This window comes from Ambystoma mexicanum, chromosome 12, assembly GCF_040938575.1.
Source record: "Ambystoma mexicanum isolate Mex_15411 chromosome 12, UKY_AmexF1_1, whole genome shotgun sequence".
Lineage (NCBI taxonomy): Eukaryota > Metazoa > Chordata > Amphibia > Caudata > Ambystomatidae > Ambystoma > Ambystoma mexicanum.
In genome coordinates, this window is record NC_090936.1 from 250,259,183 (window position 1) to 250,403,361 (window position 144,179).

Below are 144,179 nucleotides of genomic sequence, written 5' to 3' on the forward strand. Positions count from 1 at the left end.
AATGCAGGGCCCTTTCCACTGGCATGGATGTATTAGGAACAAACAAGGGTAAAGCAATAGAGGAAAGTTTGTGAAATGCTGATGGCACTTCTGGGATAAAGTTGAGTTAGTGGACAGGAGAACCTTGTCCTTCATAAATCTTAGGTAAGGCGGGTCAATGACCAGTGCTTGCAATTCAGACATCCACCTGGCCAAGGTAATCGCCACTAGAAAAGCCACCTTCCATGAGAGGAACTTTAAGGGAGCCGTCGTCATGGGTTCAAAAGGAAGTTTCATCAAAGCCGAAAGGACCACATTAAGGCTCCACACCGGTGCAAACTTCTTCACCGGAGGAAATGTCCGAAACAACCCCTTCAAAAAATGTTTCACCAAACCCTTACACCATTCACATAATCTTGACCATTTATTACCATACGAGACATTCATGGAAGGCGCCCTCGCTGCCTCCAAAATTCATCAACACTCTTGGGATATTCCTAAATGACCGAACATGGAGTGGTCAGGAGCCACGCCGCCAGGCTGAGAGATGCCAGATCGTGATGCCACACCCTGCCGTCTTCCAGAGACAGGAGATCCGGATCCGCTCCCAACCGAATCAGCTGTTCCACCGCCAGATGAAGGAGATCTGAGAACCACGTCTGCCTGGGCCAGAACAGGGCCACCAGAATCACTCAGCAGTGTCCTCCGAAGAGCGGGAACGGGGGAAACGCATACACAAAGACTCGTCCACGGGAACGAAAATGCATCCCCCAATGACTCGGGATGAGCCCCACTGCTGGCGAAGTCCAGACACTGCTTGTTTTCCCTCATAGCAAAAAGATTCAACAGAGGATGCCCCCATCACCGGAAGATCATTGACATCTGCTGCTCCTTCAGCCCCCACTTGTGCAGCTGACTGGCATCTCTGCTGAGCGTGTCTGCTTGAACATTCAAAACTCTGGGAAGATGGAAAGCGACAATGCTGATCCCTTGAGCTACAGCCCAATGCCAAACGTCCTGCGCCTCCTTCGACAGGACTCTGGAATGTGTGCCCCCCTGTTTCCTTAAATAGAACATTGTGGTGGTATTGTCCGTTAACACCCTCACCACCTATCCAAAGATGCGCGGAAGAAACGACTTTAGGGCCCAGTGCACTGCCCTCAACTCGAGCACATTGATGTGTAACATAGTCTCAACCCGAGACCACAGGCCCTGCACCTGTGAGCTGTTGAGGTGTACCCCCCACCCTACCTTGGAGGCGTCCGCCACAATCGTAAACTGGAACTCTGGCTCCAACAAGGGCATCCCCCTTTCAAGATTGGTTGTGCACGTCCACCAAATTGTCTGACCACAATCCTCGACTCTGCGACCATCTCTCTGTGAGGAACTCCTGCACCAGCCTCATGAACAGGCGGCAATTGAGTAAAAGAGGGATACACGATGCCATGGCCCCCAACAGTGACATGTAACATCGGACCGAGACAACTGCACCCTCTTTCCACTCGCTTGCCTTGGCCCAAAACTTTTCCACACACTCACTGGAAGGCTTCATCAGAAATTGCGCCCCGAGAAACACCAACTCTCTGGACGCCGTCAAATATGATTTGTCGAAGTTGACGGCGAATCCCAGCCATCGCAACAGCCGCATGGTCGCCACGAGAGACTCTCGTGCCCTTCCCTGCGACGAACCCCTCACCAACCAATCATCCAGGTGGGGGTACACATGATGACCTTCCCTCCTGAGGAAAGCCGCCACCGGCACCAGACACTTCATGAACGTCCAGGGGGACTACTTCATGACAAACGGGAGGACCCGAAACTGATAGTGTTCCTCGCCGACCACAAAACGTAGGCACTTGCAGTGATTTCGTCGCATAGGGATGTGGAAATTGGCATCCTGCAGATCCAATGATGCCAGGAACTCGCCTGGCTGCACTGAATGGATGACATCTTGAAGGGTGAGCATCTTGAACTTCAGGCGTTGCAGATTCTTGTTCAAAGCTCGAAGATCTAGAATAGGCCTCCACTTGCCATTGGGCTTTTTCATGATAAAATACCGCGAGTAAACCCCTTGGCCCTGTTCCACAACCGGAACTGGTTAAATCATCCCTTTTTCTAGCATGAGAACCACCTCCTGCCGCAGGATTGGAAGATGCAGCTGCAGTACATGCACCAGCAGAATAGGGACCCGAGGATGCCAGAACTCCGAGTAGCCAAGACGCAACGTTTCTTGCGCCCATCGATCCGAAGTTATCTTTCGCTACTCGTCGACGTCGATGGCGACCCTGCCCCCCATCAGATTGTCCATAAGGCAGTCATTGTCGAGTTGTAGTTTGCCGCCCCTTAGCTGCAGAGGACTGCAAAGTCTTCTTTCGCTGAGCCTGGAAGTCCTAGTCTTTCTGCGCCGACTGGACAGATTGCCAATACCCTTGAGATTGTTTGTTTGTTTGTTTGTTTATTCATTTGTAATGCGCGCCAGACCCAAGGGAAACCGGGCGCAGTGAAAAGAATATGCAAAGCTTACAGTGTTACATAGAATTACAGTGTTACAAAGAATTACAATGTTACATAGAGTTACAGTGTTACATAATTTACAGTGATAAAGAGAAGGTATGTACAGACTTAGCAGGGAGCATATCTGATCAAAAGGTCGAGGCATTGCTATAAAGTGAGGCGGTCAGTTGTATACAGTGTTACTATAATTATTTACAATTGTGATATATCTCTAATAATACATATATACATTCAGATAAAGTAGCATAACACAAGTGTCTATCAGTACCTTACATATTTTTGTCATTAAGGTGTTTGATAAGATTCATTCTAAAGTGTGAGAAAGGTTGGTCTGTTCTCAAGTTGTGTGGCATGGCATTCCACCATTTAGCGGCTAGCACAGGGAAACTGGTGCCGCCAATTTTAGCAATTTTAAATCTAGGAATTACCAAGCAGTTGGAGTTGGGGGTTCTTGTAGGTCTACTGAAGATTTTTATTTTTATTTTGTCCATCAGGTAGCTAGGAGCAGCGTTGTTGAGGGCTTTGTGCATCAAGGAGAGCATTTTTAGATGGATTTTATTGTCGGTGGAGAGCCATTTGTATTGGTGTCTGATAGAGGAGATATGTTCCCTTTTATTTATGCCTAGAGCAGCTCTGAGGGCATTATTTTGTAAGATTTGTAGCCTTTTGGTGATAGTTTCGTTAGCACCACTGTAAAGGGCATTACAATAATCAAGTTGGGATAATATTAAGGCTCTCGATAGGATCATACAACTATCGTTAGATAAGAAGGGTTTACCTGCTCTTATTACTTTACAGGTATAAACTGTAGTGGAAGCTAAAAAGTTAACTTGTTTGGTGAAAGACATGGTGGAATCGAGATAGAAATCTAGTGTTTTTACTTCTCTCGAAACCTTAATGCTATTGCCATCTATATTAAACATGGAGTAGTCATTGCCTAACTTGTTGATATTGGCCTGCATGCCCAGGATGATCAGCTTAGTCTTATCATCATTCGGGCATAGGCCATGGGATCCCATCCATGCCTGAATAATGAGGTACACCCTATTCACCAACTCCCTGTCCTTGCTGTGATCCCCAGAAAGCGGGAGGAGAATCTGTGTATCATCTGCATAATTAGTCTAGGTGATACCTAGAAGGTCCAGCTCATCGACAAGGGGTTTAGTGAATATGTTGTATAGGGTCGGTGAGACACAAGAGCCTTGAGGGACTCCGCACATGATTGGTGAAGGGTCGGCAGCTGCCGAAGGGAAGAAGATTCTCATTGTTCTCTCGCTCAAAAAGGATTCAATCCATTTAGTAGCATGGGTGGAGAAGTGTGCAGCAGTGTCCAAGTGTTTGCAAAGGACCTTGTGGTCCACTAGATCGAATGCAGCTGAGAAATCAAGTAGAAGGAGGAGTGCTGTCTTACCTTGATCTCTCAGTTCATCTCTTTGGGTCTTTAAATCAATGAGGGCAGTTTCAGTTCCATGGAGTGGACGGAAACCAGATTATCTAGCTCCCAATAGATTATGTAGTTCAAGGTGTCTTTGAATTTGTGTATAGGCAACCTTGTCTAGTATTTTCAGCAAGAAAGGTACCGTAGTAATGGGCCGATAGTTGGTGGGGATGAGTAGCTGGAGCGCCCGTAACCTCAATCTCTGGCGGAAGCAAACCAGGCATTCCCGAGGCCTCCACGGAAAGCTCGAAAGGAGCGAAAAGAGCACCCACTTTCCAAGGAACCCAAGGATTTAGCAGTTTCCATATCCTTTTTCATCCATTTCAGGGCCTCATCAATTTTCTCGCCGAACAAGTGTTTGCCCTCACAGGGCATGTCGAAGACCTAATATTGGACCTCTGGGGGAAAGTCAGTGCACTTAAACCAGGCCTGCCACCGAAGCAGTACTCCATTGTTAATCTGTTTAAAACCTGACTCTGCCAAGTCCACAGCAATATTTATGCTGTGGTTGGAGGCCTCCTCCCCCTCACGCACCAACATCATTGCTTCCTTTCGGTGTTGCTGCGGCAGATGTTCAAGAATCGGGACCAGCCAATGCCACATTTCGCAATCATATCTGTCCATGATCGCCAAGGAATTTGCAGCCTTCACAATCGTAGCCCCTACCGTCAAGACCTTCTTTCCAAAAGTGTCCTTCTTCCTGGCCTCACTGTCTGGAGGCGTAACACATTTATGTTGGCTCCTGGCCTTATGGCTAGCAGCCGCCGACACCACTGACTTGGGCGTGGGCTGCAACATCAGGCATCTAGGGCTAGACTCTGGTGCCTTGAATTTCTTTTCAAGGCAAGCCTTCACAGCCGGTTCTGAAAATGGGCGGCGCATCGTGCGCAGGCCCTTCTGCCACACATGGTTGAGAATCGGCACTGAGAAGACCGCCTTCCTCTGTTTGCCCATATGGTCGAAGAGGAAGCAGTCCTTAGGTTCCTCTTCAGGCGAGAGCCCAAACTCCAGACATGCTTTTGACATCATGGTGTGGAACGCCTCAATATCATCCAGAGGCGATGGTTGAGCCGGACTACAGGGCTGCTCTACTTCCGCATCCGTGTCCCACGCGTCATCTCTCATCGGCGATGATGATACAGTAGATAGGGTGTCCCTTGGAAAACTCTCAGGGTCTGAATCAGGTAGCTCACCTTCTTCAGGATGAGACCGTGGATGGCCCAACCCCATCTGCAACGGCAATGCCAACCATGCCAGATGAAACTTCCTAGGCGCCTCCCCAGGCAACACCTCGACCACCGGCACCGCCCGACTCAGAAGAGGAGGCAACCTTGCATCCACTTGCCCCAACAAAGATTGAAGCGTAGACACCACTTGCAATGACAGCAGAGATTGTGGGTTAACCAATGGATAAATGGGTGGCCCAGCTCTCATTCCACTCGACGTCGAAGGCCTCACACTCTGCAGACCCAGAGCTGATGGGTCAAACACCAGCTCCTGTTCCTCCTCCATTTCTGAAGAAACAGAAAACGTAGCTGAATCTTGCTGCACAATATACTCAGGAAGGATAGACTCAAAGGCGGCGGACTGTCACGTCCCACCTGTCGTCAACATCCCTTCTGATTCCATCTGTGACGACGACAACAGCAGCGGACCTCTATCCATCACTGTCGTGGACGGTGCCAATGACACAACCATCGTCAACGGGACCGTAGATTGCAGCACTACCGTCAACGACGGGACAACCGTCGACGAGCTCCTCGTCGGAACCACGTCCCCTGGCTTCGATTTCACCAGAGACCCAAATCTTTTGGAAGAATTGGGCTGGTGCTTCGAAGACTCCCTGCTGGACAAAGACCTGTGATGGACCCTGGACGACGAGTGCTTCGACAAAGACTCCTTCTGGCTCCCCAGGACTTTCTCTGACACCGTAGACTTCTCTAGCCTACCACCAGACACCTTGGACTTGTCCGACTGACCATGCTTGGACAACAAACAGCTACTCACCCCCTTCGACTGATATAGCCTCGACAAAGACTTTCTGCCTTCCCCACCTCCGATGCAGGCAATGCGACCTGATGCTTCTATGCAGGGGGTTCTGCCAACGCAGCTTGGCGAAGTTCCACAGACTTCTCCGCTCTTCCCGAAGACTGCCACTCACGGGCCGAACCCACCTCAGAAGCCGGGTGCATGCCCTCATTAAGCCAACATATGAGCCGTCAATTAAAGTCTTTCAAGGTCTTCTGCGAAGACCCCTGACATATCTCGCAGGTATCCACCGAGTGATGTGGGTAGAGACAGTAAAGACAGTCCATATGACCATACCCTTCGTACACCTTCTTCAAGCCGCAGGTAGCACAAAGCCGAAAAAGAGACTTCTCTGGGCTACAGACTACATCATAGGCCATGAACCAAACGCACGTGCAAAAACACGAAGAAACACGAGGTGATCCCAACAGTTTGGAGACGGTTGAAATCTGAAGGGAGGTTGCAGGGGCAGGCTATTTATACCAGACGTCCTATTGGTGGGGTCTAAAGTACCCAAAAAGGACGTTGATAGGGCACTAAAGTGGCAAAGTTTTCCATAGGAAAACACTAAGTTAAAGTTACTGAGGTTTCCCAGCCTGACGACGGGGAAATATTCACAGCATGTGAATCCATGAAAGATCTAATGCTGGAGAATGGGCAATGTCCCGGTAATTGCCCATACCCGGGTGCCGGAAAATTAATGACTGCGGCGGCAGCCGTGCCGGTAAATACAGCTGACCTTGTAATGACCCCCATTGATACATTTCTAACCCTTAGCCACATTTGGAGAAAGATTTTTACACATGTGCAGTCATGTTACAAACTGATTTCCATGTGAGATGAAAACATTGTTTGCTCAGGTTCTAAAGGATTCTGATACCTTGAATACCAAGTAGCTTGAAGAGAAAAGGAGTAAGAGACAGGGGTATCTCAAAATCATCCACTGGCAGTGGCAGAGTTAATCCCCATTTTTATAGAGTCCTTTCGAGTCTATGGGGCATTTTTGGTGGAATTGCCCTGATGGTAATTCTGCCGATTTTGCCAATTTTGCCAATTTTCAGTGGAAAGCGAAATGATTTAGCCTACTGCAGTCTTCTTGTGAACTCTCCATTATATTGTCCCAAATGAAAGCCATACTACAGTCTTTTAACTTCATGTTTCACAATCTGGTCTTCAAGATGGACGTGATGCACAAAGAATTGAAAAAGAAAATGGACGCATCATGAAAGCGGAACACAGTCTGAGAGTTCTGGAAAGTAACAGTGGAGAGATGAAACATCTCATTCGTAATCTGCAAAGTCAATTTCAAGGAGTGCAGGCGAAAATCAAGATTTGGAAGCAATATCCAGGAGGAACAACATGAGAGTGCTGGGTATTCCAGAGTCTAACCCGATAATTAATAAGAAGACCATTATGGAAGATTTTTTTATAAAGATTGTAATGCAGAACCCTATGTTGTCCTCTCAAGTCCTAGTGAAAATAACACATTGCATGGCTGCTCTGAATCCATGCCCGAGCCAGAAACCATGCCCTATAATCATGTGCCTTCTCAACTACAGGGACAGCGACAAAATCCTTAGATGCACCAGAGAGTTGGGAAAACTGAGAATCCATGAAACCAGGATATCCTTTTATTCAACAGCTTCTAACAAAAGGGCGTGAATGTCCTTTGCTGCAGTAAGGGCAAAACTCAGAGAGAAAGGGATTAAATATGCAATGCTTTTCTCCTCTAACCTGAGAATCATCCAGGATTGCAAGGCCCTCTTTTTCATTGACCCCCCTGAGGCTCACTCTTTTCTCCATTCCCTTCCACCCTCATGATACAGCTTTTGCTGGGATTGATTCATACGTTCTGCATCATTGCCTAATATGGACATTGGCCCTCATTACGACCTTGGCGGAGATCCATGGTGCTATTTGCACCATGGTCCATGGCGCTAAGCTGCCAACTCCGCCATGGTGGTTGGCGGACTTACCGCCCCATTCCGACCTTGGCGGGGCGGTAAGTCCCCAATCCCCATTTACCCTTCCCCATTCCTATTTTTGCCCCATAGGGTATAATGGGAGTGGGGAAGGCGTTAATTACGCCACCGTAAATTACGGTGGCGTAATTAACAACAAGGTCCCTTAGCGCCATGGATTTTTCCGCCTGCAAAAAGCAGGCGTAAAAATCACCATGGCGCTACGGGAACTCGTAGTCAGGCGGAAAGGGGCGCCATGGTTTACGCCGGCGTAAACCCCTTTCCGCCAGGGTCGTAATGAGGGCCATTGACATTTATTGGTTTTAACAATGAAAGCACTGTTTCTTTTGCCCTTCAGTTTGATGGAGTATGTGCCCGCTCCCGAGTTTCCCTAGTGGGTTTTATCTAGCCCATAAGAGGGTCAGTGGACTACCCAAGGTGTAAGTGATTGAGTACACATATAAGTTCTCAGTCCATTTTGAGCTTTAACATCAAAATGGACTGAGATATTGAAGCTTGTTGTGCCTTCCACTCTGCGTGAGCTTCTTAACAGTTGTGCTCATCTGGAATACGTGGGAAGTAGCCCCAGGTTCTGACTGGGTGAGGGTCAGTCACTTTTCCAAGCCGAGAGTTGGGGGCAGATCTCCATCTTCGACTGGGCCCTCCCTCTGCAGCAGCATCCCTGCCTCCCTCAAACTTGAGCAGAACCACCTCCGGTTCCGGAAGCAACTCAAGACCTTGCTCTTCACTTCCGCTTTCTCTCTTCCTCCCCACTGCTGATGTCCCTACTGCTCCCTGCACTGGTCACCTGGCTACCCTCTGAACTTGGGCCCAGGCTTCTGGATGTCTAGTTGCACTTTGCACTGCCTCCTTGGCTCCCCTTGCACTTGTGGTCTGTATCTGCAACCCTACAGTCCCTTCTGTCTGCACTTATGAGCCACCCGTTGGCTGCACTTTTTGAGTTACCTGCACTGAGCCACACTCTGGTTGCACTTTTGTGTTACCTGCACTTCTCCCTCCCTCAGCACTATCCCCTTCCACTTTACCACACTTGCGTGATCTGAATGACGCAGGGCCTAGTAAGATTGTTGTTTTGTCCTCCCTATGTTTCCCCCTCCTTGGCTTGTCATACCTAGAAACACTTGTGTACAGGAGCGTTAAAAATGCCATATCATATCATATCCGGTTAAAGTTGCATTTAAAATTGGGAAGGGTGTGATTTTTATCTACAGGCTGGGGAATGGCAGTGTGGGTAGGGGTGAGATAAGGGAATTTTGTGTTTGGATTTGCGTTTTCATTGAGAACGTTAAAAGTAGTCAGTGCTTGTCAGCATATTGCCTGCGTACAAGAGGTTGCAATCCCCAGAATCTATATCCACACACAATATGCCCCGTCAATTAAACTCTGATAAGCAGGACTCTACTTCCTGTGTCCTAGTTTGTTGGAACCTGTGAGGCCTGAACTATGTAATCAAAGCTCAAAATATACAGGACTAATTCAAGAGGCAATGGGTAAACATTATGCTTATGGGCTTTCCCAATGATGCATTTGCATAAGTATGGGGCAAATTGAGATTGTATACCTCGTTATTCTACTCAGAGCCATTAGTCAGGATTTGTCAAAATTAGAGAGTGAATAAAAGTCCTTGAAAAAGAGGTGGAACAATCCATTAATAAGAATCTAATTCTTCCTCTGAAATCTAAATTGGATCAATTCCAGTCGCTTGTTGACCGTGAAGTCAAATTCATTACTAAACCTACTCAGGCAAGGAAGAGGGTAAACCTGGCTGCTTCTTAGCACACATGTTGAGACATGAACGGGGTAATGTAGACGTTCCTGTCATCAGGAACACAGAAGGAACTAATCCCCATGAATTTCACAGCTTTTATAAAAGCCTTTATGGCCCCACTGAAACCCGGTCTCTGCAAGAATAATTTAATTATTTAACTGACATACCAATACAAAAGTTAGATCTGAATGGACCAAATTATATTAGCATTCCATTACTCACAACGGTATGACAACCAAGTTGTACAAAGAATGTGTTCCTATGCTAGAGCCATAACTACTGGAGGTAAGGCATGAGCCTCTGTTGCAAGGCTCTTTACCACTCACAATGCGAGAGGTAATTTTGAAAGCCAATAAAGATCCCATCTCCTGTGTGGCATATAGGCCTATTTCAATATTAAATTAAATATAGATACAAATACCATACAAAGATTACAAAAATCCTTGCTGACCATCTGATGGTTCAGATCGCCCCATTGATACACCTCGAGCAATGTAGATTCATGCCAGGCAGATCAACAGCCCTAGATTTATGACAGATCTTTACGGGCATAGCTCAACTTGGACCAGAGGTCCATGCAGTAGCGCCCTATTGGATGCTGAAGAAGCGTTTAATTCACTATCAGGTGAATTTCTATTTGCTATCTGTGAAATCATCATGAACTAAGACACAGACAACAGATTCAGCTTTCTAAGAAAAAGATTTGCATATTCAGTATGGAGTAAGGCCTAACTTGCCCTATGCTAAGATTTGATTTTCCTACCTAAAGAACACTGTGGGCAGTCAGTGTTCGCAAGTTCAAATGAAAAGTCTGTCTGTGTCCAAAACCTATGCTTGGCCTCACAATCTATACAATATGTAGGGATGTCAGCAGCAAAATAAATTGTGTTCAAAAGTAAAGTTCAGAGCTTCTTCCAGCTCTTTGTCTTTCTCTCAGCTTCGCCTTCCCCAAGTTCAGAAAAGTTGCATAAAGACCTTGGGGTTCCCTTCGCCAAGAGTTCAACACAGTTCAACAGTTCCACAAAGGCCCCAGGGTTTCCCTTCACCAAGGGATCAATACAGTTTGTAAAGTCTTGAGGTTCCTTCTCCAAGACTACGGCTCTTCAGGCTAGCAAAACCCAAAAGTCAGTTCAAGTCTTCTAACTTTCAAAACAAAACTTTCAGGCTTTTCAATAGTTCACATGGATTGCTCTGTTTCTACATGTACCATTTACTTCAGCCACTGTTATAACACACACACTACTTTGCAGTTGCTTTCCTTGGCTCTTTTCCAAGTAGGGCGTCACTCGGTCTAGGAGCAGTTGTTGGACCACACGGTCCACCCATTACAGGTCACGTAACTGATAGCTCTGCTTTCCTTGGCTTTTTCAAATAGGGGTCACTCGTTCTAGGCCCAGTTATTGGACCACATGGTTCACCCATTACAGGTTATGTAACCGATAACTATGTGCACCTTGCAGTACTTATGTATTCTTCAAGTTCTGGTCAGCACAGATTTTTCTCTCTCAGCCTGTAGTAATGTGGACTCTTGTATCTTGGATCAATACCTATTTCATATTCTTCTTGGCAGTCTTTTTGGCTTTGCCACAACTTGTATCTCATACAGTTCACTCTCTAATAATTAACCCTTTTCCTCCTTGGCAGTCATCTATACTTTGCCACAATTGGCATCTCATACTATTCACTCTGGTATTTTAGCCCTTTTCTCCTTGGGAGTCTTCTAGGCTTTGCCACAATTGGTATCTCATACAATTCACTCTGTAGTAGTTTAGCCCTTCTCACCACCTTGCTTTCACTCCAGTCATAAATGCTCATAATGGTTTATCACTTGCCTTGCTTTGTCGCTGTAATCAAAAAATACTCATCATATCCTTTAGTTAGTTTGGTATTCAATAATGCACTTTGCACCTTTCAAAAACATTTCCCTTGCTTTGTAAACATGTTCATCATATCTTTTAGTTAGCTCGGAATTCATTAAGCCGCTATGTTTTAAGTCTTTGCTGCTACTGGTGACAAAGTATTAAACATTTGACAAATACATTGTATTCTAGTGGCTAAAATGTTGACAGTGGAACCAGCAGGCATACCTTCTAAACAGCGCTTTTCACTTGAACTTATCGTGTGAACCTGGTCTGATCGCATTTTTAGTGGACACATTCCTGGAAACTTTCAATAATTTACCCTAAAACCTATCACTGTTTCTCTGGTCTCCTTGCCAAATGTACCATATAAATATTGCACCTACCTCCTTGCTTCCAAAATGCTTCCCAATTCTTCACCATCTCCTTGTCCTGTCACTCGCTTCTTTTCGGTCCACGTCTTGCTCCAATCACCACCCTTTCTCCCATTACCAACACTTCTTCCTCTTTCCAGTACTTACTTGTGGGGTCCAAACCTGGCCGTCAGGAGTTCATTCCATCTTTTCAATATGTCATACATGTCCCATTCCTCTCTACCGAGAACAGAACATTTCCATCCATCACAATGTATCAATTTAATTTATTTTTCTTCTCATTGTGATGCAAACTTCCGGTGAGTGGCTGCACTGTCCCCTTCCCCATGTATCCTTTCCCTGCTGACTTTTGAGGGTACATGTATTTGGCAGCACTCCGGGCTAGGCTGTGGGTGAATGGGAGTTGGGGTGGCTGCCGCCTGCTGGGCAGGGTGACTAGTTGAGGGTTTCCTGATCCTCAGCGGCCAGGGGTGGCCTTTTCCTTCTGCTGGCTGAGACGTAGAGGTGCCCCCTAAGCCTAGGCATTGGGCTTTTGGTTCCTGTTGTGGCATTGCACTACTTTTTGTTAGGCTGTTGTGTGGACTGGCCAGGTGAGATAGTCTTTCTATGGCGATTTATCTGATGGCCTATAATTGTTGGCAGGTGCTTGGGTTCTCTTTTGGATCCTAGATTTGTTTGGGTGAGTTGCTGTTGTCTCCTGTTCTGTCCTGCAGGTGCCTGCGGGGGCTACTGCCTGTCATTGCCCCTAGTAAGTGGGTTGCCAAATAGAAGCATGTGCCATCAGGAGAGGATGTTGCAAGTTCACTCTTTTTCACCTGGGAGAGTCAGTGTATCTCTGGAAAGCATAAGAAGACTTCTAAGGTCTATGGCATGTTGTCCCACAATAACCAAGAGGCCTCGAGGAAGGAGATGGGCCAACTGGGGCACCGGTGCTAACCTAAGCCTTTTCTTAGGTGGGAGGGTCTTCCTCTGATGCACAACTCATTGATTCTAGATGGACCAGGGCAAGTGTCTAGAGCAGGTGGTGCTTACTGCAGTGCTGGTTCATGTGGCGGACTGTGTGGGGTTTAAATAGGTGTTGCCTATTGCTGCTCTAGTGTTTGGGGCCCTTTTTTTGTTTATATTTATTTTTAATTTTTTCCCCTCTCTAATCCAGAGGGGGAACACTGCCACAAGTTTATGTCACAAGGACTTATCTGGAGAGGACTGCTTCTATTGGGCAGTCAAACCATTTGCTTATCATCTTGGGGGTCCCATGCCTTGCATGCAGGCACTGATTGATACTATTTACTGATGTATCTTGCAACCAATTTTTTTGACCTATTCAGTCGAGCAGGTTCGCTTGCTGGCCTCTATTTAGGGTTGCTTGACTTTCGGGATGTGGCACTCTGGGCAAAAGTGCAGGGTGTGCCCATTTAAGACATCTGCAGAGCTGAGACCTGTGACAACCCAAATAGTTTCATCAGACAATATAACCTCAGCTTGCAGGGGCTGGCCTCCTTTTGGGGGAGGGGGGGTTAAGCGCTGGTACACATTTTGAAGTGGGATTTGAAAATAAATTGTCAATTGGTCAGCAGCATTCTGGTCGGTCAGTGTTTTTATTCATGCATTATTGTTCACTGCTATATTTGGTATGCTTCACAAGTTTATTCAAGAAAGAGGGTCGGAGGGTCGTGGAGGTAATGAGCTGTTTAACTACCAATAGCAGTGTCATAGCACAACATTAGGGGGGGTCTGGGAGCCATGCTGAGGGCCACCCCTGGGCTCTGCAACAAATTGCGGGTTGTGCAATATTTTGGGCCGACCTGGACTACCACGTTTGGGCAACGCACACGATCATGCTGCTGCATGGGGAAAGCCACACTAGGGGAAAGATATAAATGTGAAAATGTGAAAATAATTATGGGAATGCTCACCCAGTCAAGATAAAGTTACAAAAGTCAATGCAGAGAGTGAGGATCATTACTGGAACACTCAAACTGGTCCCAGTCAAGGTGTATTATTGAGAGTGAACAAAATACAAGAGAATTACTCTCAGTGATGTATTTAGCCTTTTCTGAACCCACATGTATGCTATGTTCTCGAAATGCATGTGTGCAGCTTTCCCAGAACATGTCTCTGCGACTTTCACTAAATATGAGTGTGTTACTTGCAGTCTGTACCTGTGCATGTATGTTGTGTGATTTGGAATACCGCTAGGGTGCACCTTTAAATTCACATGTGTGTATTGATTTCAAGCTATTTGCATGTGCAACCTTTCAATTTGTGTGTGTGGTTTTCAGCCAGCATGGCTTTTTGGGATGAAGATATACTATTTCCCTGTAGCATGTACAATGTTAAAAAATACCCATTTCCAATCACGTTACACATGAATCTGTCTGTAAGTTGAAGATAAAGGAATGCAGGGGTTGTAATCACGCAATTCTTAATAATTCAAATGAATTCTTTAAATTCATTTTTGTTGCACCACCATTTGAACTATGACTGACTATGGAATCCCATGGTTACATAACCTCCCAACAGTATCCAACACAAATTCAAATATATGCTGGCCATACCCTTACTGGCCTGCGTCCCCACCTGCTCAGGTCACTTTTTCAGGCTATGATCTTCAACTTCTTAAACCTCATCATCCAATATTGCATAATCTTCCTCTGTCCTACATGCCTGCATTTATATATCATTTCTGACTCCACCTCTGCCTTGTGACTGAGTTGGGGTTTCCTAAATCCCAAAGGTGGGAGGGAAAACCACTCCCATTGAGAAAAACCTACTTTGATTTTATACCATAATTCCTGATTAAAATATGGAAGATTTATGAAACAAATATCAAATTCTGCAAGTGAACGTGCATATTAGAGATTTTGAAAGTTTTCACAGTGAAAAGATTTGGCACATTTGAACGGTTTTGCCACTTTTTTCTTTTCCAAAAATGGCAAGGAATATATTTTTTACATATTCGTATAGATATGACTTCTATTTACAAACTCTCCAAATGACCTGTTGCTATGAGCTTGCATTGCGCCACGGCTATCAATTTAGTGATTATACATTTTAACATGAGATTTTCCTTCATGTTAAGATGAATCAGGATTTCTAGAGTGAAGTTTTATGAAACTAGTGAGATCATCACTAAGACCCAAGTATGGGCCTCCTCTCATGTGGCCAGGAAAAGGCAGCTGCTATCTGATCCTGACTCTGGGGGAGGGATTATGTGGGAGAATCACGTGCAAAGGGACTCATATCAGGGGCAATTGGTGACCTCTTTACCTCATGATTTCCCTATTCTTCCTGAAGCATTGATGGTTTATTGTAAAATAGAACACACTCATGTTGCTGTTATACAGTCCACTATGGGCTTCAGTAGCCATAATACCTATGGTACTGGGATGAGGATGACGGGCTCAGAGTCAGTAAGGATTAAAAGCGCTATTAACTAGAAAGTGTGGTCTAGTTGTTACAGACCGAGGTACCTGAGCTGGACATTTAAACTCAGGAATGAGTTGCAGCTGGAGGAAAGAGACATTGAAGGAGTAGCTGAAGCAGAGGCAGTCCAAAAGTGCCGGGATTGCTGCAGAAGGAAGAACACCAGCTGATGCTGATGCTAGCAGTTTAGGTGAGTAGCATTGCAAAGTACGCAGAGTGGGAAGCAGCGTTTGAAAGAGAAGCCAAGCTGAGGGGGGAGACGTGCTCCCAACTCAGCCTATGCGTTTCAGTGTGCAAGAAGCTGTGGAAGATCAACAGAGCTGTCAGAGCTCCAGGGAAGAGTCTCACAGTCCACCAAAGGTACGGAGGAGCTGGCGACAGAGCAGCAGGAAGCAGGGGGTCTGCTGCAGCAGCCAACCATGAAGAGGAGATGCTGAAGAAGACCAGTGAGTTGGCCTACTGCTAACGCTAACACTAACGCTGACCCCGCGGCACTCCGAACAGAACAACTGTCAGCAAAATATAATTCTGAATCCCGAATAAGTAAAAAAACAGTACAGAGCTGGCAAGGGTGCAATTCCTCTTATTTGGGACACCAACTGGGGAAACTTGTAACCACATTGGCAACAGCCAAAAGGCTTCAAAGAAGTAGTTAAGAAGCAACCTGGGCACACATTTTATATCTTAGTTTCCAGTTTTTGGGAAAACTGGAACTCGCATTGCCAAGAGTCAAGAGGCAGCCCTTGTTCAGCCCTCCTCCCAGGAGATACTGGAGTGGAGAATCATGGAACAAATATTGCCACTAGGATTGATTTTAGTTGTAGGAGTTTTCTTCCTGGCAGGTGAGCACACCAGGAAAGGAATCCTAGTAGTCAGTCCTAGCGGGCGAGAATACCAGGAATGAAGAAGATGATCTGAAGAAGTGTGTTCGTGGAAAAAGAGCGTGGTGGAAAGAACCTGTTAATTCTATCATCCTTCTGACAAACTGTTGCATCACCAAAAGTAGTTGATGTGTTATCCTGACAAATGTGTTTCATTTGAAGAATATGTGTAATGTGCTAATAATTTATTGGTAGTCTGAAGAGAACAATTGCCTAGGTTTATTAACTTGTGTTCGCTGAGAGAGACATTTGCCTACCAAGAAGGATACTGTGGAGAACAACAGTTGTTTTGATTTGTGAAGAAGCATTTGTTAAAGAGACATTTACTTTACCAAGTGGAAGGACGCAGTGGATGGAAAAGACTTTGAGACTTTCTGGACACTAGGTCATTTTTCTTTAGTTTTAGTTTGCTAGGCAGGGACATCCTTGTTTGGATAGGGAAAGATAGGCGCTTATCTCAACCCTTTTTATTTCATAAAATGGCAAACCTTGAGAAAACTATACCTTTGTGTCAGTCTCACATTTCTGACCCCTCACGGAAGTTACTGATGTATTCTTACAGGTCATAGTGGTGGTGCATTATCTATATACTTCCTTTTGTATGCTATTAATATGTAACCAGAGCATACATCTTTTGCTGGACATAAGTTCCACAACCCTCTCTTTAACTGTGTTAATGGAGTTCTTTTTTGACAAGCTATGTCTTTGACATATGATTACAAATCCTTTGAAGCTGACATCTTGAATCCATTTCTCTAATCACTGGCATGGCCAATATAGATGTAATCTTCAGAATTGGCCAAAACAGGTAATCAAGGCCCTTTGTGCATGCTCTTCATGTGTACTCATAGGCTGGGCCAGGCCTTTTTATGCATTTAGCCAGGGACTGCAAATGTTTGAAGGTTTTGTATCCCCATGTTGTCCATTTCTAGTTCCCCTTTCAACATGCATGGAAAAGCCGAAATTAAACTTTAAATGAATTTTCAGTTCTACCCTACATTTCATATCCCTTTGGTTAAATTAAACCCATGCAAATGTACTCACTTGAAAGTTCTATAGTGATGTTTCACATAATCCTACAATAGCCCTTAAACTTTCCTACAATTTAATTGTGTACTCAAAATACATAAGAAATGCATCCCTTAAATACAAATCACAGTTACATGCAGATACACTTTCTTCTATACAGGGCTTGTTTGCAATTTTGAGGACGTCCTAAGAAATCCAGGATGGATTCTCACATGGATAACATATTCGAGGTTCCTTAGGCCTTGTCTTGGTATTTTTACATAAACAAAGTTCCTGTTTAAATACACTTCATTCCTGAAATTTCATCATCATCAATATGGCAAAAACTGAAGAACTGTTTTGGTGCTGTTATGTATTCAATTCTGACTAAATACAGTTCTCTGCATTTCCTTCAGCTATGATCAACTAGTCTTTACGTATGACGGAAAACACAAAACCGTAGGAATATTATTGTGTACACGCACACACCTAGTTTGATCTTGCCTGCTTCCAGGGTCTTCCTATTGTCATAACAGTGAGCAAGAGTACTAGATTTCCAAATGATGACATAGTCATGGACTGCTGCCTCTCTTTCTCTTTTCAGAAGGCCTATTTTGTTTTAATGAACTTTATTTTCCTCTAATTCCTTTGCTCCATTTATCCTGGCAATTTTTAACCCTCATGCATACAACCCTGTGGGGCTCACTTCCAGATTATGCATCCATCATTTCGTTTGAGCCTGCGAGAACAACATGTAGTGTTAGTGAGCTTACAGCTGCAGAGATGGTGCATGAGTTTTATTTTTAGTGCCAAATGCTAGCTTGATGTTGACAATGATCCACTGCAGTATTGGTTCTCCATGCACTCTATGTCGCCAGCAGCACTTGTTCTTGGAGCCTTCGACATCCTAAGGTGGACCCCAGCTTGTGTACAGTCAAGGTGCACTTTAGTGCCGATGGCACTATTGTCTCTGATCACAGGAGAAGCCTCTCTGTAGCTCATGTAGAGAAAGGGACATTCATTAAACTGAATTAGCACTATATCCCAGTCAACTATGGCAAGATACCATTTGTATATAAGCACAGTGGATAGTATACTCAATGTCATCAGCAGATCATAGTTTAATCAGAGGATAACCTGTGTCCCAGTGAACAGGCATCCTGGGGAATGGAAAGGATGGGTGTGGGGCTACTATGGTTTCCACTGAAGATTACATTTGATAGTGGTGTGATCGATAATGACAGAGGTGATGATGACAAACTATTTTTATGATGCCCCTGCCCAGAGTCAGAATTTCCGAGTGTGCTGCATTTTGTGTGTCTACTATAGGAGCATAACATGGGTGTGCATGACCAATTTACCCTAGATGTTCCAATGATTTAACAGACTCATTCACACACTTCACGTTTCCATCTTTCCTGCTAGAAATCATTATACATTGTTTACATATTTGGGTAAATTTACACTCAAGACACCACCTTTTTTTCAAAAAGCTGGACACTTACTTGATTTTTTGTAGTGAAAGTAGATGTGGATGGATGATGATGCTCCTTCCTGACTAGAGGAAATTAATTGTAGGGACACTTAAAATCTTCTGCAGAAGATAATATAACGCATAAATGCTTGGGAATCCAAATTTCTTTTGAGAACTCGGGGGTACTGGGGTGAGGGACAGTGCACCCTGATCTGTGGCAGACAGGATATCTACTTGATATGGCATTGGAAATAACCTGATACCTGATGTGGGCAACCTTTGCTTTCCTTGACACTGGGTTATTGCATTGTGGTCTCATTTGCAATGGAATTCTCTGCCCTAGTGCCTTTTACTGTAGTTTGTTCTCATCTTGTGTGCAGAGCTTTCCAATCAGATCTGCTGCATATCAATACCTAAAAAGGAACTTGCAGTGTAATAGGATCGCCACCCTTGCCCCGCCATTCATGCACACCCTACATTCTTTTGCAGCCTGCATGTCTTCCCCTTGCTGCAGCCTCTGCACCCCCACTTCCAGCAAAGGGTTTGGTAAACCCAACTTTGTTGAGCACTTTGAGGAATTCACATTCCACCTTTTATCTTACCAGCTCCTCATCTCATCAAGATCCCTCTGAAGAACCCCCTGCAGGGTTTCAGCATTGTTCTGTAAAAGGTATTAAGGAGCTGCCTCGAAACCAGATGAGGGAGGCCAGAGTGACACGGCGGTTCCTTTTTGGCCCGTAAATGTATGCACTATGGGAGTTGTGATTGCGCCCTTTTGGAAACACTGGGTTAGACCTCTGGATGAAACAACCAGTTATTTTGCCTCTCAATTGACACATGGCACACATTCCCTGGTGGACATTGTTTGATGGACAAATGTCCTAGCAAAGCCAAGTGAGTACAGCACCTGATCTAGTTAGAGTAATGTTTCAGATGACACTCAGATTGCCAACCAAAATATGCAGGAATATGAACCGAGGCCCTGGGGTTTTGAAATCTCAGGCAGCCCCATTTCCTGGGTCTGAGGATTCTGGCACCCATAACTCTTAGCAATGTATTTATGCTAATGAGTGGAGTAACCACACACCCCTCATCTGATCTTTCAATTTCCATATCTGTGTTGTTCCAGTACACAATGTATCTATTTGAGAGTCAGAGAGGGAGAGACGTAGGGAGGAATGGAGGGAGTGAGAGAGAGAGAGAGAGAGAGAGAGAGAGAGAGAGAGAGAGAGAGAGAGAGAACACAAAGAAAAATAAAGACAGACTTATTGACAGGAGCAACTTGAGAAAGTGAAATGGCAATTTTATTCAAATGCTAGTGATAAGAATGTGGGAAGGAGACCTGCTTTCTTTGCCATATTGGCCTTTTAATGTTTTTCTATTAATCTTAATGTTTATGATTCATGCCCTTATCATGCCTTGCTAGGCCATGATATGCATTGCTAAATGTGGCTTGACTGTTTACACCTCTCACAAACCTGCTTGAAAATCTACTTTTCACTCATACTTTTATACATGCAGGTGCCCCATTGTGATTGTGCCTGCTGGGATTCGTCCCTATTTGTCCCATTGTAAATGTGCTTGTGTGTGTCCCACAGCAATGTTCCCTTATTGAGGTTGTGCTACCTGGTTTTCCACTGTGATTTGATCCCCAGGTTCCCAATGCAATTAATGGCAAACTGTGTTTTCTGATATCTTGTGCCCAATGTAAATTCATGTGACTGGATCCTAGATACCATAACCTGTCCCCTTAGCATGCTGGTATGTTCCCAGGGACCCAACCAACTTATCTGGACTTGACTTGATTTCCAAAGAGTTAGGTGTGACCATGAGCCTCTTATCTTCACCTCATTTGAGGCTGTGAAAATAGACCCTTGACCATCAGTCACTCATGTCAACATCCACCATAGGCTGTGTCTCAGCGCTAAAAGACAGGCCTGCCTAGGTTTGTGTGCTCATCAACATGATTAAACATACACAAACAGGAATTGTAAAGTTCTTGTACTCAAAGAGACACCACTTTGACACATTGCTCTTAATTATACACTTGAGACAGGAGTTATCATGTTAATTAATTTAATATGACCCCCCTATCTCCTGAGGGTTCTTATGTTCATTAAAACAAGCTAAATCAAAAGCAGATATAACATAACATCACATCTGTGAACAAGATTGCCATGTGGGCAAAGATCATGTCTGAGTAGATGAATAATAGAACAACTGGTGATTTTAGTTTAACAGCATGTGTAAACTTTATGTCTCATGAAGCTATGCTAAACTATACTACACACCATCAGTCTAAATGCACTCATCAAGCACTCCACCCTTCACTCACATTTAGAGCCAGGGCCATCTTAAGAACTTTTGGGGCCCTGGGCACAGACATCTTTGGGGCCCCCTCCACCAAACCAAAGGAATTAAGGGATCAAGTATACTGGTTGAACCCCCCCCCCTGTCCTCCACTCGTCACTCTCACAACCTATAGGTTGATATGCTGTTTTGCTTCATAATAATCATGTATACACCCTTAAGTCCCCTTTCCCTCTTCATTCTTGCTCTAATCATAAAGATAAACAAGTAGCATTTGAAGACCAACATTAGCAGTCTACAAAGGGGTTACTGTTCTAGTACATACAGGATACATTTTATCAATAACCTCCAGGAAGGTAGATGTTGTATTAATTCAGGACTGTATCTAAAAGGTACACGTAAACCACAATAGACAGAGAACTCACATTAGCTGCCTCAGAGAATGCAAAAGTGCTCATGCATGGATAGAGACCACCAATTGGAAGGAAGGAAAATGCCACACATACCGTAGCATGGATAGTGGAGACAGATTAGAAGCTATCAGGAAGGTGTCTTTATCCAGACAAACTGAGATTAGAAATGGGATATGGTTTTCAAATATTATTGCCATTATATGTCAAAGGAACAAATGCCTGTGGTGTGCAATATAAATATGCTCACTATTAACGCAGTGAAACCATGAATAAGGCTTTTATGAAGATCATACCATGAGAAGGAAATCACTCTGAAGGGCTGACAATTTTGAAAGGATTAGGGACTGGCAATATTGAGAGGTTGGGCAATACAAGATTAAATGAGATGCCCAGGATTACATATTGGTTAAGGGGAGAAGCTGTGATGTGTGCCAACTCTGCAATTTCTGCATTTGAGCACTTTCTCTTCCAATTCTTACCTTGAACTAAAACAATCTAATATATATTTTTTTTAAACGGACTTGGAAAGTCCACAAATCAGATTACCAAACATGACAATGTTTATACAAAATATTATAGAAGGGTGTTATGCAAAATGGGAATGATTCTAGCTTCATTCTCTCCATCATCATGGGAAGTATATAAGAACCAGCATACCAATCGATGTGATTTAACAAATTTAATCTGGGTTTGTCTTGTGACATTTTCATTTATAAACGTGCATAAAAACCTTTGACTTTTACCAAAAAGCAAACCATTTTTTTGGTGTCAAACAGGCAGATCTTAAAAATATGCTTGCCTGAGTCCTGCAACATATGGGACGCTCTCTTCTGTCTACCAACCCTTCCACCCAATGGCCTACATAAGAAGAAAGATCAAGTAATGGGATAAACGATACAAGCAGTATGCAAGAAGGCAAACCTCTCTGAAGACAGCACAGTAATGTAAGATATATTAGATGATTTGACCAGGATCACTGTATCATCTGCTGGCAAATCCAGGATACAAACATGAACACTGTCGTTCCATAGTCTTGATTTGGATACTTATTCACCTTTTGAACTAACAGTTTATGCCATTGTTGGAAGCGATTGCCTAGGTTTTACAACACCCTATCTGAACAAACCAATTTCTAGACCTTTATCATACAGATGATATATTAGTTTTTATAGCAACCCATATCTGGTACAGGTACATTGCTGATAATAGCAGATGTTGTTCTGCAAAACCAAGTACATATGCAGGCAGGGTTATAAACTTCAGACATAGGAAAGGCTCAGCCACTCTTGCGGGAATGTGATATTCTAATTTTTCATATGAACACATATCTCTGCAATGGGTGCTTCACACACTGAGCTAATTTCTGATCCATTGTGGCACTCAATTTATCAATAAGCATTTCACCATTGCCTATTGCACATAATCAACATAATTCCCAAAGGAAGGAAAGAATGCTACAGAGCTGTGCCATAAGGAACACACAAACTATGTGTCATGGTGCGTGCTCCAAAACCCCTGGAGCTGTTGGGCCCATCCCAGTCCCCGCCAACCAGAAGGACTTGGCAGGCCCCAAGGAAGTGCCCCAGAGTCTCATGGACTCAGTCCTGGCGCCGTTGGCACCAGGCTCATGAAATGGGCTGAACTTATGGAACTATTTAAACTGCCTGTGAGGCTGAGTCTTCTGTTTAATCCAGGGTGTGGCAGAGGGACTATTTTTCCTGAGAGACAGGGTGTGGTAAAGGGACTACTTTACCTGGAACTACTTACAAGGGTATATAAGCCACACCCTGCAAGCAGAACACGCTTTGCGTTATTCTGCACTCCTGCAGCGTAACGCTCACTGTGACTGCTCTGCCCTCGAGCTTCTTCAGCCACGCCCGTTGGTGCTTTCCATCCACCGGTGCCTGGAACAAGATAAGGAGAAGAACAGGAGTTACTACAGCGACAAGCCCTTACCTGCAATTCCGGCCATCGGTCTCATCTCCGGCTGATTCTCTGATCGCCGCCCCTGTTGGAAAAGGACTCCCACGCAGATTCCGATACTCACCTGGGATTCTGCATGCTCCGGGTTTCTTCGGAGTGGTTCTTCCATTCTTCATCTTGGTGCCGCTCCGCTCCTGCAAAAGGGGAACAGAAAAACAGCAGGTTAGTCACGCACCATACAAACAAACATTTACTCTGTCATCCGGCGCCACTCATTCACACCTATACTCACCTGGAGGCAACCAGCTCAGCATCCAAGGAGGGCCGAATCTTCTCCAGGACGACACACGAAACTGCATCTGCAAGAAAGAAAAACACGTTTAAAGCCTTGGGACAATACGAGCATCTATACCAAGCTGTTATTGAGATAGAGACTCACCTGATTACCCAAGCATTCCGAAAAAGCAGCAACAGCACTCTGGAAGAGTGAATTAACTGCGCCCAGAGAAAGACTGAGCATACCGCGCCCCTGCTGAAGGTCAAGCAGGACAGAGCACCAACCTCACCAAACTCATAGGTGAGCAGGAGAGGAGTCTGGCACCAGGAGGTGGCAGGTAGTGGGGCCAGTCCAACCCACTCATAGCTAACTTCTTGTTTCAACATTACAGGCTAACGCCTTCTGGGGAGATAACAAGGGAGAGGACACCGCTATACCATCAAAACTACACCTGTGCAGTTCCCGGACATGCGACTACATGCTACGCCCACGTGGAGACCAGGTGAGCGTGACACTATGTATACCACAGTGAACACAGAAAGCAATACATGATGAATTGATCAAGACAGAATGCACTTGCCAAAACAGAAAGGCAATGAGTTTAGAGCCTCAGCAGCCCCACATAAAATATCCTGCCGTGTGCTATTTAAGACTGGTGAACAATGGAATTGTACTTCTTCAGATCAGCTAGCCTTGTGGGGCCCCCTCCACGGTGGGGGCCCTGGGCAAGTGCCCCTTTTGCCCTCCCATAAAAACGTCCCTGTTTAGAGCAGAATGTGCTTCAAATGAAACAGCTCCTTCTGGGGTTGACGAGTTCTGCTTAGCTGTGCCCGGCTGTCTCTTTCCTGCTGCTGCTCGCTCAGGCCTCCTCTGCTCCACACTCCTCCTCAGCCCCACAGGCCTCAATGCCCTGACAAGTCTGCTGATGTTTCTCCCTTCCCTTTTGCTGTGAGCCTTATATGTATGAAGGAACATGGTTTCCCTGCCTGTGTGCGTTCGTCATATCCACTATCTGTAACAATAAAGCCTAGAGATGGCCGCATAACTGTGTTCGCTGAGTTAGGTCTCCTATGTAAAAAGTACATTAGGTGGGGTTTTCGCACCTTTCTGTGAATGCCTTCACTGCTCTTCATGGCATCCATGGAGTGCTGCATTATATATCTGTAGTCTAGAGACATCTCCTTCACTTGTTACTTAGCGCTATGTATGGCATTCCATGGGCCTTAACTGGGCGCATGTAAGCGATGTGGCTATTGGTGAATCCATATCAGATATAACACCTCTTTTGTAGAGTCCACCATCTGCTTCTCAGATAACAACTAATGGTATGAATTCAACGCTCACACCTAGTGGTGTGCAGTTAAAACAGGCATTTAACTGTTGTTTGTGGTTTGCTCATGATATGATATGATATGATATGGCATTTGTAACGCGCCTATACTCAAGTGGTTCAAGGCGCGACAAGTCAAGGGGAGACAGACAACGATCCTACTAGACCAGGTGTCATTCAGATCGCACTAGTGCAAGGGTAGAGGGGAAGGGGAAAGTGCAGTACAGGGTTAGTAGAATACAAGATAAATAATTAATAGGGCCAGCTGGTGGCAAGTGCAATGTAAGTGCCGGGAGGAGGGGCTGTAGGATACAGAGACAGTCCCGTAGTGCACGGAGGCAGTGCAGGAAGAGTGGCTGGGCCAAGGACCGAGATCGGTGAGTGGCCCAGTTGCAGATTTAGAGCAGGTTCAGTGCTTTTAGCAGGGGAGAGAGGGAGAGAAAGCGGAGGCAAAGAGGAAGATTTTTAGGTGCTTCCGGAACCGGAGGTGGTTCTCCTCAAGTTTCAGGGGGGCAGGAAGGCTGTTCCAGAGGGAGGCCCCAGCTGTGGAGAGAGATCTACCCCAACTCGTTGCTTGGAGGAGCGGCTGACCCTGAGGGAGTTGGAGGTGGATGAGCGAAGAGCTCGAGAAGGAAGATATTTAGGAAGAGAGAGTTGAAGGTATTTTGGCCCAAGGCCCCAGAAGGCCTTGTGGACAATGCAGAGGGTTTTTAACTTAATCCTCGCAGCCACTGGGAGCCAGTGTAGTGATTTCAGTCCTGGAGAGATACGGTCCCTGGGCTTGAGGCCAAGGACAAGTCTCGCAGTCCTGTTCCGGATGAGTTGCAAAGGGCGGAGAGTAGAGGCAGGCAGATTTAGATAGAGGCTGTTACAGTAGTCCAGCTTCGAGAGAACCAGGGCTCTAGAGGCAGTGAGCTTCTGGGGGAAGGAGAGGAAAGGAAGGATACCTCTGAGGAGGTGTAGCTGGTAGTGTGACTTCTTAAGAGAGAAAGAGAGTGTGGAGTCGAAGATGACCCCTAAGTTTTTTGCCTTGCAGGTAGGAGCAGGAAGAGAGCCAAGGGAGGCAGGCCAGAGAGCTGCAGGGAAGGAGGGAGTGGGTGTGCCGATGAGTAGAATCTCAGTCTTACTGGCATTAAGGCAGAGGTCATTGGCGGCACACCATTCATGGATAGCAGAAAGACAGTCAGATATGAGGGAAGTGGAAGAGGAGGCCGAGGGTAGCCTGAAAATGAGCTGGGTATCATCCGCGTATCATCCTCCCATTTGAAGGCTGTGAAATACTTCCATGCCCTGCATAGAGGAGAGGACAGAAAAGATCAAAAACCATTGTACCGCTCTATGCTACAAACATCAGAGCGAAGGGGAAACTTTTCTACCCAAATGAATGGAATATGAAAGAAAGGGTAAAATTAAAAAGACTTGAACCTAGACTTCAAGAGGAGATCAGAAGAGAGGGGCCAGAAAGCAGCATTAAACCTCCTTTTGCTGAGCTGCAAAATAACTTTTGGTGAACTAAAAATGAGTGACTTTAACGTGGAAGGCCAAGCAGGCCTCAACCCATGTTTTGAACTGCCTTTTTCAATACTTTAATGTGGAAGGCCAAGCGGGCCTCCATCCATGTTTTGAACTGCCTTTTCTTTGATAACCCGAGCCAGGGTGTGCCATTCTGTTTATGGGGGTCCCCTTACTCTGTACTGTGCAACGAGGGGAGAGCTGACTCAGCCACCTTGATCCTTTATGTTATAACACCGACTTTCCTTTGCATACAAATTCCCCTTTATTGCAATTGATATTTTATTTGTATCGCGCTCATACACACGTGTTTCAGAGCCAGACAAGGCAAGGGAGGGGAACAAAGGAAGACAAAACAACAATCTTACCAGGCCCAGTGACATTGAGAATGCACAAGTGCAGGGGACAGGGAAGGGGAAAGTGCAAAGGAGGCAGTGCGGATGGGTGGCTGGGTGGGCAGGGACCTGGCTCCGAAATAAGAGGGTAGCCAGGTGCACGGGGACAACGCAGACAGATCAGCATGGGAGAGGTAGAGTGAAGGCAGAAGCGAAGAGGAAAGTCCTGAGGTGCGTCCGGAACCGGAGATGGTTGTCCTCAATATTCATTGTGGCAGAGAAGCTGTTCCAGAGGGAGGTCCCAGCTGAGGAAAGAGATCTACCCCCAAATCGTTGCTTGGAGAAGCGACTGATCCTCGGGGAGTTGGAGGTGGAGGAGTGAAGAGCTTGAGTGGGTAGTGCAAGTATTTCGGACCCAGGCCCCACAAAGCCTTGTGGACAATGATATGGTTTTCAATTTAACCGTTGCAGCCACCTGGGAGCCAATGAAGAGATTTCAGGGCTGGAGAGATATGATCCCATGGCTTGAGGCCAAGGACAAGTCTCTCAGTCCTGTTCTGGATGAGTTGCAGAGGGCGGAGAGCAGAAGCAGGCAGATTTAGAAAGAGGCTGTTGCAGTAGTTTAGCCTAGAGAGAACCAGAGCTCTAGGGACAGGGAGCTATTGGGGGAAGGAGAGGAAAGGAAGAATACCTCTGATGAGGTGCAGTTGGTAGTTTGACTTCTTAGAGACGTCAGAGATGTGAGGAGAAAAGGAGAGTGTGGAGTCAAAGATGACCCCGAGGTTCTTAACCTCGCAAGTTGGAGCTGGAAGAGGGCCAAGGGAGGCTGGCCAGAGAGTGACAGGAAAGGATGGTTCAGGTGTGCTGATGAGGAGAATCTCTGTCTTACTGGCATTAAGGCAAAGATCATTGGTGACACACCACTCCTGGATGGCAGACAGACAGTTAGAGATGAGGGAGCGAGAAGAGGTGGCTGAGGGTAGCCTGAAAACAAGCTGAGTGTCATCCGCATATCACTGAAAGTTGGAGCAGAGCAGGGCAATGCGGTGGGCAAGAGGCGCCAGCTATTGGTTGAAAAGCCAGGTTAAAGAGTTTAGACCCCTTGGGAACACCACAAGTAGAGAGTGAGATGGAGGAAAGGAAGGACCCAAGTTGGACCTGGGAGGGTTGATCAGAGACGAATGAGGTCGGCCAGGCCAGTGCCTAATCGGTGACACCCAGGTTATCACAGAGACGGTTGAGTCGGAGGGCATGGTTGACCGTGTCAAAAGCAGAGGCGAGATTGAGTAGGATGAGGACAGAAGGGATGTTAGAGTCAAGGTTGGAAAGCAGGTCTTCACGGATGTTCAGGAGAGCAGTTTCCATGCTTCTGGCAGCTCTGAAGCCAGACTGATGGTCACGGAGACAATCAACAGAGTCGGTGTGAAGATTAAGCTGGGAGATGGCCAGCTTTTCCAAGAGTTTGCCCACAAAAGGAGTGATAGAAATCAGGCGATAGTTAGCCGGGCAAGATGGGTCGGCTGTGGTTTTTTTGAGATGAGGGTGCACAAGAGGGTGCTTCAGAGGGGAGGTGAAGGCTCTGGAGGCGAAGGAATGGTTACAGAAGTCAGCCAGAGCTGGAGCAAGAGTGTCACTATTGTCCTTGATGGCTTTGGATGAACAGGGGTTTGTATCTCTTATACAATACACAGTTTTTGTATAAGAGATAGGGCAGGCATTCGTTTTTTTTTAGTATTGGCCAATTTGATTTGACATAGACTGACTAGGTCTGTGGTGTCTTTATTATTTGCTGGTAGAGACTACTCCCATAGCTATAGGGCAACTTAGGAGTTTTTCCAAACCCCAAGAATTTAATAAATGTTTTGAAAATTGTAGCTCTTGTGTCAGTACCATGCTTGTGATCCCATGCCTCCCTTACATCTCTCACAGGAGTGGGCACACACACTAGATTTTGATCTCTCCTCTCTTGCAGAAGAAGCACCACACACTACATTTGATGTCTCTCCTCTCTCTCTTGGCTGGGAGCAAGCAATGCATTTGCATATCCCTCATCTCTAACTGGGTTGGGGCATACACTAAGGGCCTGATTCACAGAGCGTTTTCCTATGGGATTGTGCCATTGTAAAGTGCTTCTGTGAATCAGGCCCACTCAGAATTTGTATTTTCCTCCACCCTTGCAGGCATTGTAGCATACACTGAAGTTGTATGTCTCCCTTCTCTCACTGCAGTGCTGGGCAAACACTGAAGTGTAATATCTCCTTTATCTTGCAGGGGTGGTCCCGTATACTGACATTTTACATCTCTCCTCTCTTGAAGGGATGGGAGTACACACTGAATTTTTATGTCTTCCCTCTTTCGCGGAGGTGGGCCGACATACTGTATTTTTAGATCTCCCCTCTCTCACAAAGGTGGAGTGCATGCTGATTTATTAAATCGCTCCTCTCTCACAGTGACAGGCACACACAATCCATTTTTACATACCTCTTCTCTCACAGGAGTGGGTGCACTTGCAGAATGTCTCATGTTTTGCAGTGGTTGGCACACAAAATGAAAATGTGCATCTCTTCCCTCTCATGTAGGTGTGCATTTTATTTATTTATTTATGTATTGTTTGCTTGTTAGGTGCTTATAGGTGCTTATACAGCAAGTAAAATACTGCTTCAAAGCGCCAACAGAGCAAGGGAGGAGACAAGAGAGTGAAATACATTACATAACACAATAATTAATAAGAGCAACGGAGCGAAAAGGAGGAAAGGGCAAACCTACTATGCCTTGTGCCTTGTGAGTATTCAGAATGAGCATGTGTAGCAATTAAAAGGGGAGAGGGAGTAAATGATGGGGGCTGTGCCACAGATGATAGACATGAATTATTTGATGTCTCTCCTCTCTAGCAGTTGTGGGGACACACATTGAATTTTTACATCTCTCCTTCCTTGCAGGCGTGGGGTAAACAATACATTTTTATGTCTCTCCACTGTGGCAGGAGCAGGCAAACACAGTGATATTTTACATATCTGCTCACACATACTGAAATTCTACTCTTTCTTCTCATGGAGGGGTGGAAGCACACACTGCATTTTTACACCTCTCTTCTCTTGCAGGGTGGGGTACAGTCTGAATGGTATGTCTCTCCAATGCCACAGGGTTGGGAGCACTATCTAACATTTACATCTCCCTACTTTCTCATGGTTGGTCATACACACGCACTAAATTTGTATGTCTCTCCTCTCTTTCAGGGGTGGATGCACAGACTGAATGTTTACATCGTGCTATTCTATCAGAAGTGTGGGACCATATTTAATTTGTATGTCTCTCTTAAAGGAGTGGGACACATTCCTCTATCACACAGATTGGCACACAAGCCAAAATTAACCAAATTAACAGAGCTCTCCTCTCTCGCAAAGGATAGGGCCTGTAGGGAGACTTAGTAGAGAAACTTAGCAGATGTATAAGATAGTGCAGCATATGGTATTAGTGATAACAACCTTAACATGACTAACTATTAACAATATACATTTTAACAATACTGACATTACCAATTCGACTGTTGCTTAGACCATCAGCTGTGTTACAGGCTGCAGGTGCAAAACATTGATTGCAATGTTAGTTTAGGAAATAAATACAACATTAAAAAAGCTGAACAGAAGTGTGTTTTGCAGATGCTGGATGCAGAGCATAGTGAGAAAGCAGAATGTGCGCTGGAAAGAACTATTTCTTTGTTCAGGCTGGTGTAGGTCAGGAAGCAGAAAGGAGATTTTGTTTCAAACTCATCCGCACTCAGTGGCATGTTGGACAAGATTACTGTGTAGGGGTCATTGTAGAAAGACCAGAAAAGGCTTGAAAGGTCTAAAATGGGGTGGGGCTTAGGACAAGAGACCTTACTAATGACATCACAGTGGTATCTGAAAACAGGCAGGCAAACAGTAAAGAATGCCTACAGAAATATCTGTAGATGTGAGGCAAACAAAAGAGGGCTTAAAAGGTGAAGGGAGGAGAAAGAAAGAGAGTTGGACATGCAAAAAGCAAGAACAGAGAGAGAAGGAGAAACACAAAATTAAGCAAGTCAGATCGGTGTTATTGGATGGCTGGCTGAGGTGTGACAGTGCATGCTGTCTTCTGGGAAAAGAGAGCTTGATAGGCAGTAACCAGGCACTGGGTTAAGGGCCACTGTAACCCTGGAGCTGAAGATGTGGCTTGGAGTGGGAGATAGCAGTTGTGAAAAAGGGCATTCACTAGTGCAGGCAGAGGCTTCAGACACTAAGATCGTGGTGAGTATAGGTAATAAAAAGAGATCATTATTTAGTGTACCCCCATAGTCTAATTAGTGTTGTGTCAAACTAAACACAAAAGGACAAAAGCTCATTCGTTCTTGAGATAGCAAAGGACAACTGGGTTTCACTGTGTGTAAATTGTAACTTGTTGAGAGAGGGAGGATATTTACTTGCTCACTCACAGGTGTCAGGGCTGTATTAGGTCATAATCAGGAGATGGACATGGTGCCATAATATCAGAATGTTTCTTTATTTTTTAACAAAAACCGGTCCTATTCTAACTCTAAGCTTAACATTCTGTGGCCTATTCTACAAAGAAAAATGTAAGAGACTGCTTGTCGGGATGCCTTAAATAAATGAAGTCCTCGGTCCAGAATCTTCAGGCATTCTAAAATTTTCCAGTTATATTTCTGAGGTTGCGTATAAGGAATTCATGTCTTCTGACAGGTTTGCTAATGAGTATTAGCTAGGTTCACTCAAGGGAAAGAGAAATCTCTGTTCTGGAGTGAGAGTTGCAAATTGAGTTTAAAAGCTTGCCGATAACATGTGAAAATAAATGTAATGACGAATCATGAAAGCTTATCTCTGGCCTATTCTACAAATGAAAAATGTAAAAGGCTACTTGTTAGGATGTCTTAAATAAATGAAGTCCTTGGTCCAGAATCCTATTGTAACCTGAGTTCTGTCCTTACCACTAGCAAGGCAAAACACAAATACGACAAAGACATACTTTGGGCCATTGCTCAAATAAATGGATGACAGCTGGTCCCTGACCCCCAGCTTGGTTTTCCCTTTATCACAGGCTGCTAGCCTTGGTGCATAGTCCCAAAAAACATATGATGAGTGTCTTTTCAGTCCCTCTCCTTCCCAACTCGTCTTTATCAAAGGTATTTCTTCCTTCTAGTTCAGGATTCTTTAAATCTTTCTTGCATTGATTGTATTCCCAGGCAAGGTTTTATCTTTCTTCCCCACTCTGTGGTTTATCTCAGTCTCTTGTTCCCCACACTGGGGTTCTTCTTGTCCTCTTCTCCCACTCTGGGACCTCTTGCTCGCTCATATCTCCACTCTGGGGTTTGTCTCTTTCATGTCCCACAATCTGGGGTTTTTCATATCTCACCCCACTCTGGGGTTTTCCCTTGTACTCCCCAACAGTGGCGCCCCCAGACATTTTTCATAGGGAGGCCTGATGAGGTCACTGGGGTGGCCACCAAAACAAACACATAGAGGCAGTTGGGCCGGTGGGGGAGTAGCGTTTTTATAAGGGTGGCAGTGGCCCCCCTTGCCATCCCTTGGTGGTGCCTCTGCACCCAGGCATAGAGTCTCTTTGTTTTCACCGCAACTTGAGGTCTCTTTGGGCTCACCCCACCTTGGGCTTTCTCTGTATCATCCAGGCTCTTTGGCCTCTTGGTAGTCTCCCCTCCTTGGGGCTTCTTGGCTATCACCCCACCTTGGGGTTATTTTGGGTTCACCTGTAATAATCCAATAGTTGGGTGCTATGTATTTTCATCAATATTAAATATCAATCTCAATGACAAGGAATTAATCTTTAGCATGGACTCACCAACAGGGAAGAATCCTGGAACCAGACTATACTCGTGGGTCAGGGAAGGTGAAGCTAATAGAAGTTCCCCCCGAGACCTTCCTCTCCCTCCGCGGTGGTAAAAACCCCGGACGGAGTGAAAGACCCCAGGGAAACCCTCAAGGGGAAGAAAACCCTGCATAGCCCGTCAAATCGACAGCTTCGGTTGTCTTCCTGGACTGCTATACTTCAAGGTATGTCAACAGTGAGGTCTAGTATAAGAGATGAGAAAGAAACAGTAAGCTGTTATCAGTATCGATTTAGATAGTAAAGGATAGAGGTAAAGGGTTAATGAGGATGAGAACCAAACCTTCTGTTCTACCGGAAGATTATAATTCGGGACTCTGAGAATTCAGATGTTCGGAATAATTCCTACCAAGAGAATATCAGTCATAACGGAAGAAAAGGAAGAAAGGTATACGTATATATTGGGGGAAGGAGGTACCTGTCGCGGGGAACAGAACAGCTTCTGAACTGTGGCTCTGTTAAGTTGTCAGAGGTTTGCAGGGAGCTGCAGGGAAGTAAGGTTGGCTCGGCCAGATCCGAGGAACGAAATAGTTTGGAGTGTGGGAGTAACCTGGAAGAGTTCTTGGAGAGCGAGAAAGTTTGTTCCGTTCGAACAGGCACAGAGCTTTCAGGTAAGCGACTGGGAAGCAGGGAAAGGTAGCGTTGATTCAAAGGAGTAGCAACGTATCCACTTGTTGCCGGAGGAGGTGGATATGCTGTGTCCGGGCGAGGGGGAGGAGTTGAGGTGTCGCGGGGATTCAAAGCAGCTAGACTGCAGCAGGTAATAGTAGCCGCCATCTTGGATGCAAAAATGGGCACCGCATACCTAAAAAACCCAATGGTGCCAGATGGACCAGCGCTTCCTAAAGGGCGTGACATCACCACGCCTTAGGATTTCTTGGTGTTCTCCCCACCTTGGGGGTTTGTGGTTCTCACCCTAACTTGGGCTCTCTTTGTTCCCACTCCACCTTGGGGACTCTTTGGGCTCACCCTACATTGGGGTTTCTGGTTATTTCCCCTTGCTTTGACTTTGTTACCCTCCTCCTGGGTTCCCCACAGCCACTGTGTACTGTTGTCTTCTGGGAGATTCTCCTCCAGAGTGTCGGTGTGTCCATCTGATTTAGAGCCTCTTACACTACTCTTCAACTGGGTTCAGTCTCGGACACACCTGTTTCCCGCTGGCTTGGAGTGGGACTCCATTGGGGGCTTCCCTGCACACCGGTTTGTCTGCTCTCAGCAGGTGTTCGCTCTCCTCCGCACCTCTGGGCTGGGCTCTTCCAGCTCCTTGCTCGGCGGACACTGTGACCTATTGGCAGTGCCAACGACCTGAGGGGTAGTCACACCCGGTGTATTCTTGCTCTGCCTTGCCACACCTCCCACTAGGAGGCTCTCAGCTCTCTCATGCTCATCACTTCTGATTGGTTATTTAACTAATGTTCTTCCAGTAGGTTGGGCCATCCACTGTTCTGCTATTTTAAGCAACGGTTGTGAATAACTGAGGTCAGAAACCAAACCAGCCATTATAACAGGATTTTCTAGATTATCATACAGTTCAGCTCCCACATTGCCAACAAAGGTATTATGGTTTGGGGAAGGGAGCATAATGTATATCTCTTTCTGCGAATTTCCGTTCACCTAAGGGGAAGGTCATCCTAAGTGGAATCCTACTTTCCCTGCCCCCCCTATGGGGTGTTAAGGGTAGCAGGCCCACTTCCCTACTGCCAAAAAGGGTGGCTGTCCTTTGGGGAGAGGGAGAAAATTCCTTGGATTAGTCACAAGGCACACACTGACATTTTATGGCTGTCCTCTCTTGCACAGGTGGGTGCAAACACTACATTTGTACCTCTCTCCTCTCTCTCAGCAGAGAGCTTATATACTGAATTTGTATGTTGCTTCTGTCTCACAGGATTAGGACCACAAATTGAATTTTTATGTTTCTCCTCTCTCTTTTGCAGAGGTATACATACACTACATTTTTATATCTCTCAGATCTGTCCCAGCAGTTAGGGCACATGCTGAATTTGTATGCTTCTCCTGTCTTGCAGGAGTGGGGCCAAACACTGCATTTTTATGATTCTCCTTTCTCAGGTGTGGTTGCACACACTGGAAATATATGTCTCTTCCCCCTCACAGAGGTGTGCACATACATTCAATTGTTCTGTGTCTCCTCTCTAGAACGTGTGGGGCACACATAGACATTTTATGTCTCTCTTCTCTGAATGGGGTTTGGGCACACATTATATATTTACTATCTCCTCTCTCACAGAGTGGTGGAACACACTGAATTTTCTTTGTTTGTCTCCTGTCCCGCAGGAGTGGGGCCGCATGCTGAATTGTTTTCTTTGTCCTCTCTGACAGGTCTAAGGGAACACACTGAATTTGTACACCTCCTTTCCCTCACTGTGTTTAGTGTGTATAGTGGAATTTTACATCTTTTCTTTCTTAGATGGTTAGGGTACGCACTGCATTTTATTTTGCTACTCCTTCACAGGGGTCAGTGTACACACTAAAATTGACACCACTCCAAGTTGTGCACACCCTTTTTGCATCACTCCACTCTGCAGTGGTGTGGGATCACACTGCATTTTTATATCTCTCCTCTCTTACAGGAATGGGGCATGCACTGAATTTTAATATATTGCCTCTCTCACAGGGGTTGGTACAAACACCAAATGTTTACATCTGTCCACAAGTGCAGGTGTGGGGGCATGCTTCATTTTTATGTCTCGCCTCTCTCGCAGGGGTGGACACACACACACATACTTTGTACATCCCTCTTCTCTTGAAAGGGTTGGGATTGTGAGAAACCAGTGGGTGTCACACCCGCTAGTCCCCGGGGACCTCTGCCTCAGGTGGCCAAGGCATGGCCATCGCCTTTGGATCCAGACAGTGGGTGGACCAGTGCGGGAGGATCACCTGGGTGAGGGGTCTTCTGGGAGTGGGGGTGAGATAGCTGATGGTGAGATGCAGTATTACCCCCTTCATCTACTCCATCCTATTTTGTGGGATATCCCAAAGCCTCAATCCCCCTCCCCTTTTACACACACACTGGGCTGAGGAAGATGGTGATAGAGAGGAACCAGACAAACTCTTTCACATCATACTGGATATGTCTCTTTAATTGTGTCAGGCGAAGTTAGGCTAGGCACTTTCCACTAAGTGCGTACACCTGATACCAGTTAGCTCTCCACACATGAATGAAAGGCAACACTCTGAGCAAGGCAGAACACAAGCATGAGCACAACTTCCTGCGACAAGGGCGAACCTATTGGTGTGGAGCAACAGGCCAAGGGACGAGAGCAGAGGGCTGAAAACCCCAAGGGTTCACTACTGGAGGACGTTGCCCCGACAGATCGTGAAAGACATGTGGAGAACGCCAGATCCCATAAGTGAAGATTGCATTGTGTCCATGGATGCCAGCAACCCTCCCGAGTGAATGGCAGAGTTGAGGAGGCAAGGCCAAGATTGTGGTATTAACCTTGACTTGTGAATTGAAAATAGCAAAACAATAAAAAAGAAGCACACACAGCCGAGAGTTGGTAAGTGACCCGAGAGACCGGTGTGTGTTAAAGTGAATGAATTAGCAAACTTATATCACAAGCGAAGGCTGCACACGTGTAGATGAGATGCAAAGACCTGTGAATGAACTTTGAAGTAAAAAGTGGCTGTGAGATCAGCTCCATTAAGTAACAGAGTGGTCCGGCAAAAGGAAGTAGCCCATTCAAAAGGCTCTGTGAAAGGCACATTGTTTAAAGTTATAAAGCAAATTAAGCGAAAGTAACCATGAACTTTAAGTCAAAGTGGTCCTGCGATGGTCTGGTAAAAATGCCACGCACATTCGAAAGTCTTCAACAGGGGTCTCAGTCTGATTGAGGGAGACCCAAAGTACAGTAAACTTGGGGAAGCGAGCCCCTTGCAAGTTTGTGTTGAACTGTGATGTGAGAGGTCTGAGCCCGACAGAGGAGGGCCTATGTGAACTGTGTGCTGTAAGGTCTGAGCCCGGCAGAGGGGACATTCATGAGCTATGTGCTGTAAGGTCCGAGCCTGGCAGAGGGACCCTTGTGAACTTTACGTTGGAAGTATAATTTTGGCAAGTCCAGGAAAAGACTTTGACGTGGAAGGTCAGACAGGCCTCCATCCATAGTTTGGAACTGCTAAGAGTTCCTGAAACCGAGCCACAGTGTGTCATCCTGCCTAGAGGGACATCCTTACTCTGTGAGATGTAACATGATGAGGAGATCTGGTTCAACTGCCTTTATTCTTTTGAGCACTGATTTTTCCTTTTGCATATATTTCTCGTTTTACACTTTTTTGTATACGAAATAAGGCAGGCGTTAGGTTTTGTTAGCATAGACCATTTTGATTTGACTGATACCAGTAGGACGGTTTTGTTTATCAATTGATGGTCGAGACTACTCCAATCTTAGTTATAGGGTAAATTACTAGTCTCTCCGATCCCAACATTATCAATAAATGTTTTACAACTTGTATCCGTTGTGACAGTGTCATACTTGTGATACCATGCCTTCCCTACAGGATGCACACTGCATTTGTAAGTCTCTAATCTCTCTAAGTGGTGGGCACATACATTACATTTTTACATCCCTCCTCTCTCTCAGAGGTGGGGGGGCACACCTGCATTCAACATTTTGGCCTCACTTGATTGTTTATTCTTAAACACCCAACATTTTGCACCAAATTAAATAGAGCAAATGTTCTTTGGTTTATATGTTTTAACCTTTACATCTCTTGTAATGTGTTATTATTTTTTAAGAGAGGGAAGGAGAAAAGGAAAGGAACATAAATTGCCCCTCACCAGAAACAACAAAAATTATTTACACAGTTCCCCCAGTGGCACGCCACCAGAGCAAACCTCTCAGCATTTTCAAATGCGCTTGGTGTAGTCCTATGCCAAATGTTGCTCTGCACAAGAAATGTTCACCTCATACACCAAATCTCCCAAGCTATAGACATGCCTGCACTCTAGGCACAATATCCTATTATGACAAACAATGTTGACTTTGGCCATTCCATCTTGAACATTGAATCTCTCTCCCACATGCTGTGAAATGGCCCTTGGATTGGCCTGGCAGTTGTCTGTGTAGGTACCACGTCATCACTGCTTGAGCAAGACTCCCTCACTGCATAGACAAGCCTATACTTTCAATGGCATTGCCATTCCTCTGTTTCCCAGTAGGTTCCTCTTCCGTCTCATCCTTGTCACTGGTATGGGCTTGGTGTGTGTGGAATTTGTCATACATATACCATTGCCAGCAACACAGGTGGTTCAGGAGGGTCATGGTACCCAGAGAACGAGTAGCAGAGATCTTCTCTTCCTAATGATCTTTGACCCCAGGCACAAGGTGCACCCTACCAAACCAGCCTCTGTTGCTGAAACCACATTAGGCATCTTAAAGTAATCTCAGGCCCTAAAGGAGGAAGGCAAATGGCCTTTCTGTCGTCCCTGTACTTCGGAAGGGACAATGGGGCCTTTCTTAAATCCTCATTGGGGTTTGTGCCTCTTCCTGACCACTTTTGTACTCACTCTCCTCTTGACTCCTGCAGTACTGGCTGTGCTGCTGGCTCAGGCTCCGCCACTGGGTCACCATGGCTCACATCATCACCCCCAACACTATCGTTATCATCACCACTAATCCCATCACCTAGAGGAGGCAGATTGTCTCACCTGAGGTGGTTCAAGAACTCTCCCTCCCCCTCTTCAGATTCCAAGTAGGAGGATAAGAGAACTGTGTCCACATGTGCATTCAGATGACTGTAATCCTCCTGCATAGAGAGCACCACATCAAGTGCCTTGCCCCAAACTCCAACCCATTTTTGAAAACATTTTCTTCCCTAAAACGAATTTAAAAAAAGTTTCTGAACTAAAATATAGAAGATTTCCAGAAGCCAAAAACGGGATTTCCAAAACTAGCTTTCCAAACAAACTGATTTAAAAAGTTAGAAAGCTCTCATTAGTAACAAAGGCTTCAAATTCAAATAAGATCACAAATGAAAACGATTCCCTAACAAAATGGCTTACTAGATACAATGCTTGCTCCAAATGTGGGAAACAATAAAGGTTTTCCAGCTAACAAAATGTTTTAAAATCCCAAATAACACACAATCCTAAAAGAAGAAAAAAATACCACCTAACACGGCAATATGTATCTTGTTCTCCATATCTATGTGTGGATCTTCCCTTACTCAAATTCCTGCAGTCAAACTCAACCCAAAAAAGCAACAGGAAGTTGCTGGTACTATATTGAGGCTGCTGAATTTCTTTTCTGGCTAGGAACTATCCAGAATCCTTTCAAAAATACTAAAATCTGACGTCGCTATGAGACATGCATTCTCGTATGATGCCCGATTCCATGTATGGGCTTACCAATCTCGTCCAAACTGATAGCAGAATTTTGGACATCGCAATTGTTTATACCTATCTGAAAACAGACTTTGTGATTCTCTGCTCCTCGGCATAAACGTATCACACTTTCCACAGCAAATCTTGAATGATTAAAAGCCTCATAAATGCTAAAGAGCATGCTTATCCAGCGGATCACATCTTGGCCCTTCCGAGTATGCAAGAAATATCTGAGATGTAACGCACCAGGGCGGCTAAAGATGACAAGTCACACACCTAGACCCTGTGGACCTCAACAGTACGACTTAAACGCAATCAACTTCGAACACTCTGTTAATGATTGCACGAACTACCTTACTTGCAAGATAGTAGCAGTATACGTGGTGAGTTCTGCGTTGACTCATCCTTGTAAAAATCATTTCCTTTGATTATACACAAGTAACAAAAAAAAAAACACAAACTGTGTGGACAATATATTATTCAATATACAAAAATAAGACAAGGTATCCAGGTTCTCCTTCCTTTTCCTACCAACCAAACGGGGTGTGGGCTGCACCTCAATCCTAACATGTGATCTTGCCGCAACACTAACAACCAGGAAAACATATCACCAGAGCTCAGCAAGTCAGGTTCCAACCTAGAGCCCGTTTTCTTTTCCTACTTTACATTTTCTTGCACTTAAATCCTGTACAAACCAAGTAGTCCCAAAGCCAACAGTTGTGCCATGTATATGGTATTACATAGGCATTTTCTCTGCTCTAATATCTTAGGTAATCAAACCATTTCCAGATGTTTCCATCTTATGGCTTGGCAGAATCATTGTTGCAGTGCCTGACAAATGCCTATCCCATGCCAACACAAACACCACAACTGATGGCTTTTTTGAGCTTTGCAATATGCCATTGTGTTTCCAAATCCTTGGAAACAACATGCTAGCACTATATAAATTGCAGAACAAAACTTTCATAATTCAATGTCCATGTGTAGCCCCTTGCAATATGATTTGCTTAGCTCGGCAGCATCCTATTTTCAAAACAATTGACAACTAAATAGGCAGTTGTATTTCATACTAGTGCATGTATTTCTGTGTAATGTTCACCATTCATGCTTTGTCTTCTACTGATGGACGTTATTGTAGTGCTAATAATTATTGTACTATTGGCTTCATGTATATGGGCGTTAGTGCCAGCATATATCCTGGAACTTTTTCAATCACAGATTGTCAATTGTTTGTTTGTCTGTTTGTTTATTTATTTAGTAGGGCGTACCAAACCCATAGGTAGCTGGGCGCAACAAGAAAAGAATACTTTCAGCTTAGTTACAACATAGTATAAGTACAGTGTAGTAAGAATGGAAGAATAATTACAGTGATATTTACATGTGCGAAGATGATGGAAATAAAGATACACATAGAGGTACAAAATAATCAAGGGTATTACTAGGTATAGTGATTAGGTAGACAAAATAAAATAGCAGACAAATCAGGAAATCTCTGGGTATAGTGATTGGGTAGACATTAGGTGTCAGCAGATCGGAGCCAGGTTAGTGCTTTGTTTCTGAAGCTGGTGTAAGGTTGATTTATTCTGAGGTGCAGTGGGAGGTTATTCCAAGCTTGAGCGGCTTTGACTGGGAAGCTGGTCCCTCCCGCTTTGGTCAGTTTAAATCTTGGTATCTTGAGGCAATGGGGGTTTGTAATTCTAGTCGGTCGCAAGGAGGTTTTCCTATTTATTCTGTTCGCTAGGTATGGGGGGGCAGCATCATTAAGACAATTGTGTGTAAGTGAAATAGTTTTGAGCAATATTCTGTCGCTAATTTTTAGCCATTGGTGGACTCTTCTGTAATTAGTAATGTGCTCTCTGTTGGCTAATTTCAAAGCTGTTCTTAGGGCATTATTTTGCAATATCTACAGTATTGAGGATATAGTTATTAGCTCCTAGATAAAGTGTGTTGCAATAATCAAGTTTAGATAATATGAGGGCATTAGCAAGGATTTATACAACTCGTTTCAGATAGAAACGGGCGGCATGCTCAAATGAGTTTAGGGTTAAGGTAGTGTCTAGATAGAAACCCAAGGTTTTTACCTCTTTTACTGTTTTGATAGTGTTTCCATCTATGTTGAATGAGGTGTAGTTAGGGGTTAGTTTCTTTAAGTTGGCTATGGAACCGAGGATCATAATTTCAGTTTTCTCGTCATTCAAGCAAAGGCCATGGGAGGCCATCCATGCTTGAATGAGAGAGTATATTTTATTTACCAAGGCCGTATCGTTGTCAAAATTGCACGAAAGGGGAATGAGGATCTGTGTGTCATCAGTGTAATTAGTGTAGGTAACACCCAGTCTGTCCAATTTGTCAAATAGGGGCTTTGTAAAAATATTGTACATAGTGCTTACACATTGTGCTTACCACTAAAAGCCTGCCTGTAGGATTACATTGCAATTCGAGTTTTAGGGACATTTTCTCTGGTTTTAGATAAATGACTCCCAGGAAATGTTTATGTTTTACCCACAAAACCACCCATACCTGCCAATATTGCCGTCATGTACAGTAACAAGATCAAATTGCGAAAATATGCAAAGAATGTGAAGAGGGTCGTGAATATGCCTGTGATGACAGAGGATGAGTCTCAGTTTAAGCCTACACAGACAGTAAAGGTGGCTGGGTCGGCTTCTGTGAATCAGATTAGCTCTAGCATCGATACTATGGTGGTACAAAATTAAGCAGTCCCACTGTTATTGCCAGTGTGTAATCTTGTGTTGTGCTAGGTATCTGCTGTATTAACCGGGTGTTTGGCTAAATCCACAGTTCATCATAATATACGAAGCACTCTGACAGATTTATGGAATGTTGAGAGGAATAATTCTGTACAGCTTTCTGTAGTTGATAAAAAACGATGCTTCTGTTCAAATTACATTGGCGAAAGCATTGCAATTGGGAAATCCGATTATTGCCTTTAATTAGCAATTTTCGATTGTGATCAAAATGATCAAAACTATATGTTGATGAGGGACAAAATCGAATACATTGGCACACAAATAATCTAGAATCTGCAAATGTGGTGGTTAAGGAAACTTTACCAATATTTATAGCAGATGCGTTATCTGCTAATCATAACTCAAGTAAAATGTTGGTATCACGATTTTCTGACATGATGGAGGTCATCCATAAACAAATGCAAGAGACTTGAGTATATACATCTACTCTTGAAAGATCAATCAAAGTAAGCACGACAGACAATATAAAGACTAGATGATCACCCTTGCAAAAAATAAAATGCGTCAATATATTGCTATAGCTGTTTCTTATTCAGAGGCAGGGCTAGCTGCTGATTTTGTCTCTGCCAGCGTAAAAGCTAGAATGGATATTGTCGCTGGCTAAGACAGCATTAGCGCAGTTATGAGATCAAAAATGGCAACAGATCACTGATCTAGCACAATAAACAAATTCATCTAGAATATGGAATGTAATTGGAAGTACAAAAAAAGAGAGCTGCTGATAAACTGCATCTCTCAAGAGATGTGGTGTGCCCATATCAAATCTACGGTGGGAAAAACAGCTAGCATTGAGGAGGTATTTCCCCTACCTTTGGATAGATGGATTTGTAAAGCATCTGTATTAGACATCCTAGCAATTATAGAATATCTTAGCAACTCCTGCGTGGTGGGACCCGATGGTACATGTAACAAATGGTTAAAATTGGAGCCAGAATTATGGGTGCTGCTCTTTATATGCTGTTTGATGAGATTGGTATGACCAGAATTATCCCAAAGCCGTGGAACGTCAGTCACATTCTAACAGTTTATAAAAAAGGTGCATGGGGTGACCCCTCGAATTTTAGAATGTTAGCCATGCTTGACACCCCCTCAAAGATATTTGCACCAGTGTTGCTCATAGAATTGAATTAGTGGGTACTGAATAATAATATCTTGCCAGCTAACCACATTGGGTTCAGAAAACAAGCTAGTACAACCCATAACCTAACTGTCCTGACATCAGCTATAGAGTATTCATGGAAACTTAGAGAGTCGAATGTATACTGTGCCTTCATTCATTTTTTGACAGTGTTCAATACGGTATTGAGGAATCGATTATGGCATAAGCTAAGCTCGTGGAACATTCCAAAAGATCTCCTCAAAATACTCATGCTACTCTATTCTTATACCTCAGTGCAGCTTAGTTTGAATACCAAATGGAAATTGTCTAACTTGATACCAACAGGCTGTGGAGTTAAGCTGGCTTGCATTGTGACAGCAACCCTGTTCAACTTATATTTAGCAGATATGCAGCAAGCTTTTGGGAATCTGATTGCATGTCCAGTAAAGGTAGGCATGTCGTCCGTGGGGTGGTTAGCTTATACAGAAGATTTGCTATAGATTGATTATACACCAATGGGCCTTCAGGGGATGCTGAATGTATTGGCTGTATATTTAAGTACAAATGGACTAAAAAATAAATATTGAAAAGAGCAAAGTCATGGTCTTTCCAGCAAAGAAAAAAACAAAAAAACATGTTTGGAACATGAACAATGAAAACCTTGAACAGGTTCGTACCTATAAGTATTTGGGTGTTGTGGTCGACGATATGTTTAGCCTGGAAAGGCAATGGACATCGATAAAAGCAAGATGTCTAACATCAGCCAATGCTATCAGCATTTTCATTGGCAGGAATGTTGGTTATTCTGCATATGCTGTCCTCATGCTGTATACTGCAGAAATAAGAGCAATGCTTCTCTATGCAATTGAATAGTGGGGCACAAATATGTATCTTGCCTCAAAAGATTTGAGGCTATGTTACTTCGTAAACTCATGCGGCTTCCTAAGTATACATCGGTGGAATATCTATACCTTGAATTCGACATGAAATGTATTGAATCAGAATGCACAAGTAGATCTGTAATGTGTTATGAAAATTTGACTAGGTTAGATAATAATACTATTGTTGTTGCCCATGTGCAGGCCTTTATAAGAACTGATAGTTGTTCATCGATGGGCATGTTGGGAATAATCAAATCTATGTATGAAAAATGGGTGGTTGGTTTTGTCCATACTGTAGGATACAGCAACCGTGTCCAGTTTAAAGGTTGGCTTAACAAGAAATTAGCAACATATAACTATGAGTGCCACGTTGTTGAGTTAGATACGAAAGCACATAGTGGGCCATACTGTCCATATAGGTTAAGTCAGGAATCATAGCCAAAGTATATAATGGCATATACTAGTCCCCTGTCATTTAGATCATATCTCATGGTGTTATAATTCTGAGGCTCTTGAGATCAAGGGGGCATGGCTAGGCCTGTGCCGTGAAATGAGACTGTGTCACTTATGTGGCTGCAAGGAGATTGAGTCGTTATATCATTTGCTGTTGTTCGGTGATAGACTCTCTGAGCTGCGTTCCAAATTTTTCAAATCTTATGATAATTTCGACTGATCTTAAACATATTTCCCATTTATGAAAGATGATGATATAAATCTCATCTATTTTATAGTGTCATTTTACCAGACAATTGTGGACATTATAAATTGTTTAGTATAAGTTTTAGCAACCCGGTGTGATTTTATTATTGTAAAGGTAATGAGTGTCTACAATAAGTCTCATTTGAAGTCGGAATTGTATATCTGTTTTACATTTGGATGATGTGTATGTATATGTCCCTTTGTTGTATATACAAAGCCGTAAGGCTATTAAGTATATTAAATAAACTGAAACTGAAAACATTCTGCCAATCAATTTACTTCTAACAAATGCTTGCATTACATTGGGCTTATGCGAAATGAAGCTGATATCTTATTATTTGCTTTTTTTAACTATCATGATAACCTGCCCTATTCATGTTTTTACAGTGTTACAAACTAATACATATGCAGCTTGTAATCTCTGGCATGTTTTGAGAGTTAACAGAGTGAACTCCTTATCAGGGCCAGGTCAATATACTTGGAATGCCTCGCAGGGCTCCATCTGTGAAGGGCCTATTTTGTCACTACTTTCAGCAGATGTTGTTCTATGAAACTATACATGAGGGGCAGCAAAATATCACTTTCCTAAGGCTTATGCCACATACTCTTGAGAAATGTGCTCTTGCACCACACACACCTGTGACGCAAGCTCTGGAACACATGCTATTATGACAGCCACTCAGAATCAATGTACATTTTATATGCAAACTGTACAGGTAAATGTAGATGTATATTTTGCATATGTGCACTAATATACTGTACTCACTCTAAGTCAGAAATAATTTTGATGTCAGATTTCAGGGGATGTAAATTTAGTACATGTAAGAACTGTACAACCCTTATTTGCCTTCTATACATAGACAAACTAACATCAAAGTCAAATCTGACTTTAATGTGATGTAGGAGGCACACTTCATGACATATGCTACTTTTATGCCAGAAACTCACATTCTGTACCATTCCATTCCAAACACTCATACATATTACGCCAAGTTATGAGACACATTCTTAGGGCATACACATTTACGAGACACACTCTTACGACACATGGGGCCTCATTACAATACCAGTGGTAGCCCTGCCTGTAAGACAGGAATGGGCAATTACCGTGTCATTACGGCCCCGCTGGACGCGGTAATTGCCCATTCCCGGGCACCGGTAAACAATGCTCCCCATTCCCATGGGGCTCAATGGGAATGGGGAGGCCGGATGCACGGGCACCATTCATAATGGAGCCGGTGCATCCGGCATGGTCTGCTCGTGGGTGCCGGTCCGCACTCCAGGTCAGGCCTGGCGGGGGCGAAAAGGCACCTACGAGCAGAACTCGAATTTGCCGGTACAGTAACAACGGTACTGGCAAGCTTACCAGTACCGTTGTTACTGTACTGGCAAACTTGGAATGAGGCCCATGGTCTTATTACACATGCTCTTACAACACATGCTCTTATGACAAACGCACTTACCTGATACAAACATACTAACGGCATGCACACTTATAATAAAAATGCTTTCAAAACTCACTATTCGGATACATTTTCTTATGACACAGACTCTTATGACACACACTCTTACCAAACTTGTTCTTATGACACACACACACTTATGACAACCGCACTTATGAATCACAAACTTACGATACATGCTCTTACGCCATGCACCATTCAACACATGCTCTTATGACACACACACACACACACACTTACAATGCTCACACTTATAACACACGCTCTTACAACAGATGCTCTTTTTGCACTCACATTTATGACACTCACACTTATGAAACTCGCACTTATGAAAGCACCACTTAGGACTTAGGGCACTCACACTTTTTACACATGCTCTAAAACTCTTTGCTTTTACAATGCCCTTTTATGACACACACACACTTATGTCTCATGCTCTTACAAATTACACTCTTACTATTCACACTCTTTTGGCACTTACACTTACGACGCTCACACTTATAACACACGCTCTTACAACACATGATCTTATAACACACACACACTTATGACTCATGCTCTTACAAATTACACTTTTACAACACATGCTCTTTTGGCACTCACATTTATGACACTCACAGTTATGAAACTCGCACTTATGAAACCACCACTTAGGACTTAGGGCACTCACATTTTTTACAAATGCTCTAAAACTCTTTGCTTTTACAATGCCCTTTTATGACACACATACTTATGACACACACACACTTATGACACACATTTATGACACACACTCTTGCAACACATGGGGCCTCATTATAAGCATGGTGGTCTGGGAACTATGGTACTGGTAAGCATGCCGGTACCGTAGTTCCCGGACAACCATACTATGAGCTGTGCTCGCGGGTGCCTGTCATCCTGCCTGGTTTGACCTGGCGGGCAGAGTGGAACCCGCGAGCCCAGCACATCAGATGCACCGGCACCATTTTAAATGGTGCCGGTGCATCTGATGTCCCATTCCCATTTGGGATGGGGAGTCTCTCATTGCTGGCACCCGCAAATGGGCAATTGCCGTGTCCGCAGAACTCAGCATGACCCGGTTCTTGCCCATTCGCGGGTGCCGGTAAAAATGCAACTCCGGCGGCAGCCGTGCCGGTTTTGCCAGCACGGCTACCGCCGGAGTTGTAATGAGGCCCATGGTCTTACAACCCACACTCTTCAATGCATTTACACTCTTACAACACAAACGTATGCCACACACACATATGATGCTCACACCTATAACAAACACACTTACCCCACCCACATTTATGATAAATACTGTTGCGTCACACAATGGTATGACACACAATCTTATAACACACCTTAAAGGGACACTTATGCCACACACACTTATGATGCTCACACTTATGACACAAACACTTACACCACACACGTGTACGATAAATGTTGCTAAACTGCACACTGTAATAACATACACTGTTATGACACAAGAATTTACAGAACACACTCTTATGACACATGATGTTACAACACAAGCCCTTTTGACACACATTCTAACAATACACACTCTAATGACAAATACTGTACCCACACACACTTTTATGATACATACAGTCTCACGACACATGCTCTTACCACACATGCTGTTACACACACAACCTTATGGCATGCACACTTATGCAATATACTTTTATGCTGCATGCTCTTACATCACAAACACTTATGCACATGCTCTTACAGCACACACTATTATGACATGCCCTCAGAATCAAACACACACTATTATTACATGCCCTGAGAATCAAAACATACACTGTTATTGCATGCCCTCAGAATCAATGTTTATCCATACAATCTCTACACATACTGTAGAAATCGTATAAGTACACCAATAAACCATAACAACTCATGTCAAAGTCAGGACTGACATGGAATTCATTTTTTGCATGTACCTTAAACATATAGAGCATGTCAATTGTGCACATATACACACTGTAAAACTTGTATATGCTTCCTAAATGTATAAACACGCATATCAAATTCAAACCTCATTTTTTATGTGAGTTTTCATACATATAGGGTGGATAAATGACATGTGCATTTCATATGACTTCACACCAAACACTCATACATTATTTTATGACATACACACATGTCAGACATGTACACACCAAACACTCATGCACCTCACACCACACACTCTTACGATACCTTCTCTTACAATACACACACTTATGCCTCCCAATCACCTACACATAAAAGGGATAGAAGATATATGCTAATGGATTTCTTGTACATGAACTGGACATGTACGTGTATTACATTTACATTATGTATATGTACACTACTATACATATAAAAAATTGCTTCAAAGTCATAGCTATCTTTAATTAAGATGCACATGAGATTTAAGTTGTATGCATGTACAAAATATAAACGATTTGGCTTATACACCATATGTTCATATGCTATACACTCATTCGTCAAACACTCATTATACATAAACATATACAGCATACACTCATAAACTATGCACCATCCTCTCCACGAAAACACTGAAATCAGATATTTAAAAAACCTTTTAAAATAAGAATTAGGGTTATTCTAAGTTAAACTAAAGTCTACATAGAGTGTGCACACTCAATGTATACTACTATAACTTCATCCACAAAACATGAAGTATAAACACTCACTCCATACCACTACAAATTCAACCTTAACATTCACTTCACATTTTAGGCAGGTTACATCAATACAATAACTGACACTATTTGCATTGACTTTTCCCAAAATTCAATTGCTAATAACTTTTGATTTTCTCGTGGATTTGGAGACAACTTTCATAAAATGGATGCTTGCCAAAGCACCTCCAAACTGGACATTTTGGGGACTATTAATTACATGCTTCCACTGTTCCTAAAACACATTTTTCAATGTTTTTATTGCCTAATACAATTAATTTTCCAGTAGAGAAAAAAGATGTTTTAATTTAAAAAAAACCTACCAAAGAAATGCTGGACGGAGATGTACCAAGTAAGAAACAACTTTGGCACAAAGTGCTCTAGAGGTGTCTTTTGTTGGTTTGGGGTTAAATCCTGCAGTCATTTTGAAATGATTCTATGTAGAAGGGGTGCCCTTGGGTCCCAAAAACATTTATATATCTTTTACATTGTAGCAGTGAGGCTAATTCCGAGGGAAGCCAAAAAGGAAATCGATCAAAATGAGATTTGGTAGTGGAGGAGGGGGCAAAGGGGTGGTTTGACATTAGGGCAGAGGTGAGGAGTGGGAAAGGGAACCACGTGAGAGTTTAGAGTGGGTTGAGAAACATGTTTGTGAGAAAATGTTTGTCTTGTTGGGGGAATCCTTTGGGATTCCTGTGTTTATGTTACAAGAGGCACTCACAAAATAAATGTATCAAATGAAACAGCAAGGGAACGTATGGGGGAAGATCTACGAGGATTTACACAAAGGAGGGATCTAGAAAGAAGGAGGGCGTACACCTAGAAATTGCTTTCCCATTAACACAGTAACAAGCAAAAAAATGTACTATGACAGAAATGAGTACCAGGAATAAACAGTATGACAATTGAAGGCAGTAGGGATGATTTCTTAAAATGCAAATTCCCCGGGGGTATAATGGAAAGGAATAAGGAGGGCATGACCAATGAATATTAGCAATGGCTGGTGGGATCTAATCATCTGATAGTGAGGGAGATATGTACCTCAGTACCGAAGGCCATGGCGAATGGACCCTGGTATGGCTCGTGGTCCTTGCAGGGGGATGTGGGTCAAGAACATAGACCGAGGCCACTCGCTCTGGCCGAAGGCATTGGGCAGTGGACCTCAGTCTTTTATAAAAACTAGTGGTACAAGGACAATTGAAATGAGCAAAATCCATGGGCATTGGGTCCTGGAGTAGATAGAAGCTTAACAAAACCTTTCAAATTCAGCAAAACAACTTTAGTTAAGAAAGAGTGAAGAAGATCCAATTTATCACAAAACATCATGAAATGGGACCTGAGTTGACTCGGATGCCCCTGAGTCCCACTGCTCAGCCCATGAGCACACAAATGATATCACAGCATGGATCAACAATGATATAAAAGGTGACTTCAAGGACGGGGATCTACTGAAGGACTTCGAGTCAAGATGTTCTTCCCTTCCAACACCCACTGAATTTCATAGGCTTTGCTGCAATAAATCGTTCCATCTTTACTCTAAAATAACGTTTTTTCACTGATATATTTATAAATGAAAAAGATTTTATTTCTACTGGTATATGAGCACAAATAATTAACAACTCATTAAAATGTCTCAATCAAAATAATGTTTTACATCAAAAAATCCCTTAAGAGCTTTCAATCTTGCCTCCCACCTCTGAATTGAGAAAGAGCTGAACATCCTGCCTTTCATGAGACAATAGCTTTGAATGAATACTACAAAATGAAATCTGCTCATGCAGTTTTTCTTTCAGAGGAAAATTGCATAAATAATACATTTGAGGCTTTCAGAACCAAATAAGCACAATAGCTACTTCAGTGCTGTGGATAGGTTTTGCTTTGGGATTAATACAAAAAGAATTTCACAAAATGAAGGCCTTCTTTTTCATCCACATTATGGAGCGAGTAACGCAGGATCAACATGGCCAAATGGTTCCATTATTTTCTGATAACACCTGAGCTGGCCAGACATGTTGGAAATATTAAATGAATATAATGCGAACCTCTAGTCATATGAAAATACCCATTTCTGATTTTAAAATATAGCTATGTGTATACAACAATGGCTTACCACACTTCTCTATTAACAGTTTATCCAAGAACAATTGTAGCTTATTATTTTTCAGTTTCTTCAGAACTATCAGAGCAATTGACTCTTATTCTGCTGTGATTATCACAAAGGCTGGTTCAAGAGATTGTCGGAAAACGCTGCAAATGACTTTAAGGTAATGGCCAGAGTGTCTGTGTGTGGAGGCACTGCTTTTTCACGGTGGTGTGTGATTCTAGAACGTTCCTCCTGGGAGGGAAATGGCTTGAAGGCATTTACAAAGATATATTGCGTTGAATCTCTCAATTTCTATGGGCAATATGAAACTGAAGGGTTTATTCTCAATCTTGCCAGTGGCAACATTCTTTAGTGAGTAAGCCACTAAATTGAGATCACGGGCAATCTTCTGATGAGGCCCGTACACTGTGCTTTTTCTCCTCCAAGGGGGGATTCCCCTGGGTGAACTGGCAGCTCCACAACAAATTATGAAATGCTGTCAAAGTTTGGGAAAAGAAAATTTCTTATCGCGAAGGGGTTACGATGAAAAATAGCCTTCATGGGTTTAACGTTATGAAATCTATACTAACAGGAGCCATGGACTTTGCGTTACTTCTTTCTTGACAACAAATAACTATTGCACTTTGATAAATCCAAAGACTCATTAGGACTCAAAGTAGTTAGGCGGGAACTATAATTGGATCAGGCAGTTCAGACAGATCAACGCTTACCATGAGCAGTGTTCTGTGTCCTAGCGGTCTGGAGTATTCCCTATCACAGACAATTAATTTGCTCCGAGTTGAACAGTTGTTCCTCACCATGCACACTGATCTCATTACAGTAATTGTTTTAAAAATTAATAATTATACATCTACTGTCTGTATAGTATATTATGTGCCATTCTAGTGTTCTCCCTCTCTCTCTCTCTCTCTCTCTCTCTCTCTCTCTCTCGCTCTCTCTCTCTATCTCTTCTTGTTCTCTTTCTGGGGATTTGCAGGAATTATTTTCCATTTCTCTCTCTCTCTCCTTCTCTCTCTCCTTGTTCTCTTTCTGTGGATTTGCAGGATTTATTTTCCATTCCCCTCTCTCTCTCTCTCTCTCTCTCTCTCTCTCTCTCTCTCTCTCTATCTATTTCTCTCTCTCTCTCTCACTCTCTCTATCTCTCTCCCTCTCTCTCTCTCTCCTTCTCTCTCTCCTTGTTCTCTTTCTGTGGATTTGCAGGATTTATTTTCCATTCCCCTCTCTCTCTCTCTCTCTCTCTCTCGCTCTCTCTCTCTCCCTCTCTCTCTCTCTTTCTCTCCCTCTCTTAGCTGAATCTGGTGCCCACACTCTCTCTGTTAGCACAGTATATTTGACTCTCTGTATATGCCCGTCCCTCTTTTTGTGTGTCTCTCACCACTGCCTCTACCTCTCCCTACTTCTTTGTCACCCCCTCTAGTCCCCCCTCTTTCTCTCTTTTGCACCCTCTCTCTCTCTGTCTCATTCTTTTTCCCTCTCTCCCTTGGGCAGTCTAGTAAACGTCCATTGCATTCTTTCAAAAGAACCCTATGAGAAAGTCAAAGATGGCAAATAGCACCCATGAAGGTTCCCGACTATTACATTGAAGAGCATTGCAGGAACTTGAGAATGACCACAAATCTTTATATTAGACAAACATGTCAGAGAAACAGGTTATATGCTTAAACCACATGAATAATGTTGATTGTGCTTGGTGATAGTTCCCTTTTACGACACTCACCTTAAAAGTAATGTGTGTGTGACCATGATATATATTCTCATTCAGACAGTTCTAGATTCTGTGAGAGTAAAATGTCCACAACACGTGACACTCTATTAGGGGTCTCAAGCTTCTCGTTTAAGAGATAAAGGGATAGATTCTCAATTTTGTTGACGCAAGTGAGGAGATGCACCTCTCCTCACTTGCGCCAAAAAAACGGTGCAGCTTAACTCTCAAAGGGCATCTGAATGAGCGGATCTTAGATGTGCCCATTCATATGCCCCGTTTCCTCTTTTTGCACATTTGAGCACATAAGGCGGCCTTTCTGCAAATTTTTAAAGCGCATCCCGAATTCACAAACGGGATGCGCTTTCATGATGGGCAGAAATGAGGGTCCTCCAGCTGCACTTGTTGGGGTCAGGATCAGGATCAAATCCGCTTGCAGCAACCATGTGGTTGCTGGGATTCTGTCATTCGTTAGTGACAGGATACTCATTGGGGCTGGAGAATGCATCTTTGCGCCACTGTCCAGTCTCTCCTGAAATGCTCGGGTCATCTTTGAGAACAAGGTGACCTGTACATTTCAGCTATGAGCGCAAATGAAAAAAAGTGTATTATCTGCATTTTTTTCGATTGTGCACATTTTTGAGACTCCTGTCGCAAAGTGTCCTTATAGTAAGACTGGGATGGGGACTCCTAAGATTGGAAGCATAACTGAATTTTAGAAGATGAGGGAGGGGCTGAGAGCGGAGGCCAGGTCTGAGGGTCAGGATGTCTGTTCATATGGGGCTGCGTGCGCATGCCCTGTTACCAATGCACAGAGATCCTTAGAGAATTATATATAGGAAAGTAAGAAAAGGAGAGAGAGAAAGCTGAAAGTAAGGAGGACGGGAGATGGAAAGAAAGTGGAAAAAAGAAGGATGCATAGAAAGACATTGGGCTTCATTGGGCTTCATTACGATGTTGCTTGCGGGTGGTGCTGCTCTTGACGCCTGGTCATACCAGGCGTGCAGAGCGGCACCTGTGAGCAAACCAGGATGTTAGCAACGGTACCGTTACCATCCTGCCCATTCCCATTGAGCCCTATAGGGGCTCAAATGGGAACGGGGACATACCGGGTCCTGGTCCCGTGAAAGGGAGATTACCGGGCCCTCCAAGGTCGGAATGGCCCGGTAATTCCCCTTTCGCGGGACCCGGAGCCGGACCCGAGTTTGGGGGTAGCCATGCCCTTATTAAGGGCATGGCTACCTCCAACCTCGTAATGAGGCCCAATGAGCTTAATGCATTTGCTCTGCGCACACATTAAAGGAATGATCCCGGTTAAGAAAATGATAAACCAAACTTAACAATGCCCATTGCTTTAAGGGGAACGAGAAATCGAGGGGGTGAGTGGGTGGCTCTAACAAGGAGGCTTGGCCTGCATTTTGGGCATGGCCTAAATAGTAATGGGCGTGGCCTAAAAGTGATCTGCTTGACGCAAATGATACACCATGAGATCCTGTAAACATGTACTCTGGCCCCCTCAACATGTTTTCAGATGGTATTGTTGGCATCCAGTATAAATAAATGAACTTACTTTCTCTTGTGTTTGTAAATGAATCCTTCTCTTACTCAGTACAAGTCTATCAGTGGGTTAAACACCATCATTCTGTAAGTAAATCACCTATACGAAAGAGGTGGGGGGGAGGGCACATTGCACCGCTGTGCTTTCCTGGCAATGTTCATAACATCAAAGTGCATTTTAGGAATATAGGAATGAACATAGAAGAATTTGATATTTGACATATCTCTGTGATAGTGATTGGATCAGGACACCATTCTGAGCATGTAAAGTACACCGGGGTTCTCTGTTCATGTCATGTGTCACAAAACTCACCCCAACAGTAAAATGGCTGCAAACGACAAGACCTATGGAGTCTTTCAGAGAGTGTTAGCTGAACAAAGTGAGGCTGAGACCACTCTGTTTCCGTAAAAGTTTCACAGAGCTGAATCATGCATTCACTGTCTTCAGACTAAGCACGCAACACACCAGCTCTAGAGCGTTTGGGCCCCGGCCCACTTGAAGCACTAATGTTGCATAATTTTATTTTTGGGCAAATTCATTGTGATTCAGGATGACCGTAATCCGTATTAAAAGTATTAATTTATGTATTTGTTATTTGTAGGATGCTTATTTTAGACTGACTGCTTCATGATAAATGACAGTCACCTGCGCAGCTTATGTGAATTGGCCAATATTGTGGTATTACAAAACGATTTTTTGGCCAACACGGCAGCACAAATGAAAATAGTGTTCTTGCATAATCATCTGCATACAGTCTCGGACTGGACTATGGGGCAATAGGCCCATGGCCGAACCAAAAACACAACATTCTGGTGTGGGCCAGTTTTTACCCAATTTGAGCCAGTTTGATGAGTTAATTCACTCTGCGGCTAGTAGTGTTGACCATTGTTGCTGAATATATATTCTTTAAAATGCCCAATGTGCATCCCACTTCATCAACAATCTCCTCCTTGGTTACTTTTCAAACAGTGTCACAAAAGGCATGAATTGTCATTTGAAACTGTGGGCCACTTTGACATTGGTGCCCGAGACCCTGGCTGCATAACTCTCCACGTTTAGCATGATGTCGGCCAGTGTTGAATTCATTCTGATGGTTTGTGTAATGTGTTTTCTTTGAATAGCCTTCCCCGATGCATCTGTAGCCTTTTGTAACGCGGGTCTTTATAATGACAGGTTTCTAATAAGCTTTCAAGCGTATACCTGACAGGAGTAGACACTGGCCCTCATTACGACCCTGGCGGAGATCGTGGTGCAATATGCACCATGGAGCACGGCGGAAAGCTGCCGATACCGCCATGGGGGTTGGCGGATTTACCGCCACATTCCGACCTTGGCGGGGCGGTAAATCCCCAATCCCCATTTTACCCTTCCCCATTCCCATTTTTGCCCCATAGGGTATAATGGGAGTGGGGAAGGAGTTAATTACGCCACCGTAAATTACGGTGGCGTAATTAACGACGAGGTCCCGTAGCGCCATGGATTTTTCCGCCCGGAAAAACCGGGCGTAAAACTCACCATGGCGCTACGGGATCTCGTAGTAGGGCGGACGGGTCCGCCGCGAATACCGCTGGCGTAAACCCACTCCGCCAGGGTCGTAATGAGGGCCACTGTCATTTTAATTCATTATACTTTGCGTTGTGTGTGAATTCCTCGTGGGTTAGATATGACTGATGCGTGGGCTGGGTATGGACGTGTGTGTGACATTTTGAAATTTCTTTATGTGGTGTTTTCCATTTTTGGCTTAATTGTTCTTATGTATTTGTCTTCATATCGTTGTTCTTCATATTATTGTGCATTTATTGTATGTCATTTGTTTCTCAAAATAAAATTGTGATATTGCACATTGCACATTGCTTTTTGATCGTTGATACTGCACGTATCTCCTGTTTGTGTTTTTACCATGATGTCAACGCAAAACCAAATGTATTCGTACATTAGTAATCCTGCCCTGTGCACGTTTATGTATATTTCATCTTGTGCAGTACATATATGTACTCACCATCACGCTCACACAAACAAAAAACACACACGCTGTATTTTCCAATCATAGCAAGGTTCATGTTTCTTTGCACATTCTGAGGATGGTTTTGTGGTCGTTGCCACAAAGAAACATGCCACTTTGTTGCAATGTGCCAGCCACATAACATTTCGCAGCACCATGATATGATATGATTTGGTATTTATAACGCGCCTTTACACAAGAGTTTCTAGGCGCAACAAGACAAGGAGGCGAGACAGAGGGATGACAAACTATCTTACTAGGCCTTGTGACATTCAGATCGTTCAAGTGCACAGGAACTGCAGTGGAGAGGGTGAGGGTAGAAGTGCAGGGAAGGGGTACAGGGAGAAGTGCAGTCAGGCAGCAGGGCTGCAGAGAATTACACACGTGCTGTCCCAGACTGGAGTGCCGGGTAGGCCAGAAGGCAGTGCAGGTTTACTGGTCGCAGGGGACGTTGTACTCTGTATGACTCTAAGGGCAACCAGGCCACCAGTCTGGACGAGAAGACAGGTAGATTAGCAGGGGAGAGGGAGAGTGAAGGAAAAGGAGAAGAGGAAGGTCTTGAACAAACTTTGGAACATCAGGTGGTCTGGTTCAAGTCTTAGTGGGGTGGGGAGGCCGTTCCAGAGGGAGATACCAGCAGAGGAGAGAGATCTACCCCCACTCTCTTTTTGGAAAAGCACCAGAACCACAGCTAGTTTGAGGCGCTTTGCCGAGGGCTCTAGAAGGAAGTTATTTAGGAAGAGAGTGTTGATAGAGGTGACCACGGCCCAAGAAAGCCTTATGGGTGATGCAGAGGGTCTAAAACTTGACCCTCACAGCCACAGGGAGCCAGTGTAGAGATTTCAGAGCTGTAGCTATGTGGTTCCTGGGCTCTTATTCCAAGAATAAGTCTCTCTTGCAGTCCTGTTCCGGATTAGTTCAAGATGGCGAAGAGTGGAGTTAGGAAGATTGAGAAAGAGGCTGTTGCAGTAGTCCAGCCTGGAGAGAACCAGAGCTTTGGAGACAGCAAGCTTTTGAGGGAAGGTGAGAAAAGGTAGGACATCTCTGAGGAGGTACAGCTGGTAGTGGGCTTTCTTGGCAAGGTCCATGATGTGTGGTGATAATTAGAGAGTGGAGTCAAATATGATGCCAGGGTCTTTTGCCTAAGAGGAGGGCGAAGGAAGGGGGCCCAAGGAGGGCAGATAGAGGGAGAGAGGAAAGAGAGCTGGGTGTCATCCACATAACACTGAAAGTTAGAGGGGAAAGTAGAGATCAGGTGGGCATGGGGTACTAGATAGACATTAAAGAGCCAAGGTGATAGGACAGAGCCCTGGGGAACACCACTAGTGGAAGGAAAGGTGGTGGAGAGAAATGACCCAACTTGAACTTGGCATGGTCGGTCCAAGAGGAAGCAGGTCAGCCACACCAGAACCTGACCAGTCATGCCAAGGTTCACACTGAGATGGTTGATCAGGGTGGTGTGATTGACCAGGTCAAAGTAAGAGGAGAGGTCAAGGAGGATGAGAATAGAGTGAGAGTCGGAGTCAAAGTTGGAGAGTAGATGTTCACAGGAGTTCAGGAGAGCGGTTTCTGTGCCTCTGGCGGATCTGAAGACAGTCTGATGGTCATGGAGATAACAAGTAGATTCACTGTCGAGGTTCAGCTGGGAGATGGCAAATTTCTCAAGGCGTTTGCCAAGAACGGAGTGATAGAATCGCAGCAGGAGCTACCCATTGGCCAGCCACAGGAGTGAGAGTCATCAGGGGGTGAACAACGTTCTGGTTGCATGGGAATGGGATGAGGTATCTGTTTCTGTTGTCAAACTGTCTACACCTCACAGGGGATTGGTCCATTCTGAGGGGTGAAGCACACAATGTGATACTCGAGGGTGAGTTGACCAATGGGTAAAGGGTCCAAATGCAACAAATGTACCCGAAGCTACCAGCCAATGGGGATGGAGAATTATAGCTCAGACATTAGGTCACCATTGGAGAGGTTGTAATTATTGGGTAGTGAGGGTAAAAATGGGCCAACAGGGCCAACTAATATATGGTTTTCTTTAGGGGACTAAGGATGTTAGCCAATGGGGACGTATGAATTTACATGTGTCTTGTAACTATTTCAATTTTATGCTTGGGGTTTCCTCCTTTATATAGTGCCATTTGCTGCAGGTGTGTTAAATGAAGCTTGCTTTTTTCTCGGCCGAAGTTGCATTTAATAAAACTCGTTTATCTTGCAATTCGTGCACCACTTATTTCTCTTTGGATTGTTTTAGCTTTTTTGGGTTTTGGGCCTGCTCTACTTTGTGGTGACCCTGACATGACATCCAGGCCACCCCGAGGAGCTAAAAGCTCCCCTGCTGCATAGCGTGGGCTGCAGTGCCTACCTGCAAAGAACAGTACCCATGCACACAAAGACGAGGCGAGCAGGCGCCCGAGTAACCCAAAAATCTGTCTGATAGCTAGAGTTGGGTGTTGAGCCCAGTTGTGCTGGCCTTTGACAGGGACGCTACATTGGAGGACCTCAGAGAACAAATAGATGTGAGTGCACTACTGCAGAAACAAAAAAGATTCAATTCAATTCAATTCAACTTATTTATAATGCACAGCCTTGGACCCTGAGGTGTGAGGGCGCATACAAAGACAAAAACAGGATAAGTACAACATCAGCAACATAGAACATAAAATGATTTAAAAAATCAGAGAAAATAGGGATAAGAGTGGTTATGTGAAAACCAAACGGTCAAAAAATAGCCATTATAAGGATAGCTGTGATCCAGGTAGGGTGCTAACAAGATAGACAATGAACAATAAAGGACAACCTGGAGGAAAACACCTTACAGTATTAGACTTCAGTACGAGGCTCCTTTAGGGATATATTTGCAGCGTTTTAGATAAGCCGGCAGAGAGCTACCCCCACAGCCACCTATGCACAGTCAGAGTCAGATTGACTACACCAGTCACTTAGATCCAATCTGCGCAGAATCGTCAGATCAGCCATTCTGGCAACCCCCACAGATGAGGTGGCTTCTGGGGGATGAATGAAGAGAGGGTGGTGAGGAGAACCACGTGGTCCTTTATTTTTGAGTAGTAGAGGAAAAAGGAGCGTTCCCACAGAGGGGAGCAGTAACATCATAGTAGTAAAATTATAGAGGTAAAGTGAAGTGGAGATCCCTATGAGAAAAGGGAAGGCAGCGCTGGATATAGAAGAGTGAAGGTCCTGTAGTGGAAAGGACGGGAATCCCTCTGGCTGGAGGTTCCGGGGGTGAGAAGAGGAAAAATAAACCATTGTGTAGTTAAATGTTTTGGTTATTGTGTTGTATATATTGTAAATAGGAGTGTTTGGAGTGGGCCGATAATATCCCGGTGTGGGTGGTGTGTGTTGGGGGAAATATTTTGGGGAAGTTTTGATTAGTAGTTGTTTTTTGTGTGTAGGTTTTTTGTTGGGGTTTTGTGTTAGTGTTGTTATTGAGAAAAAATGTGCATGCCTGTGGAGCACATGTGTAAACTGCTCCTGCAATACAGGGAAAAGATCTTGAAGTACCACAATGAGTGGGTACAGGAAACAGAGGGCAAGATCTTCACTCCGTGGCATGCGGAGTGCATGCACAACAAGGTAATCCTTAAGAATATGTACACATATTTGGCATCGACCTATAAAGGAAGTCAAAGAATAGGCTAAGCGTACTTGAGCTATGGAATGTGTACGAGGAGGTAGAAGAGGCTCCTGATAGTAGTATTTAGAAGGAAGTTTGGACACCTGCGCAGGTGACCGCCCCTCCGCTTACTGCACACATGCCCAGTCAGACACAGGCACGAACTCCTGCTCAGATGCATGCACAGCCCCACCCCTACCCAGGCCATATTGTTTACAGCCTGCTGTGAGGTATACCAATCCCCAATATTTGTCCCAAACTGAACCCAGATCAAGTACATCAGGGTGTGGTGCAGACAGTACACAAATCCCACTTACAATGCAGGTAGAGAACAGACCGCACAGCTTTGCAGAGCGCAGAGGAGAGGTTAGCAAGTGTGATACTGGGAAGTGAAGGGGAGGGCAGTGTCCGGCGATAGATGCCGATATATGAGAGGCAGGATGATAATTATCCAAATTAACAGTACAGTTATTGAGGACGTCAAGGTAGAGACGGACGGGAGGTCCCACGGCAAGGGGGAATCAGAAGAGCCGACTGAGTAGGGGTGAATGACACCACAGCATAGACTGGGATTAAGTATTTTCCAAAGGGGAAGGGGAATAGTAAGAGGAAGAGAAGTGGGAGACAGATGAGAAAGGACACCATGGGGCATCAGTCTTAGACCGCGGCCCAGACGTATGGCTGTTGCAAAAGGGAAGAAAGGGGGGAAACCATCATCATCTAAGGGGAAGCTTAAGTCACAGTTCCCCTTACTACAGAAGGGAAGAAAAGGACACATTATGTGTCCTGGTCACAGATGGACAGAAACAACCTAATGAAAGCATTTCCCTCTCTTACAGTGGGAGCAGGTAGCTGGATCTATGCCCTTCAGAAGCAGACAGCAGGTTACTTGCCACAATATTAGACAAACAGATGAATACCATTTGGGAAAAAGCAGGGTATCCAGGGGTACAACTAGAAAGTGACACACATGATAACACTCCATTTAACAATGATCAAACACACATGTGGAAGGCTTTCAGGGATGCCTATCCAGACAAAAAAGACAAAGGTTCAATTATAGTGTGCACACAATGAACCTAGATGAGGACCCAGCACTTTACATACACTCAATTCAGGAAATGTGGCACAAAGAGACAGAGGAAGCATGGGATAAGAGTACACCAGTGTTCTATTATATGTTGCACATGGGGCTCCCAACCGAAGTACAGTCAGATTTGGACAAGGAAGTGGGCTTGAAGGAAAAGGCATGTGCTGAGATACATGCACATGTAATGCACTTCTGCAGAAGAAGGTGAGAGAAGGAAAGCTAGAAGGTGGAACAAGCACAGAAAGCAGAAGCAAAACAGGTACAGAAAAGCTAGCTAAAGTGAGCGTGGAAGGAGCAGTGATTACCAACATCACAACGGTGTAGTTTGAGCAGGAACAGCCACGAGGGTGGGTAGGGGGGGCAAGAAGACGGAAGGAGGACGCATGGAAGGCTTTCAGAGAGGAAGAGTCACTTCTCAATGAGAGAGGGGAGGGGGACTTGGAGTAACGAATCCCAGGTTTGAGGGCAGTATGCTGGAGTTGTGGAGGAATGGGGCATTTTGCGTGTGATTGTTGGAGCAGGCCCACTATGCAATATTACCCCAGTGCTCCATCTAATCACTATCTGACCTACCACCCTCTCGGGGGCTCTACACCCCAGGCCCAGGGCAAGCCCCAGCTCCTATGCATACCCCTGACCCTACAGAAGCAACCAGCCCAATGTATGCCCCTGCCCCATGCCCTATACAAACACAAACACCAGGTCCCCTGCAGGTCCAGGCACCCATGTAACCACAGCCCATCCAGTACATGACTCCTAATGTTATAAATACACTCATTCAGCAAGCACCCACCCAAACAAACAAACAACCATACAATAAGAACACCTTGCCACAGCGTGCAGTAACCCATTGCACAGGGGTGAGTGTCCTAGGGAGAAACCCTTTCACACTTCCACATACAAACAATTATCCACAATAGGACAGCCCAGAGGGAGCTCTAATGTGCCAAGGCTTGTCTCTCACCCCTAACCAGGAGGAGGAACCTCAGGTGGGAGTAAAGATAGGACAAAGAAGTTCATCTTTATGGTTGACACAGGGGCTACCAAGTCCTGTGTAAGGGAAGGGAGATTTCCTTTGACCAACAGAATTATCGACACACAGGGATTCACTGGGGCTATGGTTTTGGTTCCTTTCACTGAGGATGTACCCATCACTGTAGATACACAAAAACTGTCAGCACCCTTGTTGTATTGTAAAGATAGCCCTGTCAACCTTCTAGGCAGAGATCTCTTGAGCAAATTGAACATGATAAAGCCAGATAGTGTGCTCACAACACACATGTATTATAACAGAGTAGTAGCAGTTATCCAGGCACTTTGTAGTGGCAGTGCTTTATGTGGTGTGCCCTTACATCTGTTCCTCTATGGAGTAACAGTTTTATTAGGATTTCTGTCTGGGATCCAGAATATGGTATTCTGCCTACCCGCATAGTTCATGTTTAGACCAGCGGTCCACCAGGAAAAGGCAGAGGGTAACATCATTACATTAGATTTGGATGTTGATTACCAGAAAATATACAGTCATTTTGGCAGGCACAGACGAAGAGGGGATTGAATGGCGTACAGTCCTGTGCATAGAGCCCACCCTGCCACTAAGGGAGGTGTCTGACGAATGGCTATTTGAGGACCCAGAGGAGGAAGGAGAAACAGCGTTTGAAATGTGCATACCCTGTCACACAGTAGTACAACACAGAGAAGGGCTGCACACTGTACTGACTGCCAAGTCACCACCATCACTCGTATATGAAGATATAGCAACGGTACCCAGTTGCCTGTTGTGAGGAGTCAGAAATGTGAGGTGGACAACTTTGTGAAGGTTTATCAAAATATGCCATTTTATTCACTCAAAGGGTTGAATAAACATGAACCTTGTCCCTAACCTGACAAGGATTTCCCTGCCTAAAATAAACTAAAGGAAACACTCTAACAAAAGGTCACTGTCCCTCACATTTATACATACAGAAACTCAACAAGGTAAAGCATGGCAGTTCAAAGGCAACACAGATATATAACAGTTAAGTTCACAGTATGATAACTTTCTCTCCTTATAATCTGGGTACATTTCCCTTCCACAGATTCAAACAAGATTCTGTTCCAAAGTTCCAAAAGAAATTATGAAATTCTGCGTTGTAACAAAAGTTCCAACACAGTTATTTATGACTCCAACTTAACAACACAAAATTCCAACACTTCAGAATTGTTCAATAAAAGTTCTTTCTCTTCCACTTGTAATAATAGCACTCAAAAACAATCTTCTTTGCATAAACCAAGAATATTAACTTAGTTCATCAGTATTAACATGAATTGTCTTTGTCAGGCTGCTACTGCAACCATATGTTAGTTCTGAAGATAAAGAAAACGTCTGCAGCAGTTTTATACAGTTCTTGCTTCAGCAATGAAAGTTTGTCAGGATTATTTATCAACACCACTTCAAAGCACTTCCTCAACTTCTATCCGGTTTACTTCCATACCAGGCCTACTACTGAATCACACCTGGTTTACTCCCATGCCAGGTCTACTACTTCAAAGATCCCTGTTTGGGTATACTCCCCTGCCTGAAGAGTATTATATAAACAATAAGTGCCTCTGTGGTTAAGATCAGTTTACAGCAACTTTGTAGTGCTTCTTATATTTCAACATCAAGTTTTAAGCAACTCTTCACGGAAGGCAAGATTCACATTGGTGCTCTAAGTTACACTTTTGTGATTTCCAAAACCTCTGTAAGGCATGCTCCTCTCCTTCTGAACAGCCTTTACCATAAGGGCATCCTTCTTACCACTTTTGTTTCCCCACATCTTTATTAACCAAACACTGACAATGATATGGTCTTATTCTGCTTCTTCCTTGGCGTTGGCAATCTGGGTTTACACCAACATTTGTTTAGAGCTTCTTAAAACATGGGCAATAAACATTACAACCTTTGGGACTTTGCCTTGCCCCCTTCTGACTTGGGCAATGTTTGTTGGTTTTAAATTGCCTTGCCTTTACTTTCTTTTGGCTTGGATATTGAAGGTTTGCATTAAGGTTTAGAAGGGTTGCCCCACCTTGTTGCTGGGTTTTAAATAAACGTGCATTCTTAAAGTTACAGTCATTAGGTCTTATATAATAATATTTTCTCTGTTTTCTGCCAGTTCAGAATTCGAAATTGCCTTCTGTGTTAGATTCACATATATGCAATTGCTTTCCAATCTGAAAACACCTGCATCGAGCATGCGAGTTGTCACAAAGCACTCTGGTGTTACAATCACTTGTTGAACTCAATGGTCAAGGCTTGCAGGTCCGCTTTCCTCACTGTTCACATGCAATTCGCTTCAGCGGCTCCTCGCGATCCAGCAACCTGCTGGTTGCAGTGTGCCGCAGCCCATGCCACTTATACATAGAGCTTCCGTTGCTCCGGAGGCTCTCCAGTGCTTGCCTACCATCAGAAGTAGCTTTGGGGAAAGGAAAGCTTTCCAAAGGTTTGCTTCCCACTGCACAGCCTCTGCAAAACAGGTCTCCAAGGGGCAAGCTTCCCCCTCTCACTCTTCATGCTACACAACCTCTGCAATTAAGGCTTCTGCAGGCAACGAACCTCTCAGGATCGGCTACTGCTTGTTGCTCGACAGTGGTTGCGGCGTCTTCTTCTTCCTCCTCCAGTATCTGCTTCCACTGCAACGTGAGGAGTTCACAACTCCTGCACCTATGACTACTGCTCTGCTCCTTCTTCTCACTAATGGCCTGCACATGAGGGAGCCTTTTAAGACACTGGGGCCGATTCATGGAACAAACGTGCGCCGAAAATCCATGCGCAAGCAGGCTCAAGGGAGCGCAAGCGTGAGAAACGCAGCGCACGCGCACACGTGCGATTCAAGGAAGACGCTGCGTGTGTTTCCCACTGTCCGTGCGCCCAATCCAGCCATGGCGCACGCAGGCATACACGGCGTGCGCTACGCGCACAGCAAAAGCGCCCATAGCGCGGCGCACACAACCAAAGTGGGCGGAACAGTGGGCGGAATGGGGAACAACGTGTGAAAAAGAAGGCGTAACTGGGGAAGTACTGCAGGGAACTACACGGAACACACACACGCACGCGAACAACCTGTATTCATGGATCCGAATACGGGAAACCTGCGCACGGCAAAAGACGCGCACGGGCGTCAACGCGTCCGCCACACGAAGGCAGGCGGAAGCGTCCCCGCGCACAGCATAAAAGTGCTCGCAAACAACAAACGCGTATATACAGCTACGATGAATGCCCCATTTGTCGCAGCACTGATCGTGGGACACCGCAGGAGGAGGAGAATAGCCAGGGCACGCATTTTCGCACCACGGACAAGCCTTTTTGGGATGCCTGACGACCAGGTCTATGGCAGGTATAGGTTTCCACCCCAAATCACCCTAGACCTGGTCAGGGAGTGGGAAGATGACCTTACATCCCCCACCCTTTGCTCCCAAGCATTGAGCCCCTTGGAGAAGCTGCTCAATGTCCTGCATTTTTTGGCCACTGGGTCATTTCAGCGGACCACTGCCATAGTGGGGGGGGGTCTCACAGGCCACGTAGTCACGCTGCCTACACCAGGTACTGGCAATCATGACAGCGCGCCCCTCAGTCCGCAGGCACATATACATGCCCAGAACACCCACAGAAAGGCAGGCCGTTGTCCTGGATTTTTTCAGGGTGGCACACTTCCCCAAAGTGCTCGGTGCCATAGATTGCACCCATGTGGCCCTACGTCCACCTAGGGCCACTGAGCACATCTACTGAAACCGCAAGCACTGGCATTCCATCAATGTACAGGTGGTATGCGATGCAAAGGGAATCATCACCTCTGTCTATGCAAACTACCCTGGCTCCACCCATGACAGTTTCATATACAGAATGTCCGCCCGGAGCCGGGCCCTGGAAGCTGGGCAGCATGGCGACACATGGCTCCTAGGTCAGTACAAATGCCCTTGCACATGCATGCAAGTCACACACAGACAAATATCCAAACCCTAATAATCTCAACTATTATCACCTCCCCAGGGGACAATGCCTACCCTCTGAGCAACCACATGATGACGCCAATCCGGAACCCCACCACACCACCCCAGGTAAGATACAACGCTGCCCATATTGCAACGAGGGGCATAGTGGAGCGCACATTCGGAGTGCTCAAGTCACGTTTCCGCTCCCTTGACCGCTCTGGTGGGCAACTACTCTATGCACCACCAGTAGTGTGCAGGATCATTGTGGCAGCATGTGTCCTGCACAATGTTGCAACACGGCAGGGCGTCCCGGTGGACATGGTGGTGCCCCCACATCCCCAACCACAGGCACAGGCGCTGCCCATGGGAGGGGACAGGGCACATGGCGAGGAAGCCCGGACCCAGCTTGTGGCCACATTTTTCACCTAAACTCCCACCCCTGCGGAGTGCACACAGGCCTGGCACATACCAGGTGACAATCGATGATGACAAAGAGACAGTCAACTGTCACAACCCTACCACCCTGAGATAGTTGCCATGGAAGTGCCACATCGTCTGCATCCCTAGCTACGTAAACACAAGCTATCCTGTGTGTCCAAAAGGCACACATATGACATGTGACATGATATGGCCTATACACAAGTATTTCAAGGTGCGATGAGGCAGGGAGGGGAGAACAAGGGAAGACAGACAACGGTACTACTAGGCCAGGTGTCATTGAGATTGTGCAAGTGCAGGGGTAGGGGGAAGGGAAAAGTGCAAGGAGAAGGGGGGGGGGGGAGTGCAGTACAGGGGAAGTAGCCCAAAAAAAAAATACATAGGTCGGCTGGTGGCAACTGCAAAGGTAAGTGCAGACAAGTGCTGGGAAGGGTAGGCTGTAGGGATAGAGAGACAGTACCGCAGTGCAGGGGTTGCCAGGGAGGCAGTGCAAGTGGAGAGTGGCTGGGCCAGGGACCGAGGTCGGTGAGAGTGGCCCAGTTGCAGCTCCAGTGCAGTTCCAGTGAAGAATTCTGCAAGAGAGAGGCAGAGAGAAAGCAGAAGCAAAGAGGAATGTCTTGAGGTGCTTCCAGAACTGGTGATGGTTCCCCTCAAGTTCAAGTGAGGCAGGAAGGCTGTTCCAGAGGGAGGGCCCTGCCGCGGAGAGAGATCTACCCCCAGCTAGTTGCTCTGAGAAGCGGATGACCCTGACATGCAAGGTGTGCATCACACACACCTGCAAAACAGGCCATGGCCATCACTGTCATGTCACTCAAACCCTCCCAAACCACAACATGACATGGCAAGCAATACCCATACACCAACACAGTAACGATACAGTACACATTGCCATGTCCTAAATGTACAGTGGCATCAGACAATGATGCCTGACCCGGAATCAGATGAAATGACAGACCAACAAAATCTCCCACCCAAAATAAGTCATTTCCAAATGCATTACAAGAGTCGTAGACGTAACATAACAATGAATGCCTGTCTACATGCACATTGTGCATTGCAAAATCAACACTGCAGCTCATGTGTGCAGTGTCCTACTCCTGCAACACACTGCTCAGCGCACAGCACAGTGAACAGCCATTGTGTGTGATGCACACCCTGAGCATCACATCTAAGTGACAGACCACATCAAACAGCAAATTAGGCATGTACAGGATCCATAATCGGTCACAGAACATGTGCTGCAGGGACACAGTGGGCACCAGAAGGCAAACAGTGTACACATGGATAAACAAGGGTGGGAGTACATGTAGTGCATCAGAGTGCAAGTGTGTGGTTCTGCAAGGACATGCACTCCACATATGCATGTGCACTCGAGTGACCATTAGTGTTCTCTACACATCACATGTGAACATTCACCATGTGTACACCCCAGCATGTCAAATCACAACTATCCCCTCACACCTGAAAGGTAAACACAACACATGAACAGGCATTGATCAGCAGAACACAACATGTACATAGGATACCACCATTACAATGTCAGAGTTCCCATCACACTGCAGGGCAAGGCAACTATCAACAACAACCCCCCCCCTCCCTCACAAATGACCATGACCCACTGAACAACTGCACCTGAGTCATGGAGCCTTCAAACCTCAATTCCACCTGGCCACAGGATCACCTTTACCCTCCGTCAGCATCTCCCACCTTGTGTGTAAAAAGGTGCCTGCACCCTCATAATCAATGTCCAAAATCACAAAATTCAAGCCAGAAAAACGAACCAGAACACCCTCCAGTAGATGACTTGACATAGCAGTACCTCACAAAGGCCAAGTACTTCCACAATGATGCAACAACCAAGGTAGCACAGCAAAACAATGTCACGACAGGATGTGAAACATGTGTGGTACATGACATAGGATGATGCACCATGAACGGATGTGTACTGTCACAGGTCCCCTGTACAGGCGCGGCAGTGTCACGAAACAACCACCCCCACCATGTCCCGGGTGCCTGCAAGGTCAAACTCACACAGGCCCCTGAGACCCTGGTGGGGAATGAGGTTCAGGTAATATGCAGTCGGGACAGGTGTTGACACACTGGATGACTGGAATGAGTGGCAGGAGAGGGGAGGAGGAATGACACATGAAACTAGGGAATGCACGAAAATGTACTACCTGCATGAACACATACACAAACCAAACAAACTTGGACATCATTGTCATAGCCTTCTGTAGTCCAGGCTCAGGAGTGGTACGAACCAACCACCCCCTCTAGGGTTTTGGCGCCTGCAAGTTCGGGGCTTACACAGGCATCCGCAACCCCAGCGGGGAAAGAGGGTCAGGGAACGTTGCTTGGATAGGTACGGGAAGCAGGAACACCGGGTAGAGGGTACAGGGTTCAAAATTGCATAGGACCACGGGTGATTAGGGAGAAAAAACATACCAAATTGAACCACACATACATCCATGCATTAGTACACTCCCCAGCAAGCCTCTGCAGAGCAGTTCGAAAGAAAAACAACAAGCTCTGGTTTTGAGTGCTGGCCTCCTGCCTGCGCACTCTCAGGTCCGGTTACAGGAGCACTGCAATGCTGCAAAGAGAGCCTTAGTCAACAACCTGTACGTGCCAATTACACAAAAACACAACACCAAACATGCCCCATAGCAACAAACTACTCTACAAACAGACAATCTGGTGTAGATGCTTCGTACCCATATATAACATCACCCCTGTGACGGGTCATACACAGTCAATGCAGTAAGTCAGCCGCTGGTGGGTGCGTGGCAAATGGAACACCAATGTGTCACAATTCACACAACATGCAATGTTCCCTGGGTAAGCAGAAAGACCCATATAGCAAGCCATGACTTCAGAGCAAGTTGCGTACCAACATGACCGAAACAAAGTTGGCAGTGCATTTATCATAAAGTACATGGAAAAGACATGCACTGCACCCGAGTATGTCCCTTGCTGTATGTCCCTGTGAGCTGCCCCTTTCCATGTCTCAGAAGGCTACATGGTTGATACAAGTGCCTCAATGGACCTTGGTGTACCGGAGGGTATGTGCCACTGCCCTTGCATGTGTCCCAGACAACCCTACTATCAACAGCCATCAGTCCACCAACACATCTGAGCTGCAATGTGTGCTTCAACACCAATATTCGTCTAAGCTCACCCTTAGTGCTGTGACTAAGCCTTCATGTGCAACTCGCCTGGTGCAAGCTTTGATGTGTTGTGGCCCCCCTGTGCTGCTCACCTTGCCTGGAGTTCCTTGGAACATGTCAGCAGTTCTAGGATGTGGGTCTGCAATCCCTGTGCCTCTTCTTGTGCACACATGTGCATGTGGGCACCAACAAACGGGTCCAGAATTCCGTCGTCCAATGGGCCATGTCTGCTGGCAAAGGTGCTCTGGAGACTCATCCCCTGCAGAAAGGGCATGAAACACATGATTAATGCTTCAAAGTCATCTGTGTGTGTCTCATCAGGCATCCTATTACTTGACCATGTCAGAGAGTCACATCACAAATCACACCATCAGTCCGTCTTTCACATCCAAAGTGTGGAACACTATCTACAGCATGAATTGCAACAAGCACGTGTACAGGAAAGATATGAAACATACTACGCAATGCATAGCAATCAATGTACACATTAATCATGACACACCCCATCTAGCAAAAGCTGAACAGTAGACAATAACACCAAAATCATCCCCACAAGGGGTGTCAACACAAGTCACACAGCACCAGACATGCCACAGATATGACAGTCCAAAGCCCTTGTGTAATATTCTGTAACACCGAACCATCCTTGCGAGCCCATGGATAAGGGAGGCAGGAGTGGCATATGTGAGTCAAGGACCCCAAGCAGCAAACACATACACAAGACAAGCCTGAAGGGCCCAGCTGGAACAGACAGTGGATGCCTTCAAAAGTCACAAAGCACCGCACCGTCACATGAAAGCACAATAGACTAGCAATTTTAAACTAAATCAACTATTAACTAATTACACTAACAATGGAAAACCTACATTACCTAATTAAACTAACTATCAAACAGAAACTTAACTAACTAAACTAAAAGAAAAATCAAAAATGGCCACATACGACCCGGGGGGGAGGGGAGACACCCAGGAGGGGGAGGTACAGGGTGCTGCTCAACATCCACATGCGATGATGCTGAGCCAAAAAAAAAACCTCCATGGGCTCAACGCCTGCACAGCCCGACCTATGTGGGAGATAGATGGTTGTCCGAGTCTGGCTCATCCTGTAAAGGAGGACGTGGCACAGTAGCCTGGCCACGCCTAGCCGCAGCTTGCCCCTCGTCGGCAGCCGGACGGGTGAGCCTGGTTCTGTGTGGCGATGTGACATAGGTCTGCATGCAGAACCTCACGTGATACACGTGCTTCCTCTTGCAAGGTAGCACGTGTAACATGGAGTTCCTCCTGCAAGGCCTGGCTGGACAACCGCTGCACCTCCCAGCAAGCCTGTAGCTCAGCCGAGATGGTACGCTCAAGCTGTGCAAACCTTTCCTCTGCCTGCTGCCTCTGGGACATCATAAGGACACCCAGAGTGGATCTGAGGAAAGCATACTCCTCCCTCAGGGCATCCATGTGCACCTCTGCGTAAGCACCAATTGCTTGACGCAGAGACGACATTTCAGCCTGGCATGCCCTGTCTGAGGCCGCCATGCCCAGCCTGAGTTAGCGGGCCGTGGACCGTGCCGCCTGCTGCTGGAGAAGCACCTGCCTAGCAGTGGGGAGCACAGATCGGGCCACACGCTCCATGCTCTCAGCGATGTTCTCCATTGCTGCCCCCTGCCGTTCGGGATTGGCAGTCATGGCTTGCTTCCACTCAGTATACAGCGGTTGCACGCGGCGACCGCGTTGCCGGGCTTAACCCCTGCGGGACCCAAGGACCGGGGGTCCTCGCTGTGTTGGCACCGCCCGCGGCTGCACGACTACATGCCCCCGTCGACGTGATGTCCCAGGCACATCAGTGACGGGTGTGGAGGGTGACCCTGCGTCCCGATCCACCACGGGCGGAGGAACCAAGACTGTCTGATCCCTCAGTGCAGGGGTCGCAGACAGAGGAGTGTCCACATCAGAATCACTCACCCCTGACACATGGACTTGATGCTCATCAAACTCAACATGGACGTCAGAGTCGTCATCAAGGCTGGACTCATAGGCAGCCAGAGACAAGATGGACTGCAGCACTTGGGGGTTTTCGTGGCCTACCACCCCACAACCCCCACTAGTGCCGGGTTGATGTGGTGTTACCAACCCTGTGTCTGGCATGACAACACCATCCTCCGCCTCCATTGCATCATCACCAGAAAAATAGAGAGAAAAAAGGTCACTACACATTTCAGAAGCACACAACACACACACACACCGAGAGCAAACGCATCCGGCAGACATGTGACACACAACATATAACCTGGCATGCATGCTGGGTCTACTTTGAATAGCTTCTGTGATCAGACCTGTTGAAAGGTGGCAGTTTCCATGGAAGTGGGTCTATGCAGTGCAGAAAATGTGTACGCCACTCACTACCTACATGTACAAGCACTCCATGCTGTGTGCCAGGAAATGTGAAGGCAGTGCAATGTCAAATTCACACATCACGTGCATTGTGCATTCAATGTGTACCATATCTAGAAGCCAAGCACCCCTCCACCCCAGTACCAAAGCAGGGATGCCTAGCATGGTATCAAAAGGCTGACCATACACCTGTGTATTGACAGGCAGTGTTGACTGGCATCAACAGCTTAATGTGATTCAAATGACAACACTGCAAATGATGCTGGGACAGTAGGCAGGACACATGATGAAAACTCCGGAGGCCGTCCACGTGTGAAGAAGACACAACAAGAGTTGGACAGAGTCATTGGCCATTGAACAGGCTGAGGCCTGTGAGCCACACAGATTGTCAGAGCCTAAACATGTGTGCAATGCAGGACTGAGCCACAGTTGACATGGGAAGGCTGATGAGATGGCAGGCAATGTATGTAACCAAGGACTTATATTACAGTGATCATCCAGTCAAGGACACATAGGGGCATGCGTGCAATGCACATGGAGCATGAATGGGCACTCATGTCCCTGCGGGACATCTGACCCATGCACAATACAAGTGAGATACCCTGCATCGAGTACTAAGGCTGTACCACACGGCATATGTCTGGCAGATTCTACGCTGGATTTTAGCATCTACACAGGACACATGAACAAGAAACTACACATTGGCAAGATTGAAGCAGACCAGTGCAAAGGTGGAACTGGGGTGCAGAGTGGCAGAGGAGGGGCAAGGGAGCATGCCTACATGGAGTCCCGCATGCAGGCAGAGGAGACATGCATGACGGAAGCATTGCATTACTTACACATCAGAACCATGTACACGTCACATGCAGCAGCAATCAAGTACAACACATCCCAAAAGTGAAACACACACGTCCTCAACAAACACGCATCAACACTCACTGGACTGCGCATCAAAGTCCAGCATCTCTCCCACTCCTTTGACCAATTCAGATGGTATGAACTCCGCAACGAGAGCCTCATGCGGAGTGAGCTCTTCCTCCTCTGGTGCAGGCCCACCGCCAGTCACCAGAGTCAAGTTGTAATTAGAGGCACGCTTAGCCTTAGTGCTGCGCTTGATGTCATTCCAACGCTTTTTGCACTCTTGCGCCGTGCGCACCTCATGGCCGAATGAACTGACATGTTCCGCAACATGCTTCCAGTGGGTGTCACGTTGGGCAGCCGTAGTCTGACTATTGGCACCCACTAGCATGTCACGGCTGTGGCCCCGCACATAGTCCACGAGGAAGTCCAGTTCCTGCTTACAGAAAGGCTTCTTCCTCGACGTGCAGGAGGTCGTGGCTGTGTGTGGGGTCCCAGCCTGTGCTGCAGATGCAACCTTCCTCCTCTTGGACTGTGGCGCAGACCCTGGCTGGCTAATGCCGCCCTGGCCAGTATGGCCAGTGGGTTCGGTGGATTGAGCCAAGGGAGTGGCAGGTGGAGGAATGACCAAAGGCCTGACTCATGTCAGTGGCAGCTGGGTGCCCACTAATGGACCCTGCACAGCAACATCAGCTGTGGCAGGGTCATTGACCGCAACGGTCCTGGTTGGCAGACTCACAACCGGGGTGCTGTTGGGTGCATCTGCCCCTGCACTTGCCAACACCCGGCTGTTCGGGGCAGCAGATGACATGACTGCCCCAGGAACACATGTCTTGGTCTGAGCAGCCCGGCCTGCCCCTATGGTTTCCCCCCTGGCCTGTTGGAGATCTACAAAGGGCTCTTCAAGTGCCAACGCAGCCTGCGCTGGCAGACCCTGAGCCTGGGTGGCGGTGTCCACAGCTGCACCTGCAGCTACCACTACCCTCGGACCCGTGGCAGTCGATGGAACGGACTGACGGGTCGAACGGGTGCCAGTGCCAGATGCAGGAGCTGCATCCCCCGGAACCACAGGGGGTGGTGGCATGACTGCACCGACACATGGCATAACGTTGTGCTCAAGTGGCGCACCCCTGCCTCTTCCCCTCTGTGACTGCCCTGGACACCCTGGAGTCCCCCTACTCCCTGGTCACCACGGCCACGTCCCCGACCACGCCCGCCATGAGGAGGACGCCCAGCTGAGGCCCCCCTCACCTTTGGTGGCCTCCCAACCATGGCACTGATGTAGAAGTGCTGGCACAGATGGAGTGGTGCCAATGGGAGGTGTACACCACAATTGACCTGGGCAATTGGGGTGAAGGGGATGGGAAGCAAGATGTTAACAGCCCCCCTGCAAGGCTGTATGTGACCCCGGTGATGTGGTGACGGGTCACGCAACGCTCAGGCACCCCAAAACTGCAGTAAAACCATGCACGCAACCCTGCAGCCTACGTGCGTGGATTCAACCGCCCGCAGTACGCGGTGGCACCCAGTAACACGAATAACGCGTACGCGTGGGACACGCAGGCTACTATGACATCGAAAATGGGTGCGATACACAGGGGCACACGCAGTGGGAAAACGAGCGTGTGCGACTCACCGTCTGACTAGCGCGATGCAGAAAAACACGCGTAGACAATACCCCCGCCAAAAGAAGAGATACGTCCTTGATAGCTGTGAAGATGTGATAGCACGCGAAACAACAGGAAGCAGCAACACACGTCGGTCTCCACGAAAGGCACGTACAGCGAACTGCTGGGCCCGCTCACCTTTAACCCGTGCTGAGGGAAACACACGCGCGCGTCACGTCACTTACGTGCATGGGCCCTTTCCTCGTATTACACGCGGACGTGCAGTTTTTCACGCGCGCTGAAATGCCCATGCACCCCTGTACGCGTCACGTCACAGGGGCGCTTGCGCTTGAGGGGCCTTCTGTACAATGAAAATGCGTATGCGTGCAGACGCGCTTACGCGCTAAGGGCCTTTCCTCAAAATTACACGCTGATGTGCCGAATTTTCACGTGCCAAATCACTCCGTATCAAGCTGGCCACGCGTAAGCACACGGAAGACCACGCTCCTGCCCAGAAGGCCGAACTACTGCCCCCCAGAGCCCCGAGCACGCTCCCACCTGCCATCTGCTGCTGCCTGACTGCCTGCTGCCCACGTGCCCTGCCATTTGCTGCCTGCACATCAGCCAGGGGTGCTGTTGCTGTGACCACCCCTGCTGGAACCGAAGACTCCCGACTCGGATTCCATCGCTCCACAGCCCAGCCCCAGGACCCAGTTGCCCACCCACTCCTGCCTCTGGGGTTGTCATGTCGGGGCAAACACCATCTGAGACCACTGACAACCCCCGGCCAGAGAGGCAGAGGGGCACCAGCTTCAGTGCCACCGAAGTAGGTGTCCTGGTGGAGCAAGTCCTGGGGCAGTATGATGCCCTCTTCGGAAGTTCCCGCGCCGACAAGGACGGACGGACTCGGATCTGGTCTGACATCGTGACTGCCATCAACGCGGAGGGGGTGGCAGTCCGCGACTTACAACATGTCAAGAAGCGCTGGGAGGACTTCAGGTCCAGGACCCTGAACAAGGCCCGGCGCCTCTTGAAGGCAGCGGATGCCAAGGGGCGCCGGGGCCACTTGTCGGAAGAACAGATGAGGGTCCTGGAACGCATATCCCCAGCGCTCCACGTCCAGGTCCTTGAGAGGCAGACCCGTCTGGAGTCGAGCGGTAAGTGTACATGCATCCTGATTGTGAGATGTGCATGTGGTGATTTTTCAGTAGTGTGCAGGTTGCACATCTGTTTGTATGGGGTCAAAAATGGGTGGGGGTGTACAGGGCCGTGGGGCTAACACATGCGAGGGCTGGAATGTGTGAGACATGGATGGTGCTTGTGTGTGTAGGCTTGCATGCCAAATGCAGTTGTGTGGGCACACATGTTTGGATGAATGTGTATGTAAGTAGACATGTCCATGATGTCATACATGTATGTTGTTTTCAGCTGCATGTATCAGCACTGTGTACATGTGCATCTGTGTGTATTTGACAAGGGTGCAACAGTGATGCAACATGGATGCATGTGACAGCGGTATGTGGAAGCCTGATCGGCAGATGTGACATGGATGCCCATCTGAACACTGCGACACTTGGCAGAGGTGTACACATGCATGCAAGTGTGGTGGTGTGTGTACATGTGTGGTGCACTTCCTGTGTTGCATGTGATGTCTGGCTCACCTTTGCCTGCTCATGCTGTTGTATGTGTATGGATGGTGCTGGCAGTTGCGATATGGCTGTGGTATGGCTCATGTGTGCGAGTTGAAATGACATGTGTGTTGGGGATTGTGATGACATGTCTGAGGTTTGCCAATGCCACTCATGTACAACTGTCATGTGTGTATGTGTCCATTGTACAGTGCCCTGATGCTTGTGTTTTATTTCTCCCTGTCTGCAGCGTCAACTGATGAAGAGAGCGGAGAAGGTGCTTTGGATCCCACCGCCAGCCGGAGACGCAAGGCCCGGCTCCCCTCCCATGTTGTCATCTCGTCGGGGAGTGAGGAGTCCGGTGCCGCGTCCCAGGCTGCAGCTGCCGGAGGGAGGCCAAAGAGGCGGAGGTTGGAGTTGGACTCCTTGGCAGCAGAAGGGGCAGCTGGGACCCCACAGGGCCCAACAGGGGAAGATGGCACGGAGTCATCCAGGTTGGTGGGGGGTTTGGTGGAGGAGGAGGCCGTGCAAGCAACAGAGACGGGGTCTGGAGGTGGGGATCCCACTGGTGCTAGTGGTGCAGTGCAGGACCAGGGACAGGAGGCAGCACAGGCCACCGCGGAGGTGCCTGTGTGCAATCCTGATCCTGTCCCTGCATCATCTTGCACCAGCAGGGATGCCTACGTCCAGACCCATTTTCAGGCAGGGGATGAGCTCACGTCAACTGGCCTTCCTCTGCCTGCGGACGTGGCTATCCGGGTCCGGGTTGAGCCTGTTCTGAGTGGTGTGGCGTTGCGTCAATGGCCATGCGAGGTGACCTGCAGTCTTTTCATGAGGAGTCTGCACGTCATCTCGAATGGCTTGTTGACCACGTCAGCCTGCTGGGACAGGTCACCCAGGCCGGATTCCTCCGTATGATGGGGCTTGCTACGACTCCCTCCTCAACTGAACCCCCTACGCACCTGTCGTCCTCCGTGCCATCTTCCCACCCATCAGTCACCTGGGTGCCCTGTGGAGCTGCCTCTGACGGTGCGGCCAGGCTGGTGGAGGAGGCATGCCTGCCACAGTCAGGAGTCGGACGTCCAGCAGGGGTGGCCACATCAACGACTGCACCCCAGCCGGCGGAGGATGTGCAGGCAGCAGGAGGCAGTGCACGGGCAGAGGCACAGCAGCAGCAGCAACGTGGTGGGAGCCATGAAGGCTCGGGGCCTTCAACATCGGAGGGGCAGGCATCGGCCGGAGGGCAGGAGGACCCAGGACAGAGAGTGTCTTCCGTGTGGCACCGGTTGGGCCACGCCATTGATGCGGAGCGGCAGCGGGCGGAAGAGGCACGGCTCACAATGGTCAAGGCGGAGAACTCCATGCGGAGGGCCCTGAGACGGGCCGAGTGCCTCGAGGCAATCCGCAGGGGTTTGGAGGTGGACACGTCGATGGCCCTGCGGACCCTCGGGGCCATGGAGGAGGACCGCCTCCGGGACATTGAGCAGGAGTTCGATGATGCCCTGGCCCGGGACATCCAAAAGTGAGTCATCAAACTAGCCCGCTGCCCTTGTACATAGTTATGTAGGTAGTGTTAGGTTTCATTTTTTTTTGGATTTATTTTGGACCTTTTGGACATTGGCCACATTTTTGTATATAGTTTATTTTATTAGTTAGTGTAGTTAGATAGGTTTCCTTTCTTTTGTTGGGATAATGGACCCTGGCTTGTTTGTATGTACATAGTTCACTGTTGCATTGTATTTTTCTTTCACATTTTAACCATGGAGCAATGGCTTTCTTTTTTATTTCCCATTGGATTTTGTTTTGTGGACAGTGACTTTGGACACCATTACTTTGGATTTTGATTTTTGGTTTTGCTTTTTTTCACGGACATGCTTCTTTTCATTTTTGTACATTCCCATTTATGTTTCTTTATTTTTGATTCTATTCATGTTTCCTTTAATACATATTTTTTTTATCAAACTTCAATGAGTAGTATCATCTCATTGCATATCATGATATGGGTTTTGAGATTCACTGACACCCATTGGGTGTATGTGAGGGAAATGTGTTTGTTTCGGGACTTGCAATTGGTGTTCCTTCATGTAATTGCCAATTATGAGTGGGTGGATGCAATACTCGGGTGGGTGTTTTGCATTTGGAGGCTGACCATAGGGACCAGGGATCTAGATTGTGATTACATGTTGGCTGGGGAACTGTCATGATCTCTGCTTCCAAAAGGTCAGGGTTTTCCCAACTCCCTTGGAAGCAGATCCATAACCCAGGTTCCAAGTGCCAACCAGTCCCAATTGGGACCTTTTGGACCCAGTCCTGGCGCCAGTGGCACCAGGCTCATAAATATGCCCAGTCCCAGCGCTGGAAGCGCCGGGCTCATAATGCTTGGGTGGACTTACCTTCAGCAGACCATGCTGCTTACTTGCCTGCCAGTTGAGCCTCTGATCCTCTTCTGTTTGGAACTACTTTTCCTGATGGGTGGGGCTGGAGCCACTCCCTAGATTCAGAACACTGGAACTCTTCTGGAAGGCAGGAACTCTTTTCTTACCAGGAACTCTTTTCTTACTTAGGCGTGGCTGTGGAAGGAGACACCTAAGCACTACAGGAGGCTATTTAAACCACACCCGGTGGATGAATCTTGATTTGCGTTATTCTGCAACCTCTGCAGCAGAACGCTCATCGTGTCTTCTGCATCCGGTCCTGGGCCTAAGGAAAAAGGCTTACCATCCTGAATCCAGTCTTCAGCAACACCTATAAAGACAAGAAAGAACAGGTTAGCATTCCGGCATCTGAAAGGCAAAGGCTTACCATCCTGAATCCAGTCTTCAGCAACACCTATAAAGACAAGAAAGAACAGGTTAGCATTCCGGCATCTGAAAGGCAAAATCTTACCTACTCTTCGTGCGCTCCGGAGGTCTTCACACTGCATTCCGGCATCTGAAAGACAAAAGCTTACCAACTCTTCGCACGCTCCGGAGGCCTTCGGCGCTGCATCCCGCATCTGAAAGACAAAACAAGGTGCGTTTAAAGACATTGGGGAACTTTAATACTCACGTGCCATTACTCCTTTCCACATCTAATCCAGTGGGTATTCCGGCACCCTGCAGCCGCTCCGAACTCGTACCTGCAAAATAAAAAGACAGTTAGAGCGCATCGTGAAGCAGGCAACAAGCGCTTACTTACGTGCTTCCAGGCGCTTCTATTCATCACACGGGCTCCATCTTCAACTCACTTCAGCCTGTCATCCGCCATCGCCGGAACCCTGCAAAACAAGAGACATCATTACTAAAGACTTTAAAGACATTTGAATGACTCGAAACTTACCGTTCGTGCAGTAAACGACGGACAGCAGTCCTCTGAAGTCAAGAGGCCTGCGCTACCTATCCAGTGAAGAAACTGGTTACAGCACCCTGCCCCGAGGCAGATGGAGAGCTCGGCATTCACTTACCTAAGGTGAGAGCGTTAACCTTTGGGGGTCTACAGGAGAGGAGAAGAGGAAAGAGATAGGGACACCCCAATAACCCCAGTTCATTAACCCCATATTTTCTATCTGCAGACATCTTACTCTACACGTCAGGCATACAGTGCACAGAGGTCCAGCCCAAAGAGCCAACCGGGTGCTACACATCACCTTTGAAGATACGGTAGTCGCCCAGTCAAGACCGGCGCCTCTGCGAGAATCAGGTGAGCGTTACAGAACGCAAAGCCTACCGCAAAACTCTCGCCCAGGCGCTATGGAAACCTCGGATACTGACCCCCTAGCCCGGTTACTTGGGGAATTAAGGGCAGAAGTGCATGCAGCTCGTCAGGAAACGAATGCTCTAAGAAGGGAACTAATTATTTCCAAGGAGAGAACAGACAATCTTGCTAGACAAGTGCTACAGTCACAAGCCGGACAGACCCCGTTACCCGCATCAGGGGCAAATCTTCCTTCAACATCCTCTATGAATCCAGTGCAGATCAACCTACCTGGGAATGTACCTCTGGCTCCGCCCGAACGATTTTCTGGTGACCCAAAGAGGTTTGCAGTATTTATCAATCAGTGCCGGTTGCACTTCTTATGCCGGCCAGCAGCCTTTCCAACTGATCAAGCAAAAGTAGCTTTTGTACTTTTGTACCTTAGTGGCAATGCGGCAGACTGGTCGATCCCTCTAGTTAATCAAGATGATCCGGTTCTCCATGATTTTCAAGCCTTTCAGCTTAGTATGGAAAAACTGTTTGCAAGACATTCACAGGGGCAGGCCTTGGACAATGAGCTTCTTTCGTTGCAACAGGGTAATCAAGACCTTTTGGCTTATATTGCATCTTTCAATAGACTAATAGTGGAAACTCAATGGCCTGAGGACAAAAGGATTACGCTGTTTTATAGAGGTCTACGTGGAGAGCTCAAAGACGTTTTAGCCCAAGTAGTGAATCCCCCACAAGACTGTTCGGATTATATAGACTTGGTTGTTCAAATAGATCACAGGCTGCAGAACAGGAAGGCCGATCGTTCCAAGTTTGATGCTCGAGTATTTTCCAAACCGCCAACTCCTTCCAAAGGAGTAGACTCCGGGGAACCCATGCAAATAGGGGGTCTGAAAGGTCCTCTAACACAAAGGGAGCGGGAAAGGAGGAAACAGTTGCAATTATGCCTATATTGCGGAAACTCAGGGCACTTTCTTCGAGACTGTCCGGTGAAACCTGCCAAGAAGGCAGTAGGAGCTGCAGTTACCAAAGTTACAAACTCTGAGCAGGGAAACGACCTCGCCCGACAAGAATAGAGGTCCTCTTGCCGAGCGTGAAAACCAGTTCCGTGACCTCGCATTTCGTGATACCTATGGTTCTCATTAGCCCTGATAATCCGGATCGATTACATGCAATTGAAGCTTACGTCGACAGCGGTGCCATCGGCAATTATGTGGATCATGAAATGGTTTTGAGGATGAATCTAACTCTTTGTCCCAAGGCTGTAAAGGACGTCATTACTACGGTGGATGGTACGGAGATAGCCTCTGGGCCAGTAACGCATACCCCTCAAGAGGTGACGCTAGTAAGTCAAGATGGACACCATGAGAAGATCGTGTTCGATGTGATCAAGGCCCCTCAGTTTCAGATTATTCTAGGAATACCTTGGTTAGAGAAACACAATCCTCTGATCGATTGGCGAGCAAGAACGGTCCAGTTTCCAGAATGTGTCTCTACTTGTCACCCTCCACCTGGTGTTGCACTGGCCGCAATTTCTTCAGAGACTCCCCAGTTACCTCCCGAATACCTAGAATACCAAGATGTTTTCCGGAAGGATCAGGCTAACTCTCTACCTTCTCATAGGTCTTATGACTGCCAGATAGACCTGATACCTGGATCTACTCCTCCTTGTAGTAGAATTTGTGCCCTCACCGAGCCTGAGAACCTTCACCTTCGACAATACCTGGATCAATACCTGGCAAATGGGTTTATTCGTCCTTCCAAGTCCCCTGCTTCTTCAGCTTTGTTCTTCGTTCCAAAAAAGGAAGGAGACCTTAGAACTTGTATCGATTATCGCTCCCTGAACCAGATCACCGTTAAGAATAGATATCCGTTACCTTTGATCCCTGAACTCCTGGACCAAGTCAGAAAAGCATGCATATATACAAAGCTGGATCTTAGAGGAGCTTACCACTTGGTACGAGTAAAAGAGGGCGATGAATGGAAGACGGCCTTCCGCACCAAGTATGGGCTATTTGAATATCAGGTCATGCCCTTCGGACTTTGCAATGCCCCGGCCGCCTTTCAATATTTTATGAACGATGTCCTCAGAGAGCTCATAGATGTATGTGTTGTTGTTTACATCGATGACATCCTCGTTTATTCTTCATCGGAATCTGAACATCGGAAACACGTGAAAATGGTCCTCGAAAGATTGCGTCAACACAAACTTTTCGCTAAGTTGGAAAAATGTGTTTTCAACGTGACTGAAGTTGAATTCTTGGGATTCATATTATCACCTGGCGGAGTGCGTATGGATTCAAAGAAGGTCGATGCAGTTCTCAAATGGCCATCACCACCCTCCGTAAAAGGTGTGCAAAGCATGTTAGGCTTCGCTAACTTTTACCGCAGGTTTATCCCCGAATTCTCTCGAATAGTCCAGCCCATCACTGCCTTGTTAAAGAAAAACAAACGTTTTGAATGGTCTACCGAGGCGGAACAAGCTTTCCAGGATTTGAAGACTAAATTTATCTCTGCACCAATCTTAAAACACCCTCGCCCCGAACTCCCCTACATCGTGGAAACTGATGCTTCAAGCCTTGCCATGGGGGCAGTTCTATCACAAAAGGACCCGTAACCAATCAGTTGCATCCCGTGGCATTTTGGTCCCGCAAATTCTCGCCTCCTGAAATCAATTACACGATTACTGACAAGGAACTTCTGGCTATCAAGTCTGCCTTTAAGGCTTGGCGGCATTATCTGCTGGGGGCCCGACACACCGTTACTGTGATTACGGATCACCGAAACCTGCAATATTTGAAGACCGCAAAAGCCCAATCCTCTAGACAACTCCGTTGGGCATTATTCTTTGCCGAGTTTGACTTCATAATTACATATCGACCTGGTACAAAGAACGGTAAAGCCGATGCCCTTTCTCGGATGGGAGTGGAAGAACACTTGGTCAACCCTAAACCTGTACCAATCATTCCCGAACAAAGAATTCTGGGTGTAATCGCCACAGAATCCATAGAGGAAGTTAAGGATAAAGCCAGGCAACTTGTAACTCCAGCAGACATACAGAATTGGCATCTGCAGGGAAAGGACTTTGCAGTAAAGGACAACTTATTGTATTTCCAAGAACGATTATACCTACCCAGCACAGATTTACAGAAAAAAGTAATCTCTTGTTATCACGACTCTTTAATGGAAGGTCATCCCGGTATAGCCAAGACCTCAGAAAAGATCAAGCGCTACTTCTGGTGGCCGTCTTGGAAAAAAGATATCAGAGACTTTATAATGTCCTGTGGAGTATGCGCCCAAAACAAGAGTCAAAAGGAAAGACCAGCAGGCCTCTTACGCCCTATTGACATCCCACCTCGCCCTTGGCATACGCTTTCTATGGACTTCATCACCGATCTACCTCCATGCTCCGGATACAATACGATTCTAGTAATCGTGGACTTATTCTCCAAGATGGCGCATTTCATTCCGCTCAAAGGCTTGCCAACAGCAGCAACTCTGGCCCGAGAATTTCTCGAAAACATCGTCCGACTGCACGGTTTTCCTTCGGTTCTAATTTCGGATCGAGGTAGTCAATTTATTTCTCATTTTTGGCGAAGTTGCTGTCGGTCGGCTCAAATTGATGTGAGACTATCGACCAGTCACCACCCTCAGACCGACGGACAAACCGAGAGGACCAATCAAACTCTGGAACAGTATTTACGCTGCATGCTGCAACAAACTGAAAAAACTTGGAAAGATATCCTTTGGATAGCCGAGTATGCCTACAATAACTCTGTCCATTCGGGAACTGGGAAAACCCCGTTTTTTCTTTTGTACGGCAGTCACCCTCGAACCTCGGAGTTGGATCCCCTCCAAGATCTTGAAACACCAGCAGTAGACTACCTGCATTCTACAATCACCCAAGCCTTTAAGGAAGCTGTTTTTCACCTTCAAAGGGCTAAAGAACAATACAAGAAAGGAGCAGATCAACATCGGAAGGAAGCCCCTCACTATCAAGTAGGGGATCAAGTCTGGTTATCCACCAAATATCTATCTCTAAAAGGGCCACGCACATTCAACCCAAGATACCTTGGTCCCTATTCCATCACTACCATAGTAAACCCAGTAGCGGTCAAGTTGGACTTGCCCCCGCACATGAAGATACATCCGGTCTTCCACGTCTCTCTATTAAAACCCGTGCAACCTCAAACCCGACTAACCAAATCTCCAAAACCTATCCTAGTGGATGGAGAACTCGATTTTGAAGTCAAAAGCATTCTAGACTCCAAGATCTCCAAATCCAAACTATTCTACCTAATTGACTGGAAAGGCTACGGCCCCCAAGAGAGATCCTGGGAACCTGCTGAATATGTCCACGCTCCTCGCCTAATCAAAAGATTTCACCGAACATTTCCTGACAAGCCAAAACCCCCGGAGAAGCCCGGTTTGGGAGGGGCCTTGAGGGGGGGTACTGTCATGATCTCTGCTTCCAAAAGGTCAGGGTTTTCCCAACTCCCTTGGAAGCAGATCCATAACCCAGGTTCCAAGTGCCAACCAGTCCCAATTGGGACCTTTTGGACCCAGTCCTGGCGCCAGTGGCACCAGGCTCATAAATATGCCCAGTCCCAGCGCTGGAAGCGCCGGGCTCATAATGCTTGGGTGGACTTACCTTCAGCAGACCATGCTGCTTACTTGCCTGCCAGTTGAGCCTCTGATCCTCTTCTGTTTGGAACTACTTTTCCTGTTGGGTGGGGCTGGAGCCACTCCCTAGATTCAGAACACTGGAACTCTTCTGGAAGGCAGGAACTCTTTTCTTACCAGGAACTCTTTTCTTACTTAGGCGTGGCTGTGGAAGGAGACACCTAAGCACTACAGGAGGCTATTTAAACCACACCCGGTGGATGAATCTTGCTTTGCGTTATTCTGCAACCTCTGCAGCAGAACGCTCATCGTGTCTTCTGCATCCGGTCCTGGGCCTAAGGAAAAAGGCTTACCATCCTGAATCCAGTCTTCAGCAACACCTATAAAGACAAGAAAGAACAGGTTAGCATTCCGGCATCTGAAAGGCAAAGGCTTACCATCCTGAATCCAGTCTTCAGCAACACCTATAAAGACAAGAAAGAACAGGTTAGCATTCCGGCATCTGAAAGGCAAAATCTTACCTACTCTTCGTGCGCTCCGGAGGTCTTCACACTGCATTCCGGCATCTGAAAGACAAAAGCTTACCAACTCTTCGCACGCTCCGGAGGCCTTCGGCGCTGCATCCCGCATCTGAAAGACAAAACAAGGTGCGTTTAAAGACATTGGGGAACTTTAATACTCACGTGCCATTACTCCTTTCCACATCTAATCCAGTGGGTATTCCGGCACCCTGCAGCCGCTCCGAACTCGTACCTGCAAAATAAAAAGACAGTTAGAGCGCATCGTGAAGCAGGCAACAAGCGCTTACTTACGTGCTTCCAGGCGCTTCTATTCATCACACGGGCTCCATCTTCAACTCACTTCAGCCTGTCATCCGCCATCGCCGGAACCCTGCAAAACAAGAGACATCATTACTAAAGACTTTAAAGACATTTGAATGACTCGAAACTTACCGTTCGTGCAGTAAACGACGGACAGCAGTCCTCTGAAGTCAAGAGGCCTGCGCTACCTATCCAGTGAAGAAACTGGTTACAGCACCCTGCCCCGAGGCAGATGGAGAGCTCGGCATTCACTTACCTAAGGTGAGAGCGTTAACCTTTGGGGGTCTACAGGAGAGGAGAAGAGGAAAGAGATAGGGACACCCCAATAACCCCAGTTCATTAACCCCATATTTTCTATCTGCAGACATCTTACTCTACACGTCAGGCATACAGTGCACAGAGGTCCAGCCCAAAGAGCCAACCGGGTGCTACACATCACCTTTGAAGATACGGTAGTCGCCCAGTCAAGACCGGCGCCTCTGCGAGAATCAGGTGAGCGTTACAGGAACATGAGTTGGACATGGGTGGGGGCCTGGTGGTGGGTGCCCCTGCACTGCTGGGGGGTGGGGGGGTGGGAGACATGGGTGGGGGCCTGCTGGCAGGTGCCCCACAGTGCTGGGGGGTGGGGGTGGTGGGGAACATGAGTTGGACATGGGTGGGGGCCTACTGGCAGGTGCCCCACAGTGCTGGGGGGTGGGGTGGTGGGGAACATGAGTTGGACATGGGTGGGGGCCTGCTGGCAGGATGCCCCACAGTGCTGGGGGGTGGGGGGGTGGGAGACATGGGTGGGGGCCTGCTGGCAGGTGCCCCACAGTGCTGGGGGTTGGGGGGTGGGAGACATGGGTGGGGGCCTGGTGGAGGGTGCCCCTGCACTGCTGGGGGGTGGGGGAGGTGGGGAACATGAGTTGGACATGGCTGGGGGCCTGCTGGCAGGTGCCCCACAGTGCTGGGGGTGGGGGTGGTGGGGAACATGAGTTGGACATAGGTGGGTGCCTGCTGGCAGCTGCCCCCACAGTGCTGGGGGGTGGGGTGGGTGGGGAACATGAGTTGGACATGGGTGGGGGCCTGCTGGCAGGTGCCCCACAGTGCTGGGGGTGGGGGGTGGGGAACATGAGTTGGACATGGGTGGGGGCCTGCTGGCAGGTGCCCCACAGTGCTAGGGGGTGGGGGTGGTGGGGAACATGAGTTGGACATGGGTGGGGGCCTGCTGGCAGGTGCCCCACAGTGCTGGGGGGTGGGGGGTGGGAGACATGGGTGGGGGCCTGCTGGCAGGTGCCCCTGCACTGCTGGGGGGTGGGGGTGGTGGGGAACATGAGTTAGACATGGGTGGGGGCCTGGTGGTGGGTGCCCCTGCACTGCTGGGGGTGGGAGGGGGTGGGAGACATGGGTGGGGGCCTGCTGTCAGGTGCCCCACAGTGCTGGGGGGTGGGGGGAGGTGGGGTACTTGAGTTGGACATGGGTGGGGGCCTGGTGGTGGGTGCCCCTGCACTGCTGGGGGGTGGGGAGGTGGGAGACATGGGTGGGGGCCTGCTGGCAGGTGTCCCACAGTGCTGGGGGGTGGGGGGGTGGGCGACATGGGTGGGGGCCTGGTGGAGGGTGCCCCTGGTGGCTGGGGGTGCAGGGGGACATGCGTTGGTGGGCAGTACTGCAAGTAGACATGTGGGTTGGCTGGGGGGCATGGCCATGGTGGATTGGGTGCCTGCAGGACATGTGCAGGGTAGGCCTTTGTGGTGTGAGCCACCTGCAGGGGCCGTGGAGGGTGTAGAGGGAACACCTGGGAGGACCCACACGTGCAATTCACGTGTGGTGCTCCCCGCGCACCCCTGTAATACACGTACCCTGATGGAATCGCGTGTGGAACTTCCTGCGCACCCCTGGAATACACGTACCCTGCTGATGTTGTGTGTGATACTTCCCCCGCACCCCAAAGTACACGTACCCTGATGAGATCGCGTGTGGAACTTCCCGCGCACCCCTCATATACACGTACCCTGCTGATGTCGCGTGTGAAACTTCCCCCGCACCCCGAAATACACGTACCCTGTTGAAATCGCGTGTGGAACTTCCCGCACACCCCTGAAATACACGTACCCTGCTGGAATCGCGTGTGGAACTTCCCACGGACCCCTGAAATACGCGTACCCTGCTCGCACGGGGCCAATCGCGTGTCGATCTTCCTGCGCACCCCTGAAATACACGTACCCTGCTGATGTCGCGTGTGAAACTCCCCCCGCACCCCGAAATACAGGTACCCTGCTGAAATCGCGTGTGGAACTTCCCGCGCATCCCTGAAATACGCGTACCCTGCTGAAATCGCGTGTGGAACTTCCCGCGCACCCCTGAAATACACGTACCCTGCTGGAATTGCGTGTGGAACTTCCCGCGCACCCCTGAAATACGCGTACCCTGCTCACACGGGGCCAATCACATGTGGAACTTCCCGCGCACCCCTGAAATACACATACCCTGCTGATGTCGCGTGTGAAACTTCCCCCGCACCCCGAAATACACGTACCCTGCTGAAATCGCGTGTGGAACTTCCCGCGCACCCCTGAAATACACGTACCCTGCTGGAATCGTGTGTGGAACTTCCCGCGCACCCCTGAAATACGCGTACCCTGCTCGCACGGGGCCACTCGTGTGTGGAACTTCCCGCGCACCCCAGTGATACACGTAGCCCGCTTGCCGTACTGGTACAGGGATAGCGCAGCCCTTTGCGCTGGATTGGGGATATTGATGGCTTTTCCCTGCGCGAGAGGCGTTCTTGGGGGTGCAACTGGCGCTGCTGCAGGGTCGCTGCGCCACTGTGCGCCACGGCTGGTTTTGGTGGCTGGAATCCATGAATACGCTGTGCGCGGAAATGGATTTTAGCGCACCCTGCTGGGGCAGGGATTCGCACGCGCACACTGTGCGCCAGCCGCGTGCGCCACTTGTGCGCTGCATTCTATGAATTACCCCCTCTGAGTCTCCCTCAGATGTTGGTCATTCTTATTAACATGCTGCACTTTGCAATTCTGTTCCTCTTCAGCCCTCTTGAAGTACCTAATGCCAAAATCAGTTTTTATAGCCTGATTTTTTATTTCAAGCTCATTTCTGTTCCCAATAATATTCGCTACAGGAATATTATATGGATCAGCCACAAGACTTGATCTTAATGAGAAATTAAGTAGAGAAATAAAGAGTTCAAGTTGTTATTATTCCCAGACTCCTTTTCACTGTACTTTTGGGAGTTAGGAGAGCTTCTAGATTTATGTCTCCATGGTTTTAGGAGGGGTTTTGCGCCTTGAAACACTTGTGTATAGGCGCTTTACAAATGCCATATCATATCATATCATTTCTCACAAAGCCTAAGAGTTTATGAATGTTCTCACACAGTTTAAGATGTTCAACTTGGGAGCAGAAAGATTTTTCTGACAACAAGCCATTGCATAGTTAGGCATTGAGGAGATGTCTTACCCAATGGAGTCCTCGCTTTCCCCTGGGCCCTTTCACTTCTCAGATGATCCTCTCACAGAACACCGCCCACATGGTCAGCATCAGAAAATGTCTGCCTTTCGCTGGTCAACTGGGAGGAGACTTTAGGTAGGGTCTGTGTGAGGAGTCCACAGGATTAATCACACTGTGGACTAGCAACCCTCATGATGTAGGATTATTGAAGAGCATAGAAGTACAAATAAAGCTGAAACCAGGTGGAATATTACCAGAGTGAAGCAATACCCTCTGTTGAGAGAATCTGATGAAGGAGATCTACTCCACCATTGCTGCGTTATTTAAATGAGGCATTATAGTACCATCGGCATTCCCATGCATTATATCCATATAGCCTGTGAAAAAAACAAAAGGGTAATCCTGGAAGAAGATACAGGACCTCCGTCCATAAATAATATTGCTGAAGCAGAGTTTCCTGTAGTGCTGAGCCCAGCCACCATTCTGTGCAATATACCTGCAGATGCAACCCATTTAATTGTGATTGATCTGAAAAAATGCATTGTATTGCGAGTTCCAAAGCATTTTCAACAGGGTACTCCTGATAGATCTAGGTAACTTGCAGGTAACAAGCACAGCCATTGTATATGTAGATGATCTTTTCGTTCACAGCCTGACAGAGGAGCTGGGCAGGAAGGATTCAGTGCAGCTCTTAACCTTACTCACACACAAGTGCTATAAATTAGATAAGGAGAAGCTGCAGTATTACCAGAAGGAAGTAGTGTATTTAGGGCAAATGATTTCATTAGCAGGAGGAGAGTGACCCCAGACAGAGCAGCAGTAGTGTACAACACACCCCAGCCAACCACAGTGAAACAGATGCAGCAACCTTTGGTGTTGTGCAACTCCTGAATGGCATGGATCTTTGATTACTCTACTTACACTGGGAAGCCATTTAAGGAGGCACAGAAAGTAAAGGGGCCCATTGAATAAACAGCTGAGATGGCAGAATGTTTTCTGGATCTTAAACTGGCGATTAGCAATGCACCTATGATAGCAACACCAAATTGCAGCAAGCCATTCTTTCTGTTATCACATTCTGATGGCCAGGAAATGGCAGAAGTTGTCATTAAGCACACATCCATAGCCCACAGACCCTTAGCTTATTACAGTGGACTCCTAGACCCAGTAATGCAGGTACATTTTCATATAGGCTCTGGCAGCCACCACTTTTGCAATACAGAAGACCTCCACAATAACTATGGGGTGCACAGTAACTTTGAGTGTACAGCAGGCTGTTTTTGTCATTCTGGAAAAGTCAAAGTCACCCCTCACTACACAGCGAGGTTTAGGTTATGAGGTCATACTATCAACCACATCCATCGGTATCATCAGGTGTGATGTTCTGAAACCAGCAACATTTGTAGCAAAACCTGTGGAGTCACAAGATAAGGTGCACAATTGAGCAGGATATGAGGGTGAACCAAAGGAAGGCACCCCAGTAAGATAAGATGCAATGGGGGAGGGGGAGGTGTTGTTCCTAGACGGGTCATCAACGATTGATTAGGAGAATGGACAGAGCCACACAGTGTCGACAGTGGTTAGGTATGTGAAAGGACAGGAAGAGGAATGTCAAGTGGTGACACAGAAAATAATGCCCTTATACTATTCAGCACAAGCAGCAGAACTCATGGCACTCATTGAGGCTTTAGAAATGTCAACAGAATGTGAGGTTACCATTTATTCAGACTCATCATATATTGCTTCCACAATACTCTCAGTCCTATCAAGATGGCGCAGGAGAGGGTTCAAGAAGTCAGACGGAACCCCAGTATAGCATGCAGAATTGCTCTACAGATTAATGATACATTAAAATGCCCCTCACTAATGTCCATTGTGAAATGTGCCACCCATACTAAGGCAGCAGTAATGATGCTGGAGGCACAGCAGCAAAACATGCAGCATACCTACACAGTTTAATACCAAAGTTTTCCATAATCAATTGTACGGCCACTATTTCTTCTCACAGGACAATTTGTTTATGGAAAACATTGGTATTAAAAGAAATGCACTAAAGGGTGTATAGTGACTATAAATATAGCTCCTGATGACTGTTCTACAATAATAGGGTAGATGAACAGAAACATGTCGAGCAAGAAGCCTTAGAAAGTTGTCTGTGCCAAAAATCCAATAAAGGTAATTTGATCTGATATTCAGAATAGACTTTTCTGCTGTAAGGTTTGTTACAGTCAGAAAAGCATTTTATATTAATGTTGCTGTTTGCACAAGATTATGTACTTTGTATGTATGATGTTTTATATGTGATGAAATCTTGTCATTTTTGATAACACAATAAAAGATGTTATGAATTCTTTAACAAAGGCTTTGGTAAATTTTGCCACTTAGTAAAACTACTATCAGTTTTGAGACACAGGAGATTTTACCACTGCAATCTACCTCATTTTACCTGACCTATATTTTATGACCTATACTTTTTATGTCGTCATATATTCCGGGATAGGGTCAGGTCTAAACGCACTATGGTGCAGGTGTATCCTGGAGTTCCCCTTTTGTGGTTTGGTAGAATATACTGTCTGGTTGGTCATGGGAACTATACCAATTTGACATCCTTGGTTTGCCCACAACTGTTAACCACTGTTCCATAGAAACATGGCAGAGGAAAGATTATTATCCTTCAGCTATGACTATGCTGATGCACTTATGTCAACCATGTCAATCCTAGCCAAAAGTTACCTTGGGGATATAAGTCAAACCCCTACGGATTGGGACGAAGTGATCCAACTAAGAACAAGGCTAATTAGAACAGAGCCCCACTGAGTACTAATGTTTGAGTGTTTGAGTAACAAATCTGCTATGATCCAAAAGAGCACTAACCTTCTATTGATGAATGCCAAGATTCGGGGAGGTCTTTGGTTCTTTATACTGTAGATGGCTGAAGAAAGGTGAGTCTCCCAAGAAGTATCCATCTCTTGACATGAACTGTGTACATCCTGGGAAAACCCCTAAAAAAATCTCATTGATTCACTCTGGAAGGGTTGAAGGTGCAATTTGCAGCTTCCAGGACCAGGCACTGTGGTGGCAGTGGAAAATGAGCCAGACAGGTCACAGGAGGCCACAGTTCCAAGACACAAGCAGGCCAATGTAGGAGGAAATGAGGACTCACATTAACAGTCCGCTGAATGCTGAGAGAGAGCGTCGGGCAGAAGCAGGGAGGTCAGGTTCTCTGCCGCTGAGAATTAGAGAATTAGAGCGGCATGCGAAGGCGGGGTAAGCAAATGTAGGCTGGCCATGGGAAAAAGTGGAAGAAATCCACAGAGTACCAGAACAGAAGGTCAAGGAAGAAGGAATGGAGATCAGGAAGGAAATTGCGGGCACGAGTATAGAAGATTAAACTAGAGACAAGGAAAGGCCAGAAAGTAAAGGGACAGGAAGAGGGGGAATTAAGACAAGGGAAGAGCCTCCATGAGAAACCATGTAGCATAGACAGCACAGAGTAGACATGGGAAAAGAAGGGACAATAGAAAACAAGGACAGCAGCAGGAATGAGAAATCTAGCAAAAGACGAAATATTGCAAGGGAGCGCTAGAATCAAGTTAGAAGCAACACACCGTGCTCATCTGGCTGATTGCTTAAATGGGGTGAGAGTTCTGCTTTGGCCTCAGAGAGTGCCACCATCTTAAAAAACAACTAGAACGTTGTGCCTGATCTGGGACTTAGACATAAGGATATTGCCATGATGGAGGGTGAAATTTGGCTAATAGGGAACCTTTTCCATATACGCCATAGTGACCACCCTAGACCCTGAGTCCTGGCAACATTCCTCCCTCTGGGCTTGCTGGTTAAAAATAAACCAAGACTTTGTTTGGACAATGAGACGTTTAAAGTCTGATGGCATTATATTGCCAATAGGTGTGGAAGGGATTGGCTGACAAGAATAAAAATATAACATACATAGACATCTATAAAAGATGATTGAATAAATAGAACAAGTAATGAACACAATTTTAACAAATAATACATTTGAAAGAATTAAAAGGCTGAGGAAGGATCTCTCAAATTACAACCATAATAAGGACTTTCCCTATGTGAAGAAGGGATAGCACAATAAATCGCTATACAAACCTCAAGGCTAAAATAATAAAAAACGTTGAGTAAAGTTTCATGATACCTCCTACAGCACCAGTGAGGACAGTAATGAAATCGAGGAGACAGGGGAAGGTCCATCGACAAGTAGATAAACTAATAACAGGGGAAGAGGACAGAATAACAAAGAGGGCAAGGAAACAGGAGCAGGAATAGCCAGGATTTTTTGCAGCAGGACCATAACAGAGGTGAATGGGAATATGAAAGGAGACAAACGCGAAGCAGGTCTCGCTCATAGTAAACATTTCTGACCATGTGTTGACAACAGCAGAGGAGAAACTGCTCAAAAAAGGTCTATGATATGTTTTAACTAAAGAACATGACCCATTTGAATTCTGTGGAGAAGTCTCAAAATATATGAGAAAAATACATATTAAAATGTTTTCAAGAAGAGCAAAGGTTTCCCTTCTACTAACGCCACTGGGCTCAGAAAACCCTCTACATTCATGCAACCAATGCATACGCACTCACCCGAATCCCTAGTGTTTGAAAGGAAGGTATTGTACAAAATAGGGCTTATGGAAACCAAAAAGGGACATGCATTTTAGAATCTTAACAAAGAAGAGAAAATGGCTGTCAAATCTTTGGCAAAAAACAAACAAATGATCATCAAAAAAGCTGATAAAGGCAGAGGCATTGTGATTTTGAATAGGCAAGACTATGTTAAAGAGTGCCTATGATGACAAGATGATTCCAATAGCTATGAATCTCTACTACAGGATCCCACTGAGTCCCTTAAAAAGATTATTGGATCTAAGGTAACTAAAGCAGAGGGACATAGCTGGATTAGATAAGCAAACAAGAAGCTGCCTTTTTGCTGAATGAGCAATCCACAATTTCGAGTTTTTACTGTCTCCCAAAGATACACAAAAACCTTTATAATCCGACAGGGCATACACTTGTGTCCGGTATTAATTCTGTACTGGATTCCCTACCCCAGTTTGCAGATCACTATCTGAAAGAGTGTGTTAACACCATGGAATCCTATCTTAAAGACAACACAGGAGCCATTAGAAAGCTTGAAAATCTTGAATTTGATCCCAATAAAAACCTATTGATAGTTTTGGATATTGTATGTTTGTATATAAGTATCACAGAACAAGCAGCATTGGTGGTAGTTGAAGAGGTTTTGTAGAATAGGACAGACCAAATTCCAGTACCCCTAGACCTTCATAATGTTTTATATTCATAGTTTTATGTATTACTGGTTGTTATCTGTAAAGCACCTTGGATTAAGGCGCTATATAAAACAATAACGATACACATACAGAATGTGGTACATAGAACTGGCCCTAACACACAATTATTTTGAAACTATGGGTAAGATTTATCACCAAATGGAGAGAATGGCGGTGGGGGCAATCACGGCCCCAAGGCTAGCCAACTTGTATGTCAAAGGTTTTGAAAAAAGTGAAATCTACACAGACACAAATCCTTTCAAATTAAAGAGTGGACTTGCTATATTAATGACATTTTAGTCCTAGGGGTAGGCTCAGTGTTTTCAGCCAGGGCCTTCTTCAACTGGTTAAATGTTCAGAGTCACCATCTCAAGTTTAATATATTTCAGAGTAACGAAGAAACAAACTTCCTGGACATTACCATCTACCACCAGGAAGGTTGACTTCTGGTCAACCCTTTCCATAGGTTGATTGACAAAAATTCCCTGCTAGAGCAGACCATCCACCAAGGTAAACACCCTTGTGATAACCTCCCGTTGTGACAGTTTCGTCATCTAAAGAGGAACAGCAGCACACAGGATTCCTATGAAAAAGAGGCCATGGTACTATCCAAAAAACTACAGGAGAGAGGACACCCCAAGAACTTGGTTAAAAGGCAGGCACAAGGGCCTTTAACAATTATAGGGAAGCACCATTAGAAATCCACTCCAGAGCAGAGACAGACACCCGCCCCGTCTGTGTATCAACTTTTTTGTTTATTTATTTGTATTTGTTTTTTTTTAAAGTTGACAAAATTAAAATAACATAAAAATACAAATTCTTCATATAATAAACAATACACATCATTACTAATAAAATACAAACAATAAATTATAACATTACGTAGCCTACAGACAGCAATAATAATATCAATACGGCAAGATCATAATCCAAAATAAAAACCCATCTTCACCAAATCTTTTAAAACATTCAAAAATTGTCTGCAGTGTGTATTTTTCTTAAATCATTGATCACAATTTCACTGCAGCAAATTCATACATTTAATAACACCTGCCACCACTAAACCTTCTGAAACATTCTGAATGTTCAAACACCTAATCCATAGGAATTCATCTTCTATTAACATATGCTTCGATAAAAATGTGTCTAAAAACCTCTTCCTATGGTCATTCAGTGCATTACAGTGCAACACTAAATGCTTAGTTGTTTCAAGAACTGAATCTGTATTGCAAAATCTACAGCCACTATTTTCTTTAGTGATAATGTTTCTCCTAATTAGGATGTGCTTTGTTAGAAACAAGTTCCAACGTAGCTTTAATAGAGTTGTTCTATAGAAACGGTTGGGAAACTGTTAACAAAAAGGAGTGTGTCCCTCATCTTTTATGTTCATCTGACAAATGGTTAATATAGAGATATGAGTGAAATAGATCTGTCGTGTTAACTCAATCTTTGTCCAACAGGGCCCTTTAAACTTTTTTTTACCAACTTGAGTCCTAACATTCGTAACATCCTTTGTAAACACTGGCAAGTGTTTGAAAGAGCCAGAAAACAGTTGGAGCGCCCCATTTTTGCATATCGGAAAAATGTATCTATTGGTTAGCTTAGTAAGTAAGAGCAGAATCAACCAAGGGGTAGCTAAATCTCCATCAATATTGGATGTGTGTGGTCTGACATTTCTGATCTTGATTAAAAAAACTGGATTGGAGGCCCATAAGCAGTTCCAAGGGTGAGTATGTATCTATGAAACAAGGGAGCTCATTAGGAGCCCAATAGTTTTGGACAACATAGATGGATACATTTTCTAAATAACATTTTTGGTATATTTCTCACAGATGGTGATGCGATTTTTTCTGCTAACCTGCAACATCAGTGCAGAATCCAGAAGAAACCTCCAAAACCACCATGGGAGGTAATCTTTGCCACCCAGAGGGTTAGGAAGGGTTATGATTCACCCTTCCACAAAAACATATAGCACTAATGACTATTTTTAATGTTGTTTTTTTGCATTGTGAGGATCACAAAGCGTCCTGTGAGAAGAAACTGTGCCTGTACAATCTGGTATTGAAAGAAATGTACTAAGGGGTGGATAGTGACTCTAAATATAGCTCCTCAGGAATGTTCATCAATAATAGGGTAGATGAACAGAAAGAGCAAGCGGCCTTAGAAAGTTCTATGTGCCAAACATCCAATAAAGGTCATTTGATCTGTTATTTAGAAAAGATATTTATGTAATAAGAGTTGCTACTGTCACAAAAGCACTTTATATTAATGTTGCTGTTTGCACAAAATGATGTACTTTTTATGTGTGATGTTTTATATTTGATGACATTTTGTCAATTTTTGATAACTCAATAACAGATTTTATGAATTTTTTAACAATGGTTTTTGGTAAATGTTGACACTTAGTAAAATTACCATGGGTTTCTTGAGATGCAGGAGATTCTACCACTACAATCTACCTCATTCTACCGGACCTATTCTTTTTGTGTGGACAGTGTTTAGCACACCTAGTTCTCTGCAAGGCACAGGGTCAGTTCCAGGGGCACACGACTCAAGCAATACAAGAAAAGATTAACAAGGATGGATTCAAAGGGAAGCCCATGGGAGTATACGCAGTGCACTGTCAGACCACAGATACATATCGAAGGAGCAAACCTTTGGCATAGAAAATGGGTGATGGCGTGAGCTGTGTTCAGAGTTGAGGGACTGGTGGGCTTTACAGAAGAAGTAGTATTGGCTACTAACGACTGATGCAAAACTGTGTGGAATGTTTATGTCAAACAATTAACATGTCTACAACTCCATGAATAATCTGTGAAGGCAAAGAGACTCACATGATCTTACTTCTGTTTCAGAGAAATTGGACTGTACCATGGGAAGGAACTCAAACTTAACTGAAATGTTTGTTATGCCAGCCCTGAAAGAAGGATTGCCTACCCTCATGCACTTGTTCTGGCTTTGCAATGACGTGGCCTATTTTCATTTTCTGCCATCATGGCGCAGGGTCTGCTCCCTGGTCACCCTGCACTCAGCTTTTTTGTTAATACCTGAACACCACTTTTCAGTAGCCACTCCGGATCCCCAGTAGCCACCTGTAACACCGCGCCCATCAGCGTCATAAATGATCTCTGACTTTCTCCCACTGAAAAAAAAGATCAAACTACTACTCCTGAGAATCTACAGATACATTGACTAAAATACCTGCCCAATACAAGCTTTTCACCAAGACTGAGAGCTTCTTGGCATTACTGTTAGCCCCTGGTATACAGGCAGCCACAAATGCAAAGTGGTTGCAGATAGTACAGTGGGACTTAGTGCAGCTCGGCAAAGAGACTGAGCACAGCCTCAATGCTATGAAAGAGGAACTAAGGGCGCTGAGGGTTATGACATTTCAGAACAGGTTTGTGTTAGATCTCCTCAATGTCCATGGAAGGGGGAGTGTGTAAAAAAGTAGGCACAACCTTCTGCACATACGTTCCACCCCATGTCTAGGACTACGGTTCCTTAAGTACTGCAGTAAAGGCACTCCACAACTTACAAACTGGCATGGAGAAAGAGGGAGAAATTACCAAGGGGCCTAATTGGCTCACAGAGATATTTTCATGGATGCCTAAATGGTTAACGTTTGCCTGCAAGATTATTTTCCCTACCCTTCTTTTTCTATCTAGAAATGTTTGTTCCTTTCAGCTAATACTTGCTTGCTGTGCTAAATGGACATCCTGTGGAAGAACAACAATGGCCCTTGTGGAAAGAACAGGTAATGACACTCTCCTTTGCAAACATTTACAAACACAAACTGATAAATGGGACAGTAAGAATGACCACAAGATGGTGAAGACAGAACGGCCAATTGGTCCCTCAGGTACTGATCGGTCCCTCCCTCCAAATCTAAAAAAACTATCTAGAGTGTTATATCGATCCAACAACAGTTGGAGATTGTAGCTTTTTGGGATGTACCCTACGGGAGTTTGTGAGGGCTGGAGGAAACATGTGAAATGTCAGCAAAACCTTGGTGCCAAAGGAAAATATGATTGGCCAAAGGAACAGGAACTGGAAGAGAAGGAAGCAGCTAAAAGATTTGTTAATGGATTAAGGAAAGGGGGAATGTTGTGATCCAAGCATAACGCCCCAAACATGAGAACAAGTACAAACTAAAAAGGCTCCTATAGCATGGAGAAATAGTTGTTCTAGGGCCAGCATTTTTGGTCATTGTGTGCAACATTTTTGGCACTTGTAAACTGCATTTAGTTCAGCCATTGTAGAATGTACCTTAAGGTTTAGGCTCGAGTGGCATAATGAGCATTTGCTAGTGAGCAGTACCTGAAATGGATTTGTGGCATGTGTGTACTTAGGAGAAGTTGTGGCAGGTACTCTCTTGTATTGAAGAAAGTTTTTTTATTTTATTTACTAGGAGTCAGTCAATGCAAGTATTAAGAAAGTTGCATGCAGGGTTTATTAGCAGACCCTTGCTTTTATTAGCTAGAGTTTTGCCAGGGTGAATTAGGCCACATCAGAAGTTGTCATTTTTGGTTGTCCCAGATGGCTAGGCTGTGGCTTTAACTTTGGTTTTCATTAGTCAGTTAGATTTATTTTGGCTTCCCCCAGCCAGTGTACAGACAGCCTTGACGTCCTTTGGGTTGGTGTGAAATGCCGTCAAAATTGTAGGATCCAGCAGTATCCCAGGCTTCGAAAAAAGGACATTATAACAGTTTGTGGTCCAGACATTGCCTTTGCTCTTTAGGGGCAAAGGACGATTCTCGGTGGGAATAGGGTAGTGTTGAGCTGTGGCCAGAGGGACTTGATCAGGTTGTGGTTGTACTGCCTCCAGTGAAGAATGGTCACTCAATTGGAATTGCAGTTAGCAGGGTAAATTATGCCCATAAATTAGAGAAATTAATTATCAAAGAGTAGTGTCCTAGTGGCATTTTTTATAAGGCCACATATTCTAATCGAAGGAAGGGAAGGAGGTTTTCTAGAAGATGCAACATGTTTCCAAACAAGAATCTCAGAAGGAGCTGCCCATTGGGCAGCCACAAGGGTGAGAGCCATCAGGGTGTGCCAAGACTTCTGGTTGCATCGGAATGTAATGAGGTATCTGTTTCTGTTGTCACACTGTCTACACCTGACAGGAGAATTATAGCTGACTAAAACATTAGGTTCCGTTAGAGGGGTTGTACTTGTTGCGTTACAGGGGTAAAAATGGGCCGATAGGGCCAACTAATGGGTGGTTTTCTTTAGGGGACAAAGGATATTAGCCAATGGGGTCATACAAATGTACATGTGTGTTGTAACTGTTAAAGTTTTATGCTTGTGGTTTCCTCTTTATATAGTACCATTTAATGTAGGGGTGTGGAATGAAGCTTACTTTTTTTCTAGCCAAAGTTGCATGCAATGAAACTTGTTTTTCTTGCAATTCATCCACTCCTTATTGCTACTTGGATTGTTTTTGCTGGTACGGCTTTTGGGCCTACCCTACAACATAGAGGGAAATTGCTCCAGTAGTAAATAATACAGGAACACATACTCAATCAGCCAAAAAAAGGTATCTAATAACTAACCTCCCCAAGACCATATTACATCTTTCTCTTTACACACAGACAATAACACATGGCCTGTCAGTTACATTTTTCTCTAATCATCTTCTCACCATCCCCCACTTTGCCCACCGTCAAACCACACGACAGTCATTCAAGAACAATCCATTTGAGCATAAGACTGACATCTAAGGCCCATATATGGACAAAAACATGTGCACTAACCTTAACTCATATATAATCTCACTACTAAAAAGAAAATATGTCTCTGATTGACAGGCATCAACACCTCACATGTCACATCTTGCCCTCTCTACCTTCACTCTAATATTCCTCCAACCTCTCTTGCAAGATCAAGAATCAAGAGGCCACCTAAAAGGCAGAAATCACACTATACAAGACCAAGTAATGTTACATTACCTTGCAAAACAGGATGTGGATTAACTCACAATCATTCTAGTAAGAACTGATCTTGTTTCATAATCTGCTTTAGATATCCAAAGCAGAGAATCTATTACCAACGTTTTTCAGTGTGCACTTTTGTCTTTTTCCTCTTCTTCCAACCCATTCCTACTCCTGATTCGACCTTTAGCCGCATCCTACTGGCTTTCAGTAGCCCAGCCAACCTCTTCAGTGTGCGAGGAGCAAGAAAGGACCCTGGCTGTTGAATCTCTCTAATGTATGCCTGTTGTTCTTTTATTCTTAAAATAATGCCGTTTCTCTCCTTTTCCTAAACCCCCAACCAATTCCAAGGCTGACCTCTGCCTCATTGGTACCCTCACACCACTCAGACATTCACAAACAAATTCAAGTGTTTCAGAGCAACCTTGCCCAGACATCCAGGAAACAGCCATGGTAAAGGATGGCAACTGCTTGCTGCAATGTCACTGCATTTGTGCCCTCCCACCCCTCATCAGCCTGGCCGAAAAATCCACAATCAAGTAAGTGATGATTACTCACTGTATTTGCACTGTCGTTTTCCTAGATTTTTTTGCTGTCCACACTGCATTTTGCCACTGGTTGCCCAGATCAATTATTACACCATTGCTTTTGCTTCCTGGCTGGCTAGACTAATTATCACCAAACTGTATTTTGCTCTTTCGTTTTCCTTGATTGTTTCTTGGTAACTGCACATATTGTGGCCACACTGTATTTATCTACATGATTGCCCTAGATTAATCATTGCCCCATTGTATTTTGCTCCATAGTAGTCCAGATTAATTTTCACCTTACTGTATTTTTCTCCCCTGTTGCTCTAGATTAATGGTTGCCTGAATATATTTGCTCGCGGATGACCATAGGTTAATTTTTGCAAAATGTATGAATTGACACCACACAGCATTTTGCCACCTGATTGTCTTGGATTAATTTGAGTAACTGCATTCTGCTCTTATTAAACATCTGTGACTTAACAAAGTGGCTCTGCTCTGTACTTTGTTTGCCAGTTATTGTCGTCCTGCTGTATATTTTTTCCCAGGATGCCTCAAAATAACTGTATCTCTCTTGTTAGACTAGACTAACTATTCTCAACTGTATTCTCACCCACTATATTTTATCAGATGATTGCTGTAAATGTATTGTTGCCAATTAGTGGAAGGAGAGGATATTTTAGACCCACCTCCCCTATTCCTGCACTTCCTTGGTAGGCCCAGTCGCGGCTGCTTTGGGTCCAGGGCCCCGTCCCCAGGGCACTCCCGCGGGAATGCCCATGGAACAGACTCCCCCCTTGTGACGTCGCCCATAGTAACATAGAATTAGAAGTGGACAGGACTCCATTTTGTAAAACCCCAACACCATTTTGTAATTCTAAAACAATTGTGTGATTCCAATGCAAGCCTGCAGCTCTGCCAGCCAGGCACACACCGCGAGCGAGCACCTCCGCCCACCTCCTCCCCCTGTTCGCCATCCCTGCAATCGTTCAGTTCCCATGAGAAGATTTTCTGTGAGAATGCAACAAAATACACACTGTATCTTCTGCCTTCCGTCTTACTTCACTAACCCAGATACAGCCCTGAGCAGGGGCCAGGGCAGAAATTATTTGTCTCCATAAACCTGACAGATACCACCATAGACCCTGGCCATAAAAACATGATGCACCAGGATAGAGTCAACAGACAAGAATGAACCCTGAGGATTTGATCCATTACGATTGTAACATAAACAGGGCAAGTACACCTTCCGCGAACATAAATATGTAAATTTAACGTGGGCCACGTGTAACCAATACAATATGCGTGGATAACCAGAAATGTTCGTGTTAAACCTTAATAACAAATGTATAACATACACTAATACAGGATATAAGGGTACTCATGGAAATAATATATGACAATGCAATGCGCACTGATATGATTTTATGGATGCCAGCACAGAGCTACCTCGTGTCCAGCAATCTATGAGTTTTAAGTGTAAATATATATGTGTCATAGTCTACAAGAATAATGTAGTGGCAAGTTTTTCTAATAAGCCTTAGTCTGTGTAAGAGGTGCGCACGCAGGCCGCAAGTAGCAAGCCATTCTGATCTCTTGTGCGTACAGAAGATGAACATTGAACTAAGTATGTGTTTTTAAACTTTGATGTTTCTTTGTGCAATGACAAGTACGTTGAGCCAAACGAGTGACATAGTATGCTTTAATCTAGTATGATTTAAGTGAAACTCAGCAAGCCACACTTAAAAAGTCTGAATGTACAATCGTGTTTTAAAGAGCCACGTTATATAATGTATTAGGAAAATTAGTTCACAAGAAAGCCTCGACTCTCCCATGCCATTAGGGTGTCAAATGAGGTCAGCAAACAAGCTAAAGGTATTTGGACACTTGATCATTGAACCCGCAATAAAAATGTAGATCCACAATGATATGTGCCTTTTGTGATCCAGCCCTTTTAGTCATATATCAAGCACCTCCTTTATTGTTATCAGGTGGACACCCTAAACCCTGCAATGACCACAAGGACTCTACCCTTTAGTCAGTATATCCTGAATTGTCTAAACAGACCATGCACAGCATTTGACAAGTGAAATCGAATCAATGACCAGTAATAAATAATGTATCTTTGAACCATGTTTTGCAAGTATTAAGATACAGGCCTCTGAGGTCACCGTATGAACAAATCATGGTAGTGAATGGATGAGAATGTGTGGCCACAAGGGCAAATGTTACATAATACCAACAACACAAGGAATTCAAACCTTGCCAGCCTGATGAGCCCAGCTGACTGATTGACCCAGGACACCACATCATCTCACCACGTGCCTTTACACCAACCAGGTTTGCAAAACCCTATGGCACCTATAGGTTACCACTCTTAGTGTCCAATCCTGATTGACCCTGTGCCCTTTAGGCCTCCCCTCTCCTGGATGATGAAGAATCTGTATAAAAACAAGTTGTAATATGTTTTCTGCAGAGCGCTCTCAGCGTGGCCAGAGTAGATTCTGCTTGCCCTATTTTAGATAAAAATTTTCTTTACCACTAGCACTTGGTCGTGGTCTCATTCCCTCTTGGGAGGTGTCCTTATTGACTCCATTGGGAGATTTAATAGTATTTTGGGGGTCTCTCACTTTCATTTGTGAGCATGACGCGATAGTGTTCTTTTCCGTCCTTCTGACTTAAGACGTTTCCCGATGCTTTGACCCAGAGCGCGATCCCTCAAGAGCTACCGGCCAACGGCAACCGGTACACCTGGACGTGTGCACACAGTAGGGCGCGTGGGTACGGGATCCCTCTTAACAAAACCGAAACATACCACTCACCGGCGTGGTCTTTGAGCGAGGAGTGGCGCACTGACCTATCGGGTTCGGAGGGTCTCAGATCAAGACGGACACGTGAGTATCAAGTGTGGGTGGAACTGAAAGCTGGGTGGGGAGTCAGATTAGAGGGTATTGGGACAGAGCATGTAATTTTGGTGGAAAGGGTGGCAAAACGTGGAGCATAGGGGAGAAGTGTCTAGGAGTCAGAAGTTATTTCTTTTTTCTCTAAATTCCAATCTGTTTCTTGTCTATCCGCATAGTGCTATCTCGACTAGTACAGGATATATGAGTATTGGAAAAATAAGGTAAAATATAACGTAGGGGTCACAGAGGAGGACCCGGATTAGTCTTAGAACCGCTTCTTTCTAAACTGTATCTTACCTATCCCCTTTCTCTCTTCCGGGTGGGCTGGAACAGGTAGAGGAGAGTTAGGGAATCAGGAAGGGGACAACTAAGTAGGGGCAACAGGGACATTTGGGAGGATAAAGTGTAGTATATGTCATTTTAATTTTTGTTTGTGCAGTCCATTATTTGTTGGTCCTTTTTGAAAAGTAGTGTTGTTTGTGTGGATAAGTATTTATGAAGAGGTTTTGACATTGCATGATGCGCGGAGTGTTGACAGAGATACTGTCTAAAGGTGTCAATAAGTAAGTGAGCAGGATTGCATAAGCGTGTTGAGCTCATTACACAAAAGGTGTACAAATATATATATTAGAATTGGGAATTGATTTACACTGAGAATAAGATACAATGGGTGCAGAGACGCCCCTCGCTCACATTTGTAAGACCCTACCGGGGTATGCTGACAAAATAAATAAGTACCACGACCAGTGGGTCGTGGAGCTGAAAGGCGAAGGATTGCCCCAGGTTTGGCCACAAGGAGGGTCCTTTGATAAAACGGTATTAGATATGGTTGCCACATGCTTGTTTATCAAATACAAGGGAAAACAGTAACAGAATAGAAGAGAAATATTGGATTTATGGCGCCTGTTCGAGGAGGTGCCTCTGGAAAAATGTAATGAAAATAACACGTCTCCCCTGACAACAACTGGCAGTGAAGGGCCGACTATGCAGAGTGAGGGAATGGTAGAGGTAACACATGTTTATCCCTTGTTGTCAAAACCTGTACCCGCAGAAGGATATAGTGATCCCGAATATGTAGCACAGCCTACAGCGGCCCCATAATGAAACCATCCAGCACAGCACCACCCTCATATGAGAGCCAGGGGACAATCAGACAGGTAAGTACCCCTACAATCGATATCGACAAACTCACACAGGATTTAGATTTGCGGTTAACGATGGCTCTAGCCGAGTTATCTCGTTTGAGAGCTATGGTTGAGCAAGGGGGGTCACTTACCCCCCGAGCGGAATGCAATGAGGCACCCCAACCACGTGTAAGGACAGAAGAAGATGGGTGGAAAAAGGGCAAGATACTTTTTCAGATAAATGACACCCCAACATGAATCATAGAAATAAACACAGCCGAGAGTGAGCGTGAGGTAGAAGAAGGAGGAGTGGCATCAGATCGGGAAGAGGAATATTGGAGTAACGTAGAAGAACAGAAAGAAGAGGGAAGAAGGTTGGGGATTGCCACCGGTGGGGCTGGGTCAAGGGAGCGATTGTCTGTTATGGAGGAGTGGAGGGGAAGGTTAAAGAACAGAACAGGGCGTATGGCTGTGATCGGGAAGAAGGTGAGTACTACGAAGAAAGAAAAAGGGTTACAGTTGCCACTGATACGCAGGGTTTCAGGAAAGCCAAATTACATACCGTGGGCTCAGATGGACAAGGCTAACTTACTCAAGCAGTTGCCCCCACTGTCAGGAGGCACCAGCAAGTGGATATATGCATTTGAAAAACACACAGCAGGAATGCCCTTGGCGGCGGGGGATGTTAAAAGCCTGCTGGTATCTGCAGTGGGCGACCAAGCTAAAGGGGTCTGGACTAAGGCGGGATTTCCTGGAATAACGTTAGATTGCGACCGCCATGATGGGGCCTCGTTCAACACCGTGCAAGCACGTGTGTGGAATGCACTGAGAGAAACATTCCCAGACAGTCCAGATTTACAGTCAGTGATGAAATGCACAATGAAAGATGAGGAAGATGCAATGTCCTTCATTCTCCGGGTGCAGGACATGTGGAGGGCGGAAACGGGTACGGCCTGGGACCAATTAACGTCCCTGTTTTATTTAATTATAAAAAGGGGGCTCCCGAAGGAGGTGCAGAAGGCCCTTGATAAAATAGCTGGGATAGAAGCCAAGGGGTGGCCTGAAATTCACAGCATTACAGTCCACCACTGTAAGAGGATCAAAGAGAAGGAAAAGGAGATAGCTCAGTGGCAGTTGGCAGATGAAGCCAAATTAGTGCAAAGCAAACTATTGAAGGTCAGTGCAGTAGCAGCAACTGGCGCAGCAGGGAGGGAGCGAGAGGAGGAAGACAAGTAGACAGGAATACCAATGCAAATGGTGGCAAATTGGACAGGTAACGGCCCAGAACAATGGTTTGGGGAGAATCAGTATGAGGGACCACAATGGCCAACGAGAGGGGGGAGGGGCAACAGAGGCAGATTCAGGGGGTTGAGAGGAGGAGGTACAGGGTACGGAGGGCCCCGAGGGGGAGGGCAAGGACAATGTTGGAATTGTGGGAGGTGGGGACACTTTATGAGAGAATGTCGAAGCAGGCCCAGCAATCCCTATCCAAGCGAACACCAGATCGGACACCCCCACCCAGGAAGCCCTTACGGGCTACCGATGGGTGGGAACAGAAGAGATAGTCAGCCAGATCCAAGACACATGAGCGAGCGCCCAACGCATACATAGAACACGTTACCACACCCCCAGTGCCATGACAATGTGCACAACAACGCTTACCTTACAACAGCCAATGGTGCGCCGACCACACCTTGTTGAGGAACAGAAATGGTAACAGGAAATGTTTTTGATGTAGATGACCTCCCATGGCATTCAGCATAGGACAGCCCAAAGAGAGCACTTGCGTGTCCAGTACTGTTGATGACCCGTAACGCAGCAGAGGAACCACTGGTGGGGGCGGCGATAGGAAACAAACAATTCATATTCATGGTGGATTCGGGAGCGGAAAAATCATGCCTCAAGGAAGGCAGGTTCCCGCTTTCTAATCGGACCTTGGAAACGCAGGGGTTCTCTGGGATCGTGGTCGAGGTTCCATACACTGAAGAGCTAGACATAAGAGTGGGGGGTAAAACGGTACGTGCACCCCTGCTGTATTACGAAGAGTCACCTTTTAATTTACTAGGGAGGGATCTCCTTAGCAAACTCAACATGACCATTTCTTTTACTGAAAGAGGAATTGTGTGTTCCACACCAGGCATATGCGCAGTTCGTGCAATGCTAGTGATATATACACAAGCTGACTTCCCTCAAACAAGCGGCATACCAGTGAACCCAGACATGTTTGTTCAAGGGGTGAGAATACTTGCGAGAGTATTGCCAGAGTTGAGGAGTAAAAAATAGAGAGTACCCTCAGAATTTGTTAACCGCCCAGTCAAAGACCCAGAAATAGTGCCAGGCTCAATAATATCATTAGACATACATGCAGTCCAGGTGTCCTCTCAAAAAATAACAGTGATAGCAATGGACATGCAGGGATGCCAGTGGAGAGCAGTGCTGTGCATCAATGTCAATACGGCCATGCAAGACCCGACGTATGAGGAACTCTTTTGCGATACAGAAGATGATGGGGAAATAGTGATGGAAATTGCAATCCCCTGTGATGTCATGGTCCAAAGGAGAGAGGTGCCACCACCCCTCGTAGTGGTGATCAAAGCTCCACCAGCATACTTTGAGGAAGACATGTCCCAAGTGCCACAGCAGCTGTGGACCACAGGTCCACATGATGTAGGGTTACTGCACGAGGTGACACCAGTAAAGATCAAGCTCAAACCCGGGGCCATTTTACCCCAGGTGAAGCAATACCCCATATCGACGGAAGCTGAGGAAGGAATAAAAGACACAACATATGCATTAATGGTACAGGGCATAATAGTCCCATCTAACTCGCCCTGCAACACATGCATTTACCCAATCAAGAAAGCAAAGGGAGGGGCGTGGAGAATGATCCAAGAGCTATGCCCCCTCAATGACGTAGTACAAAAAGAGTTCCCTCTTGTCCCGAATCCTGCCTCAATTCTATGTAGTGTCCCGACAGAAGCCACTTACTTCACAGTAGTGGACCTAAAGAATGCCTTCTTCTCCATCCCACTCGATCGAGGGTCATGGTACCTAACAGCATTTACACTAGGGGGGAAAAGATATTAACACTGCAGACTGCCCTAAGGGTACTGTGAAAGCCCTAGTATTTTAAACAGAATATTATATGAAAACCTTGGAAACATACACACAACGATTCCCATAATTCAGTACGTAGACGATTTCTTAGTCTGGAAGAAGTGAAAAAGAGTGCAGAGAGGACTCCATTACCCTGTTAACACATCTTGCGCAGAAAGGGCACAAAGTAGACAGACAAAAGCTGTAGTACTGCTTAACAGAGGTACTATATTTAGGCCAATTGATTTCCAAAGATGGTAAAAGAATTATACCTGACAGAGCAGTGGCCATAAAAGCAGTAAAAGAGCCCAACACAGTAAAAGAGATGCAGACGTTTCTCGGTATGTGTAACTACTGCCGCGCATGTATACTGGATTACGCAGCATACACAAAGCCCCTTTTACAGGCGCTCAAGGGCGCTCAACGGGAAAACACAACCCTCAGCTGGACGCAAGAAATGCATATTGCTTTCAACAGTCTTAAAGAACTGATATCCACGGCCCCAGTTCTGACAACACCTAATTATGAGCAGGAATTCTACTTATTCTCACATTGCAATGGTATGCTCATGACGGCCGTACTGACACAAAAAACTTCTCTGGGTCACAAGCCCCTGGCGTTCTACAGTGGAACCCTAGATGCAGTCATGCAGGGGCACTTCGCATGTGAACAGGCTCTCGCAGCCACCGCTTTCACAATGGAAAAAGGTTCCACCATTGTGATGGGATGTTCTGTTACATTGCATGTGGAACATTCTCTGTTTGCTATCCTCGAAAGATCCAAAAGTACATTAACGACTCAAAGGGCCACAGCGTACGAACTGATCTGGGATGTAAGTGCGTAAACCCGGCCACATTCATCACAGAAGCTTCCACAGAGGATGATATGCAACAACACGATTGCGCTACATACACAGGAGATGATGATGACACTCCCAAGGCACACGAAAATGCACTACTAGAAGGGGAAATCTACTTCGTAGACGGGTCTGCCTCCATAGATTGTGAGACGGGGGAAAAACACATAGGAGCAGCAGTAGTAAGAGTAGAAGATGGGGAGTTTGAGGTAATTGTGCAGAAAAGATTGCCCCCACATTTTTTCACCAAAGCAGCAGAACTGGTAGCGCTCACAGTAGCGCTGCACACCGCAAAAGGGTGCATCGTAACAGTTTACACAGATTCTGCCTATATGGCAACAACAGTACACGGAGGATTAGCAAGGTGGGGGAGAAGAGGATTCAGAAGGGCAGATGGCTCCCCAGTCCAACACGCCACACTATTAGGGGAATTGATCGATGCACTAAAAGAACCCGCACTCGTAGCAGTCGTGAAGTGTCAGGCCCATACGCGAGGTGATGACGTCATCTCACTGGGAAATGCGGCGGTGGACGCGGCCGTGAAAGATGCCTCCTACTTGCCAAAGCCCTCAACAGGTGAGTACGTGTTGCAGAAGGTAGTGGAAGACACACAACCAGATGGGTTTAACTCATTGCCGGTGTCTCAAATCATCGAGTTTCAACAAGATGCATCAAATGAAGAGAAGGAAATTTGGGTAAAGAGAGGGTGTAGTCAGTCAGCCACAGACCTACTATGGAGACAGAATAATGCAGGCAAGGTAGTGATGCCGGCAAAATTGTTAGAAGTTCCATTCAAACAGTTGCACTTCCCCGCCCACAATGCCAAGCAGCACATCATAGCAGACATTTAAGAAAATTGGTTTGCCCCCGGGGTGCAGGAACAGGTAAGTACGTTGATAATAGAATGTATCACCTGCCAAACGTACAACTCTGGCATGACGTTACGAACCTTGAGGGGAACATTGCCAAAACCCGAAGGACACTTTAGAGAACTGCACATAGACTATGCAGATATGGGAGACCGCTGTAACGGGCTCGATATTTGATTGTTGTTGTGTGCCCCTTTTCCCGGTGGGTAGAGGCCGGCCCCTGCACTGTCCCAGACGCACAGTGCGCTGCCAAGTTCTTAGTGAGAGAAGTGTTTCCCCGCTGGGGTATCTTTGATGTCATACAATCCGACAACGGAACTCATTTTGTAGATGACATGTTCAAACACATCATTGCAATGTTAGGGATAACACAAGCTCTGCACGATTTATCATCCGCAATCAAATGGAATTGTGGCAAAAATGAACGGACTACTCAAGAGTAGGTTGTCAAAACTATGCCACACCCTCAAGAAAAACTGGGTGTATTGTTTGCCCCTGGCGCTCTTTGAGATGAGAAACCAACCCAGTAAGGACCACCACCTGTCACCCCATGAGATTGTGACAGGAAGGAGGATGCATACGGCCACTCCCCCCTGCGCAGGCAATCAGATGCACACCAAAGTGCAACAGTTCTAGGGGAAGAATTCCATGAGTATTGTAGAAATTTGACAAGAGCGGCCCGAGCCATAGCAAGACAACTAGCACCCTCATTCACACAGGAAAGTGCTACTGACACAGTAACTCCAGCTCAGATAGCCCAAACTGCCAGCTGATGACAGGCAACATGGTGTATGTGAGGAGCTTTGTACGAAGATGGAATGGGCCAGGGTTCCACGGCCCATATAAAGTAATATACTGCACACCAACCGCAGTTAAGGTTCAGGGCTTAAGGTACTGGATACACTTGACAGATGTTTGAAAAGCCCATGCGAGCTCAGACTGCACGGTCCACGAATATAATAGGGACAAGCACAGCACCCAAACATAAAAATTGAAAAATGTGGGGATGTGAGGAAAGATTACAATGGGTGAGATAGGAGTATACGGATGTATCTGAGAAAAAAATATGTAAAATTAAATGACTTCTTTAATTCTCTCTCTCTCTTTTCCACCTTTCTCCTTCCTGTCCCAATGGTTGCAAATGCTCATATTAATGAACTTTCTTTCCTTGGTAATACATTGAAAACAGAAGAACTTGCCTCCCTCGGGTTTCCCTCCACCAGACTTGGGGTGTGGAGGAGGAAAATGGAAGGACGCGAAGTACAAACACAGTGGTCCCCGCAAAAAGCTCACCCAATATGAGTAAAGGGGAAGAAAAATGAAAATGAACAAAGATGAGCACAAGAGAGTTAATGTATGATGTATATGTAAAATGTAACAAGGTGATATTCGTGATTAACAAATGCTTCATTTCACCTATTAGGAGCTACAATGGGCATGGATGAGGCTCCAACTACCACAACTAATAGTGTAGATAGAAAGAGAAGGAGACATATGTATCCTAGTTATTCATTTGAGGGCATGTTGTTTGTGTGTGCAGTACTATTTTTTACCACACTGTTTGGCCTGTTTTTGTATTGGATCATTGCATATATCACAGTTAATACTGGCCAAAGGGGTGTGGGCATAGAAACCATTAAAACAGCAACACATCTGATTTGGGACGGCACAAAGTTAGTATGGGCCTACGGGGATCAAGAGAGTGAGTACAACGGCACACCAGGTATCACCCCCAGTGAAGCAACGCAAGCCACACCCCAGTCACAATATGTGAACGAATCAGATTTCAATGTGTACACAATGAATGACCGAAACCCCTCCGAAATGACTTGGGTGCAGAACCACCCGTACCCAACAGCCATGCTAGTCTCTGAAAAGGCCACTGAAGAGAGAAGTGATAGTGACAACCAGATAACAACCACATATTATAACTTATATACTCCACGGGAGGGGAAGGAAGATGGTTTACAGGCACTAGGAAGTGGGGAGGGGGGGCCTAGAATAAAGAAGAGGGAGGATGGGAGGAACATTACAAAATTTGCCTCGATACAGTTGAAGACCCTCAACACCCCCACCAATCAAATAAGTGGTATGCAGATATGAGCAACACAGCTAAACAAACAATCAATGAGAGTTGTTATGTGTGCTCCTTATTACCCCATGCCGCAGGCACGCCTAAGGTGTTACAGCCACAAGAAATTCCACTTGCAGGGGCTCAGTGTCTCTTACATCTCGCACTATCCCGCATAAAAAGCACTTTTCAGGCACACCCAGTTTCATTTGAACTCTTGCAGAACGAGCAAGCATGCTACTCCCGGTCGCAAGGAGTAATCTTTGTGAAAGAACCATTCTTGGTGATCAAAGGAACACTGCACACGGACAATAAATGGCAGAATGAGGAAATACTTTGCAAAACAGAAGCATTACGAGGATTGTCCGAAGAAAAACTTGCATGGGTACAGAAAACATGCACTCCCATATGGACTGAACATGTAACTAAACTCACTTGGGTCACCGCCCTCGAGAAAGCCTGCACATTGCAAAGAAACATCAGTTATGAACTATGCTTTCATTGAGAAGGGAAAAGGGACATGGGGGAGAACTCAAATTGCAGTAAAACGCTCATAATTCCTGACATGAAGAAAGGGACGGCCAGAATGATGGATTCATACTGGGTTTGCAGAAACATGGCGTACCTGCATCTCCCGCAATCATGGAGAGGAACGTGCTCCCTGGTAATGCTGCACTCTGCTCTGATGGTGATCCCAGCCAGCCATATTTGCAGCAAGAGCACACACAAAACAGCCTCAGAAGAACCATCACCAACATCGCCTGAAGGAAGTCCCGTGTACACCGCAGACGAGGAAGGTGTGCAAGAAACCCGCCAAAGAAGGAAGAGATCCTCAAACTATATTTCGGCCAAATCCTCAGAGCTCCTGGCCCAAATACCAGACAGGTTCCAATTGTTCTGATTGTTCAGCTCTGTAGAAACTTTCTTCGCATCCCTCGTTCCCAGCATCCAGGCGAGGGCGAATGCCAAATGGTTACAAATAACCAGGTGGGAGCTCATCCAGCTGGCCAACGACACTGAAGAAGGGTTTAATGCCATCAAGGTCCAACTCAGAGCCCTGCAGTTAATGACAATGCAAAACAGATATGTTCTGGATCTGTTAACAACAATCGATAGAGGTGTTTGCCGAAGAATCGGGAGTGCATGTTGCACATTTGTACCTTCTGTAGATGCCGAAAACGGTTCCCTCTCCCACATAATAGCAGCGGTACACAATCTCGGAGAATGGATGAAGGATGAGGGAGGGGCACAGCCCAGCGCTTGGCTCGACAATCTTTTTTTCATGGGTACCGTCTTGGCTAGGAATGACGGTAAAACTCCTCATAACACTCGTCGTCTTTTTACTCCTTTTGTGTGTGTCAATTGGGACTCAGATGTTGCGCAAATGCGGTGCCAAATGGTGCGATGATGATGGTGACAATGGGTCGTGCAAATGGTGCGGCACAAATATAACACGAAGCATAAGTACAAACAGGGGAGAACTCGGAACCCAAGTATAGGAAGTATAGGATAACCGCTATATATAATACAGGGCATATAGTGGACAGTTTATATCACACAACCATAAAGGAACCCAGAGAATTAGAATGGTACAAGGAAATATGCGTAGATCTAGAAAGTGATCGAGGTTGTATCTATATGAGCTGCACCCCAAATGAGTATGCCAGAAGTCGACAGACAAGAATGACCCCTGAGGCTTTGATCCATTACGATTGTAACATAAACAGGGCCAGTACACCTTCCGGAAACATAAGTATGTAAATTTAACGTGGGCCAACGTGTATCGAGTAACCAATACAATATGCGTGTATAACCAGAAATGTTTGTGTTAAACCTTACTAACAAATGTATAACATACACTAATACAGGATATAAGGGTACTCATGGAAATAATGTATGGCAATGCAATGCACACCAATATGATTTTATGCATGCCAGCACAGAGCTACCTCGTGTCCAGCAACCTATGAGTTTTAAGTGTAAATATATATGTGTCATAGTCTACAAGAATAATGTATCGGCACGTTTTTCTAATAAGCCTTAGTCTGTGTAAGAGGTGCACACGCAGGCCGCAAGTAGCGAGCCATTCTGATCTCTTGTACGTACAGAAGATGAATTAAGTATATGTTTTTAAACTTTGATGTTTCTTTGTGCAATGACAAGTACATTGAGCCAAACAAGTGACATAGTATGCTTTAATCTAGTATGACTTAAGTGCAACTCAGCAAGCCACACTTAAAAAGTCTGAATGTACAATCGTGTTTTAAAGAGCCACGTAAATTAGTTCACAAGAAAGCCTCGACTCTCCCATGCCATTAGGGTGTCAAATGAGGTCAGCAAACGAGCTAAAGGTATTTGGACAATTGATCATTGAACCCGCAATAAAAATGTAGATCCACAATGATATGTGCCTTTTGTGACCTAGCCCTTTTAGTCATATAACCAGCACCTCCTTTATTGTTATCAGGTGGACACCCTAAACCCTGCAATGACCCCAAGGACTCTACCCTTTAGTCAGTATATCCTGAATTGTCTAAACAGACCATGCACAGCGTCTGACAAGTGAAATCGAATCAATGACCAGTAATAAATAATGTATCTTTGAACCATGTTTTGCAAGTATTAAGATACAGGCCTCTGAGGTTACCCGATGAACAAATCATGGTAGTGAATGGATGAGAATGTGTGGCCACAAGGGCAAATGTTACATAATACCAATGACACAAGGAATTCAAACCTCGATACATCATGCCAGCCTGATCAGCCCAGCTGACCGATTGACCCAGGACACCACGTCATCTCACCACGTGCCTTTACACCAACCAAGTTCGCCGAACCCTATGGCTTCTATAGGTTACTACTTTTAGGGGGTAATTCATACAATTCAGTGCACAAGTGGCGCATGCGGCTGCCCTGTGCGCCAAAATCCATTTCCACGCACAGCGTATTCATGGATTTCAACATCCATAAACAGCCATGGTGCAGAGTAGCGCAGCGTGTTAACTGTTTTGCATAGACAACAAATTTGTTCCGAAATACACTAGGAAGAAACAAAAGACCACCTACCTGGATTTATGTAGGATGAACAGGTATCTGAAGAAACCCTGGTGTTTCTTCGAATTTGGCGTGAACCTTTGAAGAGTAAGAGAAATTCCCCTGAGAACTCCTCAAAGGACCTGCAAAAGCTTGCCCTTCGTGAAACTCTGATGGAAACCCTTGTGGGGAATAAAACCCTGAGAGAGCTGCTGGTGTGCGTTGTCTTCCTGTGGAGAGCCAGCGAGAAAGCTGGTCTGGATATTCTTCTGGCTGATTAGACGAGTTGCCTTTGAAACTGAGCTATACATAGTGGGTAAAATGAACACAGTTATTCTGATAGTCTGGAAAAGAGGGGTTCCTATAGAAGGTTCTTAGAGCTTACCATGCGTTAAACATGAAGAGTGCGGAGAGGTAAGGAATCTCCGTCGGATTGCAAAAGGTAAAATGGCACTATGATGGTAGAAAGAAAAGACCCGCAAGATTTAGGGTGGATGTATCTAGTCCTATAAAAGTAGGATAGACAAGGAGATAAGCCTACCCTTTCACTTCCAAGTCTTTTTGAGCCAGCCTGAGTAGATAAGGAGCGTCTGGAGGTTCCCAACAGGGTATTGCTACAAAGGAAGGATGAAGAGTGAAAAACGGAAGTCCGATCGCCGAGGGGCGATCGAAGAGGGGAGATGGAAAACAGATTAGTACCTAGAGACTCCCTAGAGGGAGGTATGGAGGAGGTTCCGGGTCTAAGCATGCTTAAAAGTAGAATCGATCCCGGAAATGAAGGGTTCCGTAATGCCTTCTGAAATAAGAGGGAGGAATGGAAAACAAGAACGTGAGTAAAGAGGACAAGAATGGTTGGGAGAGGGAGTTTTCATAATCCTAGTGAGGCGAACTTACGAAGCGTGTGCCGGCTCCTGAGAGAGTAGCAACGCATCTTCCTTCTGGTGTCGCTGGATTATAAGAGGGTAAACAGGAAGTGATGGTGGAAGGTTGAGAGGCTTCCTGGGAATTAACAACTAGCCTGTACTGTATGTTTGCGATGGTTACCGCTGCGGCGGCCATCTTGGAATCAGTTTCAACAAGACTGTGGTGTGGGCGATTTCCTGGTGCAGAAGTGGCGGCCATGTTGGAAATAGGTCGGAAGGCGAAATACACATTAGAAACCATCACACAGCGACCCTGCAGCAGCGCCAGTTACGCCCCAACCCCTCCCCGTGCGCCATGAACAGCGCACAAATCCCGTACATGCCGCACAGGCCAGAGGACCAGCATACACCCCCCAAACCATGAAAACATCTGTAAAACTCCCTGCGCACCCCTCCAAATACACGTACCCCGCTGCGCGGGAAGTTTTACACGTGATTGGCCTTGTGCGAGCGGGGTACGTGTATTTCGGGGGTCCGTGGAAAGTTATACACGTGATAGGCCCTGTGCGAGCGGGGTACGTGTATTTCGGGGGTGCGTGGGAAGTTTCACACGTGATTGGCCCTGTGCGAGCGGGGTACGTTTATTTCGGGGGTGCGCGGGAAGTTTCACACGCGATTGGCCCTGTGCAAGTGGGGTACATGTATTTCTGGGGTGCGCGGGAACTTTCACACGCGATTGGCCTTGTGCGTGCGGGGTACATGTATTTCAGGGGTGCATGGGAAGTTTCACACGCGATTGGCCCTGTGCGAGCGGGGTACGTGTATTTCGGTGGTGCGCGGGAAGTTTCACACGCGATTGTCCCTGTGCGAGCAGGGTACATGTATTTCTGGGGTGCGCAGGAACTTTCACATGCGATTGGCCTTGTGTGAGCGGGGTATGTGTATTTCTGGGGTGCGAAGGAAGTTTCACACGCGATTGGCCCTGTGCGAGCGGGGTACATGTATTTCGGTGGTGCGCGGGAAGTTTCACACGCGATTGGCCCTGTGCGAGCAGGGTACATGTATTTCTGGGGTGCGCAGGAACTTTCACATGTGATTGGCCTTGTGTGAGCGGGGTATGTGTATTTCTGGGGTGCGCAAGAAGTTTCACACGTGATTGGCCCTGTGCGAGCGGGGTACATCTATTTCTGGGCTGCGCGGGAAGTTTCACACGCAATTGGCCCTGTGCGAGCGGGGTACATGTATTTCGGGGGTGCGCGGGAAGTTTCACACGCGATTGGCCCTGTGCGAGCGGGGTATGTTTATTTCTGTGGTGCACGGGAAGTTTTACACACGATTGGCCTTGTGCGAGTGGGTGGAACGTGTATTATGGGTGTGCCCCAATGAATTGGCAGTGTGTGTCCTCCCAGGTGTGCCCTCTCCCCCCTCCCCAGGGCCTGCAGGCACACCCCAACACAGGGGTACACACTGCACCCCTGGCCATGCCCCACAGGCAGCCCATCCACCCTGGCGAAGCCCCCCAGCCAGCCCACATGTCACCACGCACAAGTGAGCACTGACTCATGTCAACCAGCACCCCCACCCCCCCAGCATTGATGGGCACCTGCCAGCAGGCCCCGACTCATGTCCCCCAACACCCCCATCCACCCAGCAGTGAGGGGCACCTGCCAGCAGGCCCCGACTCATGTTCCCCAGCACCCCCATCCACCCAGCAGTGAGGAGCACCTGCCAGCAGGCCCGACTCATGTTCCACAGCACCCCCATACACCCAGCATTGAGGGGCACCTGCCAGCAGGCCCCGACTCATGTCCCCCAGCATACCCATCCACCCAGCATTGAGGGGCACCTGCCAGCAGGCCCTGACTCATGTCCCCCAGCACCACCATCCACCAGCAGGGAGGGGCACCTGCCAGCAGGCCCCGACTCATGTTCCCCAGCACCCCCATCCACCCAGCAGTGAGGGGCACCTGCCAGCAGGCCCCGACTCATGTCCCCGAGCACCCCCATCCACGCAGCATTGAGGGCCACCTGCCAGCAGGCCCCGACTCATGTTCCCCTGCAACACGACAGGAAGCTGCACAATCATGGGCCTCATGTGCACCGATATACCACAGCACGCCACCCCAGTCTTGACATGCAATGATTTTACCAATCCACCCCACACCGACATGCCTATGTCAGGACACAAATCAAATGTCAACCATGTACATCAACACATGTCTGTCACACACACACACACTGTTTGCCATAGATCGTGTAAACCCACATTTTGACATACATGAACCCAATGAGCGAATCCCACACATGGAATTAAAATATCAAAATGTATTATGAACAAAATCAATGTAATGAAATGAAAGCCAAAAAAATAATACACACATGAAATTAAATGCATTTCCAAAAATATGAAAAAGGAAATGTAGATCCAATCCAAAGAAATCCTAAAGAAAAATGGTCCAAACTCTCTGTCCACCAAAACAAATCCAAAGGAAACGTAAAAATCAAATTCCATTGCTCCATGGTGAAATCCAAAGAAAATGTACACATAAATCCAATGTCCAACTATGTACAAGCAGTTTTTAAAGGGTCCATGAGCCCAACAAAAGAACTGAAACCTATCAAAGAAACTACCTAAGAAATAACTATATACAAAAGTGTGGGGCATAGTCCAATCACCCCAAAATAAAGCAAAAAGAAAATGAAACCTAACACTAAAAATTATTTACAATGGCGGCGGGCTAGTACGACGGCTCACTTTCCGATGTCCCGGGCCAGGGCATCATCGAACTCCTGCTCAATGTCCTGGAGGCGGTCCTCTTCCATGGCCCCGAGGGGTCGCAGGGACGATGCCATGCTGGACTCCAACTCCCTGCGAATAGCCCTGAGGCACTCGGCCCGCCTCAGTGCCGTCTGCATGGAGTTCTCCGCCCTGACCATTGTGAGCGTGCCTCGTCCGCCCACCGCTGCTCCGCACCTATGACCTGGCCCAACCGCTGCCACACGGAAGACACTTTCAATCCTGGGTCCTCCAGCCCTGTGGCCGATGCCTGACCCTCCGATGTTGATGGCCCCGAGCCATCACCGCTTCCACCTTGTTGCTGCTGCTGCTGCTGTGCCTGTGCCCTGGCTCTTGCTGCCTGCATGTCTTCCTCCGACTGGGGTGCAGTTGTTGTGGTGGCCACCCCTGCTGCACGTCTGACTCCCGACTGTGGCAGGGATGTGTCCTCCACCAGCCTGGCCGCTGGGTCAGAGGTAGCTCCACAGGGTACCCAGGTGATACATGGGTGGGAAGATGGCATGGAGGACGACTGGCGCATAGGGGGTTCAGGTGAGGAGGGGGTCGGGATAAGGTCCAGCATATGGAGGAATCCAGCGCCGGTGACCCGTCCCAGTAGGTCGACGCGGCCAATGAGGCATCCAAGATGATGTGCAGTGTGTTCACGAAAACACTGCAGGTCACCTCGCATGCCCCGTTGAAGCAACGCCATCCCAGACAGGACAGGCTCAACCCGGTCCCGGATTGCCACGTCCGCAGGGAGAGGAAGGCCAGTTGTTGTGTGCTCATCCCCTCCCTGAAAACGGGTCTGGACGTAGCCATCCCTGCTGGTGCAGGATGATGCAGTCACAGGATTGGGGACAGGATTACACACAGGAACCTCCGTGGTGGCCTGTGCTGCCTCCTCTCCCTGCCACTGCACTGCACCACTAGCACCAGTGGAATCCCACCTCCAGACTCCTTGTGTGTCTCTTCCACGGCCTCCTCCTCCACCAAACCCCCCACCAATCTGCATGACTCCATGCCATCTTCCTCCGTCGGACCCTGTGGGGTCTCAGCTGCCCCTTCTGCTGCTGAGGAGTCCACCTCTGACCTCCGCCTCTTGGACATACCCTCGGCAGCTGTGGCCTGGGACACAGCACCAGACTCCTCACTCCCTCACGAGATGACAACGTGGGAGGGGAGCCGGGCCTTGCGTCTCCGGCTGGTGGTGCGATCCCTGCCGCTTTGCTCCACAGCACCCTCTCCGCCCTCTTCATCAGTTGAAGCTGCAGACAGGGAGAGATAGAACACAGGCATCAGGGCACTGTACAATGGACTGATACACACATGACAGTTGCACATGAGTGGCAGTGTAAAACTACAGACATGGCATCACACTCCTCAACACACATGTAATTTCAACTCACACACATGAGCAAATCAACAGGAATATTGCACAAGGCAGCACCATCGATACACAAACAACAGCACGAGCAGCCGAAGGTGTGCCTGACGTCACATGAAACACGGGGAATGCACAACACATGCACACACGCCACACGAATTACATGCATGTGTACATCTCCACCAACTGTCGCAGTGATGAGATCGCCATCCATGTCACAGCTCGCATTTAGCCTTCTACATGTCAGTGTCACATGCATCCATGTTGCATCACAGTTGCACACTTGTCAAATACACCCAAATGCACATGTGCATAGCGCAGATACATGCAGCATGAACCAGCATCCATGTGTGACACCACAACCATGCCACAGTACATACTCATAATTCATTATATGCGTGCACCCACACATACATTTGCACAGCATGCTTACCAACACATACACCATCGATGTGTCTCACACTTAATAGGAATCACATGTGGCAGGTTCACGTCCCTGTACATACGCAGCCATACATGTCGCTACAAAGACATATGTGCAACCTGCACACTTCTGGCACACCACAACACGCACATCGTCCGATCAGTATGCATGTACACTTACCGCTTGACTCCAGACGGGTCTGCCCCTCAAGGACCTGGACGTGGAGCGCTGGGCGTATGCGTTCCAGGACCCTCATCTGGTAGTCGGTCAGGTGGACCCGGCACCCCTTGGCATCCGCTGCCTTCAAGAGGCGCCGGGCCTTGCTGAGGGTCCTGGACCTGAAGTCCTCCCAGCGCTTCTGGACATGTTTGATCACGCGGACTGCCACCCCCTCCTCATTGATGGCAGTCACGATGTCCCTCCAGATCCTCTTCCGTTGTTCGTTGTCGGCGCACAAACTTCCAAAGAGGGCATCATACTGCCCCAGGACTTGCTCCACCAGGACACCAACTTCCCTGGCACTGAAGCTGGTGGCCCTCTGCCTCTCTGCCTGGGGGTTTGCCAGTGGTGCCTGATGGTGTAATGTCCGACATGGCAACCCCAGAGGCAGGTGTGGGTGGGCAACTGGGTCCTGGGGCTGGGCTGTGGAGCGATGGTATCCCAGTCGGAAATCTTCAGTTCCAGCAGGGGTGGTCACAGCAACTGCACCCCTGGCTGATGTGCAGGCACCAAATAGCAGGGCACGTGGGCAGCAGGTAGGCAGGTAGCAGCAGATGGCAGGTGGGAGCATGCTCGGGGCTCTGGGGGGCAGGAATATGGCCTTCTGGGCAGGAGTGTGGTCTTCCGTGTGTTGTTGCGTGGCCAGCTTGATACGGAGTGATTTGGCACGGGAAAGAATTGCACGTCAGCGTGTAATTTGATGAAAGGCCCTTAGTGCGTAAGCGCGTCTGTGACGTAGCACGCACGGGCTTTTCCCTCAACACGGGTGCATAGTGAATCAGCACGTGAAAAAAGCACACGTCCGTGAGTGAATGCGTGTAATTCGAGGAAAGGGCCTAAGTGCATAAGTGACGCGACGCACGCGGGCGTTTCCCTCAGCACGGGTTAAAGGTGAGCGGGGCCAGCAGTTCGCTGTACGTGCCTTTCGTGGAGACCGACATGTGTGTTGCTACTTCGTGTTGTTTCGCGCGCCATCATAACTTCACAGCGGATCAAGGACGTATCTCTTCTTTTGGCGGGGGTATTGGCTATGCATGTTTTTCATCATCGCGCTAGTCTGATGGTGAGTCGCGCATGCTATTTTTCCCACTGCGGGTACCCCTGTGTATCGCATACCCGTTTTCGAGGTCATAGTAGCCTGTGTGTCCCACGTGTATGCGCTTTTCGTGTTCCTGGGTGCCACTGCGTACTGCGGGAGGTTAATTCCATGCGCGTAGGCTGCAGGGGTTACGTGCACGGTTTTACTGCAGTTTTGGTGTGCCTGAGCATTGCATGACACGTCACTTCATCACCGGGGTCACATACAGACTTGCAGGTGCAGGGGCGGTGTTAACATCTTGCATCCCACCCCCTTCACCCCAATTTCCCAGGACAATTGTGGTGTACACCTCCCACTGGCACTCCTCCATCTGTGCCAGCACTACTCCATCTGTGCCATGGTTGGGAGGCCACCGAAGGTGAGGGGCACCTCAGCTGGGCATACTCCTCGTGGTGGGCATGGTCAGGGATGTGGCTGGGGGACCAGGGAGTAGGGGGACTCCAGAGTGTCCAGGGTGGCCGCAGGGGGGGAAGAGGCAGGGGTGCGCCACTTGGGCACAATGTTGTGCCATGTGTCCGAGCAGTCATGCCACCACCCCCTGTGGTTCCGGTAGATGCAGTTCTTGCATCTGGCACTGGCGCCCGTGTGATCCGACAGTCCATTTCATCGACTGCCACACGCCTAAGGGTAGTGGTAGCTGCAGGTGCAGCTGTGGACACCACCACCCAGGCTCAGGGTCTGCCAGCGCAGGCTGCGTTGGCACTTGAAGAGTCACTGGAAGATTTCCAGCAGGTCATGAGGAACACCGTAGGTGCAAGCAAGGCTGCCCTGACCGAGACACGTGTCCCTGGGGCAGCAATGTCATCTGCTGCCCCGACCAGCCGGGTGTTGGCAAGTACAGGGGCAGATGCAGCCAACAACACTCCGGTTGTGAGTCTACCAACCAGGACAGTCGTGGTCAATGACCCTGGCACAGCAGATGTTGCTACGCAGGGTCCATTCCAGGGCGTCCTTCAACCTGCCACTCCCTTGGTTCAATCCACCGGTCCCACTGGCCATACTGATCAGGGCGGCATTCACCAGCCAGGGTTCGCGCCACCATACAAGAGGAGGAAGCTTGCATCTGCAGCACAGGCTGGGACCCCAGACACAGCCACGGCCTCCTGCATGTCAAGGAAGAAGCCTTTCTGCAAACAGGAACTGGACTCCCTTTTGGACTACGTGCAGGCCCACAGACGTGACATGCTAGTGGGGCCGAATTGTCAAACTACGGCTGCCCATCGGAATACCCACTGGAAGCATGTCACGGATAATGTGAGTGCATTCGGACATGAGGTGCGCACAGCTGCCGATTGCAAAAAGCATTGGAATGACCTCAAAAGCAGCGCTAAGGCCAAGCGTGCCTCTAATTACAGCATGACTCTGGTGACTGGCGGTGGGCCACCACCTGAGGAGGATCACCTCACTCCGCACGAGCCACTCATTGCGAAGTTCATACCACAATAATTGGTCGAAGGAGTGGGAGAGATGCAGGACTTTGATGCCCAGTCCAGTGAGTGTTGTTGCGTGTATGTCCAGCCCATGTGTGTTTTGCCTGTGTGATGTGTTGTGCTTGACTGCCACTACATGCAATGTGTACATGGTTTTCATGTGCTAGTCATGCAATGCTTCACTGATGCGTGCTTGCTGTGCAGGATGGTGGACATGTAGAGCAGACGGGGACTGTCCTCATCACCACACTTGCACCCTACTCACATGTTAGTCACCCAGATACCCCTCCGGTCAATGTTCCTGCTCTCTGGCCCTTCTGCATGTAGCCTGGGGTGGTTTTCCTCTCAGCACTGGGACGATGTCATTGCATGACTGACGTGCATGTGTCCTCTGCCTGCATGCGGGTACTCCACGTAGGCATGCCCCCTTGCCTCTCCACCCCCCTGCACCTCATTTACACCATTGCACTTGTGTGCATCATTTTGGCGTACTGCAATGGCCTATTCAAGCCTCCTGTGTACATGCTAACTTCCACCAGCCAACCTGCCAGACACATGCAGTGGGGTACATCCTCTGCCCTTCATGCAGGGTGTATCACTTGGCCTGTGCAGATGACAGATGCTCCGCAGGGACATGAGTGCCCATTCATGCTCCATGTGCATTCCATGCATGCCCTTATGTGTCCTTGCCTGGATGATCATTGTAGTAATTGTCTTGTATGAGCAACATTTCATGGGATTTCTACAGCCATCCCATGCCCACTCTGGCCCTGTCCTGTATCACACATGCTTAGGGTGTCACAGTCTGTGTGGGGCACAGTCCTCCCCCAGTTTCAGGCCCACTGACTCTGTCCAACTGGTGTAGTGGCTTTTGCACAATTCGGTGTACTACTGAGGGTTTGTCATGTGTCCTGCTTACTGTCCCATCATCATCTGCTGTGTTGTCAGTTGACTCAGATGATGCCATTGATGCTAGTCAACACTGTCTGCCAATACACAGGTCTCTGTTCAGCCTTTTGCTACCAAGCAAGACATCCCTGCATTTTCACTGAGGGGTGGAGATGGCTTTGCTTGTAGCCATGCAACCCATTGCATGCACATTGCACGTGATGCCTGAACTAACCCTTCCACTGGCTTCACGATTTGTGATACACATCATGAAGTACTTGTTCATGTAGATAGTGAGTAACGTACACATGTTCTGCACTGCATCAACCCGCTTCTGAGCCGTGTAACACCGTTCTACATGCCTACTCAATGATGCAATGCCAAATTGACCAGGCATGCATGGCAGGTTCTGTTTTGTGTGTGACATGTCTGCTTCATGTGTTGGCTGTCTGTGTGATGTCTATGTGTATGTGTGTCATGTGCTTCTGACATGTGTACTAATATTTCTTTCTCTCCACTTTTCAGGTGATGACGCAATGGAGCCAGAGGATGGTGTTGTCATGCCAGGCACAGGGTTGTCATTACAACCACAACCCGGCACAAGTGCGGGTCGTGGGGTGGTAGACCACGAGAACACACTTGTGCTCCAGTCCATCTTGTCTTTGGCTGGCTATGAGTCCAGCACAGATGACCACTCTGACAGCCATGTTGAGTTGGATGTGCATCAGGTCCATACGTCAGGGGTGAGTGATTCTGATGTGGACACTTCTCTGTCCAAGACACTTGCACTGATGGGACGGACAGTGGTGGGACACTGTACCTCCCGCCGTGTTGCAACATTGTGCAGGACACATGCTGCCACAATGATCCTGCACACTACTGGGGGTGCATATAGTAGCTGCCCACCAGAGCGGTCAAGGGAGCAGAAGCGTGACTCGAGCACTCTGAATGTGCGCTCCACTATGCCCCTGGTTGCAATATGGGCATCGTTGTATCTTACCTGGGGTGGTGTGGTGGGGTTCCGGATTGGCGTCATCATGTGGTTGCTCCGAGGGTAGGCACTGTCCCCTGGGGAGGTGATGATAGTTGAGATTATTAGGGTTTGGGTATTTGTCTGTGTGTGACTTGCATGCATGTGCACAGGCACTTGTACTCACCTAGGAGCCATGTGTCGCCATGCTGCCCAGCTTCCAGGGCCCGGCTCAGGGCAGAAATTCTGTATATGAAACTTTCATGGGTGGAGCCAGGGTAGTTTGCATAGACAGAGGTGATGATTCCTTTAGCATCGCATACAACCTGCACGTTGATGGAATGCCAGTGCTTGCGGTTTCGATAGATGTGCTCAGTGGCCCTGGGTGCAGGTAGGACCACATGGGTGCAATCTATGGCACCAAGCACTTTGGGGAAGTGTGCCACCCTGTAAACGCCCTGGACCATGGCCTGCCTTACTGCGGGTGTTATGTGGCTGCGGACCTAGGGGCATGCAGTGATGATTGCCAACACATGGTGTGGGCAGCATGACTGCGTGGCCTGTGAGACCCCCCTCCCACCACTATGGCAGTGGTCCTCTGAAATGACTGTTGGGTGTCCTGACCCACGTTTAAGCTACCCTGCTACAACATTTGGTGCTGTGGGCTTAGAAAATTCAAGATGGCGGAAAACCCACATGTGCGCCGAAATCCAGGAAAGCTGCGCAGTTTGTGCGCCCACCAAAATGGTTGCCTCACTTGCCACCCACCAGTGCGAGAATGAAAGGCCGGGTTGCCATGAGGGAAATGGGTTGCCAAAGGAAAAACAGTAGCGCCGGTTAGCTTCAAAGCGCTTTAAAACCACCATTGGACTACCCGCACAGTAGTCTGAAACCATTGGGAATGGCAATGCTGATTGCCAAATGCAACCTAGAATTGTGGGGAATTCATTTCTTAAATCCCAAAAATGGGTGCAGTACCAGTACTCACCACTATCCAAAAGCCGGCGTTTTAAAACCACTCTGTGTGTTTTTCTGAAGGCAAGCAAAATGCCTATTTCAAACCTTGCAACATGTGCAAAATATTCACTGAACACCAGCAGACAGGTGGCAGAATGGAGTTTTGTGTGCCTACAAAATCTGGGAAATGAAGAGCCCAAAAACAATGCTTATAACAAAAATGCTATGGAGTCAGCAGCTTAAGCCTAACTACAACTGGATTTAAAACCACCAAAATCGAAAATGTTAAATTAAATGAGTGACCTATGTTTGGTGTCACATGCCTTTGTAACTGTTGAAATGTCATAGTTTTGCGCTTAGAATCAGCATTCTAGCTGCATGTGTAAAATTACAAGTTATTTTAAAAGCAACAAAAAGTTAGCTGAAGGTCTGGCTTAAGGAACTTGATTTTGCCTAGCAACTACCCATCAGCAGTGAAACTTGAGTCACCACTGTGTTCCCAGGCCAACCTTCCTTTTGCTGCCCAGGCTAAGGATATGCCATCTATCTGATAATTGAATTATCTGTGCTCTGCAAGAGAGTGAACAAAGCCCTCTTCACTCAGGCAAAGGTTTTTATTACCGCAGTCGTAAATTGTAGCTTCCTCTTGGCAGGAGCTGGGAGGAGCACTGCCTGTGAGAGCAAGCTGGCTTGGCAGAACTGGAAAGAACCAGAAATTCAACCTTGTGCTGAGGGTAAACCACACCCCTTTGGAGCCAGAACATAACTTTAAAAAGATGAATAACTCATAGAGCGGACATGTGAAAATTTTATAAATGATACCATAATTCTTGTGATTTTTCTGCCCACAGTTTAAGACGTGGTAGGAACCGGTGGTATGTTCAGGGGGGTTTTAGCGGAAAAGTGGATATTACTCTAAATGTGTGCATGTTAAAAATCTGAAACTTCATCAGTTAATGTCCCTACCCCCTGCACACATGTATGTAAAGTTGGGTCCATGTCGGAAATTGAAAAAGCAGTTAAAAAGTGAAATATGTGCCAGTTCTGAATGCAAGCTCCCAGGAAGAGCAGAGTTTGAACAGGGGATACCTCCTGTAATGCATGATGGGTGCATATGATTTTAAAACAATATGTACCTCTGCAAATATGTATTTGTTTCAAATCTAGATTTGTGTGTAAGTTGACAGGAGGAGTGGACTTTCTGCAGGCTGTAAAATGACATCAATCTGACTCACAGTTCAGTTTGCCAATCAAGCGGAGGAATGGAAGTTTGACCAATTAGAAGCTGAGAGAGAGGTAGGGTCAGTGATGCTAGAACACACCCACATTCTAAACACATAAAAGCAGACAGACAGGACAGATAGGGACATTCATTTTTCATCTGCCGCTGAAAGCTCTGCCGGAAAAATCCATACTTACCTCCATCAAACTCCAGAAAGCCAAACTAGAGACTTCAATCTATCCAGAGCAGAGAGACCCAAAGAACCGGTGCCTAGCAGAGACCAGACCCCTGTGAGCAGTTCCAGAGGCCAGGCGCTGTGAGCAGAACCCGGAAAGACCTGACCAGACTGTTGACCAGATCGTGACAAAGCCGCTTTCCGGTTCAAAATCTCTTGTGAGTACTTAGCAAAACTCAGAACACATCTCTTAGTTTAAATTCATCTAATTCAATCTATTTAACCTAAGTAGAACTGCCTCCTAGCTGTCACCTGTCATTCTAGCTGCAAAAATTTGTCACTTGTCATTTTGAAAAAGTGTGCGTTTAAAATTTACAAAACCAAAAACGACCTTTACTAAATTACTCATATCTCCGCAACCGTTTGGGCTAGAGACTTGCAATAACTTTCATTTGGAAGCTGAGATCCCAGGCTTTTCTAGGACCCCAAAACGGTAGAGATAGTCCTTGCGGTTCCTTTGTAATAGCGCTCGGCGCATCCGCGAATTTTACCGCGATTTGCAATTTCTTCACATGTAAAAACTGCTGCTGTTTGCTTTCCATTGGCCAGAAATTCGTTTAACCTGCTAACTATCCCTGCATCATTGCTAGTGTGAGCCTGGACTAATATTAACTAGCTACCACTCACCCTGAACCTCTGAAAAGGGAATTAAAAGCATTTTAGCATATTTTTTTAATTCATTGCCAGCACATATCAAAGCAATTTGGGCCTGTGATTTCAAAACTCCTATCTGTTTTCTGTTGTCTAAGCTTGCTGGGGTGAACTGAATCACATTTGATTGCATTTCTGAGAACTGTGTGCTTCCTTCCATTTCCTTGCCTTGCATCAAAGGGGGGGAGGGGATTGCCAGAGAAAAGTGATTACATTGTTTTGTTGAAATCATATTGAGTATTTCTATACTGCATTTCATTCATTCAACCTTGCATCCATTTGAACTCTATAAAGCATTTTGTACCACCTTCTTCTTTTGTTCCTATTTACCAGTGTGCTACCTTATCCATTTCTTGTCAACTCCTTATTGATTATAGAGAAGCGTGTTAGTGCCAGATTCTCCGTTGTTGATCTTTATCATATCAGATTAAGTGTGCTATTCAATTATTAATTTATTATAAAGTGGGATATATATACCTATTGTTTAAATTATCAAATAAACCTTTTAACTTGCAAAACAGAACTACTTCTTGGCTCAGTGGGGTCAGGGGGATTCCAAGAGAGGGGTGTTATATAAGGGTAGTCATCCAGAACGCATGAACTGGACCTAAAGATATATCAATAAGGGTTTTCATTCAGTATTCTAGACTAGGCGTTAACTTGGCTGTAGTGCTGAATTGAATCCTCTTACATGACCCAGTGGCCAAAAAATGCAGGACATTGAGCACCTTCTCCAAGGGACTCAATGCTTTGGAGCACAGGGTGGGGGAAGTAAGGTCATCTTCCCACTCCCTGACGAGGTCTAGGATGATATGAGGTGGAAACCTATACCTGCCATAGACGTGGCTGTCAGGCATCCCAAAAAATGCGGGCCCTGGCTATTCTCCTCCTGCGGTGTCCCACGATCAGTGCTGCGACAAATGGGGCATTCATCGTAGCTGTATATACGTGTTTGTTGTTTGCATGCACTTTTCTACTGTGCGCGGGGACGCTTCCGCCTGCCTTCGTGTGGTGGACGCGTTGATGCCTATGTGCGTCTTTTGCCGTGCGCGTGTTTCCCGTATTCGAATCCATGAATACGGGTTGTTCGCGTGAGTGTTGGCGTTCCGTGCATTTCCCTGCAGTACTTCCCCAGTTACGCCTTCTTTTTCACACGTTGTTCCCCATTCCGCGTGTTACGCCCCATGTCCCGCCCCCTTTTTGGTGTGTGCGCGGACATTGTGCGCTTTCCCTGTGTGCGTCGCACACAGCGTTTTTGGATGTCGCAATGACGTGTACGCCCGTGTGCGCCACACACGGGTTTGGCGCACATCCCGAGAAAAACACGCGCAGGGACTTCCATGAATTACATCCTTTTTCACGCTTGCGCCAGCTTGCGCCACTTTTTTCGGCGCACATTTTTTCCAAGAATCGGCCCCTTGGTGTCAAATCCCGATTGACTATGTGCCCTTTAGGCCTCCCCTCTCCTGGATGACGAAGGATCTGTACAAAAACAAGTTGTAACATGTTTTCTGCAGAGCGCTCTTGGCGTGAGCAGAGTATATTCTGCTTGCCTTATTTTAGATAAAAACTTTCTTTACCACTAGCACTTGATCTTGGTCTCATTCCCTCTTGGGAGGTGTCCTTATTGACTCCATTGGGAGATTTAATTGTATTTTGGGGTTCTCTCACTTTCACCAACTATATTAATTGCTCCCCACTGTATTTTGCTCCATAGTTATCTTAGATCAGTTGTTGTTAAACTGTATTTTGCTCTCTTTGAACCTTAGATGAACTGCTCCTCAATTATAATTTGTGTCCATGGTACTGTAGATTCATTGTTAATTAACTGTATTAATTGTCTACTCATTGTATGTGCTCCTTGATTATCCTAGATCAAGCATCCCCCCACTGTATTGTGCACCCTGGGTGTCCCAGTTCAATTCTTTCCTACTGTTCTTATTCTTGGCCTACTATATTTTGCTTCCTTGTTGCCCTAGATTAATTGTTGCCTGATTGTATGTCCTCCCTGGTTATTCCTGATTAATTGTTGCCCCATCCTATTTGGTTTCTTCGTTGTTGTCCCTTTAATTTTAGTCTGTGGTTGTACATAGATTAGGTGTCACGCCAATATGTTTTGCTCCCTGGTTGCCTTACTTTAATTCTTGCCCCACCGGATTTGCTCCTTGCTTATACTAAATGAATTGTCACCCAACTGTGTTAGCCACCTTGTTTTCCTAGATTAACTGTTGTCAACTCTGCATATTGTCACGCCACTGTATTTTGCTCCTTTGTTGTCCTGGTTAATTGATGCCCCACTCCATTTTTCTCCCTGGTTGCCCTACATTAATTGTCAGTCACTAGTTACACTAGATTAATTGTTGTCAACTGTATTCTTATCCCATTGTAATTTACTTCCTGATTTACCGAGATTAATTGTTGCCAAATATGTGTATTGTGTCTACTGTAATTTTCTTCCTGGTCAACTCAGATTGATTGATGCCTACTTTATAAATGGTCACCTCCTGTTATTTTGCAATCTGGTAGCTCCAGATTAATTGTTGACAACTCTGCTAATGCTAACCACATTGTATTTTGCTGTTTGATTATCTTAGATTAAAGGTTCCGTACTGAAAGTCCCCTGTTATCCTAGAGCTACTGTTACCAACCGCATTTAGCTTTCTGTGTACCCTAAATCATTGTTCCTCACCTGTAATTTGTGCCCTTATTACTTTAGATTAAGTGTTTTTTAACAATATTAAATGTCAACCAATGTAGTTGCTCCTTGGTTATCAAAGATCAAACATTACCCAATGCATTGTGCAATCTCCTTCACCCATATCAGTTTTTGCCAGCTGTATTAACTGTTGTCCTCCTCTATTTTGCCTCCTTATTACACAGGATTGATTGCTGCCTGACTATATTTCCTCCCTGATTATTCTGGATTAATTGTCGCTCCACTATGTTTGCTCCTTGGTTGTCCCAATTAATTGTTCTACATATTTTGTGGGTGACGGTCAGAGTTGGTGGATTGCTGGTGGCATATTGGCACCTTATAAGGAAAACTGTATTCAGCGGGGAAGAAGGGAAACAATGGATGACAGTTACTGGAACCATATTGAGCCATATTGATGCCAACAGTTTGCGCATCACAGCTTTAAACACATTCAATTACTGGGACCACTTTAAGCACATCAATGACATGCAGGCTCACACCCTGTTGGTTAATGATGTCTTTGTGCTGCTCCTCTATGTAACAACACATATGCCGGTTTTTGTATGATGTGTCCCATGTCTATACAATAGCACACTGGAAGGTTGTGTGTATGTGGCTCTGATGAGTATGCCATACTGGGCCCACACTTAAACACAAGAAGCAATCAAAGAAGTTGCCTCAAATTGTACATCCACTAGGCCAAACGCCCTTTCTACACTGCCATACCATGATTTTCACTACCTGCAGGCCAACACTTATGAAAAATGCTAATGACAGCTCTGTTAGATAAAGCCCAGGTCTGCTCGTTTTGCAGATATAACCAAAGAAGCCAGCATAATAGTGAGAAGTTAGTGACTGAAGAACTGTGGACCCTTTACCACGCATTATAAGCCGGTTTTGTTTAAAATGCTTCTTCAGCTTACTACTGGTCAGGGTAAAGTTTGTAAGAGGAACAATCCTTTCTGTGTATCCTTTCTGTGTATGGTTTATTGGGTGTCTCTTGTAGGGTATCCTTTCCTGTCTATAGATATAATTCCCTAAATATGTTTTCTGTATTGGGGCTGGGCATGCTCACACTGAGGCCCAGCTCCTTCTCATCTACAATTCTACATAAACAAAAAACAAAAGAGTCCTTGTACCCATCCAAAAACATAAACTGTCTGAATGAGTATGTATGGTTCCATGGTTACAGACATTTTAATGTTATGGTGAGTGTTGTGAATAGTTATGGGAGCATCAAGCCATGTGTCTGGTATGCATTTAGAGATTCACTCATACAACCCTTTTATCACAGACTTGTTTTCAAATATAGAGATCACTGGTCACTGTTATATTCCTGAAATGCTATTGTGATGTAATGCAATTTAGACAGGAACACTCATTGGTGCTATTTGTCCCCTTTCCCACTCTCGTAGAGGTATTTTGAAAGAGTACAAAAGGAGTGTACGAGACTGTCCACCTTGGCATGATAACTTTCTATCGGAAAATAATTCATATGATTAGTCTAGTATTGCCCCTTGTGAAATACAATTGAGGTGGTACGAACAGAACGCCTGCAACACATGGCCAGTAGGCCCTCAGATCCCGGCACGTTAGTGCCACCACAGTGTGCCAGTATGGGCAGTTTGAAACTGTATTCAAGAAAGGCCTTTGTGAAGAGCAGGTGACAGAAGAACCATTTACTTGGGCAGCAGCAGCTGCGTTTTCACATCTGATTTCTTCTGTAAAGCACTTGAATTACAATGCAATGAAATAAGCTTCATTTGTTCAGCAACGAGTTATTGATATCAAGGAGGGTTCTGTTGCGTGACACAGAGGTGTAGTTTGGGAGTGATGTGTGCCAGTCAGGGGCACGAATTCTAGAGTTTTACCCTGGGCACCAAGTTGGCTAGAAACTGCCCTGCATATAGACACATGGTGGCTATGGAAAGTCATCAGAATGGCGTCAGGAAATTTGAATTCACACATGTGCTCTCGGTTTCTGATTACAAGGTGTTCTGGAATCTTCAGCTTCTGACAGACTACAAAAAATACATTGGTATTATTTTCAGGAACGCAATTCCTGCTGTACTTTATGGATCGTGATGCTTTTGTAATTTGTGACACAGCACAGGCTTAACTGTTTCAAAAGTTACATGTTCAGTGACAATTATTTTTTTAAACATTCACAAGCAGTTGCTTTCAAATGAATTTATACCAGAAGCACGATCCGCCACTGGCTCATCTCTGCACAATAAAACTTAGATGTGCAATGCTGTACAGGAAAGGACCAGAAAGCCAAAGAACGGCATCCTCATATATTGGCTTGATCTTCACCTAAAGAGTTATTTTGGTCACCGGGTTGACGTCAAAAACCACTCACCCAAAACTGAAAGGAGACGCCACCCACACCTGCAATGTTGCTCCTGTTCTTTTAAGTAAGAGTCCTGCAAGTGCTCACCTCTCATAATCCCTTTAAACAAATCATTCCCCGTTTCCTTGGGATGAAGATGCGTACCTGTTGCCTTTTGGTGCACACTTTCTAATTACGGGATACATTTCAGTAGAAACCTTGACCCAGTTTTACAAAATCAATTCAGAATTTGGGCTTGGATTGCTCAGCGTCTTGTTACCCTTTCAAACCAAACACATTCCGTATTTTCCCCAGTACGTTGTACATTAGCCAATTGAAGTTCAATACATACCTTGAGGTTATTTTGCATGAGTTAGAGGTTAAATATACAACTGTGTTTCTGTGCAGGATGAAGAGGGGGGCTTTGGTCTACACGCTGGGACAGAAATGCCCTCTTTGTCAGCCCAGCCCACCCATCAGACACCAACTTCGCTCTGCTGCAGTTGGAGAGTTCTGTGACTGGATAACATCACCAGGACTCTTTTAAGAAGACTCACAAGTTAAGAATCTGCTATTTAACATCTTGGAAGGAAGAGCGTGGCGGTTGCTGTGCTGGTTGAAGATGGGGCTTTGTTCTCCCTGCAGGGCTAAAAGTTCATCTTTGCCACAATAACATATCTTGGAACATAGACCCGCCCAGTAATACAATTCACCAAGACTGCCTTTTGCTCTCAGACATTTGAATGAACAGGACACCAATCACATGCTCTGGCTCTTTTTAAAGCAGTTTGTCACTACAATAACCCATTACCACATCAAACAATTGATCACTCAATCCAAAAGTCTGCTGATCTTAAGTGTTTTTATATTAATACAATTCTTAAAATCAGAAGTCATTTTAAGGGATGTAAACAGATAGCATATTTAACAGATCTTAGCTGCCAAGGGTTTGATTTCACTTATTCAGCCCATGAAATCCATATGTGGATGATGCGTGTCCCCCCGGCTTCAGGAAGATGCTTAAACATGAGGACATGCCCCTTACTTGTTAGTTGTCAATGCATCTTTGCAGCAGGCTGTTTTTCCATTTGAAATGAACTCTAGGAATATTCTGCGTTTGTTGCAAAAATACAAATGAAGAACCAATGGATTGCGGGAAATGTAAGCCGATTACACATTCCCCTTTTATGGGAAGATCATTGAGAAGGCTGTTGTGGGTCAAATTCAGGCATATCTTGATGAGGCTGGCCTGCTACAGTATTAGCAGTTGAATGTTAGACTCCACTGTGAAACAGAGACACCTTAGAGGTGTGGATGATGCATTGAGGATACTGGACCAGTGGGCCTTTGTTACAATCAACAATTAGAACCTCTAGACTTTCTTTATAGAGGCTATCATTGTGGGGGCTCAAGCTCGGGACTGGTTCTCCACTTTTTTATCTGACATATTCAAATTCTCCAAATGGAATCATCCAGCACCTCCAAAATGTCTATGCGCCCTATGGGGTGCCCCAGGGTTCGATCTGTATGGAGGCATTGAGAGAGATGGTGGTGCAGTGGGTATATCCATCCACCAGTAAGTCGACGACAGCCAACTGTTTCTGAAGATGTCATCTAATGTTGATATGCATCGCCTGGCAAAAAAGGAAGCTCAAACTGATATCTTCCTGTTATATTTTTTTAAAAAGATACATACCCACATTATACATTTTCCATTGCGATGCCTGTAATTCCGCCAATCCGGCAGTACTGTTCACGGCTACCAACGTGGTGGAATCACTGGCATATTACTCTGCGGGTGCATGCATATGGTAGATATGGAAATGGTTACACCGGCAACCCGTAATAGGGGAAAAAAAACAGACAATGGGGGTCATTACGAGGTTGGAGGTAAGGGAAAAACAATGCCAGACCGATATTTACGGTACAGTAAAGTACGATGCAGTAAATAGCGGTCTTGGGTCGTGCGCGCGACACACCATGCCGATATTAGCGGCATGGCGTAAACCGGAGCTGATCACAAGTAACGCGCACACGTAAATAACGGCCTCCTCAAGGCCGTAAAGTACCTTACCGGCATGGAGTATATACAGGCATCTCAGAGAAGGTGTAAAGAACCCTGAACAGTGGTTCCCAGAGCCACAGGTGCACACAATCAGCACAGGTGTAGGCAATGGAGTCTGCCACAGCAGAAAAGGATCACACCCACACACCACACACCCTCCCACACCAAGATGATACCAATAGTGGTAGCAGTACATGAAGCAGGAGGCCCTGCTTGCAAGGCCACAACTACAATAACAACACCAGCAAAACCAGGCCTCACCACAGAGGAGACACAGGAGGAGAAGGAGGGTGAGACAGGCCCAGCATGCAGCACCAGTGCAGCCACCGTCACCACCCCGGCAGCCCCCAATCCCACGCATCAGGTCCGATCCCTCAAGCTAACCCCTGAGCAGATCCACACCCTGTACCAGCTTGACTGTGACACCATCACCACCATAGTTGACCTGAGAAATGACGAGATAGTGAGCATCATAGAAATACGCACCACTATCCCCCCTGAACTGAAGGTGGTGTCTGTGCCCCACTTCCATGCCACAGGCACCTACCAGCAGACAGTGGGGCCCATGCATGGCATATCACAACCGTACATTTCAAGGACACAGAACCAAGTGCTGGATCACCTCCTCAAGCACACAAGGGACTACAAATCTCTACCATGGAATACCCATGAGATATATGACACAATAGTTGCCTCCCATGAATTGACAGGCATGCCAAATTACATAGGTGCCCTTGACTGCACCCACGTGGAGTTGGCGGACCCGCATGGCATGGAGGTGGTGTATCGCAACCGCAAGCAATACCACTCCACCAACGTGCAGACGTTATGCAACGCAAGCAAGATCATCACACATGGGTGGGTCCGACATCCAGGATCAATTCATGACCCAATGGCCCAGCTGAACTCCACGCTACCCCGCCACATGGGGCGACATGCAGGATGACGTGCCTGGCTGCTTGGTGAGTTGTCTGACTGTGCCATGCCAGTGCATCGGTGTCATGAGGTGGGTGCCCGCATACTCAAACTGGGTTGAAATGTTGACGCCAGTGCACGATGTGCGCCCCACCAAACACTGTGCCACAGAGCCAGTGTAACGGCACATGAGTACAGAATCCCACATTGATGAAATAAGGCACACACCTAACACTACATGGCCACATGTGACAAGGCCACATCCCACAACACATGCACCACTCATCGGCGGCCCTCACACACCGTAAGGGCATATAGGAAGACACACTGCATATGCACTATGTGGCTGCCTCCAGCATATCACCACACCGGAGAGTCATCCCTGGGAGCGGATCGAACTGAGGCCAGCAGGGATACCACACCGCATCACCGGTTCGGCACACCCATAGGAGTGCTGGAAGTCACCATAGTACGGATCTGTGCAGTATGATGAATATGCCACTGACTACAGCCAACACACCCAACTACAGATTCTCACAGTACACAGTACTTCATGGATCTAACCCCAAGACTGCTGCATGCATAAACAATGCTTTTACTACAAGATGTGCGTGCCATAGTTCATAGACCATCTCGAAGACGCTACCCCCTACATCATTTCATTGCACAGGACACATAGCGGGGCCAGGAATGGGGTAAATGGATCCATGGATATGTGCGTATGTGCATAAATGACCTGCTGCCATGTAAGACTAGTTCAGTTCTCCACCATGACAGTTTAAACACTTACCTTCATTGCCTACACATGCAGGAGATGCTGGCTGTCCCTTGACACCTTGGCTCAGGACCCCAGTCAGAAACCCACAGAACAGGCCCGAGGAGGCCTACAATACTGCCCATACCCGTGCACGTGTGGTTATGAAGCAGGCACTTGGCTTGTAGAAGGCACAAATGAGTTGCGTAAACTGGTCAGGTGGGGCACCCACCTACTGCAATGTGAAGGTGTCCAAGACCCCCATGTCATGTGTAATGCTGCACAAAATGTGCATCCCTTGGAACGTGGCCCTGTCCCCTGACATGGGACTGCTAACACCAGATGATGATGAAGTGTAGGAGGAGGAGGAAGGGGCAGGACAGCATCATGGTGCCGGTGCACAGGAGGGACATGTCGTGTGGCAAACAATGATTGGACATTAAAACCGAAACACAAGTCAGCAGACGGTGGCATGACATGGGGACATAAGGCACTGTGTGTGGGGATACTTGTACATCATGCACTGTCAGATATCATAATACACATGCTCAATGATGAATGTCCATACAGGTTTAACTTTGCAACACAAACGGTGTATTGAAATTTAAAGTGCATAAGTGTAAAACATACCCTCCACCACCCCACCAACCCACCCCCTTCCCCCCCAACTCCCAAACACACCCTCACCCCACACCCCCCTGCCCCAACTCCCCAACACACCCTCACCCCCCTCACCCTCCCCCCCAACTCCCCAACACACCCTCACCCCCTCACCCTCTCCCCCAACTCCCCAACACACCCTCCACCACCCCTCCCTCCTCCCCCCCAACTCCCCAACAGTAGTCCCATGGTGTTCATCAAGGCCACATGTGGCAGTTATGCTAACTACTCCGTGCTCCTGGGGCCCGGGGTTGGCATGTCCCGGCGGCGCTGTGAACGTAGTGAACGTTGCAGTGGGCTTGCCGGGGTTGAGCGACTGTTTGAGGGGATGTCCTCTTGCTGAGCCGGCTGAGTAGGACGCGTAGCCTCAAGGGCCTCAGCAATGCGTCTGAGGACTTCGCAAAGGCAGTTTGTACTGTCCGTCACCACCTGACGCATTGCCCTTAGTTCCTCAAGCCACTCCACCCTGACCTGGTGATTGTCTTGCATCACCTCAGTGATGAGGGCAGTGAGCTGTGCTGCACGCTGTACATCAGTTGACGGGGTGTCATCCCTGCAGGGGATTGGGCTTACATGCCCTGACAGGGCTTCGACTGGGGGACTGGGCACGGGATTGGCGTCTTCCTGTGCTTCTCCACGTGCACATTGGTCAGGTGTGTCAGGCTCCCCTGAGTCGCTGCACGACACCTGTGGGTAATTGCTGGGCTCTGGGGTGTGGACGGTGGGGTATGAGTCCTCCTCTGATGCTCCACAGATGGACAAGGGGCTGTCCACGGTTTCCATGGAGAACGTGGCTGCCACCTCCCCAGACCTTGGGGTGGACAATGTACCTGGCGCCGATGCAGGGAGGGATGGGGGTGATGCACCCTCCAAGGGCCTTGAAGGAGCCGGTGTGGGTGTGTCCTTCCTTGCTGGTATGCGGCGGACCCTGCCTTTGCCCCTGGAGGTGGTGGGACAGCTGGTCTCGGGCTCCTCACTGTCAAGCTCAGTGCCTGTGGGGGTAGAAGAGAGGGACGACATGAGTGATTATTTGAGACGCAAATTACAATAATGGCTACATTCACATATTCAGTCATTTGGGGTTTATGGCCTTTTGGGTATGCAACAGCACTACTTTCTATTCATGTGTATGTTATGTACGCAGGTGTCAGAGTCACTCATCCTGGCCCGTTACTGTGCAGTCTGACTCGCACACTGGCTGTTAAAACGGATTTCTGAACTCTGTCCTGGTGGCGCAGAAGTTCAGAAGGCCAACCTAATTACTTGGAACAGGGTAACCTCTGGACGAGCCAGACCAATCAAGGTAGCGATTGCGGCGGTCAAGACTAGGTCTCAAGAGGGGTGAGGGTGACTGAAAGCCCGCAATGAGCACACAAAGCAAGAGCGCTTACAAACTACTCCAAACAGTTGTTATATCAAAAATAGATACACATTTATTTTAAGGCCTTTAAAATAATGACCGTAGCGAGAAAATCACAATATCACAATATTAAACCAACACATACCATATCAACACAATATATATACAAATACGACAGTCTTAAGCATTAGAGGCACGAAATGTGTAGTCCACCTGCCAGGGAAGGAAAACAGGCAGTGCGATAACCCTTTAGACTCAGTTCGCCTTCAGAGGCACCTAACTAGATGGAAGTCCGAGCCCTGTGAAGAGTGGAGCCTTGTGCTCAAAGTACCTGCCACGCCGGTGCCAACGGGCAAAAGGAGAAGCTCATCGGAGGAAGTCAGGCAGTTCGGGTTAGTGCACAGCAGAAGGAGAACAGGTTCCGCAACTCAAGCGCAGCCTCCACAGCGGGCAGAAGCAGAGTGCGAGTACGGCCAAAAGGGTGCTGTTTTTACACAGCAGGGAAAAGCAATGGGATACTGCAGGAGGGCGACCAGATCCTAGCTATACTACTCACCGGTCCCCGAAGCAAGCAGACCCAGGCTTCTCCACGTTAGTTTCAGCAGCTGGCAGGTTCAGAAGAGCAGGGAACGCCTCGTAGTCGTGTAGAGCAAAAAGACGTCCCAATCGACGAAACCGGCACAGTTTGTTGCCGCAGCAGGACAATGGAGCGGCCGTGTGTATTCGAGCCAAATGTACACTCCTCCCTTCAGACTTGGGAACGCCAAGTGTACGAAGCGTGGGAGAGTGACAAGGACTCGAAATACAACACAACCTGGCGGCGGTTACAGAGCAGGACTCCCTTGTAAGCTGGTCAGTCAACTGGATGGCCCAGAGACACTTCCGAAGGCTTACTTGGCAGGAGATGATGAAGTCGCCTCGAATAGCTGTTCCTGCTATTCCAAAGGTCGAAGCACCAGTACAGGCCTTCTGGTTCGATCAAAGGAGGAAAGGGTTTCACAGGACGACAGCAGTGCAAAGGAGGATTCCTTCAGCGGGTCACCAGTGATTCCTCGGTCCAGCCTCGTGGTTGCAGGATACTTGGCTCCTGTATTCCTTCGTTCGTGAGAACTCAGGAGATCGACATGGTAGTGGTGTTTCCAGCTCCCTCTTATCCACGGTTCCCTTCGCGCCAAAACGGAGGGGAGCCAATGGGAGATCCGCTCATCAACACACATACCATACGTGGACCAATCACGGACCACGGTGGTCCCAGGCATTCACACCACCCTAGACTCTCTGGCACCCAGGATGTGTATTGGGACCAGACATCCCAGCCCACACCCTGGAGGCACACAAACGACATGTAGAAGCCCGAAAAAGCAACCATGTTTCGCGGGAAAGTACATGCCCAAATAAGGAAGGCCCCGGGTCGCTCGACCTGGGGAAGGTGAAGGGAGCAAGACGGTCAGTGGACAGGACAAAGGAGCCTCGTGGTCTGGCCATTTTGGGAGCCAGGCCACCATTTTGGGTTCAGCGCGAAAAATGCGCTCAGAACGCCAAAAGGAGCTCAAAATACACAAAACGATCGCTGCCACCATTCCAGTCCCTGAATGACTTGCACCGATCAAATACCATCCTAAACGAGTATCTAGGGCCTGTAGAAGGCTAGAGGCCCAAGAGAGCTGTAACTTAGCTTACAGTGCCCTCTTGTGTCATGTTGCACTAAAGCCGCAACATGATAAAAGAAACTACGGGAAACAGCGTTCCCCGGTACTGACTGTCTTAAGGGCATGTCAGTTTCCCCGTAAGAAAGGAGCGAAAGCCCAGAGGAGTGCGGCAGAAGGCTGCACTTCTCTGGCAAAGTCAAGAACAAGGTGAAAACAACAGCAAAAAGTTTAGGGGTTGCCACATGGAAGGAAAATTACCTACAATTACGAAATCTTTCCTAACACTCGCCCCTCCCAGACTATGGACAGGGGGAACTAATCCACCCCTGGATGAGTCTCTTGTTCAGGTCGGTTAAACATTCTGGACAACCCATCAGCATTGCTATGTTGGACACCTGGCCTATGCTCAATAGTGAAGTCGAAGCCTTGTAGACTTATGGACCACCTAAGCAACTTTGGATTCTCCCCCTTCATGTTCATTAGCCACTTTAACGGCTTATGGTCAGTTTGCACAGTGAAGTGGGTCCCATAGAGGTAGGGCCTCAGCTTCCTTAGGGCCCACACAACAGAGAAACATTCTTTCTCTACCGTGGACCATCTGAGCTCTCTGTCCTTAAGCTGGCGACTAATAAAACCGATAGGGTGTTCCTTACCCTTCTCATCTACTTGTGATAGTACAGCTCCTATCCCAGTGTCAGAGGCATCCGTCTGCACGATAAAAGGTCTTTGATAATCAGGGGCCCTGAGCACAGGGGCCTGGCACAAGGAGTCTTTTAAGCCATTGAAGGCCTTCTCACACTCGTCGGTCCAAGTTACCTTCTTGGGTTTCTTCGGAGTTGTGAGGGCAGTCAGAGGAGCAGCTATGGTGCCATAGTCTGCCACAAAATTGCGGTAATACCCCGTGAGTCCTAAGAAGGCTCTCACTTGGGTTTGCGTAGTGGGATAGGCCAGTCTTGTACTGCTTGTACTTTACTGGGTAGAGGCTGTATCCTCCCTCCACCTACTTCATGTCCAAGGTAAACCACTGAGCCTTGTCCAATCTGGCATTTACTAGCCTTTATGGTCAAGTGGGCTTTCTGAAGAGCCTGGAGCACAATCCCGAGGTGTTTCACATGGTCTTCCCAGGTGGCACTGAAAACTGCTATATCGTCCAGATATGCAAGACAGAATTCGTCCAACCCATTCAACACATGATTCACAAGCCTCTGGAAAGTGGCAGGTGCATTCTTCAACCCGAACGGCATTACCGGAATTGGTAAAGGCCGTCTGGAGTAGAAAATGCTGTCTTCTCCTTGGCATGTTCTGCTAAAGCTATTTGCCAATAGCCAGCAGTGAGGTCAAACGTGCTGAGGTACTTGGAGGCACCCAAAGTATCCACCAGCTCATCTGTTCGAGGCAAGGGGTGTGCATCTGTCTTGGTGACAGCATTCAGAGCCCTGTAATCCACGCAGAACCTCAATTCAGAAGTGACTGCCTTTGGAACCAACACCACAGGACTGGACCAAGGACTACTAGAGGGTTCAATCACCCCAAGGTCTAACATCTTGTTGACCTCGGTCTTAATATAAGACCGTACTTTATCTGACATCCTGTATCCCCTACTTTTGGTAGGTACACTGTCTCCTGTGTCAATGTTATGTTTGCACCAAGGTGTCAAACCAGGCGACTGTGAAAACAGGGGGGAAAACTGCCTAAGCAAACTTTTCACCTCAGCCTGCTGATCAGAAGTCAGGTGAGGGGCCACTCGGACACCCTCAATGGAGCTATCTGAAGGACCGCTTTGGAACAGGTCGGGGAGAGGTTCAGACTCCTCTTCCTCAACGTCTGACGCCAGTAGCAGTGCTGCGATTTCGACTCTTGGGACGAAAGCCTTCAGCCTATTCACATGGAACACTTTTGGAGCCTGTCCAGGCCTTCCAAGGTCCACTAAATAGTTCACCTCACCCAGGGGCTCCACCACTGTGTAAGGGCCTGACCATTTGTCCTGTAAAGCTCGAGGCCTTATTGGATTCATGATCAGGACTTGCTGACCAGGTGTAAAGTTGATGAGGGAAGCTTTCTGGTCGTACCAATGTTTCACCAGCGCTTGCCCTGCCTTCAATTTATCACTAGCCAAGCCCATCAGAAGTACCATCCGTTTTCTGAGCCCTAGCACATAATCAACTACATTGGTAGTAACAGGGGTAGTGGGCATCTCCCATCCCTCTCTGACGATGGCTAAGGGTCCCCGTACGGGATGACCGAACAGAAGTTCGAAGGGGCTGAAGCCAACACCCTCCTGTGGTACCTCTCGGTAGGCAAACAGTAAGCATGGTAAAAGAAGATCCCATTTTCTTCTCTGAGGTTCCTCCAGAGCCCCAATCATGCTCTTTAACGTTCTGTTGAAACGTTCCACCAGACCATTGGTCTGGGGGTTGTATGCAGAAGAGAACTTGTAGGTGACCCCACATTCTTTCCACATAGCCTGCATATACTTCGACATAAAGTTGCTGCCACGATCTGACACAACTTCTTTAGGGAAGCCAACCCTAGTAAATATGCAGAGTAAAGCTTTTGCAACTGACTTGGCAGTTACAGTTTTCAATGGGATGGCCTCAGGATACCTGGTTGCATGGTCGACCAGCACCAGGATAAACCTATTGCCCGAGGATGTTTGCGGGTCAAGGGGACCAACGATGTCGATCCCTACCCTTTCAAATGGTACCCCCACAACTGGGAGCGGTACCAACGGAGCTTGGATTGTCGCGCCAACCTTACCAGACAACTGGCAGGAGGCACAACTCCTGCAGTGACTTTCTACTTGCACCCCCATCTTGGGCCAGTAGAAGTGCATGGATAACCTTTGCTTGGTCCTCTTCATACCAAGGTGACCAGCAAGGGGAACTTCATGCGCCAATTGCAGGAGGAAGGGCCTAACAGCAAGGGGAACCACCAACCTCCTATGGTCTCCTTCTGTAGACTCTGTGGGCTCACTATACAGGAGTCCACCTTCCCAATAAATCCTATGCTTCCCAGGAGGTTCACCCTCAAGCTGGGAGCAGGCCTGTCTCCTTAGGCCTTCCAGAGATGGGCACTCACGTTGGCCTTTACTGAATTCGTCCCTATCAGGACCTCCTTCAACTAACAAGTCTTTTAGTTCAGGATGATCGTTGGGGTCGAATACTTCAGGCATCGCCACCTCCTCGTCAGGCCCGGGCGATTGACCAACTTCCTCCACCGCAGTGGTAGGCGAGCTCGGGGGAATATTCTCTTTCCCTCGTTTTGACTTGTAGACTCCTTTCGCCTTGGGTTTCCCCTTCGGCTGGGGCGGCGTATTGGACTTGGCCAATGCTGCCCGTGCTTGAGACCGTGTGTAGGGTCTTTCAGCAGTGTCTCCTACGAGCCCTAAAGCTCTGAGATCATTACCCAACAAGACCTTTCCCGGGACGTTTCTCTGAATGCTCACTGGAATCCTGACTGCTGTACCATTTAAAGTAAGATCTACAGGTATTACTGGAAACATACGGAGGGGGCCGTCAGCCAACTTAGTGGGCATCAGAGTAGCTCTGGCAACTTCCTCTGAGTCTACCAAGGTAGAATCCACTACAGTGCGACTGCACCCACTATCCCTAAGAGCTGGAGTATCCACTCCATTGATCAGCACACTGTCTTTAAAGTAGTGCTTGGTATTATCCGGAATCCTAGCATAAGCCTCTGCGACTTTAGGCTCTGAGGAACCCAGGGACACTAAAACTACCTCAGCCTCTATCCCGCTGGGAAACGAGTCTGAGGAGAAGGATGCTCCTGTAATCTCTTCTTCCTCGTAGGAGGAGAAGGCCAGATTAGCGGAGTGGACCCCCAAAGGTCTAACCTTACACCGGGGATCCCCCTTCACATGGTCAGTTGCTCCACAAGAAAAACAAGCCCCAGTGGGTCTGTTTATGTAGGGAGGCTTATTGTAACCCGAGTTCTGTTTCGGAGGCGGACCTCCACTACCCTGTGAGTTCTCTTGTGTCTTACCCTTGTTTTTCTTTTTGTGGCCCTTATGGGAAGAAGATTTAGCAGATTCCCCACCCTCCACATCTTTGGACTTTTTCCCTTCCTCCTGCTTACCAGGATGAGTCTTGTCCTTATGGGACACTCGATGTGACACCCATAAGTCTGCTGCAATGGCCAGCTTCTTAGGATCTATCTCCTTCGAAACGGCCAAATGCTGCTTAAGCTCCGGGGAAGAAGAAGAAAAAATGTGTTCCAGCATGACAAGATTTATCATGCCTTCGAAGGTAGAAACCTTATAACCTTCGACCCAACCAGTTAAGTTTTTCAAAGATTCAGCGACATAAGATACCCAAGTACCACCTTCCTTTTTCTTATACTCTCGAAAACGCTTTAAATATTGGGCCGGAGTCTTCCCAAACTTTAAAATGAGAGTTTGCTTTAACATTGCGAAATCAGCCCGCTCAGCCTTCGACATTTCCATAATGGCACTACAGCCAGAATGGGGCCGTCTACTGAGCAACCACGCAATCTTATCAGCATTGTCAACTTCTTGAACCTCGCATGCATACTCAAACGCATTCAGCCAGTCCATAATGTCATTC